At 41.7% G+C, this 144,179-nt stretch overlaps 1 protein-coding gene across 1 annotated transcript; it reads left to right on the forward strand.

Annotated features, from left to right (window-relative positions):
- Positions 1-76,070: 76,070 nt before the first annotated feature.
- On the forward strand, positions 76,071-77,216 carry NPY2R (neuropeptide Y receptor Y2). Its single transcript, XM_077814468.1, has one exon. It carries the CDS (start codon positions 76,071-76,073, stop codon positions 77,214-77,216), a length of 1,146 nt encoding a protein of 381 aa, XP_077670594.1.
- Positions 77,217-144,179: the final 66,963 nt, after the last annotated feature.

The following is a 144,179-nucleotide window of genomic DNA, read 5'->3' on the forward strand; positions in this document are numbered from 1 at the left end:
CAGAAAAAGCAACTAATCCTAAAAAAGAAATACATTCTACATGGAAGAGACATGAGTCTAACCTCAGATCTTTGATTTGTGCACTGAACATTAAACTGCATAGAGATTTGAAAGTAACGTCTAGAACTTGTTCAGTATTGTATAATTGCTAACGCTCCATAAAACTCTGTATCTTATCTGATGTATTTTGCTTGTTTACAAACGTGAGGTAGAGGGCAAAGCACTGCTCATTGAAGAAATCTAAAATACATGTAACACTGAGATGAGTTACTGGAAAAAGGACAGTCCTATGATCTCTCTTTATATTATTCATTCCAGCTGCTCTTCTTTTTAAGTATTTAGGCTTCCCCTTTAAAACTTCTATGAAATATAACTTCTCTTCATGACACCCATTTTGTATCAGTTACTGTAGAATAAAGTTCTTTTAAATACCCAAAGAAAGAAGGGAGGGAGCTGTTTGGAAACATTCTAGCTATATACATAGCAGTATTTTATTCCCTATGAACTATTCATCAACTGTCACTTTTCCTTACCATTCCTCTGCTATATAGCATATTATGCATTTGATTGCTGTGAGGAATCCAGATAATGCTTTAATTTATGCTATCTTAATGCTATCTCTATCATTTATTTAAAACAAGCTTGTATATCTTGTACATGAAAGATAATTCTCTTATCTATGCTGAAAGTAATGAGGTACTACATAGTAATATATTGGATCAGATTCTGATTTCAGTTATATCAGGGTAAGTGCACTGAAAACTTTGAAATGGGACAGAACTTTATAACATGAACAAATATTGGTTGGTTTTGAGGCTACTTAATCGCTTCAGTGGCCATCCTTGTGTCTGGAAAAAAAACATTTCCATCTTAGGTATGTTTGATTAACGGCACTGAAAAAAACTGGAATATAGATAATGAACTATGAGACGTGTATCTGTTGTTAATGCCATTAGCGCTATAGATAAAGTGATTCATAGAGCTGAAACCTGTTCTGGCAGCAGCTGTTTCAGTGAAAGGGGCATAATTTGACAGTCTTCCTGCTTCGTTTTAAATTGCAGTCGGGTGTTGATTTGCAAGAATAAATGAAAGTTCTGGAGAGAGAGGTTCACTCTGTTTATCAAAATTCATACCAGCACAAAATAGCAATAAAAAAATGAGAAAGAACTTGATTTTCTTTCAATTTGAAACACTCAGTGAATGCACAACTTCAGAATTTGGCTGATCTCTTTATGGCTCCACATGGAAAAGCAACTTGGAAAGCTGGAAGATGTGTTCGAGATCATCAAAGTCTTTCTTAATTATATTTTATTGTTCTTTGGTGTGCCAATGAATTGTTCAGCCTTGGTAAACTTTTTTTGAAGAGGAAAAAACAGATAAAATCAAAATGGGGCATTTTCCTATCAGTCCCTGGTCATCACACTTACTAGGGGAAATGTCTCCTACTTCCCTCTTTTCCCTAAACAATTAGGGATATTCAGCAAGAGAAACTTCTGGCCATTCCTAACCTTTAGTCATAAGTAGTATGTGTCCAATGCAGCCATGCACATTCTCTTGACTCCCTGGGGAGGACCTAACTCTTTCAGGTGGTCTACATAGACAAAAATGGAAAATATTAGATTAAGATAAAGAGGGAATGAAATCACCCAGTGTGTCTTGACCCTATTCTAAACTGTAATCTGAGGGACAGGGTCCATCTTGATAAATGAGCTTTTTTTTTTTTTTTTTTTTTTTTTTAGGGGCAAGCACCTAGTAGTCCAGTGCCCACTGACCTCATTGGAAAATGCCCCCATGGACTTCCATAGGCACTAACTTATAAATAATAGTTATTAGGACAATGCTTGTAATGAGACTATTCTACTGGAATTGTACTCTAGGAAATGTAATCAAAAAGAAGATTGCAAACTTTAGCAAACTTGCATTTAAAACAAGCTACTTCTAGGAGTGTTATATAGCAACTTGTTAGTGAATGGGTCAGGTCTGGTTTCCCCCTGGAACAGAGATACTAGGATAGAATATCTAACCTATTGATGAGAAACGCTTTAACTCAGATGCAGTTATTTCCCTAAAGGTTTTATACCTTATTATAGAGAGAGTTCACACACTTCTATCATTACATTCTGGTGTTACTTAGCAAAGGATAGATGATAATATGGGACTGTCACTATTTAACAGGGAATATTCATTCACCTGTAATTAACAAACAAGAACTGCCAACTAAATTACATCCCTGATTTTAACACATCTGAGCCCTCTCTATACTTGGCAACTTGACAGCAAAAGAGTTGTAAACAAAGCAACTTGATAAGTTAAACCTTTCATGTTTTTACTGTTGCGAGGCTGTGAAATTAACTTGTAAAAATATGTATTTTTTTTCCTATAACTTTTCAGAGCACTAGGTGAAGTTTTGGCTACATGACTCCTGCTAAAGTTTGTGGTGGTTCTGTGGTCAATCCTCCTGCATTTCCCTGAAAATGTATGGGCTGACATTTCATGTTACAGTAACTGGGGGGAAAAAATCAATCTTTTGAAGTTTATTTGTTTTTGTGTCTAACTGTTGGCTGGAAAAAAGTACTTACCATTTTAGGGATGCATAGTCAGTGGCCAGAAAAATAAATGACAACATACACCTAGCTACTGCAAGCATCAATAGCTGGAAATCATAAATAAAAATATATTTAGAGATATCTATATAGGGTTCAATCCTGCACACTCTACTCAGGCAAAATCCCACTGAACTCAATGGGCTATTGTATCAGAATAAAGGGTACAGAATTAAGCACATATAGACTATATTCATCTCCCTGAGACTGATCTTCCTATATGCAAAGAAAACATATTTAGGAATCAGGAAACTCAGAATTTCAACATATAAGGTTTCTTCTTAGGCATTCCAGCAGGAGGGAGAGATGAGCTTTGCCTCACCACCATCTCAAACATGTGAAGAGGAAAGGGAGAGCAACTCTCAGATCCTGTAGGTTTCCTGATACCCAAAATAAATCCCCTAGACAGTAGGGGTGATTGAGGAAGTTCAGGCCTTCTGTGCTTTTTCCAGGACCCTACTCCACACCTTGGCAATACAACTTCCTCTGGAGTCACTTTCCCATTGTCTACCAAGTGTCCACCCCCGGGAAGTTTCACTGTACGGAACCCCTAGTTGGGAGTGCTTACTGGCTCACCATTCTAATTACCTTGTAAGGATGTTACTAGTACATTGGGCTTCAGACTAAGAGATTGGACATTCTGCCATCCCTGACCACAGACCTTCCTCTCCACACCCACAATGCCTCATCTGCACAGAAGGTAGGCTAGAGGGCCTTTTACAGTATTGGAAGCCTTTTGCATAGCCACTGTTATGCCTCCCTTTCCACTAGCTTTGTATTCCCTGTGCTTCTATTCATGGAGTGAAGAATATGGTCCAAGATGGATGTATTGCCTATTTTCATTACTAAAATTCAGGGGAGTTACACATGGGTACTGACTGAAAAAAAATTTACTATGGAACATACAATATTTAATACTTAGCAGCAGTATAGGTACAAAATTACATACAGAAAACTACTAATATAGTTCTGAGGATGCAGAAAAATGAATACTTTCTGCTTTTTTATTAAGCTAAACACTTTTCCCCAGACAACCATCTTGAAGGTCCAGTTTTATCCCGTATGAGCTGGGTAGCTAAGAATCTGGTGTACTTTCCAGCACAGGTACTGACTTTCTCATTTCCCTGGGGGTTCTCAACCCTTTCTCTGTCCCAGGCCCTCCCCCTTTCCTCCAGTGCCTCCTGCCCACTGCTGAACAACTGATCCGTGGTGGGTGGGAGGTGCATAAAGGGAGCTGGAGAAGCTAATTGGCGGGGCCTTCCAGTGGGTGCTGAGCACCCTTTATATTTTTTTCCGTGGGTGCTTCAGCTCCAGAGCACTCACAGGGTTGGCACCTATACTTTCCAGTGCTTAAGAACCCCACAAGGATCTGACTGTACACAGAAAGGTGAAAAATAAGGTGAACCATTAGTTTTCTTACTGTTGCTACTTTAAGTATTTTGAGCAATTAAAGCAAAGAAATCTCTATTTTCAGACTTCTGCATTTTTGAACTGGGCTAAATTGTCCTTTACATGACACTCATACAAACCTATTAAAATCTATGAACCAAATTTCTACTGGGGTAAATGGGCTCAGCTACACTCAATTCAGTGGAATTTCACCCCTTTATGTCAGCAGAAAATTTGAATCAATAGGTTTACATATATGTAGATCAGAAATTGTCCCTTTTAGATGGTGAAACTGAGGCACATAGCGAGAAGGTTACTTAACCAAGGTCAGACAGCAAGTTGGTGTCAGAGATAGGCATAGAACCCAGGTAGCTTGACTCACTTTAGTCCTTGTATCTGCTGGATCATACTACCTAACAAAGTATTGTTAGAGAGCACTTGAATCTTCACTCTGCTGTTATTAAAATTATAATTAAAACTTTGAGAAATCAATTTTCAAAAAGTGACTGACAAAGATGTATATTTTTAGAGCCAGAGGCCAGGTGGTATAAATTGGTGAAATCCTACTGACTTCAGTGCAGCCCATGCTGATGATTTATACCATCCGAGGATCTGGCTCTTAATGATAAACTTTGCCTCTTAATTTTAAGTTTCTGTGGACTATATTCAATTTTAATCCCTGATATAATTTCCTTGTCTGTGTTTGTGATAGTGAATTGGAAATAGCCAATTCTTATTCATTGCCATAGTTGATGTTCCTGTTTGTGCCCTTAATGAAATTATCCAATAATAATTTAATTGCTCCTGGAACCTCATTTATTATGCACATTTTCCTGTTCCAACAAAACATCCCTTTCAACTTAGAATACAGGAAACACACAGGTAATGAGTTGCAGGAGGTATCTTTCAAAATAAAATTAGATTTACCTTCCCAAAGCTAACATAATAGATCCCTGTGATATAAACCAGACCTTTTAGAATTTACTCACATTAGTCACCTAAAGTTTCAGATCTTGGGTTCAGAATTGACTAATTTTGTTTGTATTTCATATTGGGCCAGCTCATGCCCCCACTGCCCTTACTGATCTGTGTGTAGGATCTTCCATGAATGGGTTTTCCACTCTCTGCCTGGAAGGGAGGTTGAAGTGTCTCCATGGAACCATTCCTCACCCTCCTACCCTGGCTCCTGACAAGCCCTATTGGGGACTGTTGAGGAAGGATTGGCTGGGCTGGGGCTTATCTCCTCTCCTCCTGCCCTGCAGAAGTTATCCAGAAATAACAGCCAAAGATTGTAATTAATGTGTTTCTGCACTCCTGTCCCTACCCACTATCCACCTGAATATCTGAGGGCCAGTAGGGAGACCCTGCTAGCTAAGCATTAATAGGGAGGCAGAGAGGAAGCACCAGGAGGGGGAGGCACAGGGCCTCCAAAGATGGCTCTGGGATCCCTTGATGGGATGATTTTGGGGCAGTCTCAGCAAGGAACCTCTTTTGGATATTTCCTTGCAGAAAATCCCTCCCACTGCTTTCAATATGTGACACGTGAATAACCCTAAACTGGGCTTGTAAAATGACATGTACATGGGTTACACTGTGTACTTAAACTACCGAGTCACTAATGCATGATTTGCGTCCAATTTACTAATCAAGAAACACAGATAAATGTGCACAAATGAAGATCCCAATCTTTAAAATCAGTTTACATTGCACATGTCAGCAACTTACCCTCTTGGTAATGTAAATATTAATATTGACCAATGTTAGGTTACAAAAAACTAACTCAAATCCTGCTTTATTGAATGCCCAAGGAGTCCTGTGGCCTGTCTGAGCTCTACAGCCACCAATTCCAGATCCTATACCAACATCCAAGAGAAAACTGGGAAATATACATATAGCTACCAACTGGTCTCTCTATCTGGGGTGAGTCCACCCACTTCAACACATGTAGCAGTAAGGGTTTGGAAGGATGATGTGAGAGGAGACAGAGCTCCTAGTGGTGAGTAGTCTGTCTATGTAGCAGGAGATGTTATCTCAAAACAAAGCAAAATAGTTAAAGCTATCCAGTGTCCTGGTTATTTTGAAGAATTATTTTGTTCCAGTTCAAAGAAGGGAAGCCAGGGATCTGGACATTTTGCTTATGCAAAGGCTGGTGCAGTTCTCTGTGCCCCAGAGAGCAACCTGAGGTACAATACCCGCCTGCTTAAAGGCATGATCCACTCCCAATTAATGAAGGAAACTATGGGCCAGATCTTCAGCTGGCATGAATCAGTATGGCTCCATTGTTAGAGCTTCAAAGGAGCTATGCTGATTTGCACAAGCTGAGGCTCTGGCCCAACACATGAACGCTACTGCATCTTGTTACATGCATGTTAGAATCTGCAAAAGTAAAGAAAGACTTACAGAGAAAAGTGTATTTCAGTTTGGGGAAAATTGGCTGCTCTGCTCGGAGGCAAAAAGTGACTTTTCCTGTCGTATACAAAACAAACAAAAAATCTGCAGGTTTTTACAGTTTTGTCATCTACAATTGTGACCTGGTTTTACAAAACTCTAATGCCATTTGACCTCTTTTAAGAGAGATGATATTTCTGTCTCCTCCAAATGATGAATAATTATTTCTGTAGTCCAAGAATTACTCTCTTGGAGCCATTTCTAGTAAACAGAGGAATATTATGACGGGGAATAATGACTGTAATTCTTCAAGTCTCATTATTTTACCTTAGTTTGTGAAAAAAAATCTTAAATAGTTTCAACAGCTTCTGTTGTTTTGAGATTGTAAGCAGCCATATATTGGAAAAAGACATAATATATGAGAGCTATTCACTTAGTTTAAAGGCATAAAACTGGTTTTAGGCAAAATGGTGAGGACATCAATCTTGCTGATACAGTATCTCAGCATCTTACTTCATATTCATGGCATTTTCTTGTAAAAAATGTTTAGTGTCAGATGTGATGTATTGTTTCCTTTAAAACGTTCAATACATGTCACATTCCCTTAAATACTGCCTGTAGCAATGTTGCTATAAAGCTTATTTCCAAGAAGGAAAAGAAGCTATAAAGTGAGATGGAAAAGCAGGATTTTACTTTTCCCTCATCAGATTATCATTTTCCCCTCCATTTACTTCAGTTAGTTAATTTTTGCAATTAAAACTTTTTATTATTCATTTAGAGAAAGTTAACAGAAGAAATATGCCTAAAATTCTATGTTCTGGATTCTTTCCTTCCCTACTCCTTCTATGACTAGCTTGTCTTGATTGATGCATGAAAAGGTGTTCAGCTGCTGTCAGGAATCTTTTCTGGGTTGGTTTGCAAGGGCAACTCAGTAGGGGCTCTCTCCTGCTCTATTTTTCCCACAACCATCCCAGTTTTGATGAGGTGATTCTTGCTGTTTTGGGGGGAATGTCATTGAAAGTGTTTCTGTCACAACTTTATTTTGGCCCTATTGGATTAACTGTCAGAACTGACAACCTTACTATTGCATCTGCCATCCTGGATTAATTGAACGCATGGTAATGGACATATCTGGTTTTGAAAGCCAGCTGAAGAACTGGAGTAAGCAGCCATGTTGAGCTGTGCTTTCTGACTATAAAAATGAGGCTTTGCCTAAAAAGAGAACCTTTTTTTCATATGCTCAACCACTGATTGTAACTATTGGAAGGTCTCCCAAGAAATTGTCTTTTTTTATATGCTGTAATAAATAGAATATATTTCTGTACATAACCGGACCTGTTCTGGTGAATTACTGCAGCCCATAGTCTCACAGGGAGGATAAAGCTTATCCAACGCCGGTCATATGTTAAAGCAATTACGATTTTGACAAGGGAAATTGTCTTTTAGAAAGGCAGAGGCAAAGTGAGTTCCCTGATCTCAATTCATATAAGGCTAAAGGAGTCTCTTCTCTTTATTTTTGATAAACATGAGTGGATGTTCAAACAAACATCCCACTTTAGGGTCATTTAATGTGCTAATTTCTAGTAACATTGGAAAGGTACCATATAATACTTTGCAAGGTATTCATCTGAAGTATAAGTCAATGGACTTGCATTAGGATGATTTTGGCTGCTTGGAAACACAAACAGTTGCAGTAGCTGTAAATAGCATTGGTCTTTCAGCTAAGGGGGCAACAGAAGAAATGGAAAACATGGGGTAAGCAGACAGCATAATGTGGAGTGTTATTAGTACTCAGTGTCTCCTCCGAGAATGTTGACAAATGATGATGTGCAATAACAAAACAATACCATATGTATCAAAAATATTTCATGCTAGGATTTGTCTGCTTTTAGGGGGGATTTTTTTCCATTGTTTTGCCTTAGAGGACTAGTCAATATTTGATTGCAGTTGAGATTTAAAAATTCTAAATGCCTGACATTGTTGATGATTCACATTTGGTTCTATTGCACTATGCATTTGTCCTAAAATCCTTGTCATAGATTTAGAACCAACATTCTTATTGCTGTTCTGTTTCCCAAGCAACGGCATACCTCACATGTACTAGGAAACTGCTCTATTGAAGCACATTTCACATTGTCCCCTATAAGAATGTCCTAGCTAGGTAACTGAGTGAAACGCCATTGCCTTCAGTCCATACAGGTTTGAGTAACCTTTTTAGAAGGTTTTAGCTCATGTGAATCTGGAACTCTCCACCAGAAACTTTCACCAGTCTGTTCCCTCGACATGACCCTCTTTGACATGGGGGTTTGGTGTGGCCTTCTACCTCTGCCCCTGCAGTGTACAGGCATTGGGTGGTACCTTAAATAGTTTGTGGGCTCCCTAGTTGTGTTCACTGTGTTCCATGTTTTAAGAAGTCATGCAGGGAAGAAGTGTGTGTATGTAATTTAGGCTTGCGTGTTGTGCATATTTAGAAAATAGTTATTTGGACCTCACCATGCTCATGTGGTTTCTTCATACTACGATGGGTTTTTTGTATTAAAGGGCAAAAGACACCAACAGACCCCTTGCAACATAGTCATGGAAAGTATAGCTATCCCTCTCCTCACACCCTCCTCCTATTTTAGGCATATTTCTAGTGGTGGGAATCTTACCCTTACTCTTCATACATGGGATTAAGAAACACTCTGCCTCTTAATGGCTCTTCAACATTCTGGAAATGTAATGTACTAGCATGCACAGGGCTTTCTGTGAATCCCTGTTCTCTCACAATAATGGTGTTTTCCAATGGCCCCGTTTACTGGATGTCTCAGTGGCAGACTTAAAGGTCCAACAGTAACAAGCCTGTAAAAGCCCTTTTTGGTCTTGCTACTTCAGAAAGAAGGGGGTGTGCTGATCACGCACTCAACACATGAGATGCTGATTCAAGGAAATTGAAGGGGATTGAGCCATCTGGCTGTCACCTAAAGATGTCAGCAAGAAGTGATAATAGAAACATAATGTGGGAAGGAAAAGGAGTACTTGTGGCACCTTAGAGACTAACCAATTTATTTGAGCATGAGCTTAGCTCACGAAAGCTCATGCTCAAATAAATTGGTTAGTCTCTAAGGTGCCACAAGTACTCCTTTTCTTTTTGCGAATACAGACTAACACGGCTGTTACTCTGGAATGTGGGAAGGAGGCATCCTGTGAGGAGGGGTTCCTGTTTAACCAGCCTGGAACTCACTGATATGCGCGAGATGATTAGCTGATGCTTGGTGACCCTTTCACTGAACCTCAACAAGTTCCAAGTTCTTATTAGGAAATTTTCACACAGTTCTATTAATCCTCATTTGAGCTGATGGCTGAATAACTTTGATAATTTATTCCAAAAATATAAAACTTACTTGACAGGTTTTTTTCCTTGTTCATCCAGCTCTAATCACCATACATCCCAGCCTCTTCCCACAGTTACCTTATAACAGGTAATTGGTTGGTCTCCAAGGTGTTTGCTCATCTATAGATTAATGAATAAAAACAAAGCCCTCCTTGGATCTAGCTACTAGTATAAAACCCCTTTGCTCCCAGTGTACCCAAAGGAAGACAGTCTGGTTAATCTGAAGGCTAGCCCAGCACTCTCAGGCACTACTCAAGAGGGAACTCCAGTTCAATAGCACCCATTTTAATACAATGCAATCAATGCTCTATTAGCAAAGAGGTTTCCCAAATCTTGTCACAGTTCTGTTTAGAAACCTTTTTCTACTATTCAACTACTGGACAGTGGCATTTTTATGTCTGAGGGTAAGAAATATTTCCAGGCTGAGAATCACTCTATTCACCTAATGGCTAAAAGAACTTAATGATCATGACCCTGATCGTCAACCAGCGCTGAAGAATTAGACCCTTATTCTTGCATGGAGTTCTGGTGAAGTCAAAGGAATTGTCCCCAGAGATCTAGATGCAGGATATTTGCCTAAGTCTTCTGCTGCTCCTAAACCCAACAATAACAACTTCTTGCACTATCATGCTGTGCAGTAGCTATTGCTAAGAACCTCTCCTGTCTCTGTCATTGGCTACCGCCTCTTGGGGAGGTTGATTATGTCAATGGAAGAATTCTTCTGTCTACCTAGCACTGTCTGCGCTGGGGATTAGGTCGGCATAAGTATGTCTCTCAGAGGGGTGGACATAAGGTTTCAGTGAGAGTGCTCAGCACTTCCCAGGATCTGGCTATTTCTGGTGAACTTCTAAAGGGGAGGGGATCTGAATCCACAACTGTAAGGTTTCCAACAGCCCAGAATCCCAAAATGAAAGGATTCAGCTTTCCATAGAACAAAGTTCACATAGAAAAGGAATAGGCTATCAACAGCTCAAAACCTAAAGTAGCAAGTTTTAGAGAGAGACCCCTGCAACCTTCAAACATGGTCCTGCTGCTGCTGCTTATCCATCGCTGGGAAAGTGGACACTTACTGCCCATTACCCCTCTATAAAATGTCCATGAAACTATTGTCAAATTGCTGCTGAATTGTTTGCACCAGAACAATTCTTGCTGCTGAATTGTTTGCACCAGAACCAGCATTTCCCTGCCTTTCTCTGTAATCCTGCCAGTACCTGTAATGGTGTCTGGCTGTACGTGACAAGGTTTTAATTCCCACTTCTCAGATGCAGTGGGGAGTTAAAACTTGTCACAAGGATTTTTGTCATACACGCCTATCATCTGACAAATTTACTCCTGCACTTTTCTGAGTTAATTAACTACAATGTGAGAGACTGGGACCTAAGCCTGGCAATGCTGTGCTGGTTCAGTGGATATAAAGATGACACAGACCGAACCTCTTAATTCTCACTTGTTTCCCAACTCTCAGATTTGGCTATATAGTGTCACTGTCCAAAATCACCTTTTTCCCTAGCACAGATTCTGTAGTCATAGAATGGACTGCAGATTACACTATAGGCAGGACCTCACAGGTCCCGAGACAAAGTTTCAAGGCAGCCACAAATCTATCACACTTTTAAACTAATAGTGAGGGGAGGCCCAAATAAAATATTTCAGTCCTGAATTTGGACATGAAACTAATATTTAGGCACATGAATATCTATTTGAGTAACATGATGCAGGATTTGGAGTTCACACAGTTTACTCATTCTCTCTAGGATTCTCCCCCAGCTGACTTAAGAACTTAAATATAGGATTTTGATGTCCTATTAAAGCACCAACAGTTTGAAAATTTTGTCTCTAAGAACCATATCCAGTTCTGGTGTAATGCATACTTTGGCTCAGTAGAGTATGCTTAATTTAACAGTTCATGTCAGTTAACAAGGCCAACACCATTTTATCCTGCTTATCTTCTAGAACGAATATTGAACCTTAGATCTCAAAGGATCCCAAAGTATTTTACATAGTTTAGTCTACATACAGAAATCATTTCTCCATCACTGAAAGTTAGCCATCTCTCAGAAAGAACATGGCAGTTTTTTAGCAGTGTACAACTGTACTACAGAACAGTCTAGGACACAAAGTGAAGGAGAAGGTTGTATTTAATCGTAACTATAAGAAGGATTTAGAGAAGCAAAGGTAATTAACCACACCTGGAATTTAGCCTGGAATTAATCACAATTAACCTGGAATTTAGCCAGGACACCAGGCAAAATGGCCAAAATCTTCTGAAAAGTACCTTCTGCTCATTTGATGTGATTCTGTCTTTGCAGCAGAGCCGCTCAGCAGATGTAGCAGGAGTAGAGTTTTTACTTCATTTCTGCATCTTGCAGGGGTGGTTAAGCAAAAGGACCCCCGTTTTTTTATTGTAACCATATTTGATTGTGAAGCAAATTTCTTACTTGGCAATGAAGATAGAAAATGGTGGAATGTGGACATGACACTGGGATAGAGGCTGAAGTGGAAAGTTTAATGCCATCTGCATTTTCCAAGACACCAAAGACAATATCAAGAGGGATCCCAGGTCCTAGCTGGAAGAGAACATCTGGAAGAGTGGGAATTTGGAGGGGTATTTCACCTGGTGGAAAAGGTGATGAGCATCAGCCCAGGTTTCTGAACCTTGATGGACTGTGAGTTTTGACAGAATCTAACCCCAACATCATTCTAGATGAGTTCTGGGTTCTAGCTGAACCCTTCATGCATCCATACTACTGCAAAGTTCCCTGTGGTATTGTGTGGCTATTCTAAACACTCATAAATACATCACTGCAGGCCATAGGATCAGTCAGTCAGCTAAATATTTTAATGGTGTGTGCGTGTGTCATTTCCAATCTAATAATGAATCATCAGAAGTTGGACTGAAGACTTTAGCTATTTTTTCCCAATAAGACCATAATAACTCACACTTGTCAGCAGATAGTTCATATTTCATGCATCTTTGAAGTATTCTGTGGTCTCAGAAGGGTCACCACAATTACGCTGATGGCCATAGAAGTAGTACATGACAAATTAACTTCTGCCAGAACACACTGAATTTTGCCATAGCAAAAGCACTATTTCTCATCAGCACCAATCAGCTTATTTCTATGTCATTAACAACTAGTCCCAGGTGTGAACAAAGTACGCAGAGTAAATGTCAAGGTCCCTTCTCTGTAGTGGCTCAGTAGCAAGTTGTATTTGGAAGAGTTGGCTCTTCAGTGATGCTATAAAAACTTTATAGCATTGCACTCTTGTTAAGAAACCCAGGGTCTTAGACTGGGAGTATTTCTATAGTTCTCAAATGCTTATCAGTTGCAGAGTCCAGTAATAGAATGAATAGAATGTGCAGTAATGCAAAACTATTATTGATCACTGCAATGACATCTCAGAGACAGATTGTGGCTGGTTCTACAGTGGTGCCCAATGGGTGGAAGGAGGGGCAATAAGCTTTTCCCCGCACAGAGTCTGTCTCAGTCTCTGGGTAGGATGTGCAGTGAAGGAAAATATCCATAGCAGATTGAAACTGCAGGAAAAATTCAGGCAGACAGAGTATATTTATCCAAACTGAAATTTGGTCAGGAAACTGGGGCTGTCACATCTGCCATGGAATTGCTAATGAGCCCAAAAATATCAAGAATTAGGCTTTACACCTTCACTACCTGCAGCATCCTCTACCTTGGCTGCACCCTGACCTTGGACACTCCTCATTTAGCTTTCTAATTGATTGTTGCCTATACCATCTTTTAAAACATGGCCCCTCTGCCAGCCTCACTCAATTCAGTGCTGATTTATTATGATTGTTTTATCCCCTGTAGTACAAAAGAATTTGCTTCTGATTGCAGCTATTATTGTATTTATTTTTGTTGTCAGCATATTACAAGGTCATTGCTACATAATGTCATGCCTACTTTTTTTTTTTGTATATTTAATTAACTTTCTCAAACTTGGCTTCCACTCAGTCTTCATTTGCTTTCTTCCAACATAAGTGCCCGTCTCACTTTGTCTACTTTCATTTTCTTAACTTGTCTATCAGCTACACAGTATAATAAGCTTCCCTGATTTCCTCCTTACCCCAGATGACCTTAGGTTTTATGTTCCATCTTCAAGAGAATTCAGACTCATTCAGAACCAAAATATAAGGCTTCTGCTATTCCTCCCCCCCCACACCCCGATATGCATGTTTGTTGATGCATTTCCGGATCTTTCATGATTAAATCAACCTTTATGTTAGTCTTTTCCCCAGTTGCAGTGGAAAACTGGTGAAAATAACCATGAATATTTCAGAAAAATGTAGGGAATTTTCCCAAAGTTTTTTGATTTTTTTTCTTTTCCCATCATATCCCTGTTCCCCCACTATTTTTTTCACCCTATTTCTTCTTCTCCCTCATCATGTTTTTTATTAGCTTCTGTTATTGTGGTAGGCTTCTATAAAAAAGTTTTCAGACTAGAGCAAGTACTGATCTCCAATAGGGTGTTCCATAACATAAAGCCTAACACAGAAAGCCTGAACTCTGTCTCCTGACAGGTTCAAACTGGGAAAGAATTGTCTGCAGCACTGAGCACAAAAGGCTTCTAGGAGACCTTTCGGAGGGTCATGAATAAAGAAGTAGCCCCTAAAATAAATGGATGGAATCCGGCTAAATGCCCTAAATATTGATGTTCAAGATCCTGACACCAATTTTAATTGCTAAATTTGAAGAGACTAGTTGCAGGGCCCATGTCATAGAGAAGTAGCCGTAGTCTCCAGACTAACCAGAAATGTAAGAAGGCATGTCGTGATATTGTTAGCACTTGATTTCTTTATGGGAGAGGAACAAGTGTGAAATTACTCCACGCTTCACACTATGTTGACAATTGGAGGTCAGACATCTTCAGTGGAGGGTGAAGTCCATGTCTTGGATCACTCCCCATAGCAATGCCAGCTTTCTATAAGCGTCACATCCCTCTTTGCTTAACTGAGCTTCAGCCAACTGTATTTTACCCATGAGTGTCTCTCTCATGTACTGTGAGATTTGCAACCACACTGCTGGTGTCCACTGAGCCAGCAAAATAAACCTCCTGTGCTATCCCCTGTGCCCTTTGTATCTCACAGTCCTCTCTTCTTCTCCCTTGCCTCTTTCTCCCATGCTGGAGTTTGCACCTTTCCCACGCTGAATCTGATGCTCCACAGTCTCCCTCTTCCTGTGTAACTTCCTCCTCACCACTTTTTCTTTCACATAGCTTTGTGCTACTATTCTTCATTCCAAAAGTCCCCATATCTCATAACTGATATTTCTTTAAGATAATTTTTTAATTAAATGTATTTTTTAAAATCAGTTTGATGACCAAATACTACATGAAAAAAGGCAGCCCTAGTTTCCAGAAATAGCTCATGGCGTTTTGAGCAAAATAGGGTTGCTGCCTACAGATTCAGATGTTCTGTACTACAGTATGTGGGATACGTAGGCATTCTAAAATTCAGGGACACCAATTCTTGTAAAGATCTGCAGTTCACAATATAATAAAAAAATTAAACGTTAAGAGCCAAATCAATCCTTGGTGTAGTCTAGGGAGTTAAACCACAGATAAATTTAACCTGAGATTCTTTTGTACGGGTTCATTTGTTAAGTTGAGCACTTACATACATGAGCAGTATGGTAGGGTCTAGGTTCTCTTACCTATATCAAGCAGTGTGTAATTTAGGTAGGGTTTGATGAAGGACAGTTTTTTAAAAAGTGAACTCAATTTTTGTTTATGAGATTGTCATTGATTAATAAAGATAATTAAATGACTCCAGCTGGGCTACCGTATATTTCACTGAAGTGTGCTGCAGGAGATGTAAAATTAATATCTTTTATCACTGCTATTGTTTGGTCAGTTTTTCTGACAGTACTGAATCTATGATATTGGAAAGGCTTTTCAAAACTACATTGGGAAAATGCAGAAAAATAACAGGCAGCATTCATCCATGGTGTAAATCCATTACATTCAAAGGGGTTACATCAGGGAGTCATCTTACCTTTTGATTTTAAATAAGTTTAAAAAAAAATCTAACTTTGTAGACTCTGCTTTTTCTTTGAGCCTGTGACTTTCAACTGTACTTGTTATTTAAAGAGGTATCAAAAAATCTTATCTACAGCGGAGGTAAGTAAAGGGGAAGCTAGAGAGAAATAGAAAAAATGTCACCAGCAGGTTGCCCACAAGTACAGGATGAGCTCCAGGCTTTAAAAGAAAATCAATATATTTTTTGCAATAGACTGATCTAAAGGGTTCTTCAGTCTGACCATGTCTTCCACCATCACCACTCTCAGGCCTCTGTGGAGCTTGAAAAAAAAAATGTTATTTTCTCTTTCTACCTTTGTAGTTTCAAGAGCTCCAGATGAGTAGCAGTCTGATGAAAGCAGTGTGGTGTGGAGCCATGTCTACTTCAATGCAGCAAAGATTTCATTAAAGTGTGTTTAAAACATAGAGTGACTTTCATGCTCATGGCATTGAAGCAGTGAGAGCACATGGCCTGTGCCCACTATAGTGCATGCAGATGCTGTGCGGTCGTCTTATATTGTTTTGGGAGAGCAGCTTAATCCTGAACTTCAATCATATCCCGCTCGGGCTGTCAGTCATACAAATCTGTGTCAAAATCTGTGGAGGATAAACAGAGTAGTCATCTACTAGCTATTGAGATGAAATTGCCGAACACATTTACTCTAGTAATCTAATGCACATGTTTGGACTCAAATCCATGGAGCTGGAAAGGTACCACATTAATTCCCTGACCGGCTTCTCTCCTTGAAAAGAAGCTTGCAAAAACTGTTGCTTGCTTTCATTCCATAAAATATAACCTTTTATTCTTCTTACTACTTTATAAAGACTCAAGTATTAGAAACATGAAAGCAGCAGCAAAGGAAAACTCTGATGACTATTTCTCTGAGGTTGGAGAGGTTATTTTCTATTTCTAATGTTTAAATCCCTTTACCATATGATGATACTGAAGTGAGATGATGTGAATGCTGATGAGTTCTGAGGGTTATTTTGGCTGAATGACAGCCACTGGAAGCAGAGAGCTCTTAGGGGTTGGGAGTCAGGTCAGGTACTTTCAAATTTTAATGCTTAGAATTCAATCCAGAGCTAAAGCAAACTGCAGTGGCAGCAACAAACTGTGTCAGTCTACAGGGTCACCCGGAAAAAATAACATGAATTGATTTAGTAAATGTTTTAGATGCCATGTTTTGTACAGTGCTGATGCTCATGTTTTCTAGAGAAATTCCTAGTAAGCCCGGGTAAAACAAAGAGCCTCTTTCTTCCTGGATTGCTTATTTTAAATTTTGGACAGAACAAAAGCTGAGCCTCTGTTGAACAGTAAATATGAATCAGTGATTTAGCAAGAAAGAAAAATTAACAGTACCGCTTGTCCGAAGGCACAGATTCATATTGGAAAGACCTATTTTGTATTTAAGTGCTGTCCGTGTGCTTGGGGCTATACAAAGCCAAAAAGGGCATCATCCCTGTTCTGTAGTTTGCAATCTATTTTCAAAGTTACAAGAGCAGTTGGGCACCTAACTCCTATTAAAAGCCAAGGGCAACTCCGGACAACTCCCTCTCCGGCATTTTTATATTATGTACGAATGCTAATGTATTAAAATAAATAATATGCACTGCTTCAGCTACTGAAAAATAAGTGGTAGTTATTCTGGAGTGATGGCTAGTTGGAAAGAGAATGTGGGCCAGCTGATTAATCAGCAGTGATTTGGAGGTGATTGAAAAGAGAAGGAACACATGCAGGGACTTCCAGAAAAGGGATGTTTTTCTCCAGGTCTTGGCTTGCTTAGCCTGTACCTCTTGTAAGTTTTTTAGCAGATAGATGGGTAGTCTGTAATTTACATGAATTTGATTATTATGAATCGATACTTATTTTGACTTGGATTCAGAGATGGATGAAAAGATGGTGAAGGAGACAAAGGATGCTGTATTATGGTCTTGCTTAGAATGTTAGATTAGTCCCAGAAACAGTATTCTTAAATCCTTGAGTGCTACAGAGAGATGACCAAATAGTACTTGTATGTTTTCTGAGCTCAAGATGTATTTTATGTCAATTAAAAAGCCTATAAAAATAAGTGTAAAAGAAGTCCCTGCTTGGTGACCGAGTCAGGCATTTACTATGCACCCTACATTTTCAGATGTAGACATTGTGATGTGTCAATATCCTCTGGAGACAGTTCCTTGTACAGTAGCCTGACCTGTTTTACTTCACTGCATTCAGAAGTGCTTTTATCTGCTCAGCAGCAACGGAAATGATCCTTGAAGTGCCTGGGGTAGCAGGAGTCACTTTAAGAAAAACCTAATTCTTCCCAGCGTTTAATTCCTCACAATTTCACATGCCATCATGTATGACTATTGTAAATTATGGACTTGGGAGGGAGCAAAAAGAGAAGCAATGAATGTGCCCTGTGCTCAATTTGTGGCAAACCAGGGTTTAAATTCCAATTAGTATAGATAATATTTTCTTTTCCACCCCCAAATCAATGCTGGAAAGAGTCTGTAGACCATGCATCCGATGAAGTGAGCTGTAGCTCACGAAAGCTTAGGCTCAGATAAATTTGTTAGTCTCTAAGGTGCCACAAGTACTCCTTTTCTTTTTGAGGATACAGTCTAACACGGCTGCTACTCTGAAAATAGACCATTTGGTTTCACCATCTGGAATTAGAGTGAACTGTTACATAACACCCAGCTTCTATAATATTTTTTGGTCATTACGATGGTGACTAGTGCCAAGAGAGAATCCTTGGGAAATTGTCATTCTCGCTTTGTTTGGCAAATGCAAGCCACAACGATATTAGACTAGAAGAGACTTTTATTTTTTGTTTGGAGAAATGGAGCACAGATATAGCAGGGTCAGGGCTGATGTGGATCATTGAGCATTCTTCTGGCCATGCTGTTGAATAACTCCTTTAAACTACTGTCAGCTAGAAGGAGCATGAGAGATGCTGAAGTACCCCATCCTGCAACTCTTGATCCGGTGAATCTTTCTGTTTGAAATCAGTGGAACCACTGGCAGGAGCAAAGGATGCAGAATTGTGTCCTTGAGTGAGTGGCTGAGGCTGATAAGAATGGTTTGCAAATATACCATTGAATCCCAGACATATATGCTCCAGCCTGGGAATGCAGAAAACTTTCCATGTGACTTCCTTGTACCTTCTTTGTCTGCCAATTCCTCTGAGCTACAAGCTGTGACCTAGCTGTGAACTGACAAATGTGACAGGTTCACATTTTCTGCTAGTAAACATATAAACAAAAACGTTATTTGAATACATAATGAAACATCATAGTTTTCCTTGTTTGAACTGGGGATCTGCAGAAACTGCTTGGTATACATTTTAGTAAGTTGCTTAATTATTCTGCTGCTTTTTAAATGTGTAGCTTATATGTGTACAATTTAAGTTACAAAAGTTTAATTGCCTGACTGGCTTCTCAGTGTAACTGAAATTCTGGATGGGCCCAAACCAAAGCTCTGGATCCAAATACTTCTTAACTTTAGGGAAGTTTGGATTGGGATTCAGATCTTTGCTTTACAGCTTGGGCCTACCTTTAATGGCTCTTCATTCAGTGCGGGTTATGATTTTTTAAAAATGTGATGTGGGAATATCACTTCCACAAGTCAAATATGATTTTAGATGTTGAACAGAGCAATGTGAATTTAAACAACCTGAAACCTGGCAAAATTCACCAGGTGTTGGGTTTCATTCCACATTTGAAATGCAAACCATGTCTGAAAAGGTTGGTAAACCATGCCTCACTTTCAAGTGAAACCAATCAGCATGGGGGCTGGTTTTTGACCGTGCATTGTAATCATGACATTGTTGCATTTTATGTCTCAGTTTTTGATAATGAAAGGTGAAGCTGATGATGATGCCAATTTTTAAAAAGGGCTCCAGAGATGATTCCGGCAATTACAGGCTGGTAAGCCTGACTTTAGTACCCGGCAAACTGGTTGAAACTATAGTAAAGAACAAAATTGTTAGACACATCGATGAACATAATTTGTTGGGGAAGAGTCAACATGGTTTTTGTAAAAGGAAATCATGCCTCACCAATCTACTAGAATTCTCTGAGGGGGTCAACAAGCATTTGGACAAAGGGGATCCACTGGATATAGTGTACTTAGATTTTCAGAAAGCCTTTGATAAGGTCCCTCACCAAAGGCTCTTAAGCTCAAAGCATGGGATAAGAGGGAAGGTTCTCTCATGGGTTGGTTAAAAGATAGGAAACAAAGGGTAGGAATAAATGCTCAGTTTTTCAGAATCAAGAGAGGTAAATGGTGGTGTCCCCCAGTGATCTGTACTGGGACCAGTCCTATTCAATATATTAATAAATCATCTGGAAAAAGGGGTAAACAATGAAGTGGCAAAAATTGCAGATGACACAAAATTGCTCAAGATAATTAAGTCCCAAGCAGACTGTGAAGAGCTATAAAAAGATCTCTCAAAACTGGGTGACTGGGGAACAAAATGGCAGATGAAATTCAATGTTGATAAATGCAAAGTAATGCACATTAGAAAACATAATCCCAACTATACACACAAAATGTTGGGGTCTAAATTGGCTGTTACCACTCAAAAAAGAGATCTTGGAGTCATTGTGGATAGTTCTCTGAAAACATCCACTCAAAATGCAATGGCAGTCAAAAAACAAACAGAATGTTGGGAATCATTAAGAAAGGGATGGATAAAAAGAGAAAAAATATCATATTGCCTCTATATAAATCCATAGTACACCCACATCTTGAATACTGCATCAGATGTGGTTGCCCCATCTCAGAAAAGATATATTGGAATTGGAAAAGTTTCAGAAAAGGGCAACAAAAATGATTAGGGGTATGGAACGGCTTCCATATAAGACTGGGACTTTTCAGCTTGGAAAAGAGATGACTCGGGGGATATGATAGAGGTCTATAAAATCATGACTGGTGTGGAGAAAGTAAATAAGGAAGTGTTGTTTACTCCTTCCCATAACACAATAACTAGCGGTCATCAAATGAAATTAATAGGCAGCAGGTTTCAAACAAACAAAAGGAAGTATTTTTTCACACCATCCACAGTCAGCCTGTGGAACTCTTTGCCAGAGATGTTGTGAAGGCCAAGTCTATAACAGGGTTCAAAGAAGAACTAGATAAGTTCATGGATGATAGGTCCATCAATGGCTATGAGCTATGACGGTCGGGGATGGTATCCCTAGCCTCTGTTTTTGCCAGAAGCTGGGAGTGGATCACTTGATGATTACCTGTTCTGTTCATTCCCTCTGGGGCACTTGGCATTGGCCACTCTCAGAAGACAGGATATTGGGCTAGATGGACCTTTGGTCTGACCCAGCATGGCCATTTTTATGTTCCTATGTTTTTTGTTTTGAGAGTTAGTTTTTTTTGAGATGAGAGAAATGTGAATCTAAATGTCTTAAAACCAAAGAACTATTTGCATATACGCCCATGAGGAGAAATCTGTGTCACACAGCTCTAGTCCTGACCTTGTAAAGAGCAAGAGGCATCTCATCCCACCTCTAATGGAGCCCTCGAATGCAGGGAGTCTGCCTCGATCATGGCAAGTGAAGAACATTAATCTTAAAAAGCCCTTTTGGAAACAATAATAATAAAAACCCTGTTTTCCTAATGCCCTGCAGGCCATCCCCTTGCCTCAGTAGAATTCCAGGGTAGCTGGGATGTTGCAGCAGAGTGAGTGATGCCTGGAAGGACCTCGGGGGGGACCTGAAATGTCCTGTGCTAGTGGTAGAGTTCAGCGCATAAAAATGCACGTAACTTATTTAATACAATTTGCAGGTCACCTTTAAAGGGAAAATACATCATCCATATAGTTCTTTAATGTTATCCAGCATATATTAGGAATGGATGAACCAGTTACTGGAAAATAATTGACTCCAACTTTCATTACAAACCGTAATTTGTTATCAAGTTTAGATACCCTGCTAACTTTGTTTAATTTTGTTGCTGATTGTGATCCTCTGCGCTACCTAATTTCTGCCAAAGTGGGAAGCAAATATTGCTGAAATAGGATAAGGAAAGCTATTCTTGAGGTATTTCTGACCCAAATGAAACCTGGCTGTATGGCAATCTCATAAAAATGTCGAGCTTCATGAGATGTCTTGTCCTATGTCTAGACTGAAGAGGTTCAAGTAAGTTTTACTGCTGATTCAGATGCATTAACCCCTCCGCCCCCCGTTCAGATATTTATCTCACACACTGCACACTTGACTTGGCAAGTGTTTGGGATTAGTGAAAAAGTCTAAGAGTCAGCTTCAGAGCTTCTTAGCAAGAAGGCAATGCTGTAAAGATTTTATAGAAAGTGTATGACTCAGGAGCAAGCTATGTCCAACCAACGTGTCATTAAGAAATGACAGAAAAGGACTTTAATTTTTACACACACACACACACACACACACACACAAACACCCCTTTTGCACTGAAAAGCAATGAATGTATTTCTCATTCCATTAATTTACATTTGTTGCTTTCCTTCTTATAATTCCACAAGTATCCCATGGAGACTGAGTCACATGAGATGGACTTAATAGGTTTGGAAAGAGGAGGCTATCGCTTTAAAAAAAAAAAAAGGCTGTTGTAAAGAGGCTGGTGATCAATCACTCTTCATGTTCCTCTCACAGTAGGAGAAGTAGTAATTGGCTTAGTCTGCAGCAAATTGGATACTAGGAAAAACATTCTAACTATCAGGATAGTTAAACTGTGGAGCCTCCATCACTGGAGGTTTTTAAGAACGGGAGTAAACAACTGACCTTCTGCAGTTACATTTAGGAGAGCTGAAAAATATAGTTAATAAGAATCCTTCTCCCAGACTCATATGTTAGTGTAGCTTGCATGTATGTGTGCCTGTCTCATGTTTTTGCAGACATTCTCTCTCCCTGGGACAAAATCTGATTTCAGTTATGAAATTGTAAATCCTGAATAACTTCTTTGACTTCAGGATTTAAGACAGCATAATTCAGAGGAAAATCTGTCCCCTTGCGTCGTCTTCTAGCTCAATTCACTCACTCTTATTTATGTCTCTTCCTCTTTCAGCCTTATTAAATACACCAAGATGTTTCACTAGGCATACCAAAGTGAGAAAATGGGAAAGGTGAGGGGAAAAAAGATGAAAACTTTTAAAAAAGTGAAATGAAATGACATTGCCTTTCTATTTTATAAAAGCAAGACTTTCCCATTCTGCTTCTAGCATGTCAATAGCTTGTAATCAGCTAGTGCAGGGGTGGCCAACCTGGGCCTGAGAAGGAGCAAGAATTTACCAATGTACATTGCTGAAGAACGACAGTAATACGTCAGCAGCCTCCTCATCGCTCCCACACCCTGCTCCCAGCGCCTCCCCTCCCGCCCCGCACCTCCCAATCAGCTGTTTCATGGCATGCAGGAGGCTTGGGGGAGGGGAAGGAGTGAGGGCACTTCAGGCTCAGGGGAGGGGGCGGGAAGGGGTGGAGTGGGGGTCGAAGAGCCAGGGGTTGAGCAGAGAGCACCCCCCGGCACATTGGAAAGTTGGCACCTGTAGCTCCAGCTCCGGAGCCGGTGCCTATACAAGGAGCCGCATATTAACTTCTGAAGAGCCGCATGTGGCTCCAGAGCCACAGGTTGGCCACCCCTGAGCTAGTGCATTATGCTGTGAAAAAAAAAACAAAAAAAACCCCAAATATACTCACTAAGGATTATTTGGGGATTTTTATGGGTGAGGTGTGAGGGCAATTGATTCTGTTTGTTTCCTGTCTGCCTTCACTGGTATATGGGTATTTTAACAAGGTGTCACGTGAAAGGAATTTCATGCCTTTACATCCTCACTTTCTCTACTGTAGATTGACAGTCTTCAAAATCAAGTCCAGAATGTAACAATGTTTAAAATGTAGCTTTCATGTATCTTTGGTTATCATAGCAATATTAATGAGTATTCAGATTGCTCAATTAGCCATGTTTCAGAGTAACAGCCGTGTTAGTCTGTATTCGCAAAAAGAAAAGGAGGACTTGTGGCACCTTGGAGACTAACCAATTTATTTGAGCATAAGCTTTCGTGAGCTACAGCTCATTTCATCAGATACATACTGTGGAAAGTGTAGAAGATCTTTTTATATACACACAAAGCATGAAAAAATACCTCCTCCCACCCCACTCTCCTGCTGGTAATAGCTTATCTACAGTGACCACTCTCCTTACAATGTGTATGATAATCAAGGTGGGCCATTTCCAGCACAAATCCAGGGTTTAACAAGAACGTCTGAGGAGGGGGAGGGGGAGAGGAAAAAACAAGGGGAAATAGGTTACCTTGCATAATGACTTAAGAGTGGGGTGGGAGGAGGTATTTTTTCATGCTTTGTGTGTATATAAAAAGATCTTCTACGCTTTCCACAGTATGCATCCGATGAAGTGAGCTGTAGCTCACGAAAGCTTATGCTCAAATAAATTGGTTAGTCTCTAAGGTGCCACAAGTACTCCTTTTCAATTAGCCATGTATCCTTCAAGTGCTGGGCACCTGAAGCAGTTATCTGCAGAAATAACTGTCTGCATCAAGGTTGATTTCATGTATATCTGAAACTATTACAGCACCAGTAAAAGAAACCAATAACAGTAGCAGAAAGAGAGGAGTCACTCTCAATCTAGCCAAGGTAATTCAGCTTAGAGAAGTGTGGTGGCATGATTCTTTATCTTACGTTCACTAAATACAATATAATACTTGGGTGCGTCTGGCATTAGGGTTGATGCATTCACAAATTTGTTTTTATTTCTTACTTTACTTCCTGACTCTTTCCTTCAAAATCAAATCAACCCTTTCAAAATCTTTGCCCATTTGATTTGAATGGTTTTGTTTTTGTCTCCAAAAAACTAATCCTGAAGAGTTGATAGAAATATAGAATTATTTAAATCAACCTCATCATCAATGATCAGTAATCATCGCCTTTAGTTTTAATCAAAAGACCAATAAACAAAGGAAGTAAGTTCACTTTAAATCATTTCTTAAAGATGGATGCCCAGATTACTCTGTGGTGCTACAATGTATGTTATACAATGTGTTCCCATGTATACTCTTCGCTTACCTGACAGTAAAAGGGCTAGTAAGTGTTTCATTCTTACATAATGTCTTAGTTACTGGACTAGCAAATATTAAACTAAGAAGGCAGTAGAGAGATTTAAGCTATAGTGGTAAGAAACATCTATAAACCCTAATCAAGAGCTGGTTTATTTACTTCTTTAACAACTTAAATTCAGTGTCCTGTTTGCAAATAAAGTCACATATTTACTGTAACGAAACAATTTTAGCTATTATTTAATTTTGAAAATTATAATTATTCAGATTAGATACCCAAGTGCAGAAAATGTTATTTCCTTTGTAAAATTGTTTTAATTGTTTTCTGCCACACCTTGCAAAATTCTGTAAGTGAACTGCATTTTATAGAATCTAGAGAGACTGTATAGGGTATGCAATAGCAGTATATGTCTGGGCTTTCCCGAAACAAGTATAAGTAATTTTCAAGGGCAGCAAGATTTATTACCATTCATTTGGCAATACTGATGTAGCACAGTTAGCAAAACAAATCCTTTCATGAAAATAAGATTGCAATGACATAATATTATAAATATAACAGCAGAACAGTTCTCATAAGCATAATGAGTGAAGAGAAAAGATTGTAAAAATGTTTCTGTAATATGGCAAGGACCACCAAATATGGCCTGCTCTAAAGCCCACTGAAGCAATTGTAAATACTACCAAAAGCTTCTGTGGACTTTGGATCAACCCTATAATGCCTAAAGCCCTACTGTGAGATTCTATTCTATACCTCTCAGGGGAGCAGCCCAGAACTCTCAGCCCAGATGTGGGGGCTAAAGCAGCTTTAAGCCTCCAGATTCTGAGCTTCTCTGGGGTCTGGAGTGCTGCCCAGAATTTCCATAGCACTGTGTATTGCAGCTTCCTTCAACATGCCAGCCCTATGTTTATCATTCCCTCAGCCTGCTTCACATGCCAGAATTTGGGAGGGTATCCCTGGAGACAGCCCGTGACTGTATTTCTCATTGCCTGTGCTGGGGAAATTCTCTCAAACTGGATCTGGGGCTTTTAGAGCCCCTTTCATGCTACTCTGATCCCTGTACCGAGCATACAGAGGCCAGCATGGGGGTGAGAATCTTAGCCTAGTTTTGTCTACATTGGTAATTTGTTCTGATGTCCACCGTTGATGGCCAGCTATTAATGTAGCTGCACCAATGCAAACATGAACTGTGGACAAGGAAAGCCATTATTTGCATGAGAAGTGTTTAACTCTGCTTGGAATGGGGTAAACTCCAACAGCAGAAATAATGGTTTTCCTTGTCTATACTGGTGTTTTCACTGGTGCTGCCATGTTGGTGGCTGGTCATTAATTGCTGAATTTGGGGCAAATTGCTACGTAGACAAGAGCTAGACGTATTTGTTGGTGCAGGATAGTTATTTGTCAAAGCCCTGGTCTACTCTGCGGGGTTAGGTTGAATTTAGCCGCATTAGGTCAATTTTAAAATGAATGTGTCTACACAACCAACCCTGTTCCAGCATGATTTAAGATTTAAAGGGCTCTTAAAATCGACTACTGTACTCCTCCCTGGTGAGGGAAGTAGTGCTAAAATCGACCTTGCTGGGTCAAATTTGGGGTAGTGCAGACACAATTCAATGGCCTCCGGGAGCTATCCCAGAGTGCTCCATTGTGACCACTCTGGACAGCACTTTCAACTCCAATGCACTAGCCAGGTACACAGGAAAAGCCCCAGGAAATTTTGAATTTAATTTCCTGTTTGGTCAGTGTGGCAAGCTCAGCAGCACAGGTGACCATGCAGTCCCAGAATTGCAAATGAGCTCCAGCATGGAGCGAACAGGAGACAACTGGATCTGATTGCTGTATGGGGAGAAGACTCTGTGCAGTCTGAACTCCAGTCAAAAAGAAGAAATGCTAATATATATGCCAAAATCACACAGGGCATGGTGGAGAGAGGCTACAACAGGGAGACACAGCAGTGCTGCGTGAAAGTTAAGGAGCTCAGGCAAGCCTACCAAAAGACAAAGGAGGCAAATGGTCACTCTGGGTCAGAGCCCCATACATGCCGCTTCTATGATCAGCAGCATGGCATTCTATGGGGGGACCCTACCACTACCCCACCACTGTCCATGGACACTTGCAAGAGGGGAGTCTCACACAACAAGGAGGAGGATTTTGTGGAAGAGCAAGAGGAGGAGGAGGAGAATACACAGCAGGCAAGTGGAGAATCCGTTCTCCCCAGCAGCCAGGACCTTTTCATCACCCTGGAACCAATACCCTCCCAAGGCGGGTTCCTGGACCCTGAAGCCAGAGTAGGCACCTCTGGTGAGTGCACATTTGTAACTATACTACATGGCTTAAAAACAATTGTGTTAAACGTTTGATTTTCCCTGAAGAATCAGGATGCATTCGCTGCCAGTACAGCTACTGGAAAAGTCTGTTAACTTGTCGGGGAATGGAGTGGGAATGCTCCAGGGACATCTCCATGAAGCTCTCCTGGAGGTACTCTGAGAGACTTTGCAGAAGGTTTCTGGGGAGGGCTGCCTTATTTTGTCCACCACAGTAGGACACTTTACCATGCCTAGCCAGTAGCAAGTAATCTGGAATCATTGCAGCACACGGCATGGCAGCAAATGGTCCTGGGTTTTGGTCACATTCAAGCAACATTCGGTCTATGTCTTTCTGTGTCAGCCTCAGGAGAGTGATATCATTCATGGTCACCTGGTTGAAATAAGAGAATTTTTATAAGGGAACAGTAAAAGGACCCCATTCATGCTGGGCTGTTTGCGCTTGGCTAAAAGGGATCATCCCTGAGAAGAGCCATGTGGTGGGGTGGGGGGTGGGGTGTGCTGCACATCCACCCGAAAACCGCAGCCCCTCCTTTTAAATGGCAAACCCAACCAGCATTGCTTACTATGGGAAAGGAGGGCAGTTTGAAACTATTCCCTCATGTTATGAAGGTGGAAGAAGCCAACCGCGCTTACCCCTTGGCTTACCAGGGCTGCCTGGAAACCGAATTCTGTTGCCCAGCCATGTGTGATGTGTCATCATACCGGCAGGCGCTCAATAGAAAAGGCAAAATGTGACCTTGTACCTAAAGCACATGTGCTGTCTGTTGTGAATTGCTTGATTCACTGTGAAAGAGTCTCCCTTTTGTTCTCAGACATGTATCCTTTTAAATTCTACTCTCCCTTTTCATACCCCTGCAGGTGCAAATGTTTCTACGCTCCCCCTATCTCTGTCCCAGAGGTTATCACAGATTAGAAGGCAAAAAAAATGCACTTGCGATGGCATGTTTTCCGAGCTCATGCAGTCCTCCCGCAATGATAGGACTCAGCTGAATGCATGGAGGCATACAGTGACAGAGGCCGGGAAAGCATTAAGTAAGCCCGATAAGAAGAGGCAGGAGGTGATGCTGAGGCTAATGGGGGAGCAAATGAACATGCTCAGGCATCTGGTGGAGCTGCAGGAAAGGCAACAAGAGCACAGACTGCTGCTGCATCCACTGTATAACTGCCGGCCCTCCTCCCCAAGTTCCATAATCTCCTGACCCAGATGTGCAAGAACGTGGGGGTGAGGCTCCGGGCACCCAGCCACTCCACTCCAGAGGATGGCCCAACAGAAGGCTGTCATTCAAACAGTTTGATTTGTAGTGTGGATGTAAATCAAAAATGTGGCCTTGTCCTTCCCTCCTCCACTCCTCCACCACCTGACCCAGGCTACCTTGTCAGTTATCTCACTTTTTTTCCCAATTAATAAAGAAAGAATGCATGGTTTCAAAACAATAGTGACTTTATTTCCTTTGCCAGCTGTGATCGAAGGGGGGACAGTGATTGGCTAACAGGGAATTAAAATCAACAAAGGGGGTGGGTTTGCATCAAGGAGAAACACACACAACTGTTACAGAGTAGCCTGGCCAGTCATGAAATTGGTTTTCAAAGCCTCTCTGATGCGCAGCATGCCTAGCTGTGCTGTTCTAATCGCCTTGGTGCAGGGGTGGGCAAACTACGGCCCGCAGGCCACATCCGGCCCGCGGGCCACATGCTACCTGGCCCCTGAGCTCCTGGTCGGGAAGGCTCACCCCCTGCCCCTCCCCCTCTGTCCCTCCTCCCCTGCAGCAACGCAGCTTGCACCTGACCACCTCCCAGGCTTTCAAATAAGCCTGTCCTGCCACTCTGAGCAACATGGTAAGGATAAGGGTAAGGGGGGAGTGGGGGTTGGATAAGGGGCAGGAGTCGGAGGGGGGAGTGTTGGATGGGTTGGAGATTCGGGCAGGCAGTCAGGAGACAGGGAACAGGGGGTGTTGGATAGGGGTTGGGGTCCTGGGGGGGGCAGTTAGGGGAAAGGGAGCAGGGGGGTTGCATAGGGTGTGGGGTCTCAGGGGGGTGGTTAGGGGTGGGGGGTCCCAGGAGGGGGCAGTCAGGGGACAAGGAGCAGAGGGGGTTGGATGGGTCAGAAATTCTGAGGGGGGCAGGAAGTGGGAGGGGGTGGATAGGAGGCAGGGGCCAGGCTGTTTGGGGAGGCACAACCTTCCCTACCCGGCCCCCCATACCATTTCGTAACCCCGATGTGGCCCTCGGGCCAAAAAGTTTGCCCACCCCTGCCCTGGTGTCTGGCTGCTCAAAATCAGCTGCCAGGCGATTTGCCTCAGCCTCCCACCCCGCCATAAACGTCTCCCCCTTACTCTCACAGATATTATGGAGCGCACAGCAAGCAGCAATAATAATGAGAATATTGGTTGCTCTGAGCTCTAACCTAGTCAGCAAACAGTGCCAGCAAGGTTTAAACATCCAAAAGCACATTCTACCACCATTCTGCACTTGCTTAGCCTATAGTTGAACTGCTCGTTACTACTGAGCCATGGGAGCAAGCGGTAGGCTGGGTCCCCAAGGATAACTGTTGGCATTTCAACATCCCCAATGGTAATTTTCTGGTCTGAGAAGTAAGTCCCTTCTTGCAGCTGCTCGAACAGCATGGAGTTCCTAAAGATGCAAGCATCATGCACCTTTCCCGGCCATCCCATGTTGATGTCGGTAAAACGTCCCTTGTGATCCACCAGTGCTTGCAGCACCCTTGAGAAGTACCCTTGCAGTTTACGTACTGGTTGGCAAGGTGGTCCGGTGCCAAGATAGGGATATGCGTTCCATCTATCGCCCCACCACAGTTAGGGAACCCCATTGCAGCAAAGCCATCCACTATGACCTGAACATTTCCCAGAGTCACTACCCTTGTTAGCAGAAGGTCAACAATTGCACTGGCTACTTGGGATCACAGCAGCCCCCACAGTAGATTTGCCTACTCCAAATTGATTCCTGACTGACCGGTAGCAGTCAGGCGTTACAAGCTTCCAGAGGGCTATCGCCACTCGCTTCTCAACTGTCAGGGCAGCTCTCATCTTGGTATTCCTGCACTTCAGGGTGGGGGAAAGCAACTCACAAAGTTCCAGGAAAGTAGCCTTACGCATGCGAAAGTTTCACAGCCACTGGGAATCATCCCATATCCGCAACACTATGCGGTCCCACCAGTCTGTGCTTGTTTGCTAGGCCCAGTATCAGTGTTCCACTGTATCAACCTGCCCCATTGCCGCCATGATGTCCCAATTGCCACATCCCGTGCTTTTAGGAACATCTTTGTCCATGTTCTCCTCACAACTGTCCTCGTGCTGGCAGCTCCTAGCCAGATTCTGCCCATACTGTAGGATAATGTGTGAGGTGTTTACAATGCTCGCAACAGCAGGGGTGAGCTGAGCGGGCTCCATTCTTGCCATGCTGTGGTGTCTGCATGGGTAACCCGGGAAAACGGTGCAAAATGATTGTCTGCCATTGCTTTCAGGGAGGGAGGGAGGAGGGAGAGGAGACTGACAACATGTACCCAAAACCACCCGTGACAATGCTTTTGCCCCATCAGGCATTGGGAGCTTAACCCAGAATTCCTATGGGCAGCAGGAACTGTGGGATAGCTACCCACAGTGCACTGCTCTGTGAGTCAATGCTAGCCACAGTAGTGAGGACGCATTCCGCCGACTTAATGTGCTTAGTGGGGACATACACAATCGACTGTATAAAATTGCTTTCTACATATCAACTTCTATAAAATTGACCTAATTTCATAGTGTGGACATACCCAAAGAAAGGTTAGTTGCCTATCTGTTTATGCAACTGTCCTTCATTCCTTCCTTGTTTTAAAATCCTACAAAAAATGATATTTTTGTTTTACTAGGCACGTTGGTCTAAGCATCCAGAGGCAATGTGGGCCAGTAGATAGGGTACTAGCTTGGGAATCAGGAGACCTGTGTTCTATGCTAAGTTTGGCCACTGACCTGCTGTGTGACCTGGGTGAGTCACTTTACTTCCCAGAGCTTCTGTCTTGTCTATTTAGATTGTAAGCTCTTTGGAACAGTGACTGTCTCTTACTATGTGAATGTATGCTATAGAACCGAACATGATGGGTCCCCAGTCTTATTTGGATTTCTAGGTGCTACCATGAAACAGACAGATGACAATATGCAGTAAAACACTGATATTTAGCGCTTTGCTAATATGTTGTATTATAAAACTAACAGTATTCCATCACCTTTCGGCAAAGAGTTAATGGCCAGGATCTCTCGTGAAGTCTTGTGTCACTAAGACTTCATTATTCTTTCAAAATAATTTACAAAATAAGTGAACAAAGATGTATTCTGTGATCACTGCCATCAGATTTTATGATGCGTTAAGCTTGATTTTTTTAAATGGTTTCTTTGCATAATCGCTTAATTCGCAAAATTAAGTGATTCACAATGAGTCATTAGTGTGAATTAGTGAGGTTTTGCTCTATTACAATTCATATCAATACACTGGAATTAGTACTTTTGCTTACAGCAAAGGTTTTCTTTGATGCTGTGTAATTATATCCCTCACAATATTACAACTACATTATAAAGAAGCCTTTCCAGAGAAGATCATCCAGCTAGTAAAAGGCTACATTGTACAGCAATGAAGAAGTGAGTGACTTTTCTTGACTTCAGCTAAAACCAACATTTCCACAGTGTGATATTATTGGCTAGTTTCAGAGGGCAACTCTCTATTGGTAAAGCTAATTTCTTTTCAGTATTATGCATCACTTGTTTGATTAGCTTTTAAGTTACAGTACCATATGTGAGAGCCGCTGGTTTCCCTTCTTGTTTTATCTATAGCTAGGTTTTGATTCTCTGGTAAGTTTGTTGTTTGTTGTGGCAAAAACTGGTAACATTTACTGCTTGAGCAACAAAAATTGTTACAACATGGCTATTTGCATGTCTTAATGAATACGGGAGAAGTGAACTTTCTGGAAGCCAAAGCATTTATATTGCTTAGAGAAATGAAAGAACTTTACTAGCGTTAAAAAAAGATTTGATTCAAACAGGTTGAAAAAAATCTTATGAAAAAATTAAGTGATTTGGTTTATAGTATAAGTGTATGAAGACAGGGATGGAAAAAATATACATATCTATATCTGAAAGGGAAGCTCTACATGAATAAGGTCAATTTTTACCATCAAATCAATGGATGATTTTGGCTAAGCAATTGAAATAGACTATTTTGGCTGCAATCTGGAAATGATTCTGTGGGTTGCTTTCAGATGCAAATGATGTACACTAATGTATGAGTTCCACATAGGGTCAAACAAATATCTTCACAGGGCCATTTTTGACACAACCTTTGCATTCTACAGACACAAGAACATCAGAGCTGAAAACCAATTGCTAACAGAAGTTATAGTACCCCTAGGTGGAATAATAATGGGCATGAAATAACTTCCATGGATGCAGAGCCACTGAACAGATGGATGGATGGATGGATATGATTATATCCACCCATATATCTGCTAATGTAAAGTTCAATCAGTGCAATCATTAGAACTTGGAACATGGTATGATTTGCTATGCAGTCTTGAGAGTTTTATTCGATAAATATTTTTGACAGCTTTACTTAAGAGATATTATCCTCTTGTCACATACTTTATTTCATACTGTTAAGAATTTTTATATATAGTTCCCACAGACCAGAACTCCAAAATTGCAAAATGTAAGTAGCACCACTTCTAGAAGAAGCACAATTTGTTCAATTTTTTTAACCATTGGAATGATACAATATACAAAATTTTCCTGACCTTGTCTGTGACTTGACCTAATTTTTCTGAGCAGTATTTTGTAGTACCGTGTTCCATTAATTTTTGGTGCTTAGTTTTATTAGATCAACCCATAATGGCTTACATTTTGTGTAAATTATAAACCAGTAAAGCCAACATTTTCATACTTGGGTATGTAAAGTTAGGTTTCAAAATCTATCTGTAATGGGAGCTGCAGGTGCTCAGCCCCTCTGAAAATCAAGCATTTTAAAAATGGATTTAAATGCTTAACTTTGTCAACACAATTTAGTCTAGGATCCTTGGATGGCAAGGACATCATGGATGTACTGTTTTAAAGCACAGACTATGACTGATTTCTGAAAACTAATGTAGTTTTAAGCATCTTGGGGTTAGCATCTATCCTGTTACACTCATGCAACTCCCTGGTATTCAGTGGAGTTGCATGAATAGTGTATAACTGAACAGAAAATGTCCCTCTTTGGATGAAATGCTCACTCCCACTCTGGACCCCTGTACAGCTAGTAAAGGAAGTGGGGTGGCATAAAGGGGTTCAAAAAGCTGGGGTTTAACCACAGGTGAATTTTCTCCTCACAAACCCTAGCACAAATTTTCTCCTCACAAACCCATGCCAGGGAGAGGCTGAGGTTGGAGGGGCCCATTGGGGGGCAGGAAAGGGTGGAGAAGTAAATAGGACTGAAGGGATTTTTGGGCAGCACTGCTGTCCACTGCAGCTAGGGATAGGCTGCTGTAAGTTGGGCCACCTTATCACCCCTCCTCCCCCCACCACTTGGACTGCAAGCTCTGTGCTGTGTCTCTTTGAGGCTCAGTACAGAATCTCACCCTCTGTGTTTAAGGCAGAATAATATTAGGATACTGTGATTCCTCTTCCAGTAGTATGCCAGCTGGCATTCTGAAACATTACCAATGCACTCCATTATTAAATGTAATAGAGTCACATTTAGGTAAAATATGCCGTTATCCTGCAAATAGTCAAACATAGCACTTCTGAATTATCTTGAATCAGTCGAGAAGCACGGCACAACCTCAACCTTGAAAAGCTGCTACAACCAATCTTTACTTTTTCAATCTAAGGATTATTTACCTCCTTGCCTAATGCTCCTCTCATCCCAGTGCCTTGTAAACTGGATCCAAAGCTTGGGCTTTTCATTTCAATGGGAGTTGGGTGCCTTATTCCCTGTTAGTGGAGTGGACTGTAACCTAACATTGTTTTTGGTAACATACTTGCTTTACAAACTTGAAAAATAAACATTTTATATTCATTTCCTATTCATACCTGTCTGCTTTCTGATGTCTCTATATCTTCATTCACATATTTTGTCAAGCCAATATACTTATATTATTAGTGGAACAACCCAGCTGGGTTAAGAGTTTTGCAAAACTTCTAGTATTTTTTTCCAAAACATTTCACAAAACCTTGGTGAAATTTAAGTAATTTCACCTGTATAATTTTAGAGTTTAAAGGAAATTTGACAGCCAGTACTATTTAAGTGAGAAGAGAAATGTTTTTTAAAGTGCACAGATCAGCATGCAAGCTCATAAGAGCATGCACAAAGGAGCATCAACATTATCAAAATACCAGCATCACATGCTGGGTTAAGTCCTAATACATCTCATCTGGAAGCCAATAGAAAGACTCCTGTAGATTTTGATCGGAATTAGATCATGGTCCTAGTCCTACATGGTGTTGAATATCCTCATCTCCTGTGGTGCTCAGGGTCTTGCAGGATTGCCCAGTACTTTGCAGGACTGAGCTCTCAGTGTGGTTCTCCCTGTGATGCTGGCAGGCCAGGTGCCAGCTCATGCCAAGGTCCTGATTTCTCAACAGAACACTGGCAGATATATAGCTGGAATCTGTCTGGCTCACGTGTGGGTTACTATTGATATAACAGGTATTAGAATGATAAGAAAGTGTTTAGACCTATTGAATGCTTCTGAGTTGTGCATTAATCTTACTTGTAATATCCGTGTTCCATACTGTAATGTAGTATTTGAGTAGCTGAATTGTGCGCTCTGTGACTGTATGAATTGCTATACAGGTGAGGGACATTAGTGTGAAGAGCTGCTCTTCTACAGAAATTGCTTTGCCCCTCCTGAAAAAGGAGACCCATCAGAGAAGTGTAGGATTGGAAGGGACCTCAATAGGTCATCTAGTCCAGTCCCTTCCATTCAAGGCAGGACTAAGTAATAACCCAGACCAGCTGCTCTCAAACTATAGGGCGGGCCTCCCAAGGGAGGCATGGGAATGTGTTAAGGGAGGTGTGAGCCTGTTGCTTTTTTTTTTTTTTTTTTTAAAGAGCTCTGGCTGTCAGCCCCAGGTGGCTGGGACTTATGCAGAAGGGCCCTGCCACCTGGGCTCAGGCTCTCCTTCCCCCTGCCCACCCAATCCCTCACATGGAGGTGGTGGGGCTCTGGCTGCCAGCCCCAGTGTGGCAGCAGCAGGAGTGACAGAAACTCCTAAAAGTGGGAGGGCCACTGGTGTTTGAACCATGGCCACAGCCCTCATGCCACCCTTTCCCCCTGGAGGCTCTGCCTTCCGCTCGCTCCTCTCTGCCCCTTTCCCCTCCCCACTTGCCCTTTGTTATAAAATGGGAGGGTGATGATGCCATGGTCCCCTAGATCCCCCTATTCCATCGCCCCTGGGCAGCAGCAAAGTAAGGGTGGCAATGGGGCACTAAGTCTGCTGTGAAAAATATGAACTTATTTAATATGACCCAACAAATATCACTTTTCACATTGCTACCCTTATTTTTGTTCTGCTGCTGATGTGGTGCTGCCTTCAAAGCTAGATGCCCACCCAGCAGCTGCTGCTCTCCACTCGGCCTTCAGACCTGGGTGGCAATATATGTACTCGGGGGATGGGGCATAAATGACTACAGACACAAAGGAGGAGGGCCCAATCAAGTAAGTTTGAGAACCACTGAACTAGATTATTCCTGAGTGGTGTTTGGAGGTTCTTAAAATCAGGTTAGACAATGACGGAGATTCCAAACCTCCCTAGGCAATTTATTCCAATGCTTAACTACCCTGATGGTTAGGAAGTTTTTCCTAACGTCCAACCTAAACTGCCCTTGCTGCAATTTAAGCCCATTGCTTCTTGTCCTATCCTCAGAGATTAACAAGAACAATTTTTCACCTTCCTCCTTGTAACAACCTTTTATGTACTTGAAAACCGTTATGTCCCCACTCACTCTTCTCCAGTTTGAACAAACCCAATTTTTTCAGTTTTCCCTCTTAGGTCGTGTTTTCTAGACCTTTAATCATTTTTGTTGCTCTTCTCTGGACTTTCTCCAGTTTGTCCACATCTTTCCCAAAATGTGGCGCCTGGAACTGGACACCATACTCCAGGTGAGGCCTTATCAGTGCAGTGTGGTGCGGAAGAATTACTTCCCCATCTTGCTTTCAACACTTCTGCAAATACAGCCCAGAATGATGTTTGCTTTTTTGGCAACAGTGTTACTCTGTTGACTCATATTTAGCTTGTGATCCACGATAACCCGTAGATCCCTTTCACAGTACACCTTCCCAGGGAGTTATTTCCTATTTTGTGTTTGTGCAACTGATTGTTCCTTCCTCAGTACTCAGTAGAGTACTTTGCATTTGTCCTTATTGAATTTCATCCTATTTACTTCAGACCATTTCTCCGGTTTGTCCAGATCATTTTGAATTTTAATCCTGTCGTCCAAAGCACTTGCAACCCCTCCCAGCTTGGTATGGTCTGCAAATTTTATAAGTGTAATCTCTATGCCATTATCTAAATGGTTGATGAAGATATTGAACAGACCCAGACCCAGGATCGATTCCTGTGCAACCCCACTTGATTTGTCCTTCCAGCTTGACTATGAACCACTGATAAATACTCTCTGGGGATGGTTTTTCAACCAGTTGTGCGCCCATCTTATAGTACCTCCATATAGGCTATATTTCCCTAATTTATGGCAAGATCATGTGAAACAGTATCAAAACACCTATTAAAGTCAAGATATACCACATTGAATGCTACTCCCTATACATGTGGTTTGTTACCCTGTCAAATAAAGCTATTAGGTTGGTTTGACACAATCTGTTCTTAACGTTGACTGTTACTTATCTTATTATCTTCTAGGTGTTTGCAAATTAATTGCTTAATTATTTGCTCCATTATCTTTCCAGGTACTGAAGTTAAGCTGACTAGTCTGTAATTCCTGGGATTCCCTTATTTCCCTTTTTATAGATTGGCACTATATTTCCCTCTTCTAGTCCTATGGAATCTCTCCTGTATAGTTTTTGAAGATAATCATCAACTCTTTGAGTATTCTAGGATTTATTTCATCAGGCCCTGCCGACTTGAAGACATCTAACTTGTCTAAGTCATTTTGAACTTGTTCTTTCCCTATTTTAGCCTCAGATCCTACCTCATTTTCACTAGCATTCACTATGTTAGACGCCTGATTGCTACTAATCTTTTTGGTGAAAACTTAAACAAAAAAGTCATTTAGCACTTCTGCCATTTCCATATTTTCTATTTTTGCTCCGCTCCCCTTGAGTAATGGGCCTACCCTGTTCTAGGTATTCCTCTTGCTTCTAATGTATTTGTAGAATGTTTTCTTGTTACCCTTTATATGTCTCTAGCTAGTTTAGTCTCATTTTGTGCCTTGCCCTTTTTAATTTTATCCCTACATGCTTGTGGGTATTTTTTATATTCATCATTCATAATTTGACCTACTTTCTACTTTTTGTAGGACTCTTTTTTGAGTTTCAGATAATTGAAGATCTCCTGGTTAAGCCAGTTTGATCTCTTGCCATACTTTCTATCTTTCCTACGCAGTTTGCTCTTGTGTCCTTAACAATGTCTCTTTGAAAAAACTGCCAATGCTTGAACTGTTTTCCCCTTAGACTTGCTTCCCATGGGATCCTACCTACCAACTCCCTGAGTTTGCTAAAGTCTCCCGTCTTGAAATCCATTATCTTTATTGTGCTGTTTTCCCTCCTGCCATTCCCTGGAATCATGAACTCTTACCATTTCATGATCGCTTTCACCTAAGCTGCCTTCCACTTTCAGATTTTCAACCAGTTCCTCTCTATTTTTCAAAATCAAATATAGAACAGCCTCTCTCCTAGTTGTGTTCTCCACTTTCTGAAATAAAAAATTGTCTCTCATATATTTCAATAATTTGTTGGATAATCTGTGCCCATGGGTGGTGCATACAAGAGGCTTGGGGAGGCTAAGCCTCCTCAGAAAAGACTAGCCATTTGGAGGGCAAATGCCATGGATGTGGCATGGGTCGCCTCCCTTTGGAGGCATGTCAGCTCACCACCTTTGGAGCACTGGAAATGAAGCTCCCTAATAGTGTGTGTGTGTGTGTGTGGAAGGGGCACCAGCACTCAGATCGTGGCCTGAGGCCCCACCCCCAATCGACCTCTTCCTGTCGTGGAGAGGAGCGAGCGGCGGTGTTATACCAATAAAATAAAACCCAGCAGGATCTTATTAAAGGGGAAAAGGCAAAATGCCACATTTATTGTGAATACAGAAAGAATTATAAGCAGTTAGCTATAGCTATAACATTCCATTCAATTTCATATTTATTCACACATTCATTCATACACACATACACACAGGTTCTGCAAGGTTGTTATCATAGTTACCAGCTTTAGAGTTGCTCATGCCAAGCCACTGGCCAGGTGGCCTGGACATGAAGATGGAGCAGGGCCTTGTCAGATGCTCATCTGATGCTCCTGGAAGTTGGTTTGCAGAATCAGACCGCAAAGCTCTCACTTTCTAGAGTCCATTTTTATAGGAATTTCTTCCTATGACAGTCTATGGGAATTGCTTCATCATGCTGTTGCTGAATCAATCAGCAAATGGCATTTTCCTGACGGTTCCATGCTGCCAGATGTTATCTTGTTCTTTGGTTCTCCCATCCTTGAGGCTGTTGGGTAGATTCCAGTCTGCCCTCCGGGGGTCCTCTGGTTATTTCCACTTGACACCTTCAGCCAATGGACACTGGATTCTTAGGCTGGCACCTCCCTGATCATTCAGTTATTATCCACACCAAGCATCCATCCGCATACATCCTCAATCTCTATTTTAATCACAATTGTTAACAAAGTGAGATGAATACAACAAAAGGGTGGGGAGTCTCTGGGTGCTGTTTCTGTTGTTATAGAGTATTGCTTTAAGTCTCTCTCTGTGTGAGTAGTTGTTACAAAGAATTGCTTTGAGAACAGACTCTATCTTAGAATGTACTAACACAATTAGCAGCTTGCAAGTTGCACACAGAGAGAGAGAAATAGTACCAAAAACCAAGAGACCTCTTAATTAGTAATACCCTGGAATTTAAACTATGGGGAATCAAACTCATTTGTGATTTTAATATGAACTTATTTAATATGATCCAACAGCGGAGCCTTGGGAGACAAGGTGGAGAGGAGTGGGCCGGGGGAGGAGGCGGAGTGGGTGTGGGCCTCAAAGGTGGGCCATGGCCCAGGTGCCGATGGCCCCCCCCTCCCTAAATGGAAGACTCACGCATCTCCTATGTCTGTTCCCTGCTGTGTATTTTCCCAACAGATGTCTGGGTAGTTAAAGTCCCTCATCACCACCAAGTCCTGTGCTTTGGATGACTTTGTTAGTTGTTTAAAAAAAGCTTCATCCACATCTTCTTCCTGGTTTGGTGATCTATAGTACACCCTTACCATGACATCACACTTGCTTTTTACCCCTTTTATCCTTACCCTGACTTTCAACAAATGTGTCTCCTATTTTGATCCAACTTCAGTCCAAGTGTACACATACTTGATATAGAAGGCAACACCTCCTCCCTTTTTCCCTACCTGAGCTTCCTGAGCAAGCTGTACCCTTCTATACCAATATTCCAGTCATGCGTATTATCCCACCAAGTTCTGTGATGCCCACTATGTCATAGCTGTGTTTATTCACTAGTATTTCTATTTCTTCCTGTTATTTCCCCATACTTCTTGCATTAGTATACACATGGGTGGAGGGTATCGAAGGCAGGGGAAGCCTGACCTTCCCCAAACAGCCTTGCGTGGCCCTGCCCATGCTCTGCCCCAGGCCCCTTCCTGCTTCCCAGTACTGTGCTGTGGGGGGGCTCTTCTCCCCAAGGCTGGGGCCCCAGCCTGGAGCTGGGGATAATGCAGGCCTGGCGTGCTGGCGGGACGGGGGGGTGCACCGCCTGCCCAACACTCCGGGGCTGGGGGTGGGGTTGTTGCCCCACCCACCCGACACACTGGGGGTGGGGAGTGCACCGGCCTGCCCAACAGCCACCAGCGCTCCGGGGCTGGCAGAAGGTGGCCCCGCCCACCCGCCCAGCACTCTGGGACTGGGCAGGGGCACGCTTCCTGCCCGATGCACTGGAGAAGGGATACTCAGCTGGCCTGGGGTTGCGGGGGGGTCCTCTGGGCTTTGGCAGCAGTGGTGGAGCCTCAGGCAGAAGGGGTGGGCCGGACCGGGGCTAGCCTCTCCACTGCTGATGAGTATACAGACATCTAAGCTACAGATTTGATTTTTCTCTCTATGTTCCCTCTTGTTTCTTCTTTATCCCTGCTATAATTACCCATGCTTCACCCAGATTCCAACCCTTCTCCCAGGTCTCTATGTTTTTGACTTACCTAAGGGCTTTTGTTTCCTGCCCCCATCAAATGTAGTTTAAATCTCATTAGGTCAAATCAGTTCAAATCTCATTAGGTCAGTTGGTCTGTATCCAAAGATACTCTTCCCCTTCCTTGTTAGGTGGACCCTATCTTTGTTCAGCAGTTCTTCTTCATGGAACAGCATCCCATGGTCAAGGACGTCAAAGACCTCCTGGTGACACCATCTGTGCAGCCATGCATTGACCTCCAGGATGCATGAATATCAGACAGGCTATGGTTGGATCTTACAACTAGAAACTCCCTACATCTGGATTGAGAAACCGTCATCAAAAAACTCTTATTGTTCTACTCTTCTCCCAGTGAAGATGAGTCATGTGAGTGAACACCTCCCATCAGCTGAGTTTGCAGAAAAGGGACAAAATCCCAAACCAAAGGAACGAAGGATCTCTATGCTGCTTGGACTCTTGGTGGGAGGGGAACTGAGATGTTTCTAGGCATAAGCTAGATATCCCGAGCTGCTTAGCCTGGGCTAGCCCTAAAGGACAAATAAAGCTAACTGATTACAAAAGCCTATATTAGTCTTAGGTTTCAAAAGGTAACTTGTTCATGTTTCTGTTTTCTTGCTTTAACCTTGTAAATAACTCTAACTTCCTTTGCCTACTTAATAAATCTTCATATAATTTATTATAGTACTGGCTACAAGTGCTGTCTTTGGTGAGAGACCGAAAGCATAATTGATCTGGGGTAAGTGACTGGTCCTTTGGGACAAGGAGTAACCTGAATATTGCTGTGATTCGTGGTGTAAGGGGCCATCTGTCGCAGAGATCTGGGTGACAAGTACCTAAGGAGACTGTTTGTGACTCCAGGTTAAGGCTGTTAAAGTGACCGAGGAATTTTCAGTTGGTGCAGTTGATTGGTGAAATCTAAGTTTAGAACTCACAACTGATTTGATGTTAGTGCCCTGGTTTTTAACAGTCTGCCTGAGGTTGGCACTTGTGTGTCACAGTTGGGAGCATCACGATCCCTTGGTCACTGAATGCCTGACCCTAATCTTTCTCCCAAATTCCTTGGCAAGATTCCTATTAAATTCAATGGTGTAGTGTCACCTAGAGCACCCAAAAAGCCTAGCTAGATATACAAATATATATAACATATTAATTTGGGGCAACTGCTGTAATAAGTAGGATTTTCCCCTTTGTACAGTATTAAGCTCAAAGATATTTAAGTGCAGGAATGGACCAGTTGACACATTGGACCAAATTCCAGCCTGTCATCTGGCTCCTTTGTGCCACGCCATCAGTGCAAAGTAGAGAGAAAGACAGTTTAACAAACTGTTTGGAAGTTCCCCCAGCTTTGGTGAATCCCCAAGTAAAACATTGCAGTGGCTCTTAGCCACCCCTTTCCAGCCTTCAGAGTAGTGGGAATGTCCTACGGGTGAGCAGGAAAAGAGGGTGTTGCTCTGAGGCTACTCTGATTATTGCTGGAGCCCAAAATACTCCCCTCCCCCAGATCAATGAGCTGTGAAGGTAGCACATAGCCTCCTCTGCCCCCCTCTTTTGCAGCACTGAGTTTGGCTGCAGTTGGGGATTCAATCCATTTTTATCTTAAATGCTGATTGTATTTTACACCAATTGTTATAATCAAACTAAAAAAATGTTCATGTTTGTCATCTTATCATTTTAAACAGAAGTTGTTTATCATATGAGCTTTCAGAGATGTTAATAATCATGAGATCAGAATGAAGTCAAAATAAACAAATGCTTATGCAAAAGGTAGTCAAGTGATTAAATGTTATTTTAAAGGACTTGAATTGTGAATACTGTTTAAACATTTGCTAGTGGTGAGTTGCTTGTGAAAGTCAAATGAGAGGTTTAGTCTTAATATATTTTGATTTCAAAACTTTATTCTGATATTAAAATTTACTGAAAATTCAGCTAGTATCATCTGGATACTAGACTAATGAAAGAACTTACATTTAGAAAAGCTCATTTTGTCTTTTCTGCATGCTTAACTACTATATTTTCAATTACTGAGTTGAAAAAGAAAGTGGCCTAGATTATATTATGCATAATTTACATGTTTACAAATATCAGAATAGGTTTTGCTCCCTCTTTCCTGTTTCTTTGAAATTAGGTGTTATGTGCAATAGTGTTGTTTTTTCTAGTAGTGTTACAGACTTGTTTTCTCTTTTCCCCCCCGTCACTCCAGTGTTCTCAAAACATGGTGTGACAGGTTGGATCACAGAAACCCCCTTCAGGCTGCCAACTGATGTGCTGAGACTACTTCTAACCCATTTTCCCTGCCAGCTTGGGACTCTAGAAATTTGCCTTGTTTGAGCCAGACACGCTTGCCTGCTGCAAACACAGACCCAGGTCTGAACTATGTCACCCGAAAAGCTGCAGGCTTAACTAAAAATGGCTCAAGAACTCTCCAACACTCAGATGCCCAACTCCCAGTGGGGTCCAAACCCAAATAAATCTGTTTTACCCTGTATAAGGTTTATATAGGATAAACTCATAAATTGTTCACCCTCCATAACACTGACAGAGACATATTCACAGCTGTTTGCCTCCCCCTGCCCCCAGGTATTAATACATATTCTGGGTTAATTAATAAGTAAAAAGTGATTTTATTAAATACAAAAAGTAGGATTTAAGTGGTTCCAAGTAGTAACAGACAGAACAAAGTGAATTACCAAGCAAAATAAAATAAAACACGCAAGTCTATGCCTAATACAGTAAGAAAACTGAATACAGATAAAACCTGACCCTCAGATGTTTCAATAAGCTTCTATCACAGTGTGGATGCCTTCCTAGTCTGGGCACAATCCTTTCCCCTGGTACAGCCCTTGTTCCAGCTCAGGTGGTAGCTAGGGGATTTCTTATGATTGCAGCCTGCTTTGTTCTGTTCCACCCGCTTATATAGCTTTGGCACAAAGCAGGAATCTTTTGTCTCTCTGGGTCCCCACCCCGCCTCCCCCTTCTAAATGGAAAAGCACCAGGTTTAAGATAAAACAACAAGGAGTCCTTGTGGCACCTTAGAGACCAACAAATTTATTTGGGCATAAGCTTTCATGGGCTAGAACCCACTTCATCAGATGCATGGAGTGGAAAATACAGGAGTGGGTATAAATACATGAAAAGATGTGAGTTGCCTTACCAAGTGTGAGGTCAGTCTAACGAGACAAATCAATGAACAGCAGGATATCAAGGGAGGAAAAATAACTTTTGAAGTGGTAATGAGAGTGGCCCATTTCAGACAGTTGACAAGAAGGTGTGAGTAACAGTAGGGGGAAAATTAGTAATGGAGAAATTAGGTTTAGGTTTTGTAATGACCCAGCCACTCCCAGGCCTAATCTGATGGTGTCCAGTTTGCAAATTAATTCCAGTTCTGCAGTTTCACGTTGGAGTCTGTTTTTGAAGTTTTTTTTGTTGAAGAATCCACTTTTAGGTCTGTTATTGAGTGACCAGGGAGAATGAAGTGTTCTCCTACTGGTTTTTGAATGTTATGATTCCTGCTGTCAGATTTGTGTCCATTTATTCTTTTGTGTAGAGACTGTCTGGTTTGACCAATGTACATGGCAGAGGGGCATTGCTGGCACATGATGGCATATATCACGTTGGTAGATGTGCAGGTGAACGAGACCCTGATGGTGTGGCTGATGTGGCTAGGTCCTATGATGGTGTCCCTTGAATAGATATGTGGACAGATTTGGCACCGGGGTTTGTTACAGGGTTTAGTTCCTGGGTTGGCGTTTCTGTTGTGCAGTGTGTAGTTGCTGGTGAGTATTTTCTTCAGGCTGGGGGTTGTCTGTAAACGAGGACTGGCCTGTCCCCTACGGTCTGTGAGAGTGAGGGATCGTCCTTCAGGATAGGTTGTAGATCCTTGATGATGCACTGTAGACATTTTAGTTGGGGGCTGTAGGTGACGGCTAGTGGCATTCTGTTACTTTCTTTGTTGGGCCTCTCTTGTAGTAGGTGACTTCTGGATACCCTTCTGGGTACCCTTCTGGCTCTGTCAATCTGTTTCTTCACTTCACCAGGTGGGTATTGTAGTTTTAAGAACGCTTGATAGAGATCCTGTAGGTGTTTGTCTCTGTCTGAGGGATCGGAGCAAATGTGGATGTATCTTAGAGCTTGGCTGTAGACAATGGATCATGAGATGTGGTCTTGATGAAAGCTGGAGGCATGTAGGTAAGTATAGCTGTCAGTAGGTTTCCGGTATAAGGGGTGTTTATGTGACCATCACTTATTAGCAGAGTAGTGTCTAGGAAGTGGACCCCTTGTGTGGACTGGTCCAGGCTGAGGTTGATGGTGGGGTGGAAATTGTTGAAATCTCAGTGGATTTCAGTACCAGGTCACATGGTCACATGTCCTGTGAGACCCCATTCCTTCCAGTCTGACTCACAGGAAGACCTGCCTGCAAACAGAGTCATCCACGTCATAAATATAAAGGGAAGGGTAAACCCCTTTGAAATCCCTCCTGGCCAGGGGAAAGCTCCTCTCACCTGTAAAGGGTTAAGAAGCTAAAGGTAACCTCGCTGGCACCTGACCAAAATGACCAATGAGGAGACAAGATACTTTCAAAAGCTGGGAGGAGGGAGAGAAACAAAGGGTCTGTGTGTCTGTCTTATACTGGTTTCTGCTGGGGATAGACCAGGAATGGAGTCTTAGAACTTTTAGTAAGTAATCTAGCTAGGTATGTGTTAGATTATGATTTCTTTAAATGGCTGAGAAAAGAACTGTGCTGAATAGAATAACTATTTCTGTCTGTGTATCTTTTTTGTAACTTAAGGTTTTGCCTAGAGGGGTTCTCTATGTTTTTGAATCTAATTACCCTGTAAGATATCTACCATCCTGATTTTACAGGGGGGATTTCTTTATTTCTATTTACTTCTATTTTTATTAAAAGTCTTCTTGTAAGAAAACTGAATGCTTTTTCATTGTTCTCAGATCCAAGGGTTTGGGTCTGTGGTCACCTATGCAAATTGGTGAGGCTTTTTATCCAACATTTCCCAGGAAAGGGGGGGTGCAAGTGTTGGGAGGGTTGTTCATTGTTCTTAAGAGCCAAGGGTCTGGGTCTGTAGTCACCTAGGCAAATTGGTGAGGCTTTTTACCAAACCTTGTCCAGGAAGTGGGGTGCAAGATTTTGGGAAGTATTTTGGGGGGAAAGACGCGTCCAAACAGCTCTTCCCCAGTAACCAGTATTAGTTTGGTGGTGGTAGCGGCCAATCCAAGGACAAAGGGTGGAATATTTTGTACCTTGGGGAAGTTTTGACCTAAGCTGGTAAAGATAAGCTTAGGAGGTTTTTCATGCAGGTCCCCACATCTGTACCCTAGAGTTCAGAGTGGGGGAGGAACCTTGACATGTGACCATCACTTATTAGCAGCGTAGTGTCTAGGAAGTGGACCCCTTGTGTGGACTGGTCCAGGCTGAGGTTGATGGTGGGGTGGAAATTGTTGAAATCTCAGTGGATTTCAGTACCAGGTCACATGGTCACATGTCCTGTGAGATTCCATTCCTTCCAGTCTGACTCACAGGAAGACCTGCCTGCAAACAGAGTCATCCACAGTCAACTGTCCTGGTTGATGGAAGCCATCAAGATTCCAAACCACCATTAATGGCCCTCACTTTCATAATTACAGTAGGCCCTCAGAGTTATATTTCCTATTTCTAGTTTCATATACAAGAATGATACATACATACAAATAAGATGACCACACTCAGTAAATTATAAACTTTGTAATGACACCTTATAAAAGACCTTTTGCATGAAGCATATTCCAGTTACATTATATTCACACTCATTAGCATATTTTCATAAAATCATATAGAGGGCAACATCACACATGGGAAAGTTCAGACCCTCTCAACATCCAGCTTGTTCATGTTTGACCAAAACAAACCCAGACTATTAAAAAGAAATGTCAAGATCGTTGGCTTCTTTATGTTTTGACATCACAGGATGAAATGCTTCAGACAGGAACCAGCATCAAAGCTGGTTACAAAACTAAGCTTGATGTAGTTGGAGAAAGTGATGCCTTGTTTTTACCTGCCGTTAGTATGTATTAATTTGATATCAGACTTCAAGAATACTTAGGGATATATTGCCATTATTAAAGACTGAGATAATAAGAGATTGACTCTGAGATTGGAGGAAAAGTTGAGTTACATTGATTAGTAGCTATATAGTAATGCCTATAGAAAATACTGGTAAATAGATATTCAGCTCCACTTTATTACTGTAAGGATTATTTGTTCATTGAAATGATCTTAGTCAGTCCAAAGGCTAATATGGTGCCTGGTGTCTAGCTATTACTGAGTTAACAGATCCTTAGGTAACTCAACAGCAAATCCAAATTAACTGATTTTCTCCCTTCCACTGTTTTGCATTTTTCCACCGAAGGATGTTGGGGGGGAAGCGAGACAAAGGGGAGAAAACCCCAGTAACTGAAAACCAAACCAGTTTTCAGTTTAAAAAAAACCAATAATTCTTGGGGATTTCATTTGAGAAACTGAAACGTTTTGAAAAAACTAAGTTTAGGCAAAAAATGGTCTTTGTGGGAAAAAAGGACATTTTTCTTTAAAAAAGGACTTCTAGTTAGCTCCAATATTCATCAGGTTTCACACAACAGGTTTTAAATAACCATTTATGAGTTTAATGTCTTAGAAAACATACTTGCTGCACCTTACTTATATGGAACACCTGCTAAAGCAACTTTTTAAAAAATGGGTCATAGGAAATGATTGACTTTCTTCTCTTCTATTCCACTTCCCACGCAACTTTAGAAGGACAGTATTTGAATCGTGCTGCAGTAATGTAGGGCATTTTTAGAGAATTAAAGCCTGATGTAACAATAAATGTACTACTTTTTTCCATGTGTAAAATTCTTTCCTGGTTATACCCCCTTTAATTTTCTGCCTCTTAATTAATGGATTTTACGTGACACTGTTTGTTACTGTTGTTGATTTTTACTACTTACTGTATTATTTTTCCAATACTACTGGAGTTCATAACATTGTTTTTCTCTTGGCAAACTTGACCAGTTTTATAATACCAGTAGGGAGGAATGTATATCAAGGGTGTGTGTGTGCTTGTGTGTGTAAATGTGTGCCCACGCGCACACACGCAGTGGAGGATATTTTTAATGGACATTTTTAATATTTTTTTGAAAGATGGTGGATTGACATCTCTAGACACCTAACTCTTGTATCTTTATAACAGCTCTTTGATGAGATTGCAAATTGTGCCTATTGGTTTTTTTAAAATGTAAACAATTATCTGCTAGGAAATGGACTGAGACCACCAATTTATTTCACACTGATTGCACTGCTGTCGTGCTAACAAGTTTCATTAATTACCAGCCAGATTTGAACCTGTAACCCAGAGGTGGATGGCCACGCATCCCATTACTAATATTCACAGCCATACAGTCCTGGCTAATTGATAGCGTTAGAAAACAGTTTCTTCTCAAAAATTTTCAGCAATACCAGGCAAATTCCAGATATTATCTTTCAGCCCCTCCCCAGGGCTTCTTATGTTTTTTCCCCTTGTTTTTAATTTACTTACCAGCCACAGAGAAAAGAGTTCTGCTGAACCATTTCTCTGTGACTCAGGAGAAGCAAAAGAGAAGGCAGAACTGGAATAAAAAGCAGAGACAGTTCAAAGCCAAAGAGTAGCCAGGAAACCAATAACACTAGGAAATATAATAACCACTTTATGATTAAGACTACTTCTAAGCATCCATGACATTTCTACTCTGATCTGAACTTATTATCCCTAGGGAAGGTGTCATTTCACTAGCTGAAGTTCTTTCAGAAATGGCTGTTTGCACTCCATTAGAGTGCAGACATAAGTGTTACAAATTTGATATTGTTTAGTTATCTCTCATTATGAGAAGTGGAATTAGCAGTTCAAAAATTGACACAATCTATTCATTTCTAGTGAGGCCAAAGTAGGCCCTAGCAACAAAACTCTATTTTCTGCTATGTATCTTTATTTGCTATTTTCCTTCTATTTTCTCCTTTCTTAACCCCAGTTTCTACTAACTTATTCTCTTGTATTCCATGTCATTAACACACACTGTACATCAGGAGTAATCATGTTGTATCTGGTCCAGCACAGAACCTATCTTTCTAGAGTAGCTTGAAAAAAATTCCTTCTAATCAGCAACCTATTCCACTGCCTCAAGCAGAACAACCAGAGAGAGAGAGGTGTGTGTGTGTGTGTGAGTGAGGGGGGGAATGTTACATATTCCTGTACTTGATAGCCCTGAAATCATTTGAAGGAGAACAGGCAATTGCCAGGGTGAGATATGTTGACTTCTAAGAATGCTCATTCTTATCTGAAATTTACATGGACACATGGTTAATCAGAATGTTAATCTAGGGGGAAAAAGGTTAATTCTGACAAATGTTTATACATTTTGAAGGAGTAATGAAAAACTCAATTATTACAGATTTCCGATAAATACACTGCTTTTTGTCATCAGAGCTTTGTCTCCGGTGGACAGAAGACACAGTCACAAAGGTCAGATAGAGCAGGAGGCAAGTATTGGATTTGCCCTGTTTGAATTTTAGAGAATATCATTGTTAAACAGTATTTTCCCCTGTCATTACTACAAAGACAAACAATGGTAGCAGTAGAAATACAAGGCTGAAAACTCCGTAATAATCAATCCATCTTTACAGAGCAGCAGCTTCATTTATGGCTCAGTTATGCAGGACACCGAGTGCTACTGGCAGGAGCATAGAAAGTAGAAATGCCAGTGCACAACTTATAAGCCTGATTATGACCCTCAATCAATATTGGTGAACACAGGAGTGGTCTCACTGACTTCAGTGGGATGTCTCCTGTGAGAAAGTGCTCACCATTGTGAGGAAGGGTTGCACAATGACCCTTAGTGGTTATTTAATGGTCATTGAAGTCTGTGGCATTTCTCCTATCGTGTGAGACTCAGGCCCCTGGGTGGCAGCAGTAGAAGTTACTGAAAATCCTAAATATGTCCAGTATGAATGATGATTGCATTGATTGACAGAACTTAACTAGTTGTGCCATGGCTACACCCTACCACTTTCCCACTATGCACTGGTGCTCAACTCAGTGCAAACAAAGGGGATTTATCACGTTGCTGAACACTGTGAATATTTCTTTTTTCAGAAAACCTTTCTGCATAAGTGATGAGTAAGTGTGAAGGGCCTAATCCAAAGCCCAATGGAAAGACTCCTACTGCAATGGGCTTCAACTCAGGCTCTGAAGAGCCTAATCTGAAGGGTATTCAGGTGCCTAAAGATGCAGATAGGAACCTGCTGGGATTTTCAAAAGGGCTTTCTGCATCTGTAGGCATCTAAATACCTTTGAAAATCAGTCCCTTACTGCTCAGTGCTAGCACTTTGACTTTCTGCACTCCTTACTGGAGCACTCAACAATCTGCAGGACTGAGCAGTAAGTGTAGGTAATGACTTATTACATACCTAGCAATTATGTTGTGTGTTGCATTCTACTGAAGTCAATGGAAGTCACTCATACCCTCTAGAGGGAGAATCAAGCTTTTGGAGCAGTGGCTCATTGGAGTCTATTTAAGAGGTGCACCTAGAAGAAATGGATAAAAAGGCAATGATCAGGACCAGCCATAAATGTCCCTGAAGGTTTATAGAACATAGTATCCTACAGAGCCAGCTGCTCAGTGCCTTGTGACAGGTTCTAGGAACACAGTGCAGTTCTCTCTTCCTCTGCTTGTTTTACTTTATTGGATTGTGAATAACAAAGCACTATGCTAAGCACCCCAAACGGCACCTCAGTGCTACTTTCTTGAAACCCACATCTTCACCCTAGCAAAATTGAGCTGTTAGGATGGGTCAAAGGGCAAGAGTTGGGCATGTCCAGTGCAGGAACTTAGTTTCAGATTGTGGGTGTTTGGAGTTCTGGTTTGGGCAAATTACCATTTTTCACACTACATAATTGCACTTTAGTTTCATGATATCCAGCTATTAGGATGAATTAGTAAGGCTTTGCTGTGCGTGTTTTTATAAGAGTGCTGTGTAAAGTCATGAAGTGTTGCTGCTGGAGGTAGTTTAGGGCATGGTGGTCCTCAGAAGAGAATGTCAAGTAACTCTCTCTGACATTACAGCTTCTACAAATGACCGTGGCACAAGATATGTAGGCCTAGTCTATACTAGAAAATTAGGCATAACTACGTCAATCAAAGGTGTGAAAAATCCACAGCCCTGAGTGGTGTAGCTAAGCCTACCCAAGTCCCCACGTAGACAGCACTTGGTTGATGAAAGAATTCTTCCATCGACCTAGCTACCACCTCTTGGGGAGATGGATTACCTACACCGATGGGAGAATCCCTCCAATCAGCATAGGTAGTGTTTAGTGAAGTGCTACAGTGGTGCAACTGTGCCCCTGTAGTGTTTTAAATAAGTGTAGACATACCGTAGTCTAAGCCAAAAAGGAAGTAACAATTGCATGTAGGTGAACTACTGTACCAAAAAGGCACTAGCAATAGATGCTTTCTTAAGCAACCACTTTGAAGAAACAAAAATAGAGGAAAAAGTGAATATATACATATATTAAGGACCTTATCCTTAGTCCTTTGAAGTCAGTGAAGAGATTTCCATTATCTTCAGTAAGCTTTGGATCAGGCCCGAAAAAAACCCTTCAACATGATTTCACGAAGACCAACCAGATACTTAATAGAAGTCTTACGTTAACAGCTGACTGCCAATCCAGGAAAGGACCAAATACTTCAGTGCACTGAATAGGTTTTGCTTATAGCAGTCAAATGTTAAGATCAATTACCAATTTTAAATGCAACTTTTCAATAACTCACATAATCTCCTTAAACAAACCAAAACCAAACTATCCAGGGCTATTGTACTCATACAACAATTTTAGTGCTTTGCATTTATATAATATTTTTCATCCCTGGGGAGTCAAGTACATACAGCACAAAGCTATAATGTGGTTTTATTTTTAATAAAGTATTTTAATTTTAATTTTATGAACATTGTTTTCAGTTACATATAGTTTATTTTAATTATAAATTCTTGTGGAATCAAATAAGTACTGCTCTTGACTTTTGCTTCAAATTCAGTAGATTCCTTTGTAATTTCTAATCATTTCAGTATGATCTTTAATTAAAGACCATCTCTGCTAGGTGACCTATTTTTGCTGATCCCCTAAGTGCTTTCTTAAGGATTTGTTTTTGTAATTATGGGCTAATTCTGTGAACTTTATCCAATTTAAGTCAATGGAAGTTTTGCCTGAGTAAAGACTGTTAGACAGGGCCCTGGAATGTTATGCTGACGACTAATTTAGTTTTTTTCCTCAGTGGAAATGAATAAATCCATCTTCAGTCTTTTGTGAATCATTTTAGTTTTGATTTTTAATCATTGTGCTTGTACATCATAAAGTACAGTCAATCAATTGTTTCCCTGTGTTGGCTAATTTTTGAAATTCTTCCTCCATTTTGTAGGGTTTGTGTTGATTATACCCATATAAAATAAATGCAAGTATTGGGTGAAATCCTGGTCCTATTGAAATCAGTGGAAGTGTTCCCACTGATCTCAACAGGGTGAGGATTTCATCCAGTAAATCCAATACTGAGCAACAGCTGGAAGATAAGGCAGAAATGTAAAAGAGAAATAATCACAAACCTCTTACATCCAACTGCTTTGACTGCAGAGAGTTTGAGCATGTTTAAAAGTGTTCAGCTAGACACTTTGAAGAGAGGCAGGTACTTATATATAGTGTGCTAGAAACAGATATTAATCACACTGATATAAGTTTGAAGTAGCTCCACTTTCAGAATTTTGGTCCAGTAGATGAGATATTTCCTTTAATATGTATGACAAGCATTGAAATTAACTATGCACACAGAACGTTAGCCTGCAAACACTTGTTCGTATATGCATTATCCCATTGATTCAGTTGGATGACTTGCAAGAGTAAGAATAGCTGGGATAGGAAGACATGTGTGTGTTTAAATGAAACAGCAAGTGCTAAGCTTCCAAAAATAAGAGCAGAATGAAGACTACTAAAATACCTGTGAAAACTACATGATGGGTAGGCTTCCTGGTACTATCATTCAAAAGAAGACTAATAAGTTAAGTGGCAGCTTAGAGAATGATTTATTTCATAAATAGCACTGACACTTTGAGAGAGAAAAAAATCAAAACCCTGGGAAACAGCACAGTTGAATGTTTAATGTCATCCCAACCTGTCCACAGGAGAACAGTTATGCAGGGGAGGCTCAGAGCTGTAGTATTTGATTGGCAGCTCTCTCCTGACTACTACACAGGGATATTTCTATATAAAAAGAGCGGTGTACTTACTGGAATTCCTGATTATCCTAGCCTGGCAAAGGTTGGCAGGTCCCCTCTGACAACCTGTATCAAACTGCTCTTACAGTTTGTTCTGGTATATATTGTGGTGCACTCTTTATACGATCTAAGATGTAATCACTGTGTTTTAATACGAAAGCTGCACTTTGCAATAATTCAGGCTGATAGTTTAATCCCATGCTCTTTTCAATCAATGAACACTTTGCACATAGCTTGCAAAACAGAAATTTTGTATTGACATATTCTAGATCCTAGATTCTGTCCTTTTGCACAGTAATAATGGTTCCACAACTATTAAACGTGTTTATTAATAATAAATTGCTTTTCTTCTGAAACAAATAAATCAATCACACAGGTATTACAGATCAATAAAAGGTTATTAAAAGAAAGATGAATTGCTATATTAAAGTGTCACTACTATTATTGAGGCTGGCTCACTATTGCCATTATAAACTCCATTTTAGGCTGTTCTAATTCAGTTGTAAAATCTGTTCTAGGCATAAACTTGGCAGATAAAGTCTCAGCAATGGAGTGAATTTTGTGCAGGCAACTTTTAGTTTTTCAAGGTAAATAACTTGCATTTGGAGCCCTGCTCTCACACAATCCTAAATCAGGGCTGGAGTGGAATTGTTCAGGTTGGAAACAAAGGCCCTGATTCAGGAAAGCACTTAAGTACATGCTTAAGTCCATTTCTACGCAGGACAGCATTAAGTACATGTTAAATGCTGTCCTGAATACAGATGTTTTCCTGAATCAGGGCCAACATAATGGTATGAAGTGTTGCCAATCCGAAATGCTCAAAAACCATGTCTGGACCCCAAAATCATGAGATTGTCTTGAAAATTGAGATTAAAAAATAATTGTTGGGTTCTTTTCATATTGCTTTTGGTATTTTACCTTTACAGTGCACTTGGGTGACATTTCAAGCTTTCCTCTGCAATCACGAGGGTTTAAAACTGACTTTAAAAAAACAACCCCACAAAAGCTTGAATTCCTCTTCAGTCTCCTGATTCCAGAAGCTGGGGCTTTAAGAAAAAACATTTAAAATAATGAGACTTGCAATAAAACAACAAAAAATGAAAACACTGTAAATATCTCCACCAAAAACAGCTTTTCCACTCCTCCTTCACCCCAGTCTGGCAGCAATATGTGGAAGTGTAACATAACCATCTAATGTCAATGTAAACAAAAGAGAAGAACATATCTATATTTCTAATTTTGCATTGTTTTGTTTCTGATCTTTTGTGGTATACGGTCATACATTATGATTGCCTTTACTTATGGGTTTTTACTAAAAAAGTCGCTCATTTTTTCTCTGCAGGTCCCATATATATATATAAAAAGAAAAGGAGTACTTGTGGCACCTTAGAGACTAACCAATTTATTTGAGCATAAGCTTTCGTGAGCTACAGCTCACTTCATCTGATGCATAAAAGTGGAAAATGCAGTGAGGAAGTTTTTATACACACAGACCATGAAAAAATGGGTGTTTATCACTTCAAAAGGTTTTCTCCCCCCACCCCACTCTCCTGCTGGGGGGAGAGAAAACCTGGATTTGTGCTGGAAATGGCCCACCTTGATTATCATACACATTGTAAGGAGAGTGATCACTTTAGATAAGCTATTACCAGCAGGAGAGTGGGGTGGGGGGAGAAAACCTTTGGAAGTGATAAACACACATTTTTTCATGGTCTGTGTGTATAAAAACATCCTCACTGCATTTTCCACTTTTATGCATCAGATAAAGTGAGCTGTAGCTCACGAAAGCTTATGCTCAAATAAATTGGTTAGTCTCTAAGGTGCCACAAGTACTCCTGTTCTTTTTGCGAATACAGACTAACACGGCTGCTACTCTGAAACCTGTCATATATATATATATATATATATATATATATATATATATATATATATACACAAAGATACATCATGATTCTGGCTCTCCTCCCTCTCCCATCCATAGACCTTATGAAGGATAGTGATTGCTGCTTATGTTGCTGGTGAAAGTCATTGCACCATTTTAAAGTGCTGTATCTATGTTTCAGAGTAGCAGCCGTGTTAGTCTGTATCCGCAAAAAGAAAAGGAGTACTTGTGACACCTTAGAGACTAACCAATTTATTTGAGCATAAGCTTTCGTGAGCTATGTTGTTGGTTTTTTTGCTCACCTAAAGAGACAAGCAACAATGGCAACTTCAGCAGCCTGATCTCATGTGCTCTCTTGGGATGATAAATTTTTATTTGTCACACCTTAGATTACATGCTTTGGGTGAAACTGTGGCCTGGCTCATGTGACTGTGCAGGGGGGTGAGGAGGGATAAGGTGCTCACTTACTGAGCTGTGTGAACTACTGATACTGTGGGTAGCAGCAATGTGGGGAGCACAGCCTCTGCAGGAAGGCTACGTTCCTTCCATACATGTAGAGATGAGTAGATGGTAAGAGGTGTGGAAATGGGTGTAGCCTGGGCGCAGTCTCCAAAGTACATGAATAGCATAGGTGCGCTGATGCTCCAAGGGATGTATGCTGTACCAGATACAGACCTGATGCAGATACAGACCTTTACGTCCCCCTCCATCCTGGAGCAAAGGTAAAGCCTGGAGTCACAATCTCCCTCCAGGTCTGCTTCTGGGAAGCCCAACAACATGCTGCAGGTTAGATTAGATAATAGCCCCAGGTCAAGTCAAGTTTGAATCAATCTAAAGCAAACCAAATCTAACAGCATTAAGAAAATGATTGATTTTTTTTAATACTACTATTATGTATAGGGATATATGAATGGTAAGTTATTTGCACAGAAATTAATTCAAATGTCAGCTACTCCCAGATAACCAGTCTGTCAGATCTTTTCTTCCCTTTGATTAGCTATTTGCTTTCCTAATCTCCAGCATGGAGAAAAAATACATTTCAGCAAAAGGTTGAAGCACTAACATTCCCAGACAACATGATTTGACATGCCTCTTCTCTGCATTAGGACATATCAAATGGATATTAAAAACAAAGCCTGAGAATTGTGTGGGTATGGTATGACACCTGACGAGTATGCCATAAGCATCTTTTTTAAAAAAACAAATGTAATGCATATTAAAGGTAAGTACAGTGTTGGTTTTTTTTTTTTCCAAATCTTTAAAAAAACATCTGGTGAGGTGGAGTGAAATCAGCAACCTTTGCTATCTCTTCTCTGAGAGGAGAAAGGGAATGGGGGGAGGGGTGGAGCAAAAGAGCACTCTGGTCCACTGGATATTTAGAAATAGATAGCAGACAGTGAAAGAAAACTAAGCAGTATGGAAAAGATTAGAAAGGGAGAAGAGATAAACCGTACACTCACTTCCCATGAGATCTCCAAAATGGAAGAGAATCCCAACCAAATGCTGTATGTTTAGATTGTTCTCTTCCTAATAAGGCCTGTTCTAAGACACTTCCTAGGAAGTGGATCCAATCTCTCAAAAGCCCTGTCCACTCTATGGCTGGACCCACTTAGGTTACAGCCATGCCTGGCACACCACATCTGTTCCAGCATACTAGTGCAGTACTGGCTGGCACCTTGAGGGGGTGGAACTAAGGTTCCAGCCATCCCCTTCTCTTTAGTGTCCATTCCCACCTTCAGGATGATTAGGTGGCAGACACACAGTGGCCTGTGAAGGCTGCTGTCCTCCCCTGTGTAGCTACCCAGGTATGTCCTGTTATCCCTAATGCAGATGCACAATCCAGGCCACGATCTGGTCCCTTTTGAGTGAGGGTATGCAAACCTGGCCCATAGAGTAGGTGAGTTATACTTGTGGGTATGTGCCAGCCTTGTTGTTGATCCAGTTCCTTCTGATCAACATGTTAGTTTGTTTTCCCCCCACTTCATCACATCACTATTCTATGTATTTAAGAGGAAGAATGAAATCTATTTAAAGCTTCTTTTGGGGGTTGGGGCAGAGATTCATATTTCCCTTAACTCTGTTGGGAAAAAAAATGAGACCATCAGACCAAACAAAACCAAAACCAGTTCTTGGTAATTACAACAGAGATCTTCTAGTCAAGAAATACCCTTCATCATTAACTGCCTGCTGAGATACAATCAAAAAGAAGGTTTAGAGTAGCAGCCGTGTTAGTCTGTATCCGCAAAAAGAACAGGAGTACTTGTGGCGCCTTATACAGCAAATCCTATACAGCAAACAGGGAAAGATTAAGAATAAGGTGCCACAAGTACTCCTGTTTTTTTTTGTGGAATCAAAAAGAAGTGAGTGGAAATTACCCTGAAATAGCTGCTTTAAGCTTTAAACAGGGAGACTTCAGCTTTCCAGGCTATACTGGACTGTGCAAAGTAATGTTCTAGGTCATAGAGTGTAGGTCACCATCTTTGCATGAAGAAGGCAAGGCTTTTGAATGGGATATGTCATTGGTATGTAGTAAGTTTTTCTTAGTTTGTCAGTCCACAGGCAACAACTGCATATCCAGCTGTGTGTATATGTATATTTAAAAAAGCATAGAAAATCTGTTCAGATGGCTTAGTGCTATTCCAAGGTTTCGCACTATGATGCCAGTTTAGATCAGTAACACTGGGAGGATCATCCCTTTTTGCATGGATCTGGCCCTTCCATGTAGCAAAGTGTTTCAGCTACCTCCATGGTACCATATTCCCTTGCCCTGTGTTTGGGAGGCAGGGGCTTGGGGTAGTCAAAGGTTCAGGGCACGATATAGAACATGCACCACCAGCCCTGTAGGGGATCCATAGTAAGGCTAATACAACCAAAGGTTACACTATCTTTTCTGTGGATCACACTCTGTACTGTGGAAATCTTCTTCATCATTGGCGCCAGGGCCAGCTGCTAGTGCGGGAAACCTTGGCAGCATAGTTCCCATATGAACCACAAATCAGGGAATGAGGTCCAGTGTTCTTCAAGTCAGTGACAAGGCAGTATATAGCCATTGAGTGGATGGCCTCAACCTCCTGTGGATCCCAGAATCAACTCTGGCCCTGCCCTATTTGTTCCACAGGGCTTGTGGGGCACCCCTCTTTAAAGTGACATCATGAGGTTATTTTGTTCACCTTTTGGCAAAGTTTGGGCAAGCTCCCGCATCAGCAAAAGTTCAAAGAATGGCAGGCTCACTAGTGATTGTTTATATAGCTCCAGCTTTGTCCTACAGGTGGGTGGCTGAGAGTAAAGACAAAATGACCAGGAGTATGGCATATTTAAAGACTGACACCTGCCTGATTGTTAAGGGTTTGCAGTGATCTTCTGTATTGAGCTGCATTTAAAATTAAGTTCATTTGAAGATTGTTTTTTAACATGGACTCCTGCCAGTACAAATGGATTCCTTCCATAGAAAAGCAATCTTCAGCATGGGAGATGTTTGAACATTGTTTCATCACCTTATGCTCCGACTCTTGGCCATAAGTAAGGAACATGGCATTAATGCACCAGTTCTACTGTGTTTATTAGGGGAAAGGTGTGAGTGCAATGCTTCTAAATGTGTCCTCTCTATTAAACTAACATTTTTTTCCTCATGTATAAATGGTGACCCATGCTCTGTTATTCCTCTCAACATCGTGCAGGCTGAAAAAGGAGCTTAGTCCTCTCCGGCTTGAATACTAAATCTGTTGACTTAACAGTGAAAATGAGACAAATCTGGAAAGTCACTAAAAGAATTAAACATGCTCATGCTTAAATTGCAGCATTTGACTCAATTTTCACTGCCTACAATGTATATTTTTAATGCAACAGGTGACAATACAATGCATAAGTCACTGCTGTATATACACTCGAGATGCATCACACTTAGACAGTTAAGGGGATTGTGCAGGGTAAAGCATCCTTTGTCTGGACAGTCAAAGCTTTTCTGAGGTTCCTATGCAAAGCATTTGCACAGAAGGATGTTTGGTGCCCAAGATCACTTTCTGGTCCTTGTGACCTGCTTTTGGGCTAGAGGTATTCCCAGGTGAAAAGCACAGGGGTTGAGGGAGGAACATATAATAGTGTGTTTAAACTGTGAGAGTCTGGAGACCAAAGACTGTTGTGTCTTGGTGATAAGGTAGCAATGTCCTATCTGTGACTTCTGCAAAAGGGAGTTGCCTGTTTGCAGTTTGTGACCACGTTTGTTCGAGGAATCAAGACGGGTGTACATTTTATAAATAAACCAATTGCCCCAAGAAAATACCCCAACTCTACATCACCAATTTTTCTTTGAATGGTCAACTGGCAAGTTTCCTGCAAGGCCTCAACAGCTGCTACTGCTCAGCAAAGGGGCAGCAATATATTCCCGGTGTACCTACAATATATCAATCCCAAGGATCATTACACAGTGGCAGCAACATGCTAAGTGCTTTACAGAGAAGTACAAAGAAAAGAAAATAACTCCTGAGCAAAGTTTCTGGACAAAAAGAATTTACAGTCTAATAGCCCAATCCCTCTCCCATTGAAGTCAATGCAAGTGTTACCCCTTAAGTTCAGTGGGAGCAAGATGTGACCTTTAACTACTATTTATTGCAGTGGGAGTTGAGAGCGGCTCAGCAGCTTCCAGGAAGTTATTGGCACTTCAAGGAACCTTGGTAGCTGTACAGCCCCCATCCCTCAGACCTGCAGTTGACCTCAAAAGGGCAAGTAAGTGTTGGCCAATAAACATGTTTTTCTTAGCTTTATTTAATGTTTTTCTGTGAAGTTTCAGGGTATGCAATGACACCCTTGCCTGGAAATAGAGCACAAAGGTGGTATCAGACCTCCACTTGCAGTCCACTTCCCCACCCCCATTCCTGGCCTGGGCAGAACAGTGCTTATTATTTTTAACCAAACTGCATTCCATACCTGGGTTATTTTCATAATAGGTGTCCAAAATACATCATAAATTGACTATATTTATAAGATCTGAGGAAAATGATGTACATTACTAAAGTTACGTATTTTCTGTGATGAATCAAACCCTTGAGCTATAGCGCTTTCTGGGTTTTTTGACTCATTCCTTGACATAGATGTTACTTGCTGAATAGCCAGCAATAATACTTAACGTGTGCATGGCTTGGATACAGTATAATGGATTTACAACTTTGTGGCTGCGGTTTTTAAAGGAGGCTAAACATGTTATGCACCCAACTCCTGTTAGCTTTTAATCGGTGATGGGCACCTAGTTTCCTTAGGTTCTTCTGAAAAACCACACCATGCAAGTTTTGGGGGTAAAGGTCATAAAGAGACACTATCTAGCAGCATAATCTCAGATAAAGTGTGCTGGATTTTTGAGGGAGAAGGAATAAACACTGCAGGCTGGTCTGTTTGATTATCCTGTTTTATTTCCTTTGACAAGTAAATTAAATTAGACAATTGATTTTTGCATAACCTACAATTTCATTATAAAGGCCTGAGACGAGGTAGCAAACCAACAAAATTACGAGTCATTATAAACCCCTATTACAGATATTCATTGTTCTGCCACTAAACAGACCATAATACATTCGGCACTGCATAGAATATTACCAGTAAATTAGGGCCATGTGAAACTGCCTGGTCATTCGTCAGCTCTGAGTAGCTAAGTGAAGAGGCAGAGATCCAAATTCTGCCCTTATTTACTGTGATGGGATAACGGTAAAGAATCACAGGAAAAGTCACTTTCTTCTGTTCTCATACTGAACATGAAAAATGAGAACAGGAGCTCAGAGAGAGGGGAATAAGAACCTGTAGGGTTGTTTAGCAGACACATGAGTCAGGAGGGAAGGGCAGGGGCAGAGGGGAGGCAGAAGACAAAGGGTTGAATAGGAACGAGAGGGCAGGAAGAAGCAGAGGTGGGAAAGAGGGCAATAGCCCGGGGCGGGGGTGGGGAAGAGGGGGGAAGGAGAAGGGCAGGAGTCATGGAATGTGGGAGGCTGCGGGAAGGCACAGTCAGGAGCCAGGGAGGGGACACAGAATTGAGGGAGACAGTGAGGGTGGGGTGGGGCAGGGCAGGAACTGGGCAAGGGGGGATACAATCAGAAGGGTCTAACTATTAGACCACACTGCCCTACAAAACCTGCAATTGAACCCCTTATTCCTGAATCTCAGCACTGACATCTACTGGCAGAGTATGCATCTTTATCCCTCTCTAGTGGCAGGTTCGCATAGACAATAACAGCCTTCTACTGCTAGCAATTCAGTAGAACCTCGGAGTTACGAACAGCTAGGGAACAGAGGTTCTTTGTAACTCTGAAATGTTCACAACTCTGAAAAAAGCAGTTTGTTCTTTCAAAAGTTTACAAGTGAACATTGACTTAATAGAGCTTTGAAACTTTACTATGAAGACGAAAAATGCTGCTTTCCCTTTATTTTTTTAGTATATTGTTTAACACAATACTGTACTGTATTTGCTTTTTTTTGTCTCTGCTTCTGCCTGATTGTGTACTTCTGGTTCCAAATGAGGTGTGTGGTTGACCGGTCAGTTCACAACTCTGGTGTTCATAACTCTGAGGTTCTACTGTACTCCATTAGCTCAAGTGGTAGAGGATCCTAGCCATGCTGATGACTGATATGAGGGGTCAAAATGATGATACGAGGGGTCCACATGATGAAATTGTTTTTTTTCCTAGTGTTTAAGGTTTTTTTTTAAAACTTATGAAATTACATAAAAAACCTACAAAAAAGAACATTAATTTGGAACAGTCAAGCATTCAAAAGTTAGGAAATGCCAGAGTTAAGGTTGTTTGTGTATTGCACAGGACAGATAATGCTCTGGGAATGAATCATGAAGGAGACATCTGCATTGTTTATTGCAGAAGTTGGAAGGTGTGTGGCAAATGAGGCCGGGAACTGCAAGAAGAGAAAGAATTGATCATGTGGCTCAGGCAGCTGAATGCTTCTCTGGAGAATTTGATTATATCCCTGCTTCTGGACAAAACTCCCGTGTGATGCTAGGCAAGTCATGTAAACTAACATTTTCACAGTTGGCTACTGTGTGTTCCTCATTTTCTGGGTACCCAACTTGAGATTTCTGAGATCTGACTTGCAGAAATGCTGAGAACTTTCAGCTGCTGCTGAGGTCAATGGGAACTGTGCTCTCAACATAAAGTGTTATTAAATGCTGAATATTCTGAGTGCTAAATTTGATCTTTTGACTTTAATCTCTGTGCCTCAGGACTTGTCTACACAAAGAAATGATTTTTATTCCAAAAAAGTGTTTCCACACAAGGAGTTATTTCAATCAATTCCCCCACATAGACAAGTCCTCAGCTCCCCAACAGTAAAATGGGGATGGACCCTATCACCTCACCTCACAGGGGCATTTGAAGAGAAATTTATTAACGTTTGTAAAGTGCTAGAATTAGAGCACAATAAAAAAGTTGATTAGGATAGTGTGCAATAAAGAATGCACGAGGCCACACATCAAATGATAGAGAAATATTAAAAAAAAAAAAGCTATCCATTAATTAAGCATTATCTATTCTGTGCACAGAATGAGGCAGGGATCCTATGGGAAAAAATAGTCTTTACTTACATAATCTCTTCCTATCTTAATAGATATACTCAAGGGAAGTTGAATTAAGGTCACATAGGAAATCCCTGAATTAAGGTTGCCCAACTTTTGAGTGCTTCACTTTGCAACCTTAGAATTCTTAGAAAGTAGTATTTTTGTATGTTATGCTTTGAAAGAACTGTATTGGAAAACAAAGTGCTCAGTTCCACAGCTGTTCAGTGCGTTGAACTCCAGTTGAATTTAATCATAGTTTGCAGACAAACAGGCTACAGAATCAAGCCTTTACCAAGCTGAGTGGTTTTTGCGCTGGTTGGTGATTGTGAACGGGCGGGCTTTAGCTGGAATCTCTGTGTATTGTTAGCAATCTGAAATTGGTACCCATGAAGGTCTACCAGTTATTCCCATCCCCATTTGCCTGCAATAGCTTCATAATCTTCCAAGACAAATATACTTTACCTGTGTACGCATACAGCTAAAGCTATACCCTATTTTAGCTTGAAAAATATATAGAGAATCAGATATTTCATATTGAATCTCATAAGAGGGAATAGGAAAAAATGAGTTTATATATACACACACTATTTTATTACAAATCTAAAGTGACTGGATACTTTAGTCATAAAACTTTTTTTCCTGGGCATTAAATTTTGTGCAGTGACTAGACACTATGGTGACAGGCACTATGTAAAAAATCTTAGATAAGATAAATTTGTTTTCTCAAGGTCACACTTTCAGGGAATGCCGTGAGCATGTGTTTTAAACAGGTCTACCAGTGTTACATATAAAGCTTCATTTTGCAAACCCTCACTAATGTATGAATAAGGATTTGAGGGATTTGGACCAAATGTGCATGCTACAGAACACTCCTTACTTTTAAAGGTTAGTGCTCCAGGTAGATTTTTTTCTCCCCTTTTTCTTCTTCTCCAGTTTGTTGGCAGTCCTGAACCAAATATTTTTTGGGGTGAGCAGAAAAAGAAGTTTTTCAAAAACAATTTGGCAAATTGAAAAGTTGGAAAAAATTCATTTCAGGTTGACCTAAACGTTTTATTCAGCTTTTGAGTGGTGACAGATTATTTTTCTTTTTAATATAATGAAAGAAAAAATAGAAATATTTCATTTTGAAAATATCAAAATTAAATGTTTCATATTTTTGAATTTTAAAAAAAGTTTTCCAGCCCAAAAACGGTTTGGCAAAATTGACATGAATTTGCTCAATGTTTTGGTTGACTTGAATTTGCCTTATTTGCTGGAAATTTTCTTTGGTCAAAAAATTTCACTCGCTCACTGGGTGTAATAGTTTTCCAATCTGAAAGTAAATTTAGTGTAAGTGAAAGAAAAATAAAATTAGCTTGAACAAGGCACAGTGTGAGCAAGCATTATGCAAACTTCCTTACTCATCTCTGCCAGTGTATCTCAGGTCTGATCCTACATACCTGATGTTCTGATTCTAGGCATTTTCTGAACAAAGTCTGCCACTTGTGGTGGTTGTGTGATACTGACAAATCAAATTCTGCTGTAACTCCATTCACTTCTGTGAAATTTCACCAACGGTGAGTATGGGTGTCTATACACAGAAACCAAGGACAAACTACCAAGTTCATTTTTTAGCATTTTAACCTGGGGCCAAATTCACTGCTGACATAAGCAGGGAAACTCCACAGACTTCCAAAGACCATCAGTACTGAAAAGCTAAGTCCTCTCTCTATCCGTACAGTAAGAACACACTGGGCAGTTGTCATAAACATCCAGCTAAGGGTAGCATAAAATCCCTCCTTTACCTGTAAAGGGTTAAGAAGCTCAGATAACCTTGTTGGCACCTGACCAAAAGGACCAATAAGGGGAGAAGATACTTTCAAATCCGTGGGGAAAGGTTTTTCTTTGAGTTCTCTCTGGAGATAAAGAGAGAGACCAAGCAAGTAATCTAACTCCTACTGAATGATCCATCTAAACTTACAGAAATAGTAAGTAATAGCAAGGAAATGCATTAGAGTATCTTTGTTTTAGCTTGTGAATTGTCCCTGTGCAAGAGGGAGGTTTATCCCTGTTTTTTGTAACTTTAAAGTTTTGCCTAGAGGGGAATCCTCTGTGTTTTGAATCTGATTACCCTGTAAAGTTACCTTCCATCCTGATTTTACAGAGGTGCTTCTTTTACTTTTTTTTCTTTATAATAAAGTTCTGTTTTTAAGAATCTGATTAGGGTTTTTAGTGTCCGGTCTATGCTCACCTGGTTTACCTATTTGGTTGGTAGATTATTCTCAAGCCTCCCCAGGAAAGGGGATGAAGAGGCTTGGGGGGATATTTTAGGGAAACAGGAACTCCAAGTGGTCCTTTTCCTAAATCTTTGTCTAACTCACTTGGTGGTGGCAGCAGTACCCATCCAAGGACAAGGAAGGATTTGTGCCTTGAGGAAGTTTTTAACCTAAGCTGGTAGAAATAAGCTTAGGGGGTCTTTCATGCGGGTCCCCACATCTGTACCCCAGAGTTCAGAGTGGGGAGGGAACCCTGACAGCAGTAAATGTTTAAACTTTCCCACACTACCTCAGTCCAGACCTGCTAGAACCACCATGGCTGATTCAGTCTTTAGCCTCTTTACTGAGACTGCTGTGCCAACTCTGGTGGTTTGTGAGATGGACTCCTGTACCCTGCAGGAAAGCAGGTGAAATAAAAAAAACCCACCATCTTTATGTGAACCATCAAGAAGTGCATGTCTAACCATGTAAATGCACAATCATATTGTTGTTGCCCTGATCCTGCCCTCCTCCTCTGTTAGTGATGTTTGTCATATCATGACAAATTGTTTAAAGGTTTTCAGCAGAGCCTTTGTTTTGGTGTCTAGTACAGTTTGGCATTATTATTATAAATAAAAATAAATAAAACACTAGGAACTGGACTGATTTCATGTAAGTCATTTCATATAAGCCATTCCACAAGTAACATTAATTTTCCAAACACAGAACAAAATAATATTTACAAACAGAACAAAAAGATGGTCTATGCCACAAAGAGTTTACAATCTCATCTATATTATGTTTCCTTTCACTAGTAAATATTTAATGCATGAAATCACTTAAATTAACAGAATGCTCTTTTGATTTCTGAAGCAACATATTTCAAGTCATCTATTGAAAGTTTCCATTGCATTGCATTTCTGAATTCCTCATTAAAAATACCTCACTCTGTTAGTGTAAACTTTATAAATCATTTACATTTAAAGTACTCTTAAATTGCTTTCTTTTATGGTCTCCTGCAAATTAACATTGAAAGGTATAATGGTTATAAAAATGTTACACTCCTTAATTAATCTAACAAAAAAAAATCAGTAAATCCCTGTGATAAATGAAAGGATAGGGGTAACTATCCCTTTTATGGATGACCAGCCAGCCAGTTGCTATAAAATCCCTTTTAGTAGCTGTTCTCTAATTGCTCTACCTGTAAACAGTTAAAAAGTCTCACTGCTATGCATAGGTAAAAGGAAGTGAGTGGGCACCTGGCCAAAAGAGCCAATGGGAAGGCTAGAACTTTTTATCATTAAAAAAGACTCCCCTTTTGTCTGTCTGTTGTTCTTGGGGAGAGGCAGACAGGGACCAGTTATGCTGTGAGAAACTTGGGTCAGGTATAAAAAATTATCAGTACCATACCTAGAACTACTCATCTAAAACTCCAGATATGTAAGTAGGATCAGGATATGTCTAGGAAGATGTGATTAGGTTTCTCCCTTTTATTTCATTATGGCTTGTGGATTCCTCTGTGCTAATCCCAGGTGCTTTTGTTTTACTAGTAACCTTTAAGCTGGACCTCAAGAGACCTATTCTTGCTTAATCCTTGTAATTGTTTTTTTTTAAATCTAGTAAAAGCCTAAGTCCCAGATATATTTTCTTCTCTTTTTTTAATTAATAAAATTTACCTTTTTTAAGAACAAAATTGGATTTTTGCATCATAAGAGGTTGTACACATGTTGTTTAATTAGCTGGTGGCAACAGCTAATTTTCTTTGTTTTCTTCTCAGCTCTTCCCCACAGGGGGGGTGAAGGGGCTTGAGGGTACCCCACAGGAAGGAATTCCCAAGTGCACCTTCCTGGGTTCGCAAAGGGATCTTGCACTTGGGTGGTGGCAGCATCTACCAATCCAAGGTCAGAGAAAAACTGTAATCTTGGGAGTTTAATACAAGCCTGGAATGGAAAGTATTAATGTTTAGAATCCTTGCGGGCCCCCACCTTCTCAAAGTGCCAGAGTGGGGAATCAGCTTTGACACGGTAGCAGAGCGGTGGGATCATTTTGAACCAGAGACACAGACCTCAGGAGTTTAATAGGACACATTTTTCCTTTTGGCAGCCTGCAAGCCAGGGAGTTTTTTTCCTCTTTTCTTTTCTTTTCTTTCTGCCTGAGGGGGAACCTTGGGAGTTTAATAGAAACCTGAAGTGGCAAGTATTAATTTTTAGAATCCTTGCAGGCCCTCACCTTCTGCACTCGAAGTGCCAGAGTGGGGAATCAACCCTGAGAAGCCCTCTCCCCCACAGATATACAATATAGTTGGAGTGATTTTTATCTAAAACTTTAAAATATAAATATATTGAAATATGCCTTACCAATATAATGCAATGTACATTTATTATTATTTTCTGTTTCCACATGACTTAGCTTTGCCTTCCAGTGAGGTAACATACAATCAAATACTTAAAAAATTTTACAATATTTTGCAGCCTTGATCTGGCAGTTTTTAGTCAGGCAAAATCCCCACTGACTTCATTTGGGAGTTTTGCCTGAGTGAAGACTGGATTGGGCCCATTATCCAGCAACCAGGGTGTGGGATAGTTCATGATACTTTATTTAAATAATTTTATAAGTTGAGATATCATTTTAAGCATTATGGATAAAATTTTCGGAAGCACCTACACTCCATTTACAAACATAGTCTACATACAAGCGGCGCAGAAGTCAAAAGCAATGGCTCATACGTGTCTTAGATATAGACTCTTATACATCACCCCAAATTGAGGCCAGATCATGAAACCCTTCCTCATGCTGGCCAGCAGTTATTCCTATATGAGTGAACATTGTCGTCAATGATATCTGAGGGACTATTTGTGTGAATAACTGCTGGCCAGTGAGAATAAGGGTGTTGTGATCTGGCTGAGAATAATTACATAGTTTATTTAAACACAGGCTTTTTTGTGCAGTTTCAATTGTTTTTGGGGTGTCAGGACTAGTCTTACTCTATGATTTGTCCCATTGAAGTCACAGCTATTAAGAGGTACCCAGCAAGAGTAAGAGGATCTGAATCTGGTGCTATAGCAGTAATAGAATTTACTTGATGCAGAAATACTGTTTATACTATGAATTCACAAATAAAATGAGCCCTAGCAAGTAACTGCTGCACCACGAGTGTAACCTGGATAATACTATAATCATTGCAAGGGACTTTCCCTTGCTTCAGTGAACTTCTGAGATATTTACAGAAACATCTGGTCTTCCCTCAGGCAAAAAAACTGAGGCAGGATGAAGTTTGCTGGAATAGCTTTTTAAAAGCTAAGGCTCGTTAAACAGGTATAGCACAGTGTGACATACCGGGACACAATCCAGACTGAGGGTGTCTTGCAATGCCTTGCTGAAGTAGCTCCCACCTGGGCCATTCACAAACAGACTTCTAGTATGCAAGCCATAGTCTGAGTGTCTGTGTGTAACTACGGCCTGCCAGTTACACCCTGGCTCTTGGCAGCCTTGATAATACTTCAGGATGATGCCAGCATACCCCCAGTCCCAGATTCTCCCCCTAAAATTGTCCTGTACATCCCAGCCCTCTACTGTACAGTTCAGAAATATTAAGTTTGTTACGCCTTTAAGGGAATAACATGCTATCTTATTTCCTTAAATGGAGTTACCCAGACACTTCAATTTAAACACACTGGATTACATAAAATAATAAACCAAAATGTATTAACTACAAAGAGATTGTAAGTAAGAAGAAGTACAGGCAGACCTCGACTTTACGAAGTTTGACTTACGCTGAACGGCATTTATGACGTTTCTGAATTGACACCCTGATTCGATTTACGATAATTGGTTTTGACTTTACGATGCTTGGTCCCACAATGGAATGGATTGCGGTTCCGACTTACGACACAATTTTCAGGAACCAATTGTGTCTTAAGTCCGAGGACCGCCTGTAATGAGGCATATGGGTCAGAAATGATTACAAGACAAATAAAGATAAGCACTAGTAAGTGCTTTAACTTAACAAAATACATTAGATAGAAGCAAAATTGCTCACCACATGCTTCCAGCCAGGTTCCTGCTCGATGACTCCATATACTACTGCTTAAATGCAAATTAAGGCATACACACGGTCTTCGCTCAACACAGGCCTGTTTGACCAGTTTGGTGCTCTATCAGTTCTGAATGTGCATTCTTAACATCATACAGGAGAATCTTATAACCCCACATGACATGCCACACATTTTATCAGGACAATATTGACCAGCCAATAATGAGTTTTCAAATGATCCCTTACAAGGCATACTTTGTACAAAGATTATTACAATGGGGTAAGGGTGTGAATACAGAGATATGTTCTGTCACACACAGTTCTGATGTAACTGCATCTCTGACCCCACTGCAGTCTCAGACTGTAGCTAATACCTTTCTTTGGATAGGATTTCATATCACTCTCACTCCAGACCAGGAATTTAGGCAGCAGTTCCTCCTACTCTTCATTGTGATCACCTTAGCAAGGTTGAGGTTACTTCAGACTTTGATGTCCTATTATTTCTCATGGACAATGACAGGGTTTACAAGTAACCAGCCAGCCTTCACAAGGCACAATACGCTTACTTGGGATAGAAGCATTACAGCAGGGGTGGGCAAACTTTTTGGCCTGAGGGCCACATCGAGGTTCCAAAACTGTATGGAGGGCTGGGTAGGGAGGGCTGTGCCTCCCCAAACAGCCTGGCCCCTGCCCCCTATCTGTCCCTCCCACTTCTCGCCCCCTGACTGCCCCCCTCAGAACCCCTGACCCATCCAACTCCCCCTGCTCCTTGTCCCCTGACTACCCCCTCCTGGGAACCCCTGCCCCTAACTGCCCCCCGGGGACCTCACCCCCTATTCACACCCCTGCCCCCTGACAGGTCCACTCGGACTCTCACACCTATCCAACCCCCCACCCCCCGTTCCCCATCCCCTGACTGTCCCCCCGCCCTGAACCACCATCCCATCCAACTGCCCCCTGCTCCCTGTCCCCTGACTGCCTCCCAGGACCCCCTGCCCCTTTACCATGCCGCTCAGAGCAGCAGGACTGGCAGCCACGCTGCCTGGCCAGAGGTAGCCATGCCACTGCGCTGCCCGGCGGGAGCTCGCAGCCCCGCTGCTCAGAGCACTGGTGGCAAGGCAAGCTTAAGCTGCGGGGGAGGGGGACAGCCTCCCTGGCCGGGAGCTCAAGGGCCGGGCAGGACGGTTCCGCGGGCCGTAGTTTGCCCACCTCTGCATTTCAGAGAAAACATTGCATAAACTAAGAAACAGTTTACACACACACTAAGCTTACTAGGTGCCACCCATATTCCAGATGGAGACCATGGTAGGTTTCAAAGCCCTTCAAACCCTTCCAGCAGGGTTTACCCTCTTAGTTAAAGTTTCATATCAAGTGTTGGATCAAGCCTCTAACTAAATTCAGGCTGACCCTTTATACAGTTTGGGGCCTTTGCTTGCAGGACCTCTTAAACTTGACCCCCTTAGTCCTGTCCCCTCAGGCTGGGATTTAATTATGCAACAGGTGAGGCTGGCCCCATTTCCCCTTAAAGGGGTGAGTCATCCTGGGAGACCCTGCCCCCCCCCCCCCCAGAGATTTTAGTTCCAGCAGAAAGCTTTGTAAATCTCCCCCATGGAGCCAAAATATAATCCCTAGTTCACAAAAACTACACTTAACCTTTATAGATAAAATAGTCTTTGACATTTCCATGTTCCCGTGGTCTCAGATCTACCACAAAGTATACTTGAAAAATGCTTAGCTACATCTACCAACACTTTTTTTGTAAATATGGTCTGCATTGTAACAAGCTTCATGGACTTTGTCTATGTTAGCTAGGGTGACCAGACAGCAAATGTGAAAATTCGGGTCGGGGTAGGGGTGGGGGGTAATAGGAGCATAAATAAGAAAAAAAACCAAATATCGGGACTGTCCCTATAAAATCGGGACATCTGGTCACCCTAATGCAGGCTTTCTTTTTCTCAGTAACAGACCTCTTAAATTGCATTCACACAAGATGACGTTAACGTATCCATAGCTACATCTCATTCTTCGTCTTAAATATGAGACCTTGAGATGTCTAGTAGCTCATTTATTTCACATATGACAACCCATGTTCCATTGTGATCTATATCATGAGGCTGAACCACTAGTGTTTTATGGGCTGCAAATCAGCACACACACAAAGAAAGGTGTTCAGTACTGTTTTAAAGGCAGAAACTCAGCAGACTATTGTATGTTCTGCAATAGGTCCAGTCTACTGACTCACTCTGCTATCAGTGCTTGGGTTTTGAGGCAGTGGCCATAAGATGGCGTTTGCAGGGCCCACCACTGCAGCTCCCTAACAGACCATATTTCCTGTTATTTTTAGGAAAACTTTTCCATATATATTTTTAGTTCTGCCTGAAAGCATATGCATTTCCTACTAAAAGTAGTACAGTATAAGAGAAAATCTGAGTGGGTTGATGGGAAAATCACCAAACCAATCTGGGAGCAAGTTAGCAGTGTGCTCATTATGTACTTATTATACACACACAGCTATTGCTTTTCATTCTAAAATCAGTAGTGTTTTACACTATCAGTAAACAATCAGTAGTGAAGAAGCTAATTTAAGGTACATGGCCTGTGTTTCATAACTGTTTCTCATATTTGATTAGTTTGAAAAAAGTAAATTATTAGACCATTAAATCCAGAGTCTAGTAGTTCTCCTGCCCCCCAATGTTGGCTGCATTTTGACTAAAGAACTTATGTGATGACATGCTACACATAGAGATTTACTGTTCCCATTGAGTAATACCCTCCTCATTACATTGGGAAGTGGGGCGTGGAGGAGGAGGAGGTGGTTGGATCAGTGATCCCGGCTAGGGAGCCCGAAGTCGCCTTAAGGGTTAGTTTTGACTGGGATTTAATGATCTGTTAGTTGAAGGTGTTAGCTAGTGCATTCCAGCATGTTGTACAACTCCAGGCTTTGACTTGACCAGCTAGCAACCAGCTAGCACGTGGTAAATGCACACTCTGTGTTGTCTACACTAGACTGTCAGAATGGGTTATTTAGCACATTAGCTAACAAGTTCTTATAATGCACCTTTTATTCCTAGCCAAGAAAAATCCTAAGACATTTGTTTCCTGAGTAAAAAAAAGTGCTACTGCCAGGAGAGGCAGTCCTTGCCTCCCTTCAGGCTCTCCCTCCGCCCCCCCCCCCCCGAGACGGACCCTCAAAGGAGACAAGAAGGCACTTGGGCTACCTGAATTCTTTTGGACTTCCCCCCTCCCCAAACTGATTTTTAGTCACAGTTCCCAGCGCCCGGACAGAGAACAGGGTTCGCTGCTCATACTCCAGATGCCAGTGAATCCTGGGGCAACAGCCCCACAAAACCCTACATCCAGCACCAACTCCGCAAAAGGAGGTAGGTGCTTAACTCCCAGTACCTTTGGGGATCAGGGCTCTGGCTTGCTCCTTTATCCCCTTCCAGTCTGCCAAGTGTCACTAAAGCGCCCACATGGAGCTGGGACCGGCTTTTGTTGGCTGGTGAACAGAAGCCACATTTATTTTAGTGGTAAGATTGCTTGGGGGGTGGGAGAGGAGGTACATAGGTGCTGGAGCTAGAGGTGCTGTAGCCCCCAGTGGCTGGACGTGGTTTCCCTTATATCCAGGGTTTACAGTTTGGCTCTCCGCAGCCCCCACTGTACAAATTGTTCCAGCGCCCCTGGGGTAGTGACAAGCTCTCCTAGGGGTCACCCGCTGGAGCTGAGTTTTTGCAGCATGGGAGGATGGGGGGGGCATGACCGACGCTCGTTTCTAGGGTACAGCAGACCCCGCTACACAGCGGCGCTAGCCAGGCCGGTGCCCCGAACGGGCAGGCGCCAGCCAGCCGGACCCAGGGTTTTGCGACACTGCGAGGCGCGCAGGCTACCACCCGGGCCGAGCCATTAGCCTGGGGGGGGGGGGGGCTTGGCTGAGTCCCAACGCCAACGGACTCCAGCTGTTACCCAGCGCCCCGCCCCAGCTCCCTGAGCAGCGGCCGCCCCCGCGCCTGCAGTAGCCGGCTCCGCCATCCCCGCCCCGCAGCCCCCACAACTCGGAGCGAGCTGGGGCGGAGCCGCCCCCTCCCCACGCGCGGGAGGCCGCCCGGGCTGGGCTGGCGGCGGGCACGCTGACCACAGGCACCCGCGTCCCCGGTGCCGGCAGCTCGGCGCTGCCCGCCCCGGCCAGGTGAGCAGCGCCCCGGGTCCCCGCCGCCACCGCGCGCCCGGAGTCCCCGTCGCCCGCCGAGCAGGCGGAGTCGGGCGCAGCGAAGCCCGGCGCTGGGCGGCGGCGCCAAACTTTGGGCGAGCCCGCTCGGAGCGCAGCGGGCTCGCCTCCCCGCCAGAGCGGCGCAGCGCTGCCCGGGCACGGCTCGGCGGAGGGAGGCGCGGCGCGGTAAGTGTGGAGGGGCCGGGGACGGAGCCGCGCTGCCAGAACTAGCGCGCTCGGGCTACAGTCGGGAGGAGACGCCTGCCCCGAGCCTTCCCGCCCGTCCCCGCCTGCCGCCGGTGATCGTCTGCGGGGAGCTCCTTTTGTTCCCCGCTGGCGCCGGACTGGGCCGTGGCAGGGCGGGTTCTTCTCCCCCTTCGGACACGGGGCTGCTCAGCACCAGGGAAGCAGCCCCTGCAGCGAGCAAGGCGACCTGTTATTGAGCCCAGGTTTCCCAAGCCAGCAGTAGAGGCTGGCAAAGGTGGCTCTTCCTTTACCCTGGGGCTGGCTGCGCCTCAGACCTTGTAATCCTCAGCGCCCACCCCCGGCGGATGCCCTCTGGGTCGCTGCTCACCTCAATAAAACCTTTAACTTCAGATGCTGGGTGACTGAAAATGGGCAGGTGAAAGTGACAAGCTCAGAGCCAGTCTTTTAATGTCACCCCACCAAATGCAGAAAGAGAGAGAGACACACACACTAGGGATCCCCGGCTTTTAATCTTCTATAGGCACAAGCTTACATACACAGTGCCTGGCTCTGGCTTTAGTACAAATCTTTAGATCCTGTTAATCAGGAGCAGCAAGGTGGTCATGAATTAGTAAACGGGCAGCATCCCTAGAAAAGTGCACAGGGGATTTTTAATGAAGATTGGGGAATGTGGTGCATGAATTAAACATTTTTTTAATCCAAGTTCACCTCAACCCAATTCCAAGTGCTTTACAAATGCAGCATAATATTAATAATAGATTAGTTTGTTTATAAATATAATGTATTATTCCCTTTTGATTCTCCTTTTCTCATGACTTCTCTGTAAATCTTCTACATTCCATCATTCATATAAAGTTACGTACATATCTCTAAGGGAATTGAGTGATTAGATATTCTAAAAATTATTTATCAGAACACATGATGCTGTGCAATAGATACAGTTTGCCAATCAACACACTATCACAACTGAAGAGCTTACAGTGGGAAAGAATAGCTAGGTTCAGAGCAGACAGGACACAGCAGATAGTATAGATCAGAGAGACATGTGGTTTCTATAGTACTGTGGGAGTGCTTGATTCGTCACCAACTGTGCAAGTTAATATTGTAGAACTTGTCTAGTTTATCTCATTTGTTAACCGAACATCATTTCTTCTCTGCTGGAGTTTCAAACCTCCTCTTCCAGCTGTGCTGTGTTAACAAGAAATACTACCTTCAAAAGAAGCAAACTCCACACAGTACAGGAATAAAGAAAAAATGTGTCAGGATGAAAGCTAATTGCTTTTTTGCTTAAAAGAGGATGAAGGGAGGCAGGAGAAGGGAGGGGAATAGAGAAAAAAATAGGGAGAAATATTTTGAGAAAAGGAAGGATAAATGATTTGATAGTGTATGTTTTCCTCCAAGGTCTGGCCACTGTCTCACGATGCAAAGGGTTGGAACCCTGCGAACCCATCGAACGGTAATTCTCCTGCTGTTATTTGTAAACATGATCTACTCTATTCTCCAATGCATAATTCTGAGATCTTTGGGAGTCTAGCAGTATTGGACTCTTATCAAATATCCACTGTAATAGCAGATACAGGTAGTTCTCAGGTTTCAGAGTAGCGGCTGTGTTAGTCTGTGTGTTAGTCTGTATTTGCAAAAAGAAAAGGAGTACTTGTGGCACCTTAGAGACTAATTAGTTATCAGGCCACAGTGATAAGGAAAAGGCAGTTCTGAGGTTTTGCATAGCATTATCTTTGTAGATTATAAAAAGCATCACCTGTATTTGTGGCCCTTACTTGTCTTTACTCACTTTGCACAGTATTGTAGTGCAAGTTACAAATTAACTCTAAAATGCTTTAAATATAGAGCACCAAATTATGCCCAGTTATATCCATGCAAGCACATCGAAAGCATAGGGTTGCATGGGTGTTGCTGAGTAGAATTTGGCTCAATATGTGCAAGGAAGACAATGTGATTTTGATATCCTTACCAAAAGTCCCATTAACCTGAAAGGGAGGGGGATGCGACCTGCTGTTCTCTTTCACTGTAGTCAGAAACTTGGTTGGCAACTTCTGCTGAGAAAAATGGGGGTATTCTTCCACGATAAAAGAAATGTTACCTACTTTTTATTTCTTGGTTTAAATTAGAAGTTAATGGGTTATACAGACAATCCAGAACATTACTAATGTTTTCTAGCTATTCTGCTTCTTATTGTGGTGTGCAGTTAAAGTGGTGTTTGTAGCTGCCTTGTGATACTGGCTTTCTTAAAGGAAAATGTCAGGAATTAGCCCTAATGGTGTAGAGCAGCAGGTTTGTATTTACTAGCTAAAAATACATGAATAAAAATGTGAATATTGAAAATACTTTGAGGAAATACATGTCACTATTCCCTTGGTGAAAGTTTGGAAGAGAATTCTATTGACATAGGGCTGTATTGGGTCATTGATCCTCCTGTAGTATTCCCATTGGTATCAATGGCAGTTTTGTGCAAAAGTCAATAGTGGTTTGGGGTATTTGTTTGTGACAAAGGATGTGTTGCTCAGCAGGATCCAAATCCTCCTTCCTTTGCCCAAGTAAATATACTCCACTGTCTTCAAACTGCATTTGAGCTGTATTTCAAATTTCCAGCAGGAGTTATATCTGAGTAAAGATTAAAGGATTGGGCTTCAAATGAATGAGTGAGAAAGTGTGGACGTACCAAGTGCTATCTTGGAACAGATCATTGGCCCATCTTCTGTAGTCTAATATCTCACCTCTGGTAGCGGCCAATACCCCCAGCTTCAGAGGAAGGCAATACAGTAACTTTGGGGAAACTTCTTGCTGAACCTAGCCAGTGGTATTTATGCCCCACAGCCTAACCAAATATCTTTTGTTGTCTCAGTTTAGCTATTGTAACTTTAGATGATACGGTCACTCATTTGAAAGTCTAACCTTCTTTTGGAACCAGACATTATTAACAAAAAAAAATCCTATTGCTAATTCTACTTAAATTAGAACAAACTAACTTTAATTTTTTTATGTTTCAGATGAAGTCTGCATAGACAGTCTTTGGTTTACTCCAATTTTCTGTGTTTTTGCTGTGTTTCAGAGACAGCTCCACTGCTTGTTTTGGAGTAGTCCAGTTAGCTGCAACCATGGGCCCTATGGGAGTACTGGTTGAAGAGAACCGCACAAAAGAAGTGAAAATGGAGCTATACACCAGGCTATACTTGCCAGGCCTCACCACACCACTCAGTGAGCTGGCATCTGACCCCAAACCAGAACTGAAAGACAGTACCAACCTGGTCGAGGTGCAGATAGTCCTCATCATTGCCTATTGCTTTATCATCCTGCTGGGGGTGATGGGCAACTCCCTGGTGATCCATGTGGTCATCAAGTTCAAGAGCATGCGTACTGTGACTAACTTTTTCATTGCCAACCTGGCTGTAGCTGATCTGCTGGTGAATACACTGTGCCTGCCCTTCACCTTAGTTTACACACTGTTGGGAGAATGGAAGCTGGGCCCAGTGCTGTGCCACCTGGTGCCTTACGCCCAGGGCCTTGCAGTGCACGTGTCAACTGTCACCTTGACTGTGATTGCCTTGGACCGGCACCGCTGCATTGTTTATCACTTGGAGAGCAAAATCTCCAAGCGAATAAGCTTCCTGATCATTGGCGTTGCCTGGGCTGTCAGTGCGCTACTGGCTAGTCCCCTGGCCATCTTCCGTGAGTACTCTCTGATCGAGATCATTCCTGATTTCAGGATTGTGGTCTGCTCTGAGAAGTGGCCTGGTGAGGGGCAACTCAACTATGGCACCATCTACAGTGTCTCTATGCTCCTGATCCAATATGTTTTGCCTCTGGCAATCATCTCCTATGCCTACACCCGTATCTGGACCAAACTAAAGAACCATATCAGCCCTGGGGCTGGGAATGATCACTACCACCATCGGCGGCGGAAGACCACTAAGATGCTGGTGTGCGTGGTTGTGGTGTTTGCTGTAAGCTGGCTGCCCTTTCACGCTTTCCAGCTTGTCAGTGACATTGACAGTAAAGTGTTAGATCTGAAGGAGTACAAGCTAATCTACACAGTGTTTCATGTCATTGCCATGTGCTCAACCTTTGTTAACCCTCTTCTCTATGGCTGGATGAACAGCAACTACAGGACAGCCTTCCTCGCAGCCTTCCAATGCGAACAGCGACTGGATTCCATTCACCCTGAGGTATCAGGAGCATTCAAAGCCAAGAACAACTTGGAAGCAAAAAAGAATCATTGCACTGGAGCCCCTACCAATGTCTAAGAATGTCAGGCATACAAAAAAAAAAAAAAAAAATGGAATATACTCTGGCCAGAGAGAGATCCGTTTTGACAGATGCACTTTTTATACACAGTTTTAATCATATACGATGGAAGAAAACCAGCAAGTTAAGGTGTTTGTTCTATAATTCCAGAGAGAGTTGGTTACCGTCAACCATATACAACTCCAAAGAAATATAACAGAGATTTCATTTATGGCTGTCTGTATTGTGGTTGGAAAGAAGTCTCTGCCCCAATCTTTTGCTATGGCAGCAGTAATGACAAAGGCAAGGAAAGTGTTTGCCACTCTTGCCCTAAAGAGGATGAATAGATTAATTGAGCCTCAAAACTGGAATTTGGCAGTGTGGACATTGTATGCTGCAAATAGGGAATCCTTCAGAAGCTCAAAGTGTGTTCTAAGAGTGAGGCTGGGGTTTGGTGTAGAAGCTCATGCTTTCCATCTCTTCTCCACTGCAACTACTCTGCAAAATGAGGGTTTCCTTAAGAAGATACACCACCATTTTTGCCTCATATTTAAGTAATATGAATAGGGTTACCATAGAATAATTCCTAAAATCAAACTACTACTACTAGAGCATTTAGGTCAGGAAAGTTTAAGTTTCTATCCTATTTGTAATCTGGTTTCTGCTAAAACAAGTGGAGTAATAAATAATTCCTTATGACTCAGCCACAGTTATGCTGGGGAGAAAAATACAAATCTGGGGCCTGATCCTGTATTCACAACATACCTAGAGCTTTCTTTCTGCCTTAGAGATTGCTAAATAGGACAGGTTTCAGAGTAGCAGCCGTGTTAGTCTGTATTCGCAAAAAGAAAAGGAGTACTTGTGGCACCTTAGAGACTATCCAATTTATTTGAGCATGAGCTTTCGTGAGCTACAGCCCACTTCATCGGAGGAAGCTCATGCTCAAATAAATTGGTTAGTCTCTAAGGTGCCACAAGTACTCCTTTTCTTTTTGCTAAATAGGACAATACACTTAAAAGGGAATTTGGAGCAGGCAGTGAATGCAGACTCAGGTCTTCTGTGAGCGCTTCTTAAATTGAGAGGACCACTAATGCTTGAACTTCTAGGTACTACTCCAGTGTCTGAAGTACCATTAACTCTATGGGTTTTGAATTATTCCTGCTTTATTCCTACCTAATAAAGTAGGACAAAATTTGATCCTTTTGAAAGGCTGCTAAATATTAATGTGCTTTTCAGTGTTTGTGGTTTTATGTCACACACATCCTGCCTTGGATCTTTTCCCATCATCAGCCACTATAAGATTAAAAATACCTGAATGAAGTGTAACCTACTAACAGTATGTTCAGTTTATATATATTAACCAGTGAACTCTGCATGTTATAGTAATAGTTACATTTCTTTGGCTCAGGTAGAAAACTTGACTCTGTTGATTGTATTGTACATGGCAACGTGCAACTTTTCTGTGTCTTTGTCTAGCCTCATTGAGCTCATTAAAGTTAAAGAGTTCAAGCTAATTTCAACCACTTTATTCCAAGCTAATTTTGCTGCCTATCTGGGGGTGGGGTGGTGGGGGTGGGGTTTGAGACTCCAATAAGCTGTGATACTTTCCACTTCTCAGAGATATTCTCCATAGCTAAATTTCACTCAAATTCCTTAATTTTTCTATTTCTCATTGTCCTCTAAATTTTTTGTGAATGTTATTACATATGATCTATCTAGTGTTTTAGTGTGAGATGTCATTACATCATGGATTTTTATCAGGTGGGGAGATTCATCTTTATATATACGATATCCTGCCCTGGTTTCTTACACTGCCATGAAATCGTTCAGATGTGTATCTTCACACTCAGAGAAGGAAGGAGTAAGAGAGAGGGACTAAACTGGCGTTTACTCAAGTAAGGAAAGATATCCATTACTTTTACAAAGCTTCACCAAATTAATTTTTGTCTCAGTGATAACAGTGCCCAGAATGTTTGTAGTTAGCCCACGCTGTTAAAAAAAAATTACAGGCTAGGAATTACTGGGAGAGATTACTGATATTTCAAACCTATGATGTATAATTATTATGGAAAGCAGTATGATTCATTTACAGTCAAGTGTGAGAGCTCTTTATGAAAAATACATTAAAATGTTTATCCTCCACCCAAAAAGCCTTCAACCCCACAACTCTTTAGATATATGTTCTGACTCAAATCTCTTGAGCTTGTTATAATCTGACAGTTTTAAAGTAACTATGTCTGTGTTGTGCTAAAACTACAGTTGAAGGCCTGATTTTCAGGTACATTATGGCTGCTTTACATCACCTGGCAGTGTGAAGGGGACTCAAACTGGGTATAAATTACACTGACATCCATTTCAAAGCATCTTTACCTTACCAGAGAGATGTAAAGCAGCTGTAGTGTCAATAAGAATGTGCCCCACAATGCTCTGTTCCCATGGGAAGGCCATGCCACAGTTTCTATCAGCCCAATCCTGTTTTCCTGATGCATCTAAAGCTCCCACTGATGAGTATATGAGGATTTCAGGATCAATCCCTTATCTATTGCAATTTATGCTGGCAGGTCTCTCTGTGTAGATCCAACTGCATCTGCCAGATACGATCAATTTTTACCCTGTACACTTGGTTAAGTACATGTTTTTGTTTATCATTTGCCTCATTCATGTCAAATTCAGGAGGGGCATCCTAATCCTTTATTTACTGATGTATTATCTATCTATGGAACTTCTCTAGGGTCCCAATTACTGTAATATATGACAGGTTTCAGAGTAGCAGCCGTGTTAGTCTGTATTCGCAAAAAGAAAAGGAGTATTTGTGGCACCTTAGAGACTAACAAATTTATTTGAGCATAAGCTTTCGTGAGCTACAGCTCACTTCATCGGATGCATTCAGTGGAAAATACAGCGGGGAGATTTATATACATAGAGAACATGAAACAATGGGTGTTACCATACACACTGTAACCACAGTGATCACGTAAGGTGAGCTATTACCAGCGGGGGAGTGCGGGGGAGCGAGAACCTTTTGTAGTGATAATCAAGGTGGGCCATTTCCAGCAGTTGACAAGAATGTCTGAGGAACAGTGGGGGGTGGTGGGGTGGGGAAATAGTTTTACTTTGTGTAATGACCCATCCACTCCCAGTCTCTATTCAAGCCTAAGTTAATTGTATCCAGTTTGCAAATTAATTCCAATTCAGCAGTCTCTCGTTGGAGTCTGTTTTTGAAGTTTTTTTTGTTGAAGAATTGCCACTTTTAGGTCTGTAATCGAGTGACCAGAGAGATTGAAGTGTTCTCCAACTGGTTTTTGAATGTTTTAATTCTTGATGTCTGATTTGTGTGTATGGTAACACCCATTGTTTCATGTTCTCTCTGTATATAAAATCTCCCCATTGTATTTTCCACTGCACGCATCCGATGAAGTGAGCTGTAGCTCAAGAAAGCTTATGCTCAGATAAATTTGTTAGTCTCTAAGCTGCTACAAGTACTCCCTTTCTTTTTGTAATATATGAGTATCTCAAATCTCTTAATGTATGTATTCTCCCAATACCGCTGTAAAATAGTGAAGTGCTGTTATTCCCATTTTATAGGTGGGAAACTGAGGAAGAGAGAGGTTAAGACCCAGATCCTAAAAGGTACCTAGTCGACTAACTCCCATTGCTTTCACTGGGACTGAGGCTATTTCTACACTACAGCCTTTTTCAGCATATCTTGTCTCACTCACTGGAATATTCCAGCCCCCACAAGTGACATAAGTTACTCTGACAAAAGTGCTTGTGTGCACACCGCTATGGCAGGAGAGCTTCTCCAGCCAACACAGTGTCTGCCATTCGCGGAGGTGGTTTTGTTATGCTGATGGGAGAGCTCTCTCCTGTCAGCATAGTGTCTTCACCAGATGTACTGCAGCTGCAGCGGTACAGCTGTACCGCTGCACATGTAGACATGCCCTGAGTGACTTGCCAGGGTCACATAAGAAGTCTCTAATAGAGCAGGAACTTAAATCTGGGTTTCCTAAGTACTAGGATAGTGCTCTAACCACTGGACAATCCGATACGCGAATTGTAAATGAGATTGGTATTAATGAGAATTAAACAGTTTTTACCTAGAACTGCAGTCTCCCTATCGTTCAGCCAAAATATGAAAGAAAAATGAAAATGTGTGAATTTGAAAAAAATAGTTATGATATTATATGCAATTAAAATAGGGGGTCCAGTTGTACACCAGAAGCTGATTTTACCTTTTCAGATGCTCTGCTGGGGCCTGCTGGGACGGGGGCGGGCGGGCGGGGGGGGAGAGAAAAAAGAAGAAGGGCGGCTTTGTCCTTCCTATGCTGCACCTGCTCCCCCCACCACACACACACCTTTCAGCTCACAGAGAATAGAGGGGATGGCTGTTCTCCTGCGCTCCCCATTGCTGCCTCAGCAGCTGGACACTGCCACTTTGATCCTAGTGCTTGCCTGTTTCCTGTACAATGGTGAGTGCCCATGGAGGTGGGAGGGCAGAGCAAGGGGGATGGGATGGGGTTAGGGGAAAGAGTGGTGTGGGGAAAAGACAGTGGGATAGGGCAGGGGGAAAGAGAAGGAGAGGGGAATGGGGCAGAGAAGGATACGGGAATGGGCGGGGAAGCAGGAGCCCAGCCTGTGGCATGCCCTCTGCAGCAGCCCCAGTGCAGTGACATAGCAGGCAGTGTGGGAGTGGCTGCCAGCAGTAATGGGCTCCTGTGTTAAGCCGCTTCGTCCCCCACTCCCGCAGCACCAGCAGCCCAGCTTCCACTCTAGGTGAGGGGTGAGAGCCAGTGAGCCAAGAGAATTGGTCTCAATGTGCACATGTCCCCCAGCTATAGCAGTCAAACTACACCTATGGGATGTATCTGGAGAAATTCTATAGATTGAAACATCCCTTTCACAATATATGTTGGTTCAGTTTTGAAATGTAACATTTTATGTCCTTGAGATGCCACAAGAATTAATTCTGTGCTGCCCCACTGAGCTACTTTAGACAATAACTCCGTTTCTTGTCCTATTTTAGGCCCCTCCACCTCTGTTGGATGCTGTACAGCCAGAACTTGACCTCTGGCCCGTACCTTCATGGACCATTCCAAGAGGAAGCATTTTCTTGATGAAGTTATGGTTGGGAGGGCTGACAAGCAGGTCCAGTATCAGAAGCAGAGGGATGTAAGACTGGTACAATGGCATGCTGAGTGGCTGAGACACTAGGAAAATCTGGAATATGGTTAGCTTAACTCCATGCTTAAATGTGGATGTCTGAGCCACAGGTTTGAGTCCTGGTTAGAAAAATCTTAACGTAGGGTTAAGAATCAGCATAGACGCACAGGCCCAGGGTTTTCTAACCTACATGAGCTGACTTGAGTCTCACTAACCCTGGGCTTACATTGCAGTGTAGACGTATCCTGATTCTCCACTGGCCTGCACCTTGTAGTCATGTCTCCTCTGTAAAAGAGTCTAATAAAATGCAAATATTTCTAATATATTCGTGATTTGCATTACATTACACTTGGATTCGTAATTAAATGAAAACTATATTATTAAACTATTATATCTGTCGGACATGAAAAGGAATGCTGCACATATGGATTAGTGTAATCCATTCATTGCTTTATGGACTCAAAATTCCCTCAGACACTTCTACTGTATAAATCCAGATGGTGACCCGCAGGGATGGATTTTGCATTTAGCTACTCAAGTATCAAGCACCACGAAACAAAATACAGACCAAGGCCTAATTCTTTTTTACATTACAGTGGTGTAGCTCAAGAGTAATGGTTGATGTCCACGAAATTACAATGGTGTAAAACTAATGTAAAACAGAGGGGAAGCAGGCTTCTCTCTCTCTCTGGGCCAGATTTTTTATTGGTGTTTAGTCACCTGAAGATGCAGATAGGCAGCTAAGGGGGTTTTCAAAAATGCTTAAAGACCTATTTGCATCTTTAGGCACTTAGTAAGGGCCTGATTTTTAAAGGCATTTGTCTATTGAAAGGCAAATAAAAAGGACCACATCCATTATAATATTTAGGTCTCCCCATAATGAACATTTTAATCAGTTTACAGTCAAACTTATTTTGATGTAATGAACATTTCTCACACAGGAGTATTTAGATACACAGAACCCACATGAAGAAATTTAAGAAAGAAGAGTCTTTTAGGGAAAAGGCTGTTGTGCCCTCCAGTATTATAATTAAGTATCTAAGTCATCTGTTTGGTATTTTTTATTTTAATTTTTGAAACAAAGTTGGTAGCACTGGACTTGATACAGAATAGAAGGACTTTTTGCTATTAGGCACTATATAGTATAACCTGGCTATTACTGGATAGCTGCATTTGTTCCTTCATGCCAGAAGTCTGTTTTAACTTAATGTCTTTTGTCTGGAAAGAGACAAGATTTTCTGTCCTTTTGAGATAAGAGCACACTTCAGTCTGGCAGCTTTGTAAATGCTCTGTTTGTCTATAGATCTGAAAGCCACAGCGAATCCCCAAAGTGGGTTTCTGAGCTGCATTTCCTGCCAGTAGATCTAGCACATGACATTTTCAAAGCTCCATACACACAATATTGAATTGATACCTGGGCCAGGTAGCTCTATGATTGCCCATTTTAAAGGCGGGCAAACTGAGGCAGAGAGCTACAGAAAGTCACATGGTAAGCCAATAAGAGAGAAGGATTAGAATTTGAGACTCCCATTTCTGCGCTCATTCTGCTGGACCATGCTACCTCCCTACTTCAATAGTGTCTATGTTGAACTGCTCAAGGTTGGTATTAAAATTCAGGCTTCCTAGGAGTCACAAAACATGGGTATTCTTGGCTCTTACTTGACTCTGCATGTCACCCAATATTCTGACAGTTGTAACTTCAGGACTTAAGAAGTCACTGCTCTTCTCAACAACCGTACCACGGGGTTGCAGCTGGTTTGCACATCTCTGTTGTCCTTTCAGCCCTTCCACTCATTTGTCAAAACTGTTCATGTTGTCAAGCTTTTCAGTCTCATTTACATGGACTGTATGGCCACTCTGACCAGATTGGATAGTCTTCTGTCTAGAATTTCAGGGAGCTTTCCAGGTTACTCACGATTTCAGTCACAGCTGGGGAAAGGGGTGTCTGAGTCACTCACACCAGACTCTGGAGATAAAAGAAATCTCAACTCCCTTGTTTCTGCCCATTATTAGTGTTCTTTTGCAGAAACAAAAGGGTGTGCACCTTCCAGCTATCACTTCAGTCAGGTTTCATTTCAGTTTTTTGAAAAAATTAGCTCACAAGAGCTTCCACACATGACAATCAATCTCTGCAGCACTCTGTTAGGCTCCCCACCGCTGCGACATACATCTGTAAGCTGGAAAGCTCAACTCTGTGGGCTTCTTTTAAAAATCCAAGTAATACCCTTTTGTTGGCCAGACAAATTAAGATTTTTCCCACTGTTTGCCATCTCACCTCTGCTGTCTCAAGCAGAGGAGCTAATTATTTCCCAGTACTCAATGGGAGTTCATGTCAAACTGCGAAGGATCATGAACAAGTAGGGGAGCATTTCTTGAATGCAAGGACTTGCCACTGCTTGTGCTGTACCACAAAAGCATTTCGTGCGTTCACACATTTTATCAAGATTTAGGACAAAACAACTACTGGCTGATTATTTCGAAATTGGTCCATATAGCTGGATTATAAAAATAAGTTTCAGCCTGGATGCCGCATTCTGTGACAATTGTATTATCAGCTAGGGGAGGCTCTGAAAATAAAGACGATTTCATACCTAAGATTAGAGGGACACTGTTTAATGAAAGTAGAAGATTTATTTTTCAAACACTCTGAAGCTTTTTTAAAAAAATTAGAACATGAATAGGTTTATCTGCTTTCCATTTATTTAGGAGTCTTTTAGCTCAGGCACAGCACAACCTCACAGGATTGAGGTATTAAAATTAATCACCTCTTCCAAAATGAATGCATTACTAAATGTAATATTAATCAGAACTTTGAGGGAGACAGATCTTTGGAGAAACTTCATTTTAAATTGTAGAATAACATTGTGGAAAATCATGGGGATCCTACAGTATAGCAAAATATCTAAATGCTAGGCATGGGTTTGGTCAAGGCATTTAATATTGATAATTGTTTATGCTGTATTTTACACCAATCTGTTTAAACCCAATTATTCACCTGCTTGTCCATACTATAGCTCCAATGAAGGAATATTTATCACATGCTTTGACAGTAGCACATAACAAAAAAATTTAGGTTGGAGGCATTAACTAGGCTGCTGTTCTCTGGGATACTAACCATCAATCTAGTGCTTCCCTCCACTTCTGGGAAACAGGAGTAGTAATAATTGTTTGCACTTATATAATGCTTTTCATCCAAAGATCTCAAGACTCTTTACAAAGATGGATAAGCATTATCAGCCCCATATTACAGATGGGAAAACTGAAGCACAGCCAATAAAGTGACCAGTGGCTGAGTAGAATCTTGAATAGGAGTAGAGAGAGTATTTTACCTCTGTATTTGGCACTGGTGCAACTGCTGCTGGAATACTGTGTCCAGTTCTGGTGTCTACAATTCAAGAAAGATGTTGATAAAGTGGCGAGGGTTCAGAAAAGAAACCACAAGAACGAGGAAAAGATTAGAAAACATGACTTATAGTGATTGAGCTTTTTGCGTCTAACAAAGGGAAGGTTAAGGGGTGGTTTGGTAGCAGTCTTTGAGTACCTACATGGGAAACAAATATTTGATAAAGGGCTCTTCAGTAGAGCAGAGAAAGGTATAACATGGTCCAATGGCTGAAGAAATTCAGACTGGGAATAAGGTGTAAATTTTTAACGAGGGTAATTAACCATTGGATTAATTCAGCAAGGGTCGTGGGGGATTCTCCATAACTGGCATTTTTTAAGTCAAGAGTGGATGTTTTTCTAACATATGCTCTGGGAATTACTCTGAGGAAATTCTATAACCTGTGTTATACAGGAGGTGAGACTTGATGATCACAATGGACTGTTCTGGCCTTGCAATCTATGAACCCATATCTTGTGATTCACAGCTCACCTTATCCCCCTGGCTCTAACCTCTAGACCACACGAATAGCGATCAGGAACATGAAAACCCAACACCCTAGGGTTCTGCTGCCTACACCACCAGCCTGATTATTATTTATTTTTTATTATTTATTTGTATTATGGTAACATTGTACAAGGAGCTATAAACAGGTAAGAACCTCTGCCCCAAGATCTTACAAGTTAAGTATAAGTTGAAGGACAGACGGGGGGCACTGGGAAGTAATGAGATCATACTGGTTAGAATGATAAGCCCTAGTCACAGCACACCAGCTGCACAGCAGCATAGTTTTGGTCTATATTATTGAGATCTTGAGAGTCTCATCTTAAGCCACATAAATAATTGCAGTAACAACTACCAGTACTATGGATGAGGAAAGGGGTCAGAATATAATAGGGGAGGGCTTGTTGTCTACAGTTCGATTGTTTCGTAGATGCAATTTCATAGTTTACATATGTTATCTGTTATCAAAGAGTGAGTAAAAAAAAAAGAAGACAGGAACTCATTAAGTTTAACAACCTAATTCATCCGCTTTCTTAGTTCTAACAATGTAGAAGGAAAACTACTATCCAAGCTTTGCTTATAAATGACCACAAGTATATAATACGAAAGGAAAAGGTGAAACAAACAAACCCTCAACCCATTCAAAAAGGCAAACTATATAGTTTGCCTATAAACTAAACTATATATAAACTATACAGAGAATTTCTGTAGGTTTATAGTTCTCATTCATAACTGTTTCCCTTCTAACTCTGATTGAGAATCTCCTAGAGGTGAATAAACTCCATTGCCCTTCCCATTTTAAAACAGGTCTACTTTCTTTCAAATTAGCTAGAAACATTATCTCTGTCTGGTATATTCTGCTATAAACTGCTGTCTAGAGTATTTTATAATTCTTTTCTTCTGGCTTAGGTTAAAATCAGGGAAGGTAACCTCCTCTGACCCCATTTCATATAATATACGACCTTTGTTCCTGCAACACCTGTTCACAGCCTGTGGGAGGAGTAAATGTGACAGTTTAAGCTCCTTCCAGGCCCCTCTTTCAATGTATTCTGGTCTGCCAGGGCACAGTACTCATAATCTATAAAAAGTATATAATCCTTCATGTTTATTGCTTATCTTATTACTCCTGAGAAATAGAAATGGCAGCTCAGTGATTTTCTATGAGATTGTATATACAGGAATGTAGTGTCTTTTACCAAAGTGTTATGTAGAACATCCCAGCCTTTTGTTAGTATGGCTACAGACTATTTATTTTGATTTAAATATAAAAGGGGAACCTATTTCAGGCTGCAGCCCCCCAACAATTATTTAAAACAACAATCTATGCAAAAGAATAACGAGTAGGCAAAGTGACAAAAACACATACAAGAGCACATATGCTAGCATTCCAGGGGGAGGACTCAAGCCTGCCTCTAGCTACATCCCTTCCTACTCCTCATTGAAAGGTGCTGAAGTTTGACTAAAGAAAGCTATTTATTAATGCCTAGTTTGTAGATTTCTGTTCTTGCCCCTTGGTGTTCAGAGTTGTTTCTTACACTGTAGGATCTCCTGCTCAGTGCACTTGTTGTCAGCAAGCCAGATAAGGTAGCATTTTGTGATGGTGATGATGCTAATTGTACTTGAAAAAACGGATTCTCGCTCCCCCCAATTCACCATGAAACAGTTTTGCTCCTAAGATCTATAAATTGTGGTATTCACTGTAGTACTGGTAGAGCACTACATCTTTCCAAATCTACTGACATTTAAACAGCAGGGAAAAAGCAACCATTGCAAACAGAGCTACAACTCTATCGCAGCAGGACTTCCCCTTTAAAGCAATTCCCAAGCAGACCTATAAAGACCGTTAAAATGAGGGGAAGAGCATAGTCACCTGATCCATTGAGTCCAGACAGTCAAAGGTGGCTGGCTCTGAAGCTGGCCACAACACTGCCTTGGCTATGAAACTGACGTGCCTTAACTGTATCAGCCTGATGAGCAATTGGCTTGGGGGAACATTGACTTCTGATAGTAGTCGTTCAAATAATCCCAGCATTTGATTGCATATGAATATTTGCATCCAGAAGTATTTACCACACCTAAATACTCTGGTGATTAGTGCCATATACAAACCTTAGATGGAGAAGTACCAGCTTCTATGAACAGTCTGGGAAAGATCTTCAAAAGTACCTGAGGGATTTAGGAGTCCAAGTCCAGCATTGGCTTTCAGTGGTTCATGTGCATTTATCTCACTTGGCAGTGAGATTTTTATCACTCACTCATTTTATTTCTTACCAGTCAATGCAAATGAATCTTTTTTCATTGCAAAACCAGGTATATAAAAATACTTCCCAGTAATTCCATCCACTCAAAATCCTCAGAATAATTCCCCAACAAAACATGAGTAAATAAAATACCTTATTATATGAAGAATCGGAATATATACATCTCCAGAACTATGCTTTACAGTTATTTGTCCTGTGGTCTCTTGAGAAAGTCAGACATTGTCCAGCCCCTCTAATTACTTCTCTTTTGATTACCCGTGTGGCTCTTGCAGATTCCTGTTAGCCTAAAGCTGGTAAGTAAGAAGAGACAGAAACGATAAGGAACAGAAAAAAGTAATCAAAGGTGCTTCAATCCTAGTGAGGTGAAATCTTCTGCAGTCACAACTGCATTTCAGGCAGGGTTTTTAATCTAGTCTTGGCAGAGTGGCTGGAGGGAACACTAATTACATCAGCCACTCACATTTCCAAGAAAGAAAGTTACCATGGGGCTGCACAAAAGCATACAGTACTAACTGCTGCAGGGAGGGATCAGATGCAGATGACTGAAGATATAGACGGACCCAAAAGCATGGGACCTCTATCATTGGTCTCACTGTCAGAGGAGAAGTATGAGTTGTGAGGCTGCTGTATGGCCCCAAGCAATCCTTTTATCTGATTGTTTGACTGTGCTTATAGCCAGCTTGGATCATGTGCTTTACCTTGCCACCATTTCAAAATCCTCATGACATTCAGGCAATAAGTGATGAGGGTCTTTTAGCAGAATTATCTACACAAGTGGGTATTTTCTGGTATTCCACAGATATTTTAGATCATGAATCTATCTGTAGTGCCTGATAACTAATCAGTCACCAAAACTCCCTGAAAAAGCACGAGAAGCAGGGAGACAGCTTTCACATGACAGTTTTTAGCCTTCTCTAGTTATGCTGAGGCAGTTTCAATGTCCCCTACCTTACTGATCACCACTGGAGATTTCGAACTGTCTAGCACTGAGATGAATCCAGGACTTCCATAAATGATACTTCATTGTGGCAGGACGGTAGGCAAAATAGGGCTCCCACAAGTAGATACAGTTGATCCTCAATCTCTAAAACAATACTGTTAACGTAGGCACAAAATAAGAGGTTTGTTTTCTTTAAAAAAAATACTTCCATGACTTAAACAATGTTGAACATGCTGCGCAGGGGAATTTAAACATCCCTCTGCAGTATTTGAAACTCAGACACAGCAGCACTCAGCTGGAGCCTGATTTTCTGATGTGATGAGCACTTTCAACCCCCATTGACTTCAGTGGGTCTCAGTACTCTCACAGGATTAGGTCCCAGGTACAGGAAAACTAGAAGCTGACACTGAATAGAAAACATATAGCATAGTTTCATTGTCCAGCCTAAAAGGGGAACAAAAGCAAACCAAAGGAAGAGTGAATGGGTAAGTTACATTTATATTCCCTCCCACCCCCATTTTTAATTGTCTAGGATGTTAACACAGGAAAGTTTGTTTTTGTAATAAATTATTTCAAAGTTACAGTGACCCATAATATACTTTTATAACATGACTGTAGGGATAGTAAAAGGTCATCTAGTCTATAAAGGCATTGTTGTGTTCGTATAGTTTATGAGCAGGAGGGCACTCAATGCATGGAAGATTCAGTCAGCTCTGACCATTGTGGTACCAGCAACTCAGGAATACTGCATTCTAATGTGCTTTGTCAGGTATTTAATTCTGATCAAGAACACGCAACACAAATTCTCCAGGTCATGGTTGGTTTGTGCATCTTTCCTGAGGGGCTCTACTGAGCTTTCCAAAAGCTGCATGCCTGTCAATTGGCACCACAAAAATATGAATTTTGAAATGAAAGACTGTAAACCCAACCCTTTTTCTTCTCCCTGTTTGTCACCCTCACTCACTGTGTCATGTCTAATAAAAGATTGCAAATTGTTTGAGGCAGAGAACTGGCTATCAATTTGTACTGTGTGGTGCCTATTACATTCATTCTTGTGTCTTGCAAAATAATAAATGATAATAATCTGAAGGTAGAGAAGAAAAGTCATACCTGAGTAAATGGAACTGAGGAACATATCATGAAAAGGGGGAAAATGTTTCTCATTTATTTACTAATTTGATATATCTAATGCACCTTCTTATTGAGGTCAGGGTGCAGGTACATTATTTAGCTGTACTTATTAAATTAACAGCTGCATCTTTTTTCAGAGGTGGACAAAATAACCTACTACAAACAAAGGGACAGATTTTCAACGGATATAAATCATCAGTATGGTTCCATTGACTTCAGTAGCACCACGGCACTTTGCATCAGCTGGTGTGTTTGGCCCAAGGAATTTCTCCATCTCATTCGTCAAAGGCAAATGCCTGAGAGAAGAGTTGGGCCATGTACCATATCAAGGATCCTCTACAGAAAACACTGCCATTAGCTCTCTCAAATTTAAGTCTTAGTACTGTTAGCTCAAACCCCTCAGCTGACCTTCAGCTACCATGGCAAATCTTAAGGAAAGATCACTAATACTCAAGCCCCAGGCTATTCTTATGAGGTGCACAAGGAACTACATCATAGTAGTTTATAACATGTTCAAGAGACAGATCCCTACATCTAAGGCTGTGTCTATATTGACAATTTGGCCTGATTTAATCCCTCAGTGGCCAACAACTAGTGCAAGCTGCAGCAGTCTAACACCCAAATGCAGACAAGGCAAGAAGTTTACACAAGAATTGTTTCAAGCAGGGATAAATTGCACTAATGCAAATCATGACTAACCTTCTCTGCACTAGAGGGTTTGCATTGGTGCAGCTACATCAATGGCTATAAACAGATGGCTGAAAATCAGGGCAAATTCTCAATGTAGGCAAGGCCTTAGTGAAATGACAGATGTCTTACAGGTATTATTGTATGAGCCACTGGGGTGCACCACTTGAGCAGCTCATGAAAATTATGGAGTGTGCTCCAGAAGGCCAAGAGCCTTCAGTCATTGGCAAAATGAGGTACTGCCTCAAATACAACTGTTCAAGTATGCTCATGTTTTTATTAAATAAAAATATTTTGAAACATTTGATTTTTCTTAAATTATTTTGATATAAAACAGATTAAAATTAATTTAAAATATTTTAAAAGAATTATTCCAATTATGCCTTTTTCCCCTGAAGTGAAACCATTATAGAATTTAGGAACCAGATCAATCCCCATGTCTGCAGGGACTTTTTGTCATATGGCACTTACATCTTTCCATCAGTAGCCAATAAAATTCACTAGAGTTAACAAGAAAGCTGATAGCTGACAGCTGCCACTTGCTTCAGTTCCTGTTCCCATGGAAACAGATGTCAGCAAGCCAAACACTGGATAAGGATCTTAAAAAAATTAAATCAAGTGCATTAATCCATTTTCAGTGATCTGATACTATTTCCATTGGAACTGGAAACGATCAACCAACCAACCAACAGAACTGCAAAATCTTGTGCAATTGCACAGGCTACTACCAGGCTATTCAACATAACTAGAACTTATTGAAAAGTGGCTCAAAGTATACACAAATTTTTGCACAAAATATTTTTGACCAGCTCTAACAATAACTTCGAACCTGATCTTCGGAGATGCTGAGAACCTGCAAATCCTGTTATCGTCAATCCTCAGCAGTTTCTAACACAGTGGGTGAGTTAGCTATTGAGATTGCGACTAGTAGTACTAATAAAAGACCTGAGGAAAAACAAAAACATCCTGTCTATTGCCAAGAGAAACACCCATCCCCCAACTACAATGCTATGAATGTCCATGGAACAGATTTCAGTAGGGATTTTTATTAATGATAAACCTTTTAGGATTTCACTTTAGAGGAAACTGCTAATATAAGCTGTCATAAATATAAAGGGAAGGGTAAACCCCTTTGAAATCCCTCCTGGCCAGGGGAAAGCTCCTCTCACCTGTAAAGGGTTAAGAAGCTAAAGGTAACCTCGCTGGCACCTGACCAAAATGACCAATGAGGAGACAAGATACTTTCAAAAGCTGGGAGGAGGGAGAGAAACAAAGGGTCTGTGTCTGTCTGTATGCTGGTCTTTGCCAGGGATAGACCAGGAATGGAGTCTTAGAACTTTTAGTAAGTAATCTAGCTAGGTATGTGTTAGATTATGATTTCTTTAAATGGCTGAGAAAAGAATTGTGCTGAATAGAATAACTATTTCTGTCTGTGTATCTTTTTTGTAACTTAAGGTTTTGCCTAGAGGGGTTCTCTATGTTTTTGAATCTAATTACCCTGTAAGATATCTACCATCCTGATTTTACAGGGGGGATTTCTTTATTTCTATTTACTTCTATTTTTATTAAAAGTCTTCTTGTAAGAAACTGAATGCTTTTTCATTGTTCTCAGAACCAAGGGTTTGGGTCTGTGGTCACCTATGCAAATTGGTGAGGCTTTTTATCCAACATTTCCCAGGAAAGGGGGGGTGCAAGTGTTGGGAGGATTGTTCATTGTTCTTAAGATCCAAGGGTCTGGGTCTGTAGTCACCTAGGCAAATTGGTGAGGCTTTTTACCAAACCTTGTCCAGGAAGTGGGGTGCAGGGTTTTGGGAAGTATTTTGGGGGGAAAGACGTGTCCAAACAGCTCTTCCCCAGTAACCAGTATTAGTTTGGTGGTGGTAGCGGCCAGTCCAAGGACAACGGGTGGAATATTTTGTACCTTGGGGAAGTTTTGACCTAAGCTGGTAAAGATAAGCTTAGGAGGTTTTTCATGCAGGTCCCCACATCTGTACCCTAGAGTTCAGAGTGGGGGAGGAACCTTGACATAAGCCCTTCCCTTCATTAACACAAAAAATAACTTCTCTTCATCAGTGCAAATACCATCTTAATAAGAAGCCAAGGGACTTTGAATTCTGTCTGTTTAAATCTTTGGTAGGCACAATGCAATTCCAGTCTGCAACAAATGTTTTAAATTTAAAGACTTAAAAATAAGTAGTGATAGATTTGTAGAAGACAGATGAATCCAGAATACCTGCCTCTGCAAAAATTATTTCATTTTTTTGTGTCCTATATGCCAGCTTATTCAATTTCCCCTGAGACTGCCCCCAAAACCTGGAATTTTAGTACAAGATTTAAGGCACAATTGTAAGCTTGTTTACATGCATGAGCTAGGAAGTAAAGGGGCATGAGGCATCCTTTTACTGCACTGTGTGGGCTACCGACATCAGAGGTCACACACTGTTAATAGCTGATAAACAGTGTTGCACAGAGGAAGCTAACTGTAGAGCACAAGTTTATTGGTTTTACAAAACTTAAGACAATATTACATATTTTCAAGTGTCATCTATTAGCACTTTATCTATAACTAACTAGTTACTTATACACAGAGATAGAACTGTCCTGTAAGTTACCTTCCTTGGGGCACTACTGCTTCTCCCATGCAGGTGAACAGGAAGCAGGGAAGCCATGGCTCATCCTCCCCCACAACATGTCAACCAATCAGCTGAGCCCTGCAAGCCAGGGGAAAACGTGCCAGGAAAAGGGCTGGTGCAGCTTACTTCTCCCATGGGGGAATTGTGACCATTAAAGCCACAACACTCCATCCCTGCTTCTCCCTTGCTAAAAGTCAGTGTGTTTCCTGGTCTGCTCCTGGAACAGCTCAGCTACACACTGTCCTTTACTCAGGGTGGATTGTGAAGTGCCAATCCAGCCCCAAAGAATTAATGAACAGGGTATGACAATCCAATGCACTGGAGGATCTAGTTTCATAATTGAAACACAAACACTAGGTTGGAGGATATTCACCCACACTAAATCTTGGATTCCTTGTTTGTTTTTTAAAAAGGTAATTTTCTGAGAAACTAGGAATCAGCTTCAGAAAAAACGGATGACAGAAGCAGTGAATATATTATTTTTCTCATTAAATGCCAGTTACTGATAAAATCTTGACTGCCTTATATAAGCCTTACACAGGAAAGCTGCATTTCTAAAATGTCCAGGGAAATTAGCCAGAGTGGAATTTTCTTTAGACTCCAAAAATCATTTTCTGCTTTAGAGTTTGGTAATGTTGCTGGATTAGTGCCAGTCCTGCAGCCCTCACTCACATTACTTGTCCCATTCAAATCAATGGGCCTATTCATGTGAACAGCCATATTAGCCAATACATAGACAGAGTCATAGAGTTTAAGGCCAGATGGGACTACCAGATCACCTAGTCTGATCTCCTGTATATCACAGGCTATCAGCACCATCCAGCACCTGCATGCTAAAGCCAACAACCCTAATTATACGAAAGTATTACAGCACACAGGAGACTAGACTACCATGTGCCACAGGCAGAGAACAGGAGAGATTGAGGTGCACCATTGCCTGAGGCCCCCTAAAGCGGCAGGGAAATAATTAAGAAAGATATGCCCAGATAACTCTGGCAAGTGATCTGCACCCCATGCTACAGAGAAAGGGGAAAAATACTAAAGGTCTCTTTTAAATATTTATATTAGGCATAGTATACATTACATTAATGGGAATTATGTGCATGGTATTAATGGATATACACTACATATAAATAAGTGTTTGGAAGTTATGTTAACTGAACATATTACACTCTCTTCACAATTCTGTTCATGCATGTCAGATATCCCACCACACTTTGCAAAGCTGAAGTCAGCCTCGACATTAGAAAATAGGAAGCCTGTCAAAGCCAAGGTACATAAATGCTCTGTCCCAGCACAGGTTGGGATGTACCTCTATGCCCAGCTGGTTTGGAATGTAATATCCAAAACAAAAGATAAGAAAAGTACAGAACAAACCAAGAAGTTAAGGAACTATTACAAACTGGTGAGTTTGATTTTAATGATATGTAAAGAGCTTTATAATTTGTAAAATCACACTAAAAAAATACTACTAGCTTAAATGTGGATCTTTGAAAACACACCTTCCGTGTAAGGTGAACTCACTGAGAGAATTTGCTTCCTAGAAGGAGGGTATGTATGTCTCCTTTTCATATTGTACTGATTTGTCTTCAGACAATACATTTGGCTGAGTTAGGTTATTTGGTCTCTTGAACAGTTTAAAGAATGAATCACAAGTGTAGTCAAACAATTGGCGAGGCAACCAGGAGCCATTAGCCGAATCAGTTTGGCACAGCATCACAAACTCTTCATTTGGGTTCAGGATGCTAATCCCATAGAGCTAGTACTTTGGGGGCTATGGGTTCTAGTTACACTTGTAGCACGTCAGCCTGTGGGGAAGGGAGTTTGTAAAAAGCACTATTTCGGCAAAAGGCCTTAAGTACTGTGGCAAGATGGCCGATGTTAATATGGTGGGTCCTGCACTTTTCTTGGAAGAGGGGCTAAGACACCACCTCTTGCCCCTGCTCTTGGGCCACCAAGGTCCCTGCTAGTGGCCCAGGAAGGTGGTAGAGGACAGAAATAGGGGAGGGATCTGGGTTTGCTCCTCACTCAGAGCCCCAGCCCCTCTCAACCCCTGCAGGTTCTTATCCTCTTCCCCCTTGGGTGGGGAACCTTCAGTCCTTAGATGCTGGGGGAGGAAGTCTCCCTCCCCTGCTGGGGCAGGGTCTCCCTTACTTTGGTTCTCTGGTCTTTCAGATCTTGCAACACACCTCCAAGCTCCAGTCCCCTCTCCTTCCTCCTCCCTGCAACTGCCTGAAGCAGGGCGTTTTATTAGGTTCCTGACAGGGCTTAATTGACCTGAAGCAATCCTCCCTAGTCTACAGGGAACCATGCCTTAATTAGCCTAGGGCTTATATATTTCCCCTCTACCACTGCTCCCTGGTTCTCCTGTATCACAGTACCAACAGGTTAAAGAATGAACCGCCAGTATAGTCAAACAATTAGCTACACTTTTGAGTCAATAGCCAGCTCAGGAATTTTGTAATGGGATATAGAATCTTTCTGTACTTGTTTCAGTTTGGCCCAGGATGATAACCAAGAACAGTCACAGTTCCACAGTTCTTTGACAGGCCATGTAAAATGAGTTGATGAATCAATCCAGGTACTGCTAGACAGATATCTACATAACAAAATGACTACTACTGCATGTGCTAATTAGTAGCCTTGATGACAAACCTGAGCAGAGAGGTCAAGATTTTGCTTTGTTATGGGGCCTCTCTGCTAAAGCCTGCTGTCAAAGTTAATTAGTACACCCCAACGTGGGGTGTTCATTTGCTTCAACCCTGCTGTCCCAGTGCTAAAGGTGGCTTCTCTAGGTCAGGACTGAAGGTTTGTCATGCATCTGCATTCTTTCTGCTCCCAAAATTTTCATTGAAGCAGATAGTGGTTTTGGGTGTGCAAGGAATGTGGTATTGGGCTGACTGGCAGGAAAGCCTGTACTGCCATTACCCATACTGTACCTGTTCTGTGGATGGATGAAAATGACAACAACTTCTTCACTGTTGCCAATCCAGCACCTTTCAAGAGCAGCAAACTCACAACAACAAAAAAGGTGAGGACAGATTTGGAAATATTAAGATTTTTCTGTTAAATTCTCATATCTCAAAGAACAAGATGTTTGCTGCCTGCCTTCAACAGATAGATAACTTGCTGCTTATTTTTAGGAGAAATTATTTGCTGACTAAACATCAGACAGCAGAATGCTAAACATATGGCTGTATAGTATAATATAATATGAAGAGACAAACAGCCTGAGTCTTTTAATAATTAAAAAATATTGATTTACTAGTGGCAATATTTTCATTGGGGCAACTGGGTGATTTGTTGCAGTTTATGTGAACTGCATGTACAGTATAAAGATGTAATCCCCCTAAGTAACTACAGTAGTCATATTATTCCAGTGTGATACTCCAATATATTTTATAACCACCATCAGTGATTTGTGGGATCTTGAAGCTAAATATGGAGGGGGGGAATGAAGGAAATGAGTGGTTGAAATTATCAATACCTATCAAATGGATGTAATAATATGCTTAAAGGAATATTGCCAGGTATATTAAAATGATGGTTTGGCTCAATTACCTCTAAACCGCAAAATAATTCTTTATGTAGCATATAGTGTACAGATGCTATATTGTTAAATTGTAAAAACCTCTGTTAATGAGAAGTTACGGTAGCATATCTGTACATTAAAAAGTCAGGTATTACAAATGTTAAGAGTTCAATAACTTAGCTGCACAGCACATAAGAGGACTGATCCCCAATCAAACTGCATAGTGCAAAAGCAGATGCACCACTACAAGGGCCTGATTCAAAGCGCAACTGAAATCAAAGATTCCCATTGATATCAATGAGCTTTGGCTCAAGGCCTCAGTGTGCAAAGCCCTATCTCATGTGTGGAAATGGCAGAATCTAGTTTTGTTCAACACATCAGCTACAGCAGTTTTCAGAATGTTGTGAAATCCTAATTGGTTGATTGCTTAGCTTTTACTTCCTGGTAGAATGCTGCGTCTCAAGATGCTCTCACTGTGTTTAGAAAAGATATATTATATACAAATAACTAGAATGCATATGCCAAAGGAAAATAATCTATAATTTATGTTAAATCAATAGAATAAAAAACTTGTTCCCAGTGTTGGGGGAATATCATAGGATATAAAAGTGCTGTCTTGGTGAAAACTGCTAAGCTGTCATTTTTGGCTCTCATGTTATCACTGAACAGAACTACATTCTTATTTTATAAATTAGGCTCTGATCCTGTAAATACTTACGCATGTGCTCAACTTTCAGCACATGAGAAATCCCACTGAAGTCCGGCTGGCATGGTGGGGATAGAGCTATGGCTTTTCTCACTCTCTGCCCCTCTTTACCTCCTCCCCATCCAGGAGCTTCAGTGATGAGCATTGGGGAAGTAGCCCACGCTCTCCCCATTACATCCACAAACAAATAGGCGTGAGGGGTCTTACTCCCCTAAACATCTGAGAAAGTATTGGGACAACCTAGGCCAATAGGAGCAGAATCAGACTCAATCTTAGGGTAATGGGATACTCCTAGATGGATTGTCAACAGTAGGGATCTAAAACCATAAGCCTTTGCTACCCTCTGAGGTCAAAGGCTGTAGCAGACTCTAAACATCTGTGTGTTCCAGCATTTAAAAGGGATGAAGAGCTACACTGAGTAACCATGGATTATATTAGGTTTTTCCCTTTGTGTTACTATTCTTAAAACGCATTGGTAGAAATATACCATGTAAACAGGTCAAAATCCACAGTTTCTGTTTCCAAAGACATCGACAAGAGAGCCCCTGTGGAATGAAATCAACAGACAAAGGTGCTGCCTATGGGCCTTCCACTCTCAGCAAATTTCTTCCATCCCTTGAAATTCTCAGCCAACTACATTTGCTAAAGGCAAAGAAGCAAGTACTTTTTATAATTATTCTGTTCATGCTCTGTTCTCAGATATTCTCATTGTTACATTCATTTTTCAATTCATTTGTGCCCACTCCTGCTTTAAAATGAAGTGTGAATTTTTGATGTAAACAATTAAATACCTAAATTTAGATAAGAAAAAAGAAAAAAAGAGTTCATACATTAGAACTAGCGTAGGGGATGATAAAGAATCAGAGTAGCTGTTCTACGACAGTTTCATCTGAAAAACACATTTTGTTCACACTTCTTTAAGTGGTCCAGAATTCCTTAGATGACATTATGCATCCAGTACACAAGGTTATTCAGCAGTGGTATGGGCAGCATACTGTATACAGAATGAAGCACTGTACTATGCAGCCGGAAAAAAGAAATAGCAGATTCTCTGCCGAGCTTGACAAAAGACAAATATAAAGAGGTCTGCTGGCAAAAGGGAAAGAAACATTTATAGAGTTTATGGTGAAAAGGTTTTATGGAAGTAAATGTTTCTTATCACTGGTACTGTTTCCAAATAAAAGATAGTAAATGACAATAAGCTACAATTAGGATAAATGTCTGTCAGAACAAACCATTTAGATGATGCAACTTTGGAATCAGATTAGGGCTATTTAAAATGGCTCATTATTGTCTTTAAAAGTGCCCACACATTTGAGCATCTCAGACCTAGTGGAAATTTAGATGACAAATTGCAAGGTGCTGAGCTCCTGGAACAAACATGGACTTCAATGGGAGCTGAAGGTATTCAGTGGCATCTAACAGGCAGTGCACCACATTTAGCAGGATCAGGTTGTTCTACTTTGTATAAATAATTAGATATTCATAAGGTCGGAGAGAGAGATTGACTGATTGTCTCTATGGACATATGGTTAGGGACCCGCCTGGGAAGGGGGTGACCTGTATTCCAGTTGCAGTTCCAATTAATTTTTAATTATTTACGCAAAGTGGAACAGCTCCAACAAGAGAGACTGAGAAAGGCCTATATAGACTGCCCTGTTGTCCAATGGTTAGTTAGGGCACTCATCTGAGATACAGAAGAACTGGGTCCAAGTCCCTACTCCAAATTGAGCAGAGGAGGGATCTGAACCTGGGTGTCCCAAATCCCGGATAACCGCTGGGTAATTTTGTAAAGTGTGTTGGTGGTGATGGGGGGTGGGGTGTACGGTGTGTTGGTGTGGGAGGGGGAAAGAGAAGGGGAAGGGGCTCCTCCACTTTCCCAGGTTTTTGTGGGAAAGGACTGATCTGGTATAGGTGCCTAACTCGAGGAGAGAGTTTCCAGTTGTGAATCATGAGTAATGGAGATGCCTAAGTTCCTGAGGGGGCCTTAAGTCACCCCTCTCCACCGTATATTGCCATCAGGCAGTTTCTACCTCAGCATGCTGGCTTTTATGAATCTCACTATTGGGCACCTAATTCTCCCCATGCATGGTATAGGGAGATTGGGCACCAAACTCAGGGCTGTGGAGTCCACTGTGAGTCAGGGTATCCAAACAGAGGTGTGACAATGCTGAGCCTAAATTCCCTTTGTGCTTCTAGCCCTTCATAATCTATTGTCTAAGTCTTAAATCAGAGGTGGGTGGAGGTTTTAAGAAGAAACTTCTTTTTTTTTTTTGCCAAAAAAATGCAGATCCAGGTTGTTCAAAACATTGTGAATTTGAGTCAAATTCACCAAACTGTTTTGTTTAAAAAAGAGAGAGAGAAAAAAAGAAAAAATCCAAAAAATTCAAACAATTTATTTTAACATTATCAAAATGAGACTTTGATTTTTCAATCCAACAACATTTTGTTTAGAATTTAATTCATTTTTAAAAGGAAAAGTTTACAAAATCTCAAAACCCCGTGTTTTGATTTGAGTTAAACAATGTTTTTCAATCCAAACTGAAATATTTTGACTTTTTTAGTTCACTGAAAATTTTTAAAAAATTGTTTTGGGTCAACCCAAAAGCCTTTTTTCCCCCTTCCGATTTTTCAGTTTGGCCAGAGAACCAAAATAAGTTAGTCTCACAGTTCTGTTTGAAATATCAACAAAATGGCATATAACAAGTTTCATACCATTAGTGAAATGGCTTGTTAAATTGTTGCCTGGCTGTACTGTGTAGGCAAGGGTAGCCTCTGTCAGAGGAAACAATTTCCTTGAACTATTAGCATAAACAACACTTAGTAAATAAAATATTTTAAAAATGGGATTTATAAATACAGTGAGCTATACAAGAATATAGACAACAAGGAAAAGGAAGAGAAACCATGGAGCAAGCAGGGCAGCTAACCACAGAAGAAATGCACCTGTTAGAGACATACAGAACTAGGTCAAGATGTACTCAAACCACATGATTTAACACAGGAAAATCCCAAAAGAAAAGGAAGTAGGGAAAGGGATTCATAGCCTAGAAAGACTGGAGGATAATAAAATATGAAACCAATCAATCAAGATATGGATATTACAGGATTAGAATTTGAATATTACAGTATTATCAGCATTAAGAATGAATATTTAAAATTATTAGCATAATTGACAATGATTATGTACTGTATAAATGTAAAGAAACATGAGGGACCGCAGAAGGTTTTGAAGTGAAAAACCAGTTGTGTTAAAAGAAACCAGCCCCGCCCCCTACTGCATACACAATAGGGCTGCATGAAAATTTTCCATCCAAACTTCTTTTTAATTGGAAAACTGGGGGGTTGATTCAAGTAAAACTTCTGCAGAAGGTGCCTTCTGTCCACAGGAAAAAATGACTTCATTGAAAAACCAAAAACTTGATTTTTTTTTTAATGAAAAGTCAGCTTCCTGCAGAAAAAGAACCATTTTTAGGATGGAAAGCTGGAAAATAAGAACAACAAATAGAAAATTATCTTCAGGAGATATAGAACATTAACCTGCCCACAACACCTCTACAGAATGAATTCCTCAGGACCTCTAGAATCTAGCTGAGCTTAGCAGTCAGCTGCGGAGGAGAAATGGCATCCCAAAGCGGGACGGACACCCATCACATAGCTACTCTGCTCTTCCAGAGGCAGGGTCTCTGATACCACATCCCATCTGTCATAGCTGGGAGTGATGTAGAGGGAGAAGAGAAATCCTTGACTAAAGTGATGTCCAGAGGAACAGAATGCCCCATTCACCTGCTCTCCCACATCCGTCTCTGCCTTTTTCCATGCCACGTCCCATCTATCGATCCGCTCCCAAGTATAGACTGCCAAGCAAATGCCCTGTTTTCAAATCTCTGCTTAAGACTCAATTCATGTGCAAGGCCGGCAAGAAACAAGTTAATAATGAAACCTTTATACTGAGCCTCTGCACATGCCTGAGTAACTGCATGATCATCTGTACTGCTATAACCCTCCCACTTCTACTCTGTTACCCTCATTCCTTGTGTCACATCAAATTAGATTGCAGGCTTTTCAGGGCATGGGCCATGTCTCTATTGTTTTGTAAGGCACCTAGCACACTTTGTAATACAGTAAAAATAATTATTAATTCATAAGGTGTAACTTGCCCCTGTAGAAAATCCAATGGATGTTCAGGTGAGGATTACAAAGGGGATGGGCAGAATCTGAAAATGTAGAATATAGAATATCAGGGTTGGAAGGGACCTCAGGAGGTCATCTAGTCCAATCCCCTGCTCAAAGCAGGACCAATCCCCAATTTTTGCCCCAGATCCCAAATGGCCCCCTCAAGGATTGAACTCACAACCCTGGGTTTAGCAGGCCAATGCTCAAACCCCTGAGCTATCCCTCCCCCAGATTAAATCAGCACAGCTTGAAGGAGAGAGAGTGTATGGGACAGTGATAGAGCAATGAATAGGTGATGCAACCTAAAGGTTTCCTAAGGAGTATAAAATCATAGAATATCAGGGCTGGAAGGGATCTCAGGAGGTCATCTAGTCCAACCCTCTGCTCAAAGCAGGACCAATCCCCAATTTTTGCCCCAGATCCCTAAATGGCCCCCTCAAGGATTGAATTCACAACCCTGGGTTTAGCAGGCCAATGCTCAAACCACTGAGCTATCCCTCCCCGAGATTGCAAATTCAAACTACCCCATGCTAGTGTAAAGCTGTTTAAAAAAAAACCAACAGTGGGCGACTAAGGGAAGGGTAATGATACACGTGCACACCAGACCTTCTCACTCCCTTCCAGCTGTGTGCCACAGAAGGGTGAATGAACAACTATATCTCACTGCTGTGTATGGTTTTAAAGGCAATAGTTTGGTTTGAGAGAGTTAGATTACTTTATGAGGCTAGAAACAGAACATTTAAATTCATCTGGGTTTAAATGCCATCTCAGGTGATAACTGAAAATTGATTTGATCAAATGTAGTCCTTTGAGGATCATAAAACCTCCAAACTATCTGGCACAAAGCATGAGTGACAGTCTGTTCCAGACTGCAAAGGTAGGGTTGTTCTAGTCCTGCCCTTCAATTCTGCTCCTCCTCCCCCAAAGAAAGCAGAAACTAGAGCCAGAGAGAGAATAGAATAAATTCAACAGAGATAAATCACACACCTACACACTGTTATGGATGAGGATTGGACATAAACAATATTTTTCATTAAATGGCACCTATATATTGCTTGTTTACGGTAAAGAAATAAAACCCATTCCCAGAGATGCTGCCTGGGATTTATTGATAAATTTGGTGGCATAAACAGATTGCCATTGTCCCTTTCCTGTTTCTATATTTTGGTCCCAATCCAGGTTTCCTCCTTCAGGCGAATTCACGCTGAAGTCACCAGTAAGAATAAGAGAAGTCAGTGGACTGGCCGAGTGTGGACTGCAGCACGAGCCTTGGATTCATACACTCTGACATAATGGTGGAGATAAAAGGGGGCAACTGCCTCTCCCCAGTGCCCTTTAGGCGTACATGAGGCAGCTTTTCAAGCACATTATGCAACCGACCAAAGGAAACAAACGATGTGCATTTTTACACAGGGCTGAAAAGTAAGCCCAGCCCACACTCACCCAGTAGTGGCAGCTCCTGTCCTGTAGGGCTAGGACTAGGCCTGGGCCTGGCTCCCCACTCTGGGCATTGCAACAGGGCCTATTGGGTCATGTGGTACTGCGATCCCATGTGCCATGGCCATGCACTCAGATTGGGCACTGCTGCTCCTCTGTCATGATGGGGAGGGCAGGCAGGTCAAACCTGAATGGCATTATGTTGTATCAACCAGGCAAGTTACTAACAAGCTTCAACAGGACTTTATTTTCAAAGTGGAATCCCCTTTACCAAGCTGCTGCTGCACCCTCTGTAGCTTTCTCCCAGCCTCTCAACTCCTCCCCACTCCTTCCTGTTTCCTGTCCTTTCAGACTCCCAACAGCCGGTGCTCCCAATTCTAATAATTACAAGCAACATCTAAACACCACACATTATGACCCCTTGTAGCAGGTCACAACACCCTGGGTGGGGAGCCAGGCCCAGCCCCACAGGACAGGAGCTGCTGATGCCAAGTGAGGGGGGAATTTGCTCTCTTGCCTGCCACTCACACCCCAGGGCCTCCCCTCTGCACAGAGCTGGAATTAGGGTTGTGGAGGGCATTGCGGAGAGTGGTCGGTGCCCTCTCGGCAGTGCGAAAAGGAGGCGGTAGAGATGGTAACAGTGGAGGTGAGCACTCACTGAATAGGAAAACTCTACCAATAACTTATCTCTCCCCTGGTTGCAAAATCTGGCTCTGCCACTGTTCTGACAGACTTCCTAGAGCTCCATAAATAGGGGGAAGAGATAAATGGCATAATATTGTGGCTGTGGTTATATTATTCTTCTAAAACTTTCATTTGTTACTATCCCAGATATGAACTCTTGCAGGAAAGAAGCCACAGTCTCAGGCTGCCACCTGAGCAGCAGGCTATTTGCTTTCTGATTTCCAAAGCCTACTTTGAGTCTGAGGAGAAGGCTTCAAAAATGTATTATTAGCGCTCCCTAATAAGGGCATAAAATATTAGTGGTGAGGAAATAATTCATCATGAACAAATTATTTCACACATAAGGACTTTTTTCCTCCTGAGTCTCAAACAGAAGATCAAGATTTTCTCTAATTGATTCATTAACTTATTTTGTACTGTTTGGGAGGAGAGGAGGGGTTCAAATTTTGTTTAGCTCTTTAGAGTAATTGATGACAAATTATTCTCTGCACATTCTTCGTATTTGAGCTATGTTGGTTATGTTTGGTCAGGTAAGTCCCATGAATGATGTCTGTTCTCAGATAGGCTGAGCATACAAACGCTTCTGGCACAAAAATATTCGTATTTGTGAGATTGTAAAATTTAGTTTGTACAGCTGACCTTGAGATTCACCTTCCATGAATATTTGTACCATTAAAATTTGATCACTTCAACATTTATGGAAAGTAAACACAAAAGTAGATAGCTAATTCATTTTTCAATTTAAATGAATATTCATAAAATTTGCATTATTCACCCACCTCTATAAAATATCTGTGGGCAACATCATGCCTTTATACTACTATACTTCTTGACAGATACAGTACTGCCAAGGGGCAGATCTTTAGAGCCCCTAATTTGAAAGATTCCACCATTTCTGGAAGAATTTCCCATTGCAGAGATAGGGAATATTGCTGGAAATAGTATACCCTTTCAGAATGGCAGAAATATTTACTACGTCCACTGTCTTTATCAGCATGGGTGATTATGCCAAACCTTTGAGTGTCGTGAGGTTTCTGGTACAGCTGGAAGAATTTTTTCCATCAGAAAATGGCTGTGTCACAAGGTGCCTTTATTGCTACCCAGTAAACCTCGCTACCTGGCCAGTTCAGAGCGTCTCAGACATAAACACATGCCAGGCCATTTATCCTTCACCCAGGTATGCATTTATTTCCCTCTTACATCCCCATAACATGCAATACAGGCTTATAGCAAGGACAGCCTTCCCGTCAGCCCACTCCCGCATCCAGTCCAGGCTCACCCTCTGAACTTCCTTCTTTACTCCCTCCTCAGCTGTCTTAGCTTCCTGTTTCCTCTCCTTATATTCTCCCCAATTACCTTGTTAACTCAGGTGCTCACCTCATCCCCTACCAGAAAGTATGTTCTTCCCCAGGGTGCAACAATGTCAGTGATCAGAATGCTACTTGTATATCCTGTCACAGACTGTCTCCTTCATTTTCACAAAAATTTCCATTGCCATCAAAACCCCAAAACTACTTTTTCTGGTTCTGTATCAAAAACCTAGGAAAAAAAATCAAAAACATTTTGATGCAGAAAAAATGATTTATCAATTTTTTTTCGCCCAAGGAAAAATATTGTCCCAAACCAGGTCTAGCTTCATAGAAGGTACTCACAACATTGTGTACAAGACTGAGATAGACTTTCAGGCATTTTAACAGGTTTAAAGTGTTGAGCATTGCCACTGTACAGTAAAGCCAACAATGGGGAAAAGAGTAATTACTTTCTCCCTTTTTCTGCTCGTTGTCAGCTGCAGTATGGAACAGTGCCTGGCTGCATAGTTTGTGTTGAGCCAAGTTGCTGTCACAATGAAGGAACTGTTCAGATGGCTGTAAACGCAAAATGTCAGTTGCCATTATGCTCAGGTCTTTTGCTCATGTATTTAAACTGGGTTTATCTTGGATAACTTGCTCTGATGCTGCTGCCACACTTTCTCGGGGTGTCCAGAACTGTGAGTCACCTCATTACCCTTCTGCTTCAGCAAGAGAGAGGTTTGTTGGTGCTACATTGTGTGATGGATTCCTGTCACCCTAGTCTGTTAGCCAGCAAAACTCACTCGCCTCAGGACTCTGCCAGACTAAACTTTGCCTTTTAGGTTAACCCTTGGTGTACTTCACTTCCCAAACCTTCCCTGGAACACCCTCTGCAACATCCAGCCCCTCACACTGTATGTCCACAGAAATACCAAGTCTGCTGTCTCCAAAGAGACAGAATATACACCAGCTTGTTGGCTCAGGTAAGGATATGCACCGCACTTTAGTATAACAGCACTGAAATGTATAATAATACAAGAATGAGTTTATTAATAGAGAACTCATTTAAGTGATATCAGAGAAAATAGAAACAGAAAATGGTTGTAAATAAAAACAAAAACAACAAAGTGCTTCCAAGAGTCTACATATAACCTTAGCAGGCTCCAAGCTTTGTCTAAAGCAGTTCTCTCACCTACAGTTACTTTTCAGTGTCACCAATCCATACAGTTGGGGATCCACTGTTCACATATGCAAAGAGTGCTGACCTCTTTGTTCCCTCAGTGAGGAACAAAGGTATTCTCTCCCCTTCTTCTTCTGGTCCAGAAACCTTTTGCCATGCGTTCTTTTGAAGTGGATCCCCAGACAAAGTTCTTCTCTCCTGCTGCTTGGACTCCAGTGAGCTGGCACCATGCTGTTTTCTCATCCTCCTGATTACTTACTCTTCTGTTGACTTAAAATGCAATTGAAGCATCCTTTTTGTCGGTTTCACAATGTTGGTTCACAACAGATTCCCAGAAACCTTCTTTTGTCCAGGACGAACTTGTTTACCATGTCTGCCTCCAAAACATATTTTTATTTTAGGAACGTATTTCCAGCACACATACATAATTCTTTATCATCATCCATCTATACACCATGCAATGACATTAATGACCTGTGTGCCACCAGCATTCATTTACACAAATACTTTTTACAGATAACTACTATGACAGCAACGTGTAAGGTGCAGTGTGTCGGGCCTGACAGGGATTTACAGAACAGTGGACCCTCTGCCAGTTAGCAGTGAGGGGCTCAAAGGTTCACAATTGCATCTTTTTGTCATAAAGATCTAGATTGATAGGCACTAAACAGAGGAAAAGTGAGGCTATAATACTCACATTCTTCCAGGAGGATCAATCCAGGCTGCAAGCAGTGTCAACCTCAAAAGCATACAGAAGGAAAAAGAAAAAATGCTACTTTTCTGCTCGTACCTCAGTAACACAATGTTCACTCGAGAGATGTATCAAAGTAACTGAGGAAAGGAGAAAGATAGTAAGCAAGCCAGAGACAATAATAAAACACAGTAACTAGCAGCTAGGCTTACACTGACTTTTTATAATAGAATCATTCAAGAAACTCATTCTGCATCCAGAAAGCTCTGGCCTGCAATATTAATTTAACAGCAGGACCAAAAATAACTTAAACCCATAAAGACCACTAGACCATCACTGTACAATCTGTCCTCAGTAGGGGCACTGCCCCAGAGAACAAATTCCTTTCCTGCTCCCACCTTTGCCCTGGTGTGGGGAGTAAATTACTTCATTACTTTTTGTGCAGCAGCTTACTCACTCTCTACACTAGGCTATGTCTACACTGCTGCGGTAAGTCGACCTATGCTACGCAACTCCAGCTACGTGAATAGGTACCTTAGGTTGAGTTATCCCAAGGTCTACACTGCAGGGGAGCGGGGGGAGGGGTCGAAGGGAGAAAATCTCCCGCAGACTTACCTGATTCTTCTCGTTCGGGGTATAGTACAGGGGTTCACTGGAGAGCAATCTGCAGTCGATTTGGTGGGTCTTTACTAGACCTGCTAAATCGACTGCCAGTGGATTGGTCTCAGAGCTCAATCCCAGCTGTAATGTAGACCTGTCAGCCACCTAATCTGGCCAGCAAGCAGCAGGAACTGAGCCAGGACTCCTCCCAGCCCTTGCCCCTCTCTTCTTCCCTCCCACCCACATACCTACATGGGGACTATCAGGTGAGCAGTCCCTGCTGTGCCCCCATGGTTGGAATCAACTTGAACAAGACCAGGCAGAAGATTAAGTGATATGATGGGTTTCAGAGTAACAGCCGTGTTAGTCTGTATTCTCAAAAAGAAAAGGAGTACTTGTGGCACCTTAGAGACTAACCAATTTATTTGAGCATAAGCTTTCGTGAGCTACAGCTCACTTCATCGGATGCATAAAGTGGAAAACACAGATGTTTTTATACACACAGACCATAAAAAAATGGGTGTTTATCACTACAAAAGGTTTTCTCTCCCCCCACCCCACTCTCCTGTTGGTAATAGCTTACCTAAAGTGATCACTCTCCTTACAATGTGTATGATAATCAAGGTGGGCCATTTCCAGCACAAATCCAGGGTTTAACAAGAATGTCTGAGGAACAGTGTGGGGGGGGGGGGAGGAGGAATAAACAAGGGGAAAAGGTTACTTTTTATAATGAATCAACCATTCCCAGTCTCTATTCAAGCCTAAGTTAATTGTATCCAATTTGCAAATTAATTCCAATTCAGTAGTCTCTCGTTGGAGCCTGTTTTTGAAGTTTTTTTGTTGAAGGATAGTCACTTTGAGATCAGAAATCGAGTGACCAGAGAGATTGAAGTGTTCTCCGACTGGTTTATGAATGTTATAATTCTTGACATCTGATTTGTGTCCATTTATTCTTTTACGTAGAGACTGTCCAGTTTGACCAATGTACATGGCAGAGGGGCATTGCTGGCACATGATGGCATATATCACATTGGTAGATGTGCAGGTGAACGAGCCTCTGATAGTGTGACTGATGTTATTAGGCCCTGTGATGGTGTCCCCTGAATAGATATGTGGACACAGTGGGCAACGGGCTTTGTTGCAAGGATAGGTTCCTGGGTCAGTGGTTCTGTTGTGTGGTTTGTGGTTGCTGGTGAGTATTCGCTTCAGGTTGGGGGGCTGTCTGTAGGCAAGGATTGGCCTGTCTCCCAAGATTTGTGAGAGTGTTGGGTCGTCCTTCAGGATAGGTTGTAGATCCTTGATAATGCGTTGGAGGGGTTTTATTTGGGGGCTGAAAATGACGGCTAGTAGCGTTCTGTTATTTTCTTTGTTAGGCCTGTCCTGTACTGTAGTAGGTGACTTCTGGGAACTCTTCTGGCTCTATCAATCTGTTTCTTCACTTCCACAGGTGGGTACTGTAGTTGTAAGAATGCTTAATAGAGATCTTGTAGGTGCTTCCCCTTGTTTATTCCTCTGCCCCCCCCCCCACTGTTCCTCAGACGTTCCTGTTAAACCCTGGATTTGTGCTGGAAATGGCCCACCTTGATTATCATACACATTGTAAGGAGAGTGATCACTTTAGATAAGCTATTACCAGCAGGAGAGTGGGGTGGGGGGAGAGAAAACCTTTTGTAGTGATAAACACCCATTTTTTCATGGTCTGTGTGTATAAAAACATCTTCTGTATTTTCCATAGTGTGCATCCGATGAAGTGAGCTGTAGCTCATGAAAACTTATGCGCAAATAAATTGGTTAGTCTCTAAGGTGCCACAAGTACTCCTTTTCTTTAAGTGATATGATGCTTACTCACCCATAATCCTCTGTGTGATTTATGTAAGGCCTCTGACTACCTAGCCCTTAGTGAATAACAAATAAATCATTCTTTGCCCATACCTTTCACTGCTTGGAATCCACATGCCTTGCTGATGGGATTCTTGGTAGCCAGCCAGCCAGCCAGCCTCCCCACAAGCTAATTCCTGACTGACTAACACACATCAGCCTCACATTCTCTAAGGCTTTGTCTACACTGCCAATTGAACGATAAAACTTTTGTCTTTCACAGGTGCTTAAATAAGCCTCCCCTCCCCCCCAAGACAAAAGTTTTGCTATGGCAAGTGGCAATGTAAATGACTCGTTGTTGGCAGGACCACTCTCCTGTCAACAGCGTGACCCCCACTCATAGGGGGTGGAAGTATTTTGGTTGGCAAAAGTGCAGACAAACAGCATTTACACTGCCCAACTTTTAATGACATTGCTGTGTTGACACGGTCCTGCCGCTAAAAGCTGTGTAGTGTAGACAAAGACAAACTACTTCCACCCCCTGTGAGCGGGGTTCATGTTGTCAACAGAAGAGCACTCCTCCCCACAATGAGCAGTTTACACTGCCACTTGCTGTGTCAAAACTTTTGTCTTGGGGGGGGGAGAGGGGGTTTAAGCACCTGTGAATGACAAAAGTTTTGTCGTTCAATTGGCAGCGTGGACAAAGCCTTAGTCCTCTTCATTTTTTTTTTTAAAGATTTACTCTCCTGCAGTCCAAATCTACATAATACTAAGAGAAATGACAGATGTTAGCTGCTGTATGATAGTGTTAAAGGAGTGGAACACAGATTATTTTGGTAAGTATTTTTTATGCCAGGAATCACCAGATAGTGCTGTTACACATAGTCTTACAAATTCTTTTTCTCAGTGAACAAGCAAGCTTTTAGTCTAGAAAGAAATCATGGTGTTGGTTTTCCCAGGAGGTTGTTTTTAGAGAAACTATTGCAAGCAAAAAGGTTTGCTGCCTGCTAGAATCAGTTTTTGGTTCTTCCTAGGAACTGAGCATTGGTGTTTAGACTAAGATCCCTGTAAGACAGGATTGCCTGCATGCTGTTTATGACCACTTTTATTTCAGGACTGGTGTGTGTGTGTGTAAATAAAACAAGTTCGCCTCAGAATATACAGAGACTGTGTCACTAATTTCTCCTCCAGTACAAAGCTGAACTGCCAGGCCCTGACATCTGCTACTACGCAGCTCATGGGTATTGGGTGATAGTACTAATAATATTCCAGATGAAGGATTGCAGTGCCCTGCATGAAATATGCAGCATGTTCTCTTCACTATGAATACCACATAGTACATTGAAAAGTGTGACACACAAAAGGCAAAGGGAAAGATTATGTTTACTAACCACATTGAAAGTGAGAGGGCAATTTTGCACACACAAAAATGCAAATGCATGGAATTAAAGCAACAATTTGAGCTGTTGATCTTGCATAATTTGGTCCTTAATAACTTGGCAATGCATGTGGATGTACTGCACTATTTAACAGAACAACATGTGGCGTTTGTGTTTTTCTTTTCCTTTCTTTCATCAGTCTAAAACGCTGCATCACCAATCAATAGGAAGTGTTCGAATAGATTGTTTACCCTGCTTCAGCTAATGACTCACCTCCTTGCTGGATTTTACTGTTGTTGTTTTTTAATTAGTAAATCAGAGTGTGCATGTCCAAAAGGCAACATGCTCAACCACATAAAAGTTGTATGGACTAGAAACACATTCACTAAGGCTGGTTTATTACCCTCAAGCATTCAAATGCATGATTCTTTAGCCCTTAATTTTTGTTTCCTAAGTATTTCTTTCCCCTTTATTATGGTTCTTTAATAGAATGTTTTGACATCTGTGTTTGTTTTTTCGTGATATGATGTACGAAGTATGGCATTTGTTCTTTTTTGCATCTTTTAAATCAAAAGTCATGTTGAATGAATCTTAAAAGCTTCATAGATTTTTATAAGCATCCAAAAGTTAAGATACTCATTTGACACCAATATAAGATAAACACATTTTGGCTCCCTTCTTTCTAGTCTAGATTTGGCTTTCTTCTTTCCAATATAAACTTTTCCCCAACAGGATTTGGCTACCCCTACCTACCATCTTTTGGGATGAGTGTTGAAGGGACAAGTGGCCCACATGCTACCGTTCTCACTGGAAATGTTAACTATCTAAGTATCTATTAGATGATGCATACATCCAAGTATACACCATTAAAGAAGTTCTTAAGTTACTTAGAAGACAGTTGCATTTTGGTCATACACACCAGTCGCATTACTCAACTTTGCAGGTTCTAGGACTTCATCTATTAATGCAGTTGAGCAAAAGAAGCTCTGGAATGTCTTGTAAAGTTCCCGCTGAAATACTTAAAATTCTGATTAATATAAAGAAATGAGTTTTTCTGATCGATTAGAATTTAGAGATGCAGATTTGGAAAAGGACAAAATAGATATATAAGGCCACAGCCTAGAAACTATGTTGGCTTACGGCAGTTGAAGTTCTGGCCCGTTGACTATGAAATCCAATGGACTGAATAAAGAAGATAGAGTTTCCTTACATATTAAATAAGAATTTTGTTAGACATGGACTAAGGGATTGGAATTATATTGTAGCATTTATTTTTTGCTAACTCTTCTTGCCTCTCTTCCAAATAAGAGTTTGCTTTGAATTTCTAGTGTTTAAACTACTGTATCCATGACCCTCTGTTTAAAGGGACAATCAACTGGAAGTATAGATTTTATAAAATGAACCAGAAAACTTCCATCTTTAATGAACTCTTCACAATCCCCAGGTTTCAAGAGAGAATCAAACAGGAAAAGACAGAAGAATACATATTTCCTAATTGATTTCAAAGGCTCTGGAGACTTGGACGGCCAACCTAGGGGACAGCAAGTGCAAAATTTGTTCTGGCATCCAGAGAGGAGACAATTTTGAAGAAACTCTATAGTCAATGAAAATAAAACCACACACCCTGAAACAACGTTATTGGCTCTGGTGAAAGTATTTTCCTTTGGCAATATGCTTCCATGAAAAATATGGAATGAACTGGAAAAAAATTGCCACGGGATACACTAGGATATTGAAAAGCTCCTGCACTGGGAGGGAAAAAAATCTTAGTAGTATGATGAAATAGGAGTCCAGTTCTAAGTCTTAATCCTTATCTTCAAGGTTGTCAGTGGCCTGGGTCCCTCATATCTAAAAAGATGACTAGGCTCGCCAATGGGGGGCAGCGGGGGAGGGCAAAGGGATCAATTGCCCAAGGGCCTGGGCAATTTAAAAGGGCTCAGGGGCGCCCAGCCACTGCCACGGCAGCAGGGAGCCCCACGACCTTTTAAATCATCCGGATGGGCTGCAGGACTCCTTGGCACGCACAACCACTCTGGGCCCTGCTCTGTGGGGGGCCCTGTGGATGGTCTGGGAAGTGATGGATTCGTCACTTCTGCCCCGGGCCCCGCCCCCCTAGGGACTGTCCTGGCCCTGGGGCCTGGAATTTCGTTGGCAGGCCTAAAGGTGACCAAAGTGCTGCTATGAAGATTGTGGTAGATAACTTTGCTCCTCTGGCACAATGTAACTTTCTACCACAAGGGTAAAAGTCAGCTGAACAGGAAACAGTTTTCTTGGGGGCTGGTCTGAGACGGGAACAAACTCCCATAGTAAACAAGGATCATCACAGACTTCATTACCTTCTGCTTAAAATGCTAGCCACCCTTCTTTGATCTTCCTTCTCTAAAATAAATGCATAGCAGTGTGTACTTTTAGAAACAGAAACCTAAAGACAACCCGCCCATTCCCCCAAAATCAAAACAGAACCCTACCAAAACAAAACACTACATTGCACACTCAATTATCCCCCAGGAGAGAGGATGAGAAGAGAAAGAACAAATCACAGTTGATGGATGTTAGTCACATCACTTAATGCACTACTGGCAGGCACTCAGATACTGCAGTGCTAAGGGCAGTATACAAACCTCTCGAATAGAACTGAATAATTATTTTAAAACCACAAAAGGCAGCAGCACACATCTATAAGCCTGGTGAAGAGAGCAAAGGGGGAAGATAAATTTAAAAGAACACTGATATTTCATTCTGCTGAGGGCAGATCTCCCTGTAATGGCAAAAACAAACAGCAGAAAGGACAAAGTGTGATAAACTGACAGTGAACCATTCCTAGCTTTGTAGGTCTCAGCACGCAATCCACAATTTTTCTGTCTGTATGGGGCTACTTGCAAACAAGGGATTGGTGGCATTCAGAATGAAATGCAAGAGTTGTTTTGTCATTGTCCCCATTTAAAAAATATTGAATCCAGTTTGGAAGTTTACACAACTAATTTTGATCACACTCATTGCTTGATAGGATAATGATCTTGCACAAACTTTGGATAGCATGCTGTAGTGCAAATAATTCTCCATTATGAGGTTTATTGCACCTTCCTCTGAATTATCTGGTATATGTCACTGTTAGAGACAGGATTCCAAAACAGATGGATGTCTGATTCTGATCAAACATGGCAGTTCTTATATTCCCAAATTCCTTCTAGAGTATATTTTGGCTTCATTTAACACCTGTCACATGAGAACATCATAAAACCTTCTGACAGGTGTGAATTTCAAAGAAAGGTAGTATAAAAATCATGCTAGCCACTGCAAAAGCATAAGATTTAATGACTTTTAAAAATTGTTGTTTGAGTGGTATTTGAGCAGCCTTGAATTGTGCCATCATACACACCTCTCCTAAATTAACATGTGGAAGCCTGCCCTGGCCAGTACAAATCCTGAAGCTGTGGATGCACTGGCCAGCTTCCAAATTGCCCTGTCAGTGACAGCCGTGACAAGATCTGGCTGTTAATTAAAGCACTGAGTTCAGGTCCCACTCAGTTAACCTCCAGGCCAGAACCCCTATACTAATATTGTGGTTCAAATGTGTGCAACTTTTTGGTAATGTTTTCAGATAACAGGAACAACATATAGAAAGAGTATCACATTATATTGTCGTTATCTATATAGATCTCACAGAAACCTCGATATAAAGATATTATTCTATTTTGTGTCTCTATAATGTGAGGGGTTTTAATGTTGCATCTGATCAAGGGGAAAAAAAACGAAAACAAAAGAAAAATATTCAGCATCCATGACCAGATTTCTCAGTTGAAGGACCATCACCAATTAATTCAGAGAACTAGATTTATTTAAAAAAAAATTTTAAAAAAATCAGTGACGCAATACAGTAAATTTGCCAATCCAGAATATAGGGCCCAATTGAATGAGAGATGTCCTTCCATGGTCTTCAGTGTGTATTGGATCAGACCCAGAGTTTCCAGACAGAATGATCAGATATTAAACTGGTAAGAGATCCTACACTTGATCTTTTTAATTCTCACATGTGTATACTTGCCTCACTGACCATTCAGCTCAGTCTGCAGGTGCCATTTGTTTGACCCAGCAGATGAGTTAAAATGGATAAGAATTTCATGCTGGAGCGCTAGAGATGGTAGGTTTCTTAAAAACTTCAATTCCCCACCGACTATATGAATAGAAAGAGTCGAAATGAACAGATGGTACACTATGTACATCTACCAAAACACACACACACCTTATAAATCAAAACAAATCAAAACAAAATCAAAATCAAAACAAAACTGACCAATGTAATTTAAAAACAGACTTACTTTTAGGGACAGTTTTTTGATCTACTGCATTTTAACATGCAGCACCTGGTAAAGAGGGTTTTTTGGGGGGCGGGGAGGGGCATTCAATACAGTATATGTGTGATATCAGCTGATATCATGCAATTAACTGCCAGCACCTTGGGGTAAATTTTCATTACAGAACATACAGATTTAGCTACCTGATTAGTTCTGTGCCAACAATGCAAGATGTGGGTGCCGGAAAGAGTTATTTGAAGTACAATAGGATACTACATTAACGACTAATCATCATTTGAGACCACATACCACACATATTCCCTTAGAGAAGATTTTTGACAAACTACACACAGCGTAACACATCATCAAGTATCGACGTTGATTAAGACTGTCCTAGTTTAAAGCAAATGTATTACTTACTTGGAGCCTTTGGGAAAAATATATTAAATCTAAGTGGAGGGTCACACACTTTGTTGGTTTTCTAGGCTGAGATAGACAACCAGAGAAATGCTGTTGAGTTCAGTAACAAAATGTACGTATTTGTGTGGATAAAGAATGGGCAGCAGACACCAAGAGCCATTTGTGATTTATTACAGTTAATTAAGGAGATGAAGATTTTTTTAACACACAAAAGGAGTTCAAATTTCAAGTTGTAAGGCCTTTGCATAGAGTACACCAGATAGATAAAGACACACACACAGCGTGTGAGAGAGAGAGAGATGTGCATTGCCCCTTTAAGTTCGCTGACCCCACTCTAAGTACATTGCCTTTTTAAGTAGATCAGCAAGTTGAGACAGAAGCTGATGCCAGGAAGCTCCCTCGGTCCTCAGCCCTGTCCTGTCCCCCACTGCCCTATGGAGATGGGGTAAGTGAGGAGCAGGTGGGAGGGGGACACTGACATTAGCCCCCACTCCCTCCCCCCTGCACAGCAAGCAGGAGGCTTTGGAGAGCAGCTCCAAGGCAGAGGACAGGAGCAACACACAGCAGTGGAGGGAGGGACAGCTGAACTACCAGCAATTGATGGCCTGCTGGGCAGCTGCCACACGGTGAACTTAGGGGAGCGGGGAGCTGATGGGGGGCTGCCGGTCCATCCTGGTTCCAAGCCCCAACCAGCTAGCTCCAATGGGCTGCTCTTCCTGCAAGCTGTGGACAAAGCAGGCGGCTGCCAAATAATGTTGTAAGGGAGCATTGCGCAACTTTAAACGAGCATGTTCCCTAATTGGTCAGCAACGAAACAACGTTAACCGGGACGACTTTAAGTGAGGAATTACTGGATATCTGCTAGTGGATCTGATCTGGCAAGTTTCCTCTCACGTGTAATGCTGGATTGAACTTCTTATAACTCCAGTCCAGCAAAGCACTTGTGTAAGAACATATTACTTTAAGTATGTTAGAGAGACAAAGTGGGTGAGGTAATACCTTTTATTGGATCAACAAATGTGGGTGAGAGAGACAAAAGATATTTCTTGTAGGGCTTATTCAGGCAAAACTCCTACTGTGATATGGTTAAGCCCTCATAGAGGGCCATACTGGCCCCTTCTCACCAATGACATACCAGTGTTGTAAACTCTTATGGTTTTGTAGCAAGCTTCACAATATTTGATGTTTGCCTTAAAGCCCCAGCTCCTAGAGTCAGGTGATTATGTAAGAATCTCAGCTTTTTTTTTTTTTTTTTGCCCTTTTTTTTTTTTTTAAAAGGAAATTTATTGCACTTTTGATTGTGGGAACAATCTTGAAAACATGACCCCTAAGCTTTCAAATAGCAGAGAGCAAGGCAAACAGACCATATATATATATTATTTTAAAAATAATTTCAGGATATTTAAGCCAATTTCATGATTTTGGGGGATCTGACTTATGATTGTTGAGTGCTTGGACTTGGCAATATTGAAACCCACAGAGGGATGGGCCAGAAAGCAAGCAATGACAGTGCAAGTTTAAATTTCCTAGAGTCCCTTAGGGCTTGTCTACTCCACGCAGCTTTTAGTGACAAGGCTGTGTTGACAGCCTTGTCGCCAAAAGTCAGCCTGTGTAAATGCTCTTTTTCAGTACTTTGTCAGCACTTTTGGAGTGCTCCTGCCGACAAAACCACATTCACACTGTCATTTGCGTCGGCAAAACTTTTGTCTTTCACGGAGGGGCTTTTTTAAGTACCCCTGAAAGACAAAAGTTTTGTCGACAGCTTTGCAGTGTAGACAAGCCCTAAGAGTTTCTCTCCTCAAGTGGGAGGGGCTTGTGGCCACATGGAGGAAGCCAGGGTGCAGCCTCTACATCCCATTGAGCTTAATGATTCACATGTAAATCCCAAGGATCACAGTGCCTCCGTATGTAAGTCTGTAGGCAATATATGGACACTTGGATTTTTTTTAAATCTGGCCTTCCATTTCATGATTGCAGTTTGTGGCTGTAATTAAGTGTCACTGTCTTACATGCAATTAGATAGTTAAACATCTAAGTGGTATTAATGGTGGGGGCAAAACTGCACCCAACAATTGCAGGCACAAAAATGAAGCCAGGTTTGAAAAGTCTGCCCTGCAGTATTTAAGATGCCTGAAATACACTGTGCTAACCTATGCTATGCTATCATTTCTTTCCTCCCCTGATGTCCTAATAAACAGATTACCATGAAAACTTTTTTCAGCACAGTTTTGACAAAGCAATGCTAAATTACTCTCTAATAGCAGGTTTCAGAGTAGCAGCCGTGTTAGTCTGTATTCGCAAAAAGAAAAGGAGTACTTGTGGCACCTTAGAGACAAACCAATTTATTTGAGCATGAGCTTTCGTGAGCTATCCGATGAAGTGAGCTGTAGCTCATGAAAGCTTATGCTCAAATAAACTGGTTAGTCTCTAAGGTGCCACAAGTACTCCTTTTCTTTTCTCTGATAGCAGTGTTTAGTTATGCCTCACTTTTGCTAAGTAGGCTTGTACGGCTAGAAAGTTAACCTGTAAGTCAAGCAGATGTGAAACACTTAATAATTGATGTATTTTTCTTTTTCCATCTTTTAAAACACAGCTCTACTCTATGACAAGAAACAAATTTAAACACCCCTGTGATTCTGGCTTTTCACAGAATAAGTTATTCTAATATTCATTAGAAGAAAAAAACATTTTATCTACAGAAAAATAGTATCCCATATATTTTTCATTATGAAAGAAGATAAAGAATAATTATTGCATAGGAAGATGTTATACCAATAAAATAAAAACCAGCAGGATCTTATTAAAGGGGAAAAGGCAAAATACCACATTTATTGTGAATACAGAAAGAATCATAGTAAGCAGTTAGTTATAGTAATAACATTTCATTCAATCTCATATTTATTCACACACACACATACACACACAGGTTCTGCAAGGTTGTTATCATAGTTACCAGCCTTAGAGTTGCTCAAGCCAAGCCACTGGCCAGATGGCCTGGACATGAGGAGGGAGCAGGGCCTTGTCAGATGCTCATCTGATGCTCCTGGAAGTTGGTTTGCAGAATCAGACCCCAAAGTTCTCACTTTCTAGAGTCCATTTTTATAGGAATTTCTTCCTATGACAGTCTATGGGAATTGCTTCATCATGCTGTTGCTGAATCAATCAGCAGATGGCACATTCCTGATGGCTCTGTGCTGCTAGATGTTATCTTGTTCTTTGGTTCTCCCATCCTTGTGGCTGTTGGGTGGATTCCAGTCTGCCCTCCGAGGGTCCTCTGGTTATTTCCACTTGACGCCTTCTTCAGCCGATGGACACTGGATTCTTAGGCTGGCACCTCTCTGATCATTCAGTTATTATCCACACCAAGCATCCATCCACATACATCCTCTATCTCTATTTTAAATCACAATTGTTAACAAAGTGAGATGAATACAACAAAAGGGCGGGGAGTCTCTGGGTGCTGTTTCTGTTGTTATAGAGTATTGCTTTGAGTCTCTTTCTGTGTGAGTAGTTGTTGTTACAAAGAATTGCTTTGAGAACAGACTGTCTTAGAATGTACTAACACAATTAGCAGCTTGCAAGTTTCACACAGAGAGGGAGAGAAACAGTACCAAAAACCAAGAGACCTCTTAATTCGTAATTAGTAATACCCTGGAATTTAAACTATGGGGAATCAAACTCATTTGTGATTTTAATACAGAACTTCTTTAATATGATCCAACAAAGATACATGGGTTTAGATAGAGTACAAATCTTCTAGAGTAAAATGTGTTCAATTCGCCACTGAGATCTTATCTAGCATCAGATGTCCCATTTCTTTTCATTTCACTTATTGACAAGACACAATCATGCATTCAGTGCAGTCATTTTACTATTGTGTGTTACCCTTATGGTGAAAAATGAGCTCATCTGAAATGATTCTTAGTGAGCCTTAACAGAGGCCATATTTTGTTAAATGAGAGGAGATAGGAACACTCTCTTCCCGGACCACTTTGAATTATTTCTAAATTAGATTAAGTGCCACTTGGACCTATATTTATCATTAATAGGTATGATATTAAAGCTTGTTCTATATGTAAGCATAGAGACCAAAAATTCATTGGGGAGTCTAGGTGTCTTCTCAGCACTTTCCATGTCAATAGTACTTGAAAAGCCTGTAAAATTTGCTAAGGGAATAGGGATTGTTTTAACCCTCTCCAGAGCATTCACTAAACGGCCAAGATTTACTGCATGCTCAAGCACCTTTTTCCTATTTAAAGCCTTTCTTTCTTATTGCATTCCAGAGATGGGGACTTTGCATCTTTTCCTTCTCACTTTATTCCATTCTTGTGATAGTGGATCCAAGTCTAAGAGGTGGTGAGAATTCTCAATTTCAGTGGAAGTTCAGAGCGCAGAAGACGTCACAGGAGATATTCAGAACCTTGCAGGGCCTATTGTTTGCAGCGTGGACATCAAAAGCAGTGACTCGGTGATGTCAGCTTATCCTTAGGTTTCAGAGTAACAGCCGTGTTAGTCTGTATTCGCAAAAAGAAAAGGAGTACTTGTGGCACCTTAGAGACTAACCAATTTATTTGAAAGCTCATGCTCAAATAAATTGGTTAGTCTCTAAGGTGCCACAAGTACTCCTTTTCTTTTAGCTTATCCTTAGACTCCTGCAATATCGTTCTACTCCCACTTCCATTTTATAATGTGGAAATGCAATCAAATTAAAACTTCACAATATTTGTCCTTATTGCCCAGACATGTGCTCCAAATAAACAGATGAACTGACATTAAAAGCCATTGCGAATGCTCAGCAGCGTCTAATGAGCAAGGCAGGTCAATTTTTAAAGTGCTCTAGGTGGTAGTAAACATACGTTTCTCCTTTAGAGAGCCTTACATTAAAAGAAGAGCTTGGAAGCAGGGGAGCCTAAAATGCAGTTTATTAAAATATTGACAGGGTATTGCATTAGTAGAGGGAATGGGGAATGAGTGAGTATTCTATAATCTCTTGAGCCTTTTTATTTCATTTAAAATGTTTTATGGGACAAAACTGTAAATCCTCTGTTAATGGGGACATGATGCCATAGCCTAATGAAAAGCAGCATTATGGCTGAAAAAGGAGCATTACTCTTCCTCTGGCTGACCCCATCACAATGCCTACAGAATTGCACAAACAGAATACTCATATCAATGGAAGGATCTGTGCATAGAAGGTTGCATAGGGAGGTCAGGGAAATAAGTGAGGACAGCAGGGTTGCCTGAGGGCCTGGAGAGAGGAAGGCTTGTGATAATAATTTCTCCCACTCATATGAATAGATTTCCCCCAACCAGCCTATTCATTTTCATTTGCAGTGCACTCAGCAGGACTAGAACCTGGGACCCTTCAACTCCAAAGCACCACTTGAACTAAAATAGCAACTTTATTATCTGGTAAGAGTGGCGCGCTTGTATCGGTATGGGTCATCCGTAAGAAGGAGACGATCGTACACTTAAAAAAATTACATTTTACTATACGCTGTTTAGGAACATTATTCACTTGTTTAAATCAATATTGGTGGAATAAATAATAGTCACAGTTTGTGTGTGATGTATCAAATTAATGAATATGCTCCATCCACAAACCCCAGCTAGGCTATGGCAGCAATTAGCTGACAGACACTATTCTCAGAGCAAGAGAAAAAACAGGACAGAGATCAATTTATTCTGAAGATATTAAAAGGATATTGTCAGTAAATCACTGAGGTTTCATTTGTTTGTTTTTAACAAACGGTAAAGTACAGGTTTTTTTTTTTTTTTTAAAATAGCACGGTTTCTGCAACTTTGACTTAAATAATTCCAAGGCTTCTCCACATTCAGATCCTTGAGTTCTTTAGTTGAGTCTATTTCCCTAATTCCTTTAATTTTTTTAAGTTTGCCCTTTTGAAATCAAGGCCTAGTTGCAGGCCTATTCGTGTTTATCCTTCCATTTAGTTTAAATAGAATTAACTCATGCTCATTCAAACCAAGATTGTCCTCTACAACCAGTTTTTCTATATGCTGACCAATACTACATCTGGGCCCCACCGTTATTTGTAGCTCTTGTCCTCCAATCTACATCTGGGAAATTAAAGTCTCCCATAATCACACATTTCACAGTAGTATTTATTTCATTAAAAATATTATCAAAATCTTGATCCATATCCAAATCAGATCCTGGCAGTCTGCAGCAGACCCCAAGCACCATTCCAGTGAAGCCTCTGTTACCTTTCTTCCCCAAAGTGATTTTGACCGAAACAGATTCCCTTTTTTCCAGTCCATCACTTCTACAGTCTACCTCATCATTAATATGTAATGCTATTCTACCGCCTTTATCTTCATTTCTGTCTTTTCTGACCAGCATGTACACTTCAATACTAGTATTCCAGTCATGACTTCTATTCTACCATGTTCCCTTTATCCCTATAATAACCGATTTCAATTCCTGCAACAGAAATTCTAGTTCCTCCATTTTGTTATCCAGGCTCCTGGCATTGATGTACAGACATTTTAGTTGTTTCTACTTGGCTTAACCCACATTCCTCGCCTGGTTAGGAACATTCATTTCACCGCCAGCATTGCCACCCGGACCATTATCATCATTGGTACTGGCACTATCTTTCTCTTATTATCCATTCTCCTACCCTCTGTAGTTCCTTTCTCCTTTGCTGTATCTTCTTACTTGATTTTCCTCCTGCTCTATATCAGAATCGGTTGTGGATATTACATGAGCATCTCCCAACCATCTCCCCTGAATTTCTAGTTTAAAGCTCAAATCAGTTGGGCCAATCTCCGTCCCAGAAGTTTATTTACCTTCCTACTCAGGTGGTGCCCATCCACGAGAACAGTCCTCTGTCAGCGTATGCCTCCCAGTGATCAAACGTCCCAAAGCCCTCCTCAGAGCATCATTGCCTGAGCCACATGCTGATCATAATCTTGTCTCATTCCTCCTTTAGGGACAGATAGAATCCCACTGAAGATCACTTGAACGTCTATAAATATTATTTGTATTCCTTCTACTTTCTGCACTCTGCCAGTAAAATTCATTTTTAGTATAAATGGAATGGAGGCAAAAGTTGTTAAAATGGGTTTAAATACTATTGGGGTTTCATGAACAGAAGGATTATGAACTCTGATCTCAGAGGAGGCTGTATTATGAGAAGAAATAATGATCTTAACCAAACAGATGGTGATCCACATCAAATACTTTTCTGAAGACGTTGGTAGTGGCCAGTTTGGAAGAGGTATTGCTCAATGCAACAAAAATAAGTCTACTCGCAGGGCTACAAGCTGGGAACTTGCTGCTTTATTTAATTTCATCACAATAGAGTTGGGAGAAAACTGCCAATAATTAAACAGAAGTAATGGAGGGTGTCAAGGTTCCTCCCCCACTCTGAACTCTAGGGTACAGATGTGGGGACCTGCATGAAAAACCTCCTAAGCTTATCTTTACCAGCTTAGGTCAAAACTTCCCCAAGGTACAAAGTATTCCACCCGTGGTCCTTGGAATGGCCGCTACCACCACCAAACTAATACTGGTTACTGGGGAAGAGCTGTTTGGACGCGTCTTTCCCCCCAAAATACTTCCCAAAACCTTGCACCCCACTTCCTGGACAAGGTTTGGTAAAAAAGCCTCACCAATTTGCCTAGGTGACTACAGACCCAGACCCTTGGATCTTAAGAACAATGAACAATCCTCCCAACACTTGCACCCCCCCTTTCCTGGGAAATGTTGGATAAAAAGCCTCACCAATTTGCATAGGTGACCACAGACCCAAACCCTTGGATCTGAGAACAATGAAAAAACATTCAGTTTTTTACAAGAAGACTTTTAATAGAAAATAGAAGTAAATAGAAATAAAGAAATCCCCCCTGTAAAATCAGGATGGTAGATATCTTACAGGGTAATTAGATTCAAAAACATAGAGAACCCGTCTAGGCAAAACCTTAAGTTACAAAAAAGATACACAGACAGAAATAGTTATTCTATTCAGCACAATTCTTTTCTCAGCCATTTAAAGAAATCATAATCTAACACATACCTAGCTAGATTACTTACTAAAAGTTCTAAGACTCCATTCCTGGTCTATCCCTGGCCAAGCACAGCATACAGACAGACAGAGACCCTTTGTTTCTCTCCCTCCTCCCAGCTTTTGAAAGTATCTTGTCCCCTCATTGGTCATTTTGGTCAGGTGCCAGCGAGGTTACCTTTAGCTTCTTAACCCTTTACAGGTGAGAGGAGCTTTCCCCTGGCCAGGAGGGATTTCAAAGGGGTTTACCCTTCCCTTTATATTTATGACACGCCCCCCAAATCTCAGCTAGGGTGAAACACTGGCTGGGATTTCTTCCTGGAGCTCTAGGAAAAACAGAGTTAATAAGACACATGCATCTCTAAATATACTACCAAGTACATAAAGACTAACAATATTTTCCACATCTCAAGGACGATTTTAACCAGTTGACTCTGGGAAACTTTCATGGGAGAGTGCATCAGCCACTTTGTTAGAAGCTCCTGAGATGTGTTGGATGTCGAAATCAAAATCTTGGAGAGCTAAACTCCACCGAAGAAGTTTTTTGTTAGTTTCCTTGACGGTGTGAAGCCACTTCAGTGCAGCATGGTCGGTTTGCAGGTGGAAACGCCGTCCCCAAACATATGGGCGTAGCTTTTCCAGAGCGTAGACAATGGCATAACATTCTTTTTCAGTGACTGACCAGTTGCTTTCCCTCTCAGACAGTTTTTTGCTGAGAAACACTACAGGGTGGAATTCTTGATCAGGTCCTTTCTGCATTAAAACTGCTCCCACACCACGCTCGGATGCATCTGTGGTTACTAGGAACGGTTTGTCAAAGTCTGGGGCCCTTAGTACAGGGTCAGACATGAGTGTCGCTTTAAGCTTGTTAAAGGCCTTCTGACACTTTCCGGTCCACTGAACAGCATTTGGCTGTTTCTTTTTGGTTAGGTCTGTCAGTGGGGCAGCGATTTGGCTGTAGTGCGGTACAAATCGTCTGTAATAACCGGCCAAGCCTAAGAAGGATTGAACCTGTTTCTTTGACTTTGGGACAGGCCACTTTTGGATAGCATCCACTTTGGCCTGTAGGGGGCTGATAGTTCCTTGACCCACCTGGTGTCCAAGGTAAGTCACTCTGTTTAGGCCTATTTGACACTTCTTAGCCTTAACAGTTAGTCCTGCCTCCCTTATGCGCTCAAGGACTTTTTGTAGATGTTCCAGGTGGTCTGCCCAGGAATCCGAAAATATGGCCACATCGTCAAGGTAGGCGACTGCATATTCTCCTAATCCCGCTAGGAGACCATCTACAAGTCTTTGGAAAGTGGCGGGTGCATTTCGCAGCCCGAAAGGGAGTACATTAAATTCATACAGCCCGAGATGTGTGATGAAGGCTGACCTTTCCTTGGCAGATTCATCTAGCGGTACCTGCCAGTACCCCTTTGTTAAGTCCAAGGTAGAGATGAACTGGGCCCGTCCCAGTTTCTCTAACAGTTCATCTGTGCGTGGCATTGGATAGTTGTCTGGGCGAGTTACAGCATTTAGCTTACGGTAGTCCACGCAAAAACGTATTTCCCCATCTGGTTTGGGAACTAGAACCACTGGAGATGCCCATGCACTTTCAGAGGGGCGGATTACACCCATCTGTAACATATCCTGGATCTCCCGTTCTATAGCAGTTTTAGCTTGAGGAGACACCCGGTAAGGTTGGACCCTAATTGGGTGAGCATTACCTGTGTCAATGGAGTGGTATGCCCGTTCAGTCAGTCCTGGGGTGGCTGAGAACGTTGGCGCGTAGCTAGTGCACAGCTCCTGGATCTGCTGTCGCTGCATACGCCCAAGGGTCATGGAGAGGTTCACCTCTTCCACACCACCAGCACTTTTCCCTTCGTAGTAGACACCTTCAGGCCACTCAGCGTCGTCTCCTCCCTGGTCTGTAAACTGACAAACCTTTAATTCTCTGGAATAAAAGGGCTTTAGAGAATTAATATGGTACACCTTAGGCTTCCGGTTGGAGGTGGGGAATGCTATGAGATAATTAACAGCTCCCAGGCGCTCCTGGACCGTGAATGGCCCTTCCCACGATGCTTCCATTTTATGGGCCTGGAGCGCCCTTAAGACCATGACCTCGTCTCCTACTTTGAAGGAACGCTCTCTGGCATGTTTATCATACCAGGCTTTTTGCTCTTTTTGAGCATCCTGTAAGTTTTCTTTAGCAAGGGCTAAAGAGGTTCGGAGGGTGTTTTGTAGGTTGGTTACAAAGTCCAGAATGTTAGTTCCTGGAGAAGGTGTAAATCCCTCCCATTGCTGCTTCACCAACTGCAATGGCCCCTTAACCTCACGGCCATATACAAGTTCAAATGGGGAAAACCCTAAACTGGGATGTGGTACAGCTCGGTAGGCAAAGAGCAACTGCTGCAACACTAGGTCCCAATCATTGGAGTGCTCATTTACGAATTTACGTATCATGGCCCTCAAAGTTCCATTAAACTTCTCCACCATGCCATTTGTTTGATGGTGGTAAGGAGTGGCAACCAAGTGATTTACCCCATGAGCTTCCCAAAGGTTTTTCATAGTTCCTGCCAGGAAATTAGTCCCTGCATCGGTGAGGATGTCGGAGGGCCAACCTACCCTGGCAAAAATGTCTGCTAGTGCCTGGCATACACTTTTAGCCCTGGTGTTGCTTAGAGCTACTGCTTCCGGCCATCGGGTGGCAAAATCCATGAAAGTCAGTATGTACTGCTTTCCTCTGGCTGTCTTTTTCGGAAAAGGACCCAGAATATCCACAGCTACTCGCTGAAATGGAACTTCAATGATGGGGAGTGGTTGTAGAGGGGCTTTGACCTGGTCTTGGGGTTTTCCCACTCTTTGGCACACCTCACAAGACTGGACATAGGTAGAAACATCCTTGCCCATTCCCTCCCAGTGGAATGATCCCCCCAAACGGTCTTTGGTCCTGTTCACCCCAGCATGGCCACTAGGGTGATCGTCGGCTAAGCTCAAGAGCTTGGCCCGGTATTTAGTTGGAACTACCAACTGTCTCTGAGGATGCCAGTCTTCCTGGTGTCCACCAGAAAGAGTTTCCTTGTATAAAAGTCCTCTTTCTACAACAAACCTGGATCGATTAGAAGAGCTGAGAGGCGGTGGGTTGCTCCGTGCCGCCGTCCAAGCTCTCTGGAGGCTTTCATCTGCTTCCTGTTCGGTCTGGAACTGTTCCCTTGATGCTGGGGACATCAGTTCCTCATTGGATTGTGGACCTAGGCTTGGTCCCTCTGGAAGCGATATAGGGGATGGAGCTGTTTCTGTTGACTGTGAACCGCTCTCCGCTGGTGCACTAGGTTGGGATTCAGGCTCCGGCTGAGCCTCTTGTGTAGGGTTATCGGCTGCTGCCAGTTCAGGTTCGGTGGGGCCCTCTGGTGTTGAGGTTGCAAGTACTGGATTCAGTGCTGGCACGGGGTCTGGTGTTGGTTGTTCGGCTGGTTCCGGTTCTGGGACTGGTTCCGTCTGGGTCTCTGGGACTGGATCCACTACTGCTGTTGCAGACATTGGCCTGGGGTCCGGGTCCATCACCTCTGACTGGGTCCTGATAGAAGTTTCCGGAACAGAGCTAGGCCTCACGGCTTGTTTAGCCTGGCTGCGGGTGACCATTCCCACCCTCTTGGCCTGCTTCACATGATTGGCCAAGTCTTCCCCCAACAGCATGGGGATGGGATAATCATCATAGACTGCAAAAGTCTACATTCCTGACCAGCCCTTGTACTGGACAGGCAACTTGGCTGTAGGCAAATTGAAAGAGTTGGACTTGAAGGGTTGAATCGTCACTTGGATCTCTGGGTTGATTAAATTGGGGTCCACTAAGGAAGCATGGATAGCTGACACTTGTGCTCCGGTGTCCCTCCACGCGGTGACCTTCTTCCCGCCCACACTCACAGTTTCCCTCCGCTCCAAGGGTATCTGGGAGGTATCTGGGCCTGTGGACCTCTGGTGTGATTCCGGTGCAATGAACTGTAATCTGTTGGGGTTCTTGGGGCAGTTGGCCTTTACATGCCCCAGCTCGTTACATTTAAAACATCGTCCAGCTGACGGGTCACTGGGGCGAGGAGGGTTGCTGGAGAACGGGGTGGCAGGACGATAAGGGGTCTGGAGGGTTCTTTGGGAGGTAGGTGGGGCCTTGGGCGGCCCCCGGTAATAGGGTGTGGTCTGGGGTGGTCCCTTCTGGTCTCCGCTCCAACTGCGACCAGTTTTCTTCTTCTCTGCCACCTCCACCCATCTGGCTCCAATCTCTCCTGCCTCGATTACAGTTTTGGGTTTCCCATCTAGGATGTATCTTTCTATTTCCTCAGGAACACCCTCTAAGAATTGTTCCATTTGCATTAGGAAGGGCAAATTTACTGGAGATTCAACACTTGCTCCTGATATCCAGGCATCCCAATGTTTCACAATGTGGTAGGCATGTCGGGTAAATGACATGTCTGGTTTCCACCTTAGGGCTCTGAACCTCCGACGAGACTGCTCGGGTGTTATCCCCATTCTGACTCTCGCCTTGGATTTAAACAGTTCATACTTGTTCATGTGTTCTTTAGGCATTTCAGCTGCCACCTCAGCTAAGGGTCCACTGAGCTGCAGCCTCAGCTCTACCATGTATTGGTCAGTAGAGATGTTGTACCCAAGGCAGGCCCTTTCGAAGTTTTCTAGGAAGGCCTCAGTATCATCGCCTGCCTTGTAGGTGGGGAACTTTCTGGGATGGGAAGTGGTACTTGGAGAAGGATTACTAGGGTTTGTTGGGATATTCTGCTGAGCCTTTATCTTCTCCATCTCCTCCACATACTTCCTCTCTTTTTCCTTCTCCTCCAGTTCTTTGTCCCTCGCTTCCATAGCTCTCCTGTGAGCAGCCGCTTGGTGTTGTTCTGCTTCTCTCGCTGCCTCCCTTTCTTGTTCCTTCTTCAGCCGCATGAGTTCTATCTGTCTTTCATGTTCCCTTTGTCTTTCCTCAGCCTGAAATTTGGCTAATTCGAGTTGTAGTCGAGCCGCGGATTTTGCCATTCTAACCTCTCTGTTTTTAACTAACTTTACACCCGAGGTTTAGAAATAAACAAACAAAACTTGGCTGTAAAATTTTGCTGTGCTGGAATAGAATACCTATTCTCTGATAGTGATTGTCAGCCTACAGAAAAAGACAATTCCCTTGTCTCTGCTCTGTGCCCAACTTAAAGCAAAAAAATTCCAACTACTTGGAAACCTGCTTATCCAGCCCAAAGAAAAAGCAAATGGGTAGAACACACACCCCCTATTTACTTTTAGGAAGAAAAGAAAAAAAAACTCTGGGTTGGAAGACTGTGAATTTCCCTGCAGGAGTTAAGTACCCTGCCTCCAGGCAAAGAAAACCTGCAATTCACAAGATAATCCCCTTTTGTCTCTGCTTGGCCACAGTTTCAGCTTTCAGTTTCAGCTGCTTTCCAAAGGAAAAAAAAAATTCCTTTTTTAAAATCTGTATTTCTAGTTCAAAAAATCTCAACTGGATCTCAAAATGATTTCAGGTTAATCCCACCACTATGCCACCATGTCAAGGTTCCTCCCCCACTCTGAACTCTAGGGTACAGATGTGGGGACCTGCATGAAAAACCTCCTAAGCTTATCTTTACCAGCTTAGGTCAAAACTTCCCCAAGGTACAAAGTATTCCACCCGTGGTCCTTGGAATGGCCGCTACCACCACCAAACTAATACTGGTTACTGGGGAAGAGCTGTTTGGACGCGTCTTTCCCCCCAAAATACTTCCCAAAACCTTGCACCCCACTTCCTGGACAAGGTTTGGTAAAAAAGCCTCACCAATTTGCCTAGGTGACTACAGACCCAGACCCTTGGATCTTAAGAACAATGAACAATCCTCCCAACACTTGCACCCCCCCTTTCCTGGGAAATGTTGGATAAAAAGCCTCACCAATTTGCATAGGTGACCACAGACCCAAACCCTTGGATCTGAGAACAATGAAAAAACATTCAGTTTTTTACAAGAAGACTTTTAATAGAAAATAGAAGTAAATAGAAATAAAGAAATCCCCCCTGTAAAATCAGGATGGTAGATATCTTACAGGGTAATTAGATTCAAAAACATAGAGAACCCGTCTAGGCAAAACCTTAAGTTACAAAAAAGATACACAGACAGAAATAGTTATTCTATTCAGCACAATTCTTTTCTCAGCCATTTAAAGAAATCATAATCTAACACATACCTAGCTAGATTACTTACTAAAAGTTCTAAGACTCCATTCCTGGTCTATCCCTGGCCAAGCACAGCATACAGACAGACAGAGACCCTTTGTTTCTCTCCCTCCTCCCAGCTTTTGAAAGTATCTTGTCCCCTCATTGGTCATTTTGGTCAGGTGCCAGCGAGGTTACCTTTAGCTTCTTAACCCTTTACAGGTGAGAGGAGCTTTCCCCTGGCCAGGAGGGATTTCAAAGGGGTTTACCCTTCCCTTTATATTTATGACAGAGGGGAAGGAGCATAGCTCCAGCCCATAATACTCTAATTCAGTTAACCCATCGAGGGCCACTTTATTACATGCAGTGTAGCTAGGCTTGGAAGGATTAGATTATCGGCAAACTTCAACAAACATTTAACCCACAAACTGATAAAAAATATTGCCATTGATCATGGAAATTTACAGATAGGTAAAGCAAAGTGGATTGTGACAGGTTGCACACGGAGATACTGCCCTGTGCAATGACACAAGGACTCCTGGTGTGTATGCACAGCACCTGGCAGAAGGAGCCAAGTGTGCCATTGTCAGGGTTCCCTCCCCACTCTGAACTCTAGGGTACAGATGTGGGGACCCACATGAACAACCCCCTAAGCTTATTTCTACCAGCTTAGGTTAAAACTTCCCCAAGGCACAAATCTCTATTTGTCCCTGGACTGAAGTATGCTGTCACCACTAAGTGATTTAGACAAAGAATCAGGGAAAGAACCACCTAGTCCCACAAAATATCCCCCCAAGCCTACACCCCCTTTCCTGGGGAGGCTTGAAAAATAAACAAGGTGAGCACAAACCAGACCCTTGGGTTTGTAGGACACTAAAAACCCCATCAGATTCTTAAAAAACAGAACTTTATTATAAAGAAAAAAAGTGAAAGAAGCACCTCTGTAAAATCAGGATGGAAGGTAATTCTACAGCACAATTGGATTCAAAATACAAAGGATTTCCCTCTAGGCAAAAACTTAAAAGTTACAAAAACCAGGGAAAAACCTCCCTCTAGCACAGGGAAAATTCACAAGCTAAAAGAAAAGATAAACGCATTTCCTTGCTTTACTCACAATTTTTGTAATCTAGATGCTTAGTTCAAGTAGGGCTTTGGGAGATGTGTTTTCCCTGTCCTGATTCCTCGCTGACCCGGAGAGAACCAATAAAGAGAACAAAGCAAAAACCTTGTCCCACAGATTTGAAAGTATCTTCTCCCCTTATTGGTCCTTTTGGTCAGGTGCCAATCAGGTTACTTGAGCTTCTTAACCCTTTACAGGTAAGGAGGGATTTTAGGATACCCGTAGTTGCATGTTTATGACAGCCATGCACAAGCGATATACTAACTGCAGTGCTTTTATGCCAACACAGCTTGCGTTGGCAAGAATTTGCAGTGTAGACATAGTCTTAGAGTAGGCCAGGGTTAAGCGTAAGTCAGAAGCAGGCCTTCTGTTTTGTCGTCCATTAAAAAACATTTTTGCCAACAACAGATTTTCCTGTTAAGTGAAAGGCACAAGTAGTAAGGATTTAGGCTCAGATTCAGCAAAGCACTCAAACATGTGGTTAAGTACTTTGTGACTTGAGGCCTCAGCAGGGCTCTACCTTCATCCTGTGATCAGGTCAGGCTACATTATTTTGGCAAAGGGACCTCTCAGTGCAGAAGGAACACACTTTTCTTACAGTACCACAAGCTGGGAACACGCTCCTTGTTCAACTACGTGCAGAGTAGGGAAAAAAAACCCACACTGACTAAAGGGAAGTAAGGGAGGGGTGGAGCATTGCTCCAAGCAATAATACTGAGTAACCCATTTAACCCTTTGATGACAATTTTACTACAGTGAAAGTGATTTAATTTTAACATTATTTCTTTGAAAGCTTTGCAGAATTCTTCCCATCTTGATAGCTTGTATCATAGACTCCGAATACCTGGATCAAATGCCAACATTAAATAGCCAAAATAAATAAATAATTTCTGCCTAGCTTTCTCACTGCTCTTGTATTTGGCATGTAGAACTACCACATCTCTGGCTGAGCAACACAGAAGTCCTTGAAGAGAGGAGGGAACAACAGTGAAACAAAAACAGCTTGAAGTGAGACACAGATAATTATTTGCTGAGCCAAGTCCCCCACTGTTGCAACAGTTATAACAAAGGTCCTTCCAGACTGGAGCATCCTTCAGTTGTTGGGTGAAGCAAAAATGTCATGCCACTTGCCTACTTAGATGAGAAATGAAAAGCAAGTTTCACTTCAGTCAGCTGTGTTCACAGTTTTACACATTTGTCAAACCAAATAAAAAATTCCTGGAGGCAGAAAAACTAAAACAGTGAACACACACTGATATTCAAATAAATGTATCTGCAATACAGCTGGGGTGGTCCGAAGATAATACATTTTCACTGGGTAAATATGGACAAGGCTGAGCAATGCTTTCCCCCCCTGCTATTTCCCTCTTTTTCAAAGTTTACTTTAATAACTGAGTTAATATATAGCCTTGCCATGCTACTGAAGACTCTGCAGAACAGAAACACATGAAGCAACAGCAGCTGAGTGATAACAGGATTGTCACATCTACAGCGGAGGTTGGAAGTTTCATGCCACAGAAACAAAATTGCTCATTTAAAGCAGTGTGGCAAACCATTACTCAGGACTCCCTCACAGCTCTTTTTTGCCATTACTTATTTCATATATACTGTTTAGTATTTTTTCACAAAGCAGCCTTAGATGAACTCTGTTCCTTTTGAATCGCCTCACTTCTAGCTGACTACTTCATTTTTCTTGTTAGTAGAGGGAAGTTTTAATTGACGTATATGGGGTGGGGGAAAGCCCCATAAGTTAACGAACTGGTTAAAGTTCTCTTTTTTTAGGCCCTAGTTCAAAGCGTTTAAGTTTGTGCTTCAGTCTCATTCACTTGCATGGGACATAAGCATGTACCTTAGTGCTCTGCTGAATATGGGAGGATGGGGTGTCTAATGAGAATTCTCAGATGTTTCAACTCCTCCTCAAGAAAAACAAATCTGTTTGTGGGTTCATTTGTTGACTTCTTCTCCATGATACTTTTGCTTTAATGTATGTGACATGATCATTATGTTCGTTGGACACCAGTACCTCTATGGGTCCCTTCTGTCAAGGGAAACAGCTCTTGAATAATTTCTCCCATGTAGCCAGCACAAGCAGAGGGTGGTATTTCTAAAGCTGCTTAAGGGATTTGGATGGCTATTTCCCATTGACTTTAAAATGGAATTGGCTATCTAAATCCCTTACAGGTCTTTAAAAATCCTACCCAGAATGATTATTTTAATCAGACAGTTTTTTCCCCTTACCCTGCCAGAATTATTCTTGTTTAAACACACTATATTGTAATACAGTCTGAAATATTCCTCATTTGCTTGCAATAAGTATGTTTGAAATCCCATCTCTTGCAGTGTAAAATGGTGTTGAGTGCCTAAGGATGTTACTCTTATCTTTGCAAGACTCCCTTTCAGAATCTTAGTGGTCAGCAGGAGCCATGGAGAAGGCGCTTCCACTTTAAAATCCTAATTTCCATTTAAGCACACAGCACTCACGGTGTCTGAAATATCAGGACTCACAGACAAAAGGCCATGGGAAACAGTAAAGGAGGCAGGTGGAGATTCTGACTCTGGTCCTTTCCTCTTATGTAATTGGTATAAAGCATGGTATTCCATGTCCTGTGGAAGAGGATGAGTGAATCAAAACAGGAAAAAGGATTGACGGCAGAAAATAAATGAGGAACAAAAACAGGGAAGAGTGAGTGACGTGAAAAAGGAAATATGTGAAAGATGTGTGGTAGAGTAGGAGGAAGGGGCTATGTTTGTAGGTATTATACGTGTGCTCTGACAGACAAAAGTTATTCTTCATACAGAAAAATAAAAACAGGGAACATTAGCCATGGGGGTGTTTTGTTGACACATGACACCAGCTATATTTTGGAACATTTTGCATTGTATACCGACAGGGTTAGCTCTAAACTACTGAGATACTTTAAGCAAAAGATGACATTTTCAGAACAGAGAATCCCTTTTGAGACTTCAGGGAAGTGATAAGTAGCAACAAGTGTCATCAATATCCCCATCTGGTGTAAGGGTTACAAGTGGAGGAAGATCCATCCCAGGGTACTATGCTATGACAAGAGCCTCCATGGCTCATTTTCAGCAGTAACACTACAACAAATTGTTCCTAGAACAGGGCAGCCAACAGGACTGAATGCATGAGAATAGAACCAACTCTTGGGGAAAACAGAACAAGGCACAAAACATTCAATCCACCTGAGGTCTTGTTTAATGCCACAGTAGCTACAAGGGTTACACTTGACATTTTCCTGTCACATGAAAAGAGAAGGTTTCTAGGAGATTATTGCAGCTGCAGTGCAGGTATCAAGAAATATTTTTGCCACAAATGCTGCCCCCAGATCTCTTTACAGTGGTGCAAGCTGCTGTGAGAGTTTCCTTGGCCAGCTCTGAGGGCAAGATAGGTTCCACTGATGTATATGTGTTACTTGCCATTTGGTCAGCTTTGGCAGTACCTAGATTAGAGGCAGTCATAGAATATAAATAGACCGTCTCCTCTCCCTCAGATTTGACACTGGCCAATAGTGTCAACACAGGGCAGCAGTGGCTAAGTGGAATTGTTCATGGGCTCTCCCTCGCACCCTGCGCCAACTTAAAGTGTCACCATCAGCTTAAATGCTCACTTACATTTTAAACGTGAGATTACTGTAACTGAAAGATGAGGGGAAATATTTTCTAGCTTTCTCCCAGTTTGTTTACTTTGTGCATTTGACAGCACAAGCTTAGGGAGGCAGTAGAAGTGGCTGACTAGTTCCTCTGGGATCGTGGCCTCAAAAAATAGAGCCAATAGGTTGCATGGGGTGCCTGATGGTAGGTTTGTCCACATAGCATGCTTTGCATACTGCCTCCACTTGATTGCAACATTTTTCACCCTCATGACTTGAAGATAATTAGATAATGTGGTGATGGTGCATTACACATGCCTTCAGTAGAAAGAACAAAAATAAATGAGTAACATCAATAAAGCCTTTTTAGGCATTAGTAATGACTTCAGCTATTGCAGGGGAAAATGCAAATTTTGATTTCCCATGGCGGGTTAAAAGTTTCTTTAAAGACTGGTAAAGAACCTGAAAATTGCTATCATTATAATTAGTAATTATTTATCTCTAACCTCTTCTGGAATTATTTCGCTGCTTGTTTTTTTGTTTTGCTTGCAGGCTATCTTCACTGGGTGACATATAGTGGCAAATATAATGCATGCATTCTACAATCTTTGGCAAACGAAATCTTGTGTTTCATATTAGATATATTTATGGCACTTGCTAAATCCAAGCAGTTATCACCATAGTGTCACATACTAAAGTTATCTACCTCTATCAGTAGATGTAAATCATCCACAGCCATCCTGGACTTCACTGGAACAGGAACTTGAACTGGGGGCCTTGTTTGAAATTTTTCAAATGATTTATTGTGATCAAATGTAAGGTTTCTTTCAAAGGCCAAAGACTTGTTTAATTATCCTTTCATCTCTAAATTCAAGGTTCAAGTAAACTGCTCTTGTATTAGTAATTGCCAGGGTTTAAAATTCACTTCAGTAAGAAAAAGAACAGGTCAATAAACCAAAGTGTTTCCTCAGCCTGTGTGTTCTAACATCTGCACACTCAAGTTTAAGAGCAGGAGTATAATAGTTCACTCGGGGTTGCTATTAGTAAGTCCCGTTCATCCTTTGCTATTATTGCCAACTGTTAATTAATTGAAAAAGCATCGCAAAACAACACTTGATAGTATAACTTTACATTTTAAGGGCTCATCTCATCTGTTTGCATTAGGAGACCTCAGATGGCCTTAGTCAATAATTCAGTTCTTCAGAGCCCTCTGTCAAAATATCCTGACAGAGCTGTAAGAGAAACCATTAGAGAAAGGAATTTCATGCTACTGGCCCTTTTTGTTTTATGACCATTTTAAAGACATATTTTTAGGTCACACACAAAAATACCAAGTTGCAATTTTTGCAGTAGAGAATTTACTTTGCTTCTGAGCACTTGTGACTAAGGCTACATCTATACTTGCAAGCACGTACCGGTAGCTGTCCATGTACTTTTAGCACATATAGCCATGCAGAGTGCATAAGTGCTAGAACTAGAGGTGCTGCAGCACCCAGTGGCTTGACGTGGTTTCCATTATACACAGAGTTTACAGTTTGGTTCAGTGGCTCTCAGCACCCCCACTATACAAATTGTTCCAGCACCTCTGGCAGAGTATCCACATATATGGTGCTAGGCATGGGCACATGCTGTGTACATGACTATACCTGCATCCACATTGTCCATTGTTGGTATGTGATGTTATTGCTGCTTTTTCAGGGGAGATATCCCAAAGTTCTGTACATCACAGGAGACACTCCACAAACTGCCTTGCAGTGTGTTGCTGGAACAGTCTGCTGCCATCATACATTTGACAATGACAGCTCCCACTCTCACTTCCATCCTGCCAGAACACATGGACCAAGTCCTGGATGATGTAGTTCTGCTCCTGCTATATGTTGCAGGGAAAAAAAAAAACACACACAAAACACTACACACACACACACACACACACAGACGAGGTGCACTACTTGATCCGCTAAATACTTGATGGAATTGGGCAAGAACTCTGATATGCTGATGACGGCTATCTGAGATGCTGAGTGACAATCCATTGTGGTCCCATGGAAAAGGTCATCATACTAGTATTGCAAATGGTATGCTCATGAGTGAATTGCTGCTTCTGGTCCAGAAGAACCAGCATGGTGTGCAGGGATCACATTGTTTTGGAAACCTGGGGTGATAACCAGTGGCTTCAGAACTTCCAAATGAGGAAGTAGACCTTCATGGAGCTATGCGCCATCTCTCCAGTGCCAGACCACTTGTTTTCAGAAACGTATACTGGTGCAGAAGTGGGTGGCTATTACCCTTTGAAAACTGGCAACACCTGACAGTTTATGGTCAATTGCAAACCAGTTCAGGGTTGGGAAGTCCAGGGTTGGGGAGGTGGTTGCCCAGGTTTGCCAGGCAAATCTATGTTGTCATTTACCCAAGGGTGGTTGCCATAATTCAAGTATCAGAAATCAGTGGACCACAGTGTGATGGGTTTGGTCACATAGACCTCCTTGGGACTGTCACCTCATGTGCTGAATTTACTTCTGAGCCTATTTTCCCTGCCAGCTTGGGACTCCAGAACCCTGCCTTGTTAAGCCAGACACACTAGCCTGCTGCAACACAGACCAAGGTCTAGTCCATGCCCCCAAAGCTGCAGACTTTAACCAAAAACTGCTCAGCAGGTCACCTGTCTCCAGCACCCAGACACCCAGCTCCCAATGGGATCCAAACCCCAAATAAATCTGTTTTACTCTGTATAAAGCATATACAGGGTAAACTCATACATTGTCCACCTTCGATAACACTGATAGAGAAATATGCACAGCTGTTTGCTCCCCCAGGTATTAATCACTTACTCTGGGTTCATTAATAAACAAAGGTGATTTTTATTAAGCATAAAAAGTAGGATTTAAGTGGTTTCAAGTAATAACAGATAGAACAAAGTCACCAAGCAAAATAAAGCAAAAACATGCAAGTCTAAGCCTAATACGTTAAGAAACTGTTTATAGGTAAATCTCACCCTCAGAGATGTTCCAATAAGCTTCTTTCACTGACTAGACTCCTTCATAGTCTGGGCCCAATCCTTTCCTCCGGTACAGTTCTTGTTAGTTCCAGCAGGCATCTTAGGTGAAAAGCAGGGGCTCTCTCGTGACTGGGACCCCTTTTTGTTCTCTTCCACCCCCTTTTATAGCTTTTCTCAAGGTGGGAACCCTTTGTCTCTTTGGATTCCCACCCCTCCTCCTAAATGGAAAAGCAACAGGTTTAAGATGGATTCCGGTATCCTGTGACATGGTCACATGTCCTGTGAGACTTCATTCTTCCAGGGCTGGTTCTCAGGTACCCAGGGAGGTTTGCAAGTAAACAGAGCCATTTACAACTAATTGTCCTAGTCAATAGGAGCCATCAAGCTTCCAAACCACCATTAATGGCCCACACTTTGCATAATTACAATAGGACTTCAGAATTATACTTCATATTTCTAGCTTCAGATACAAGAATGATACATACATACAAACAGGATGAACACACTCAGTAGATTATAAGCTTTGTAATGATACCCTACAAGAGACCTTTTGCATAAAGCATATTTCAGTTACATTATATTCACACTCATAAGCATATTTCCATAAAACATATGGAGCGCAACGTCACACACAGGAAAGAAGTCATGACGCTAGGGTGCTCAGGATTGTACGTGAGAGGGGAAAAGGGATTTTACTCCTCATAAGTGGTATGATTCTATACAGCGTTTCTGTGCCTATAGTGATTTTGGTGTAACCCCCATAACCACCTGTAACTTGGCTCATGAAGTTGTACCCAAACAATGAGCCAGCCAAAAGGAAATTCAACTACAGACTGAGTAGTTGCAGAATGATTGTTGAGTGTGTGTCTGGGCAGCTAAAAAGCTCATTGGCGATGCCTGTGCACCCAGCTGGATGCCATGTGGCCAGCACTGTTCACATAATTGCAGCATACTGTGCCCTTCATAATGTTGTAAAGGTGAATACTTTTGTACAGAGCAGGGACAGAACAGGTTTGTACATATAGCCAGATCCCACCCATGGTAACACCCGTCCTACTTCCTCTCAGGCAAGGGAAATTCAGGATGCCACATGATCACACTTCCTTGAACAGCAGGTAACTTCTGTGACTGTGCTGAGGGAAATGTCAGCCTATGCAGCCCGAGGAAAGATGCAAAATGATACTGACATTTAGTTGTGTACCCACATACCTATGAGTTCTGATCCCCTGCAGCCAACAGTTACAGCTATTGACCACAGATAATTGTGTGAGTGCCTCTGAGGTTAACAGCTTTGGTTATGGGTTTGTGCTGTGGATGATTTTGGTGCAGTCTCAGTCCCATCATTCCACAATGTTTTTGTTTTATGTTCTCACCTCCGATGAGTGCTTTACTGGGCACAGTTTTAAATGACTTAAACCAGCCCTGTAAGGGGTTGGAGGGGCTTCAGAATTTTTTTTTAAAGTACACTGTTCTCGGCTAGTGGTGTTACAGCACGTATTGTCTATTTAGCGTGACTACACCCAAAGTTGAGCATGGTGAAGGAGTGGTGTGGGTGTTCATTGTTTCGTGTTTTCACTGTGAATTTTTCCCCCTTTCTCTGTACAGTGAATTAATGTATTACCAATATATATATAGCCTGTTCTTGTTTTTAAATTCTGCCGCTAGCAGCAGTTTGTTCTGAGCACAGTTTGCTTCCCTTATCTCTCTGCTGTTTCCACCCCCTCCTTCCCTTCCCACCCGTCTATGCAGCCCCACAATTATTACTGCCGCTGTGGTGGCTGAGGAATGCACAGACATAGGGGAACAATAGTAATTCATTAATAATCCTTGTTGTACCTTCCCCTAAATGCTAATAGTGGTTCATGGGATTTTGATAAAGTAGTTTTACAGACGGGTCTTGCTTGGGGACCATTTTGCAGTGGAGTGGAGCAGAGGCTGGGCTTCAGGCATATAGCCTCAGACCAAGAGGGGATATTGGTGGACCATCATAAAAATAGCTTTCCAGCATAAGGTCCTGGTTCCAACTATGGTTTGGGGCCCTCCTGGGGGTGGGGATTTGAATCCTTCCCTCTTCCAGCCTCTGAAGTCTCCCACTACAGGCTGCTCTGGGAGAAGTCATGGAGGACTGTGCAGTCCAACCACACAGTGGATGATTTGGGTGTGCTCAGTGGACCAGGTGGTTGCCCTGGAAACATGATCACTTTACCTGTACTGACTAGAGTACAGTGGAAAAAACTGTTCTGAAGTAGTCAGCACTAGTAGTGAGCTGCACTGACAACAGGGGACCAAAGACCTTTATACATTGTGTCAGTGTCATAGAATATCAGGGTAGGAAGGGACCTCAGGAGGTCATCTGGTCCAACCCCCTGCTCAAAGCAGGACCAATCCCCAACTAAATCATTAACCCAGCTAAGGCTTTGTCAAGCCGGGCCTTAAAAACCTCTAAGGATGGAGATTCCACTACCTCCCTAGGTAACCCATTCAAGTGCTTCACCACCCTCCTAGTGAAATAGTGTTTCCTAATATCCAACCTGGACTTCCCCCACTGGAACTTGAGACCATTGTTCCTTGTTCTGTCATCTGCCACCACTGAGAACAGCCGAGCTCCATCCTCTTTGGAACCCCCCTTTCAGGTAGTTGAAGGCTGCTATCAAATCCCCTCTCATTCTTCTCTTCCGCAGACTAAACAAGCCCAGCTCCCTCAGCCACTCCTCAAAAGTCATGTGCCCCTGCCCCCGGATCATTTTTGTTGCCCTCCGCTGGCCTCTTTCCAATTTGTCCACATCCTTTCTGTAGTGGGGGACCCAAAACTGGATGCAATACTCCAGATGTGCATTGGCTGGTACAACAGTCCTCAGACTGAGTGACTATGGCTGGTGTTGCACCAGGTATTGTAGAGTGATGTTCCCAAATCTAGCTCAGTCTGCAACTCCAACAAATCTCTGGGGTGCCCCCATAGGCAATGCCAGGTTGATCAACGGACGGTACGCACCCTTTTGGGCACTGAAAAGCGCTGGGTGTTTTTGGTCAATCCTGACAACATAGCCAAAGGCCATACAACATCACTTTTGAATATGGTGAATGATTGGAGACAGGGCACATATCTGCAATATAATGGCATTTTGCAGAGTCAAACCCCTTTATGCTCAGGATTTGGTGCTGACCTCAGACGGGAATGCCTCTAGCCCCATTAAGTCTTCCTGTAAGAGGGTCCAGATTTTTGACCCATATAGCAACACAGGTAGTACACAGACTTGACATATCCTGAACTTTGTTTCAGCACCAAGAGGTTTTTGCATTCATAGGGAAGACATGGACTTCATGCAGGAGGCAGTGAAACCTAATTAGAGAACACCTAGTTTGCGGACATTGTTTGAATTCTCTGCAGAGAGTGTTGAACTCTATGCTCTCCCCTGTACTCAATTCCATCTACATCAGAGGTTGTGGTGGCCCAGGTCCAGGGTTCTGGACCTTGGTATAACATGAGATGTTCAACCCCATAGAGTAAGCAGCATCTTGGAAAACTTGACATTTTCTGGCTTTTCCACCCACAAGGCAGCATTGTTAGCATAGTCTTGGTCAGTGAGGACTTGTTGATCAACCTTAATTCCAACATGTGGAGCAGCAAGTCCTAATATCCAGTTGATGGCTCAACAGAATAGTACCAGGGTGAGAATACATCCCTGCTGCAGGGATCTGAGGTTCTACAGAAGTGTGGCAAAACCCATGAACCAACATGCACTCACGCTGCTGAGTGTGAAGATCACACACCAAGTTTAGTGAAACATCTGGTAAGCCAACTCTTATTTTTACCTTACAATTTTCTTAAATGTATCTGTGTGGGGAAAAACTCCAAAGGCTGCAAGAAGTTCTCATTTGAAAAGAAATAGTTAAATGTTCTCAATGAACCAGTACACTGAGTTCTTCATTCCTTCTAATCTTATCAGTGGTTGCCAGAGTAGAGAATTGGAATAGTCACTGCATTTGTCAACAGAACAGCAAAGCAGAATTGAGACAGTTTAATTAGGTTGAGCTTAATAGACACTGAAGACTGTGCTTAAATTTTTTCCCCATAATGTACATTTTATGTACTTGCCAGAGGTCTGAGTAATCTAGATAAAGTAGGATTTCTGCCAGCAACAGAGTTTGACAAACCTGCTGAAGTGCAAATGGCCCAACTCCTGTCCTTAGGAGTCTTCATGTACATAAGACTAGTGACAATTAGTGGTAAAAGTAATATAATATAGATATATGGCTGTGTATCTGTTTCCTAAATGGTACTCTAGGAATCTAGGTCATTACTATGGTGTCTTCTATTGTAAAGGGTAGCATTTGTTATAAAAATTGTGTGGATACTTAAGCTTCAACAAGAAACCTTACTTGGCTGAAGAACTGATAACAGAACTTACATTTGCCATAAAAGCTACTGCATTATCTATGCTCCTTTTAAAACAAAGCTACATTTCTAAACCTTGAAATTTTGAAGAAAGCCTTCAAAACTAACCCGATCAGTGTTGTCTTCTTTATCATTTCAGACTGTCTGCTTATAATAGTTGTAAGACATGTGAACTATTGTTAGTTATCTCAAGTGAGTGTTAACTCTGACTTAATGGTGACTATCTTGATGCCTGTTTTAATTGCTATAGGAAATATCTAGTATTTTCTTTTTCCTTTCAGGTTATTTCAGTTAGAGGGTCAATTGGGATTGTGTCTTTGGGGAGAGTTTGAGGCGTTGTTCCCTTGATCATCCTCAAGCAGCCTAGTGATCGTCCTCCTCCTGTGTGATTAACGAGGGGGTAGGGCTAACCTAAGAGGGGAGGCTAAGTGCCTAAGGAGAGCTAGCAAACAGGGGAGTTTGAGAGAGGATAAAAGGGGTAAAAAAAAAGCTTACTTGTACTGAAAATGTCCCAATAACTAATAATTTAAACTGTACTGTATTGCAGTACACCCCATCCTACGCTATTGATGCTGAGGTATCTCAAAAGTATATAAGGGTGTTCAGCCATCAAATGTGGTATAATACTTCATCAAAGAGAAATGGGTTGGAGTTTCAATGGACTGTAATTAATGCTACACTAGGGACTATAAAATTTACACAACCTTTATCTAGTTTTCAGATTACCTCTATATAGCCTAATTGTTCAAAAGGAACTGCCATTTGGTTGGGACAGCAACAGACCTAAGTTTCCACGAGAAAGAAAAGGGACTTGGCTGGATACCTATGGAATGGTGCAAATAGCATAGCTGCAATCTGGAATATCCATAAAGGTCAGCAACATGAGGAAAAAATTGGGACAGGTGGAAAAAGCCACGGGCCTTATTACTGGAGCAAAGCTAGCCCAGGTTCAGGCTGGTGTTGGTAAATTATACATTATCTCAGCCCTTAGTTCAATGACCCAAAAGCTGTTAACAGAGATGGTACTGGGTATCACCAAAGCTGGAAAGGCATTGCAGTGAGATCAGGCTTGTTCAGAGGTTCAGGATTTTCTGAATGACCAACTCACGGCCATTCAGAGGGATCTTGAACATCAGTCGTGGCCCTCTGACTTTATAGTCACCTCAGGAGTACCATCTGATCTGTGGCTGTGGAGACATACTTGGAGATTTTTTTAAGTGGAAATGCAGACGTTCTCAGTGCTCCTTCCAAGCATACAGGCCGGTCGGAGGGGTATGGGCTCCCACCTACTGAATTCTGCCGGGTCCGTGGGGAGGATGCATGTGGGACTGGATAATTCATTCACCGAGAGATTTGGGAACTTGAACTACCTGGTATGCCCAACTGATTTGTAGTCAATGCTCCTGGATTAACGCCCGACATTTGGGTAGGGATTGGAAGCCAATGGACACTCTGGCCATTAGAACCCCCTCAACGTCAGTGTTTACATAAACTAAAACCAGGAGAGGTTGTCACTGTTCATGACAACATTTGTTGGGAGGGTATGGGACATGGGACTATCCTGACAGGACACCTACTTTTCCAAGTTAATAGCAGCTGTGTGCGTGTTAAGACCACTACCCTGAATGATGTACACTTTAATCTCACTACAGCCGCAGGTAATCATATCATTCATTGGCTTGCAGATAAAATTTTACAATTAGCCCTTAGGTTCCAAATACCCTTTAACTGGACTACTTTAGTACCTAACTGATTCC

Source organism: Eretmochelys imbricata, chromosome 4 (genome assembly GCF_965152235.1).
Source record: "Eretmochelys imbricata isolate rEreImb1 chromosome 4, rEreImb1.hap1, whole genome shotgun sequence".
Taxonomy (NCBI): domain Eukaryota; kingdom Metazoa; phylum Chordata; order Testudines; family Cheloniidae; genus Eretmochelys; species Eretmochelys imbricata.

Coding starts and splice junctions, on each gene's coding strand:
- NPY2R (XM_077814468.1), top strand. CDS start 76,071: ATGGGCCCTATGGGAGTACTGGTTGAAGAGAACCGCACAAAAGAAGTG.